This window comes from Pongo abelii, chromosome 7, assembly GCF_028885655.2.
Source record: "Pongo abelii isolate AG06213 chromosome 7, NHGRI_mPonAbe1-v2.0_pri, whole genome shotgun sequence".
Lineage (NCBI taxonomy): Eukaryota > Metazoa > Chordata > Mammalia > Primates > Hominidae > Pongo > Pongo abelii.
In genome coordinates, this window is record NC_071992.2 from 45,199,207 (window position 1) to 45,336,646 (window position 137,440).

The window sequence follows — 137,440 nt, forward strand, 5'->3', positions numbered from 1 at the left end:
TTTGGCTTAGGATTGACTTGGCGATGCGGGCTCTTTTTTGGTTCCATATGAACTTTAAAGTAGTTTTTTCCAATTCTGTGAAGAAAGTCATTGGTAGCTTGATGGGGATGGCATTGAATCTGTAAATTACCTTGGGAAGGATGGCCATTTTCATGATATTGATTCTTCCTACCCATGAGCATGGAATGTTCTTCCATTTGTTTGTATCCTCTTTTATTTCCTTGAGCAGTGGTTTGTAGTTCTCCTTGAAGAGGTCTTTCACATCCCTTGTAAGTTGGATTCCTAGGTATTTTATTCTCTTTGAAGCAATTGTGAATGGGAGTTCACTCATGATTTGGCTCTCTGTTTGTCTGTTATTGATGTATAAGAATGCTTGTGATTTTTGCACATTGATTTTGTATCCTGAGACTTTGCTGAAGTTGCTTATCAGCTTAAGGAGATTTTGGGCTGAGACAATGGGGTTTTCTAGATATACTATCATGTCATCTGCAAACAGGGACAATTTGACTTCCTCTTTTCCTAATTGAATACCCTTGATTTCCTTCTCCTGCCTAATTGCCCTGGCCAGAACTTCCAACACTATGTTGAATAGAAGTGGTGAGAGAGGGCATCCCTGTCTTGTGCCAGTTTTCAAAGGGAATGCTTCCAGTTTTTGCCCATTCAGTATGATATTGGCTGTGGGTTTGTCATAAATAGCTCTTATTATTTTGAGATACGTCCCATCAATTCCTAATTTATTGAGAGTTTTTAGCATGAAGGGTTGTTGAATTTTGTCAAAGGCCTTTTCTGCATCTATTGAGATAATCATGTGGTTTTTGTCTTTCGTTCTGTTTATATGCTGGATTACATTTATTGATTTGCGTATATTGAACCAGCCTTGCATCCCAGGGATGAAGCCCACTTGATCATGGTGGATAAGCTTTTTGATGTGCTGCTGGATTCTGTTTGCCAGTATTTTATTGAGGATTTTTGCATCAATGTTCTTCAAGGATATTGGTCTAAAATTCTCTTTTTTTGTTGTGCCTCTGCCAGGCTTTGGTATCAGGATGATGCTGGCCTCATAAAATGAGTTAGGGAGGATTCCCTCTTTTTCTATTGATTGGAATAGTTTCAGAAGGAATGGTACCAGCTCCTCCTTGTACCTCTGGTAGAATTCGGCTGTGAATCCATCTGGACCTGGACTTTTTTTGGTTGGTAAGCTATTGATTATTGCCACAATTTCAGCTCCTGTTATTGGTCTATTCAGAGATTCAACTTCTTCCTGGTTTAGTCTTGGGAGGGTGTATGTGTTGAGGAATTTATCCATTTCTTCTAGATTTTCTAGTTTATTTGCATAGAGGTGTTTGTAATATTCTCTGATGGTAGTTTGTATTTCTGTGGGATCGGTGGTGATATCCCCTTTATCATTTTTTATTGCATCTATTTGATTCTTCTCTCTTTTTTTCTTTATTAATCTTGCTAGCGGTCTATCAATTTTGTTGATCCTTTCAAAAAACCAGCTCCTGGATTCATTGATTTTTTGAAGGGTTTTTTGTGTCTCTATTTCCTTCAGTTCTGCTCTGATTTTAGTTATTTCTTGCCTTCTGCTAGCTTTTGAATGTGTTTGCTCTTGCTTTTCTAGTTCTTTTAATTGTGATGTTAGGGTGTCAATTTTGGATCTTTCCTGCTTTCTCTTGTGGGCATTTAGTGCTATAAATTTCCCTCTACACACTGCTTTGAATGCATCCCAGAGATTCTGGTATGTTGTGTCTTGGTTCTCGTTGGTTTCAAAGAACATCTTTATTTCTGCCTTCATTTCGTTATGTACCCAGTAGTCATTCAGGAGCAGGTTGTTCAGTTTCCACGTAGTTGAGCGGTTTTGAGTGAGATTCTTAATCCTGAGTTCTAGCTTGATTGCACTGTGATCTGAGAGACAGTTTGTTACAATTTCTGTTCTTTTACATTTATTGAGGAGAGCTTTACTTCCAAGTATATGGTCAATTTTGGAATAGGTGTGGTGTGGTGCTGAAAAAAATGTATATTCTGTTGATTTGGGGTGGAGAGTTCTGTAGATGTCTATTAGGTCCGCTTGGTGCAGAGCTGAGTTCAATTCCTGGGTATCCTTGTTGACTTTCTGTCTCGTTGATCTGTCTAATGTTGATAGTGGGGTGTTAAAGTCTCCCATTATTAATGTGTGGGAGTCTAAGTCTCTTTGTAGGTCACTCAGGATTTGCTTTATGAATCTGGGTGCTCCTGTATTGGGTGCATATATATTTAGGATAGTTAGCTCTTCTTGTTGAATTAATCCCTTTACCATTATGTAATGGCCTTCTTTGTCTCTTTTGATCTTTGTTGGTTTAAAGTCTGTTTTATCAGAGACTAGGATTGCAACCCCTGCCTTTTTTTGTTTTCCATTTGCTTGGTAGATCTTCCTCCATCCTTTTATTTTGAGCCTATGTGTGTCTCTGCACGTGAGATGGGTTTCCTGAATACAGCACACTGATGGGTCTTGAGTCTTTATCCAGTTTGCCAGTCTGTGTCTTTTAATTGGAGCATTTAGTCCATTTACATTTAAAGTTAATATTGTTATGTGTGAATTTGATTCTGTGATTATGATGTTAGCTGGATATTTTGCTCGTTAGTTGATGCAGTCTCTTCCTAGTCTCGATGTTCTTTACATTTCGGTATGATTTTGCAGTGGCTGGTACCGGTTGTGCCTTTCCACGTTTAGCGCTTCCTTCAGGAGCTCTTTTAGGGCAGGCCTGGTGGTGACAAAATCAGCATTTGCTTGTCTGTAAAGTATTTTATTTCTCCTTCACTTATGAAGCTTAGTTTGGCAGGATATGAAATTCTGGGTTGAAAATTATTTTCTTTAAGAATGTTGAATATTGGCCCCCACTCTCTTCTGGCTTGTAGGGTTTCTGCCGAGAGATCCGCTGTTAGTCTGATGGGCTTCCCTTTGATGGTAACCCGACCTTTCTCTCTGGCTGCCCTTAACATTTTTTCCTTCATTTCAACTTTGGTGAATCTGACAATTATGTGTCTTGGAGTTGCTCTTCTCGAGGAGTATCTTTGTGGCGTTCTCTGTATTTCCTGAATCTGAATGTTGGCCTGCCTTGCTAGGTTGGGGAAGTTCTCCTGGATAATATCCTGCAGAGTGTTTTCCAACTTGTTTCCATTCTCCCCGTCACTTTCAGGTACACCAATCAGACGTAGATTTGGTCTTTTCACACAGTCCCACATTTCTTGGAGGCTTTGCTCGTTTCTTTTTATTCTTTTTTCTCTAAACTTCCCTTCTCGCTTCATTTCATTCATTTCATCTTCCAGGGCTGATACCCTTTCTTCCATTTGATCGCATCGGCTCCTGAGGCTTCTGCATTCTTCACGTAGTTCTCGAGCCTTGGTTTTCAGCTCCATCAGCTCCTTTAAGCACTTCTCTGTATTGGTTATTCTAGTTATACATTCTTCTAAATTTTTTTCAAAGTTTTCAACTTCTTTGCCTTTGGTTTGAATATCCTCCCATAGCTCGGAGTAATTTGATCGTCTGAAGCCTTCTTCTCTCAGCTCGTCAAAGTCATTCTCCGTCCAGCTTTGTTCCGTTGCTGGTGAGGAACTGCGTTCCTTTGGAGGAGGAGAGGTACTCTGCTTTTTAGAGTTTCCAGTTTTTCTGCTCTGTTTTTTCCCCATCTTTGTGGTTTTTTCTACTTTTGGTCTTTGATGATGGTGATGTACAGATGGGTTTTTGGTGTGGATGTCCTTTCTGTTAGTTTTCCTTCTAACAGACAGAACCCTCAGCTGCAGGTCTGTTGGAGTACCTGGCCGGCCGTGTGAGGTGTCAGTCTGCCCCTGCTGGGGGGTGCCTCCCAGTTAGGCTGCTCGGGGGTCAGGGGTCAGGGACCCACTTGAGGAGGCAGTCAGCCCGTTCTCAGATCTCCAGCTACGTGCTGGGAGAACCACTGCTCTCCTCACAGCTGTCAGACAGGGACATTTAAGGCTGCAGAGGTTACTGCTGTCTTTTTGTTTGTCTGTGTCCTGCCCCCAGAGGTGGAGCCTACAGAGGCAGGCAGGCCTCCTTGAGCTGTGGTGGGCTCCACCCAGTTCAAGCTTCCAGGCTGCTTTGTTTACCTAAGGGAGCCTGGGCATTGGCGGGCGCCCCTCCCCCAGCCTCGCTGCCGACTTGCTGTTTGATCTCAGACTGCTGTGCTAGCAATCAGCGAGACTCCGTGGGCGTAGGACCCTCTGAGCCAGGTGCGGGCTATACTCTCCTGGGGCACCGTTTCCTAAGCCCGTCGGCAAAGCACAGTATTCGGGTGGGAGTGGCCCGATTTTCCAGGTGCCGTCTGTCACCCCTGGAAGGGGAACTCCCTGACCCCTTGCGCTTCCCGAGTGAGGCAATGCCTCGCCCCTGCTTCGGCTGGCGCACGGTGCGCTCACCCACTGACCTGCACCCACTGTCTGGCACTCCCTAGTGAGATGAACACGGTACCTCAGATGGAAATGCAGAAATCACCCGTCTTCTGCGTCGCTCGCGCTGGGAGCTGTAGACTGGAGCTGTTCCTATTCGGCCATCTTGGCTCCTCCTAAATTTTAGCTGTTTTAGTGGGTGTGATTAGTGTCTCAATGTAGGGTTTTTTGGTTTTTTTGTTTTTTTTTTTTGATGGCCTCTCTCTAGTGCCCAGGCTTGAGTGCAGTGGCACAATCGTAGCTCACTGCACCCTCAATTTCCTAGGCTCAAGTGATCCTTCCACCTCAGCCTCCCAAGTAGCGGTTAGAATCAAGGTTTCTTTCCATGTGGATATCCAATTGTTCCAGCATTATTTATTGACAAGATTACCCTTTCCTTCATTAAATTCCTTTGGCAGCTTGATGAAAAACCAATGTGTGGGTTGAATTCTAGGCTCTCTATCCTGTCCCTTTTTGTTTTTTTGTTTTTTTTTTTTGAGACAGAGTCTTGCTCTGTTGCCCAGGCTGGAGTGTAGTGGCGTGATCTGGGCTCACTGCAACCTCTGCCTCCCGGGTTCAAGTGATTCTCCTGCCTCAGCCTCCTGAGTAGCTGGGATTACAGGCATGCGCCACCATCCCCAGCTAATTTTTGTATTTTTAGTAGAGATGGGGTTTTACTGTGTTGGTCCAGCTGGTCTCAAACTCCTGACCTCGTGATCTGCCTGCCTCGGCCTCCCAAAGTGCTGGGATTAGAGGCATGAGCCACCGCACCCGGCACCTATCCTTTTTTAGTAAATCTTAACATCAGGTAGTTGTAAGACCTGCAAGTTTGTTATTTTTCACAATTGTTTTGGCCATTTTAGGTCCTTTGCATTTCCACATACATTTTTAGAATCAACTTGTCAATTTTAACAACAACAACAAAACTCCTGGAATTTTGACTGGGATTGTATTGAACTTATAGATCAATGTGGGGAGAACTGGCATCTTAACAGTAATGATTCTTCCAATCTATGAACACAGTATATCTCTCCAACTTTTTAGGTCTTAATTTTGTTAAATTTTTTGTAGTTTTCAGTGTTCTGGTCTTGTAACTGTTTTGTTAAATTTAAAAAATTCCCACTTTGGGAGGCTGAGGCAGGCAGATCACGAGGTCAGGAGTTCGAGACTAGGCTGGCCAAAATAGTGAAACCCCATCTCTACTAAAAATACAAAAAAATTAGCACTCCAACCTGGGCGACAAGAGCAAAACTCGGTCTCAAAAAAAAAAAAAAAAAAAAAAAAAAAATTCCATTGTAAAAGAAAAAAAATTCAATTGTAAATTCCAGTTTTTTCAGTGTCAACATCCAGTTCTTTATGTCCAGAAAATAAAAATACAATTGATTTTTGTATACTGACTTTGAATTCTGTGACCTTGCCAAACTCATGAGTTCTAGTAGCTTTTTGATGGGTAGATTCCTTAAGATATTCCACATGTACAATCAGGCCATCTTTGAATGGAGCCAGTTTGTTTGCTTTTTATTTCTTTGCCTTATTGTGTATCCTTGCCTTGTTCTTGATCCACAGGGGGAAGCATTCGGTCTTTGCAAGTGTCAGGTTAGGTTTTTTGGAGATGCCTTTATCATACTAAGGAAGTTCCCTCTTTTTCTAGTTGCTGAGAGTTGAATAGGTATTGAATCTGTTGATCACATGGGGCCATATGACTTGCTCTGGCCAGAGAAACATGAAGGAAGTCACAGACATCTCTTCTAGATAGGTGCTTGAAGAGCCAGTGTAGGATTTGCTACATTGTCCTCCCAGTGCCGCTTCTGCTGTGATGAAGCGTTGGGCATCAGTGTGAACAAGAAAGGGATTGTTGTTGGGGTAAGCCATGAGGTTTTGGAGCTGTTTGTTAATGTATTACAGTCTAATGAAAAGGTTCTTGCCCTCAGGACAAACTCCTTGCCTTCATGGAGCTTACATTCTATTGCAAGTGGGGCAGACAAATACACGTAATGTCAGGTAGAGATTAGTGTAATGAAGAAAAGCAGGATCCGAGGCTCCAGCACCTTTTAGCTTTAGATACGGTTTTTGTGGAAGGCCTCCTTAAATGAGGCAGCAGTTGGCCTGAGAGCTGAATGAAGTGAGGGAGGAGCCAAGGTGTCTGGGTAAGAAAGGGTCTTCCAGGTACAGGAACAGCTATGCACAGCCCTAAGACAGGAACTCCAGACTCTCCTGGACATGGAGGGTGTGACAAAGCTGTCCTCCAAGTGAAAAGAGAAGCGCACATTCACCCAGTGACTTCTGTGGTTTAAGCCAGGGCTGGGCTAGAGGGCCGCTGCTGTCTGTTAGGCAGAAGATGACTAGTTGGCCATGGCCTGGCCAGACCGCTCCGATGCCAGCATCCTTCAGCTCCTGGAATTTCGAGCGATGGGGCAGGGGGCAAAGAGGAAAGAGGGAGTACCTGAATGTCCTGACATTCTGGCATAGGGGCTTTCTTTGAGAAAAATCATTTGACTGAACTTGAGTTTGTGAGATAGCTCATGACCATTACTTTCCTGAGTTATTCTCCACCTTCAAACTCACCAACAGCTTCTACTGTACTTAGGAAGAAGCCTATACTCAACTCTGCTATCTAGTTCACCTCCTGTCTCCCCTCTCCCCTTAGAGAACCCTGCTCCAGTCGCCCCAGGTTTCTTTCAGTTCCTTCACAAAGTGACGCTTTCTCTGCGCTGTTGGAAAGGCTGTTCCTTCTCCTGAGAACACTCTTCCTGCCTTCTCCTGGCTAACATCTCTCAGGGCTCAACTTAAATGACAGTCCTCCTGGAAGCCTTCCCAGACAAGCCTGGGTGCTTCTGTCAAATGCCACCTTAGCATTTTGTCCTTCTCCTAATAGCACTAATCACACTGTCTTGTAGCTTTAAAAAATTATCAAATAATTCAGACACCCAAAGAAGTATAAAAAATAATACAGAATGCACCGTATCACCCAACTTAAGCAATGAAACACTGCCAGTGAAGCCCTTAAGGTTCTCCTCCCTTCCTGCTCTCAACCCTTACCGGAATTTAATGTTTATCTTTCTGAGACAGCCAGGTGGGAAGGGGTCCCCAGAGAAACTCCAACTGGCCTGCACACTGGTGTGCTTTGCATGTCTTGTGTGGTTTGTAGGTAACTTCACTGCAGGAGTCCATCTTGTTTTACAATCTGGGGGCATGGCCTGTAACTCCCTGGTAAGGCTTTGTTTAGCAATCCTGCCTTAGAGAATGAGTTCCTTTCTAGTTTGATAGCTGCATGTTTTCCTAGCCCTGTCTCTTAAAGGATCCCACCCAGTGACTGAGGTTTCTTCTGCCTGTCTGTGTAACTATATATATATGTTGTGTATGATGTCTGTAAAAAGACCTCTAATTAATCTGGCCTAAAGAAAGACAAGCGCTTAGATCAAATTTTTTTTAAAGAGAAGATAAAAGCTGTGGTACCTTTCAGTTTATGTGACTTTAATCTTTGAGAAATAAAAACAGCTTTAAAGATTATTGGTAAACAGCAGATGCCATCAAAATGTAAATAGGCGGACTAAATTATGCAGGCCAGATGCAAGGTTTGCTAAGTGTTTTAAGGTTATAAACTGCTTTTTGGGTTTTGAGAACTATTTGACTTGCTCGCCTGGGAACATATGGAACTAACCACACAATTATGCTAGGAGTCAAACCTTGGCTGCATCTAGCACACAAAACAACTTACCAAGTTTTACATTAAAATTAAAAATTGCTAGGAGTTAACTGTTTTAACATGTAATTGAGACTACTGGAAATAGATTTATATGCGAGGTGTGTAAGAACAGTAAATTTTTTTTTTTGAAACGGAGTCTTGCTCTGTCGCCCAAGCTGGAGTGCAGTGGTGCGATCAGGGCTCACTGAATCCTCCGCCTCCTGGGTTCAAGCTATTCTCCTGCCTCAGCCTCCCAAGTAGCTGGGATTACAGGCATGCGCCACCATGTCCGGCTAATTTTTGTATTTTTAGTAGAGATGGGGTTTCACCATGTTGGCCAGGCTGGTCCCTAACTCCTGACCTCATGATCCACCCGCCTCAGCCTCCCAAAGTGCTTGGGATTACAGGTGTGAGCCACCACGCCCAGCCAAATGTGTTTTTTTGTAAAAGGTTATAAGAAGGCATGGAAATGTAAATTTTTGCCTAGAGTTAAAGGATTGTTTTAAATTAGATAGGATGAAGTTGCAGGTTCAAACAAGTGGTGGAAGCATTGTGGAAATTAATCTTGCAAAGGGTTTCTCTATGTGAACATACTGACTGAATTTCAAAAGGGTATTATATGATTTTTCTGTAAATTGAGCATTGAAATAAAAGCACAGCAAGGTATTCTTAAGGCACTAATCTGTTCTTCGGCAAAATTTGTAAAGGGTTATAAAAGATTTTTGCTTCTTTAAAATTTCTGAGTCATCATTTTGGCAAAATAAATAACTTATGGTAATCTGGAATTCTGTTTCATAACATCAAGTGCTTTAAACCTCGAACATATTTAACAGCCTTCCCAAAATCAAACTTCAGTTTCAAAATTGTCTTTCCTGATGTTTGGCTTTTTGGATGGTTTGGAGTGCCCCTGAAATATCCAAAAAATAGGTAAACAGGATCATTTGACATGTTTAGGTACATGGGATTGCCAAAATGATGTTCAGTTTTCTTTAGGTTATATTTTTGTGAATAATGCTAATATATGTTCCAAAATTATGTGGGATTTCTAAAATTCTAATGTCTAAGTATATGCTATCAACCATAATTAAGGTTGTTATGTTAAGTTATTGTAAACCACAGAGATAGCCAAACTTCTTTGTCAATTGTGTTTCTAACTGCAACTAACCTGGACATTTTGCTATTCACAGACAATTGTTGTCTTGTTTTAATCATTTTCAAAAGATGGTTTATAATAAGCAATACGACTCTGGCAGGTACTCTCAAATACAGGTTTCTGATAACTTTGGAGACTGTCACATTGGAATAAAGGAAAATGTACAGGATTCATAAAGAGCTGAAGTGTTCATGAATATCAAGCAAAACAAGAACTAAATGGACTGAACTCAAAGCTGAAGCAACCTTTTTGACTTTTGCTGGGAATATTGCTGATCCTTGTTTTTCAGAGGCAGGGAAACTTATTTTAAACTATTTATGGTCTTTAATAATTGAGTGAGGTATACTCCTGTGAACAAGATTTGGAGCATGCTTGTTTCTCTTTGCCTAGTTCCTTTTTTTTTTGTGGACAGAGTCTTACTCTTTCGCCCAGGCTGGACTACAGTAGAGGGATCTTGGCTCACTGCAACCTCCGCCTCCCTGGCTCAAGTGATTCTCCTGCCGCAGCCTCCTCAGTAGCTGGGACTACAGGCGCGGGCCACCATGCCCAGGTAGTTTTTGTATTTTTAGTAGAGATGGGGTTTCACTATGTTGTCCAGCCTGGTCTCGAACTCCTGACCTCAAGTGATCTGCCCGCCTTGGCCTTCCAAAGTATTGGGATTAGCCGTGAGCCACTGTGCCTGGCCTGGTTCCTCTAGAATCTGGAAACTATCTGTGAGTATTAATTTGTGGCAATATAGTTGTTTGGATCCGTGCGATAGGAATCCATTTATCTTTTGTTAACAAGACGCAATTGGAAAAACTGGTTATTTTCCCGAAGCTTTGACTGGAAGGTATGCTTCTGTTTAAAGAGTCAATCTCAACTTGCAGAGCCAATAAAAGCCCAGTGGGGAAATTGGCCTCATACTCATGTCTACACAGTCCCTGTACAGGGTTCCTGATCTGTGGTCAGTAAAGAATGTCACTTGCTAACAGGTCCTGGAGCTCCAAGTTTATCCTGGGACCTTAAGAGGAGAGGATCACCCAACCCAAGGTGTATCCTGGGACCTTAAGAGGAGAGGATTAGCCCAGTTCATGGCTGGGCTTGGCTTTATCTTATCTGAGATTCCTTGTGGAACAGAGTTCCATCAAAGCCAGTCCAAAAGGCTTTTGTAGAAATAATTATTCTTGCTGCACTTTATGTAAATAATCAGGCCAAGTATAAGACTGAAGTCTATTTTGCAAACAACTGAGTCCTATCATAATTTCTTTTCTTTTTTTTTTTTTAAACAAAAATGAGGCCTGGAGAGAAATTATGTTCCAAAACTTATCATACATTTGTCATTCAATTCTAAACTCAGTTGTTTTTAAATTTTTGCCTACATTTTTAGACTAACCCTGCTTGTGAACCAACCAGCAATCTCCAGCTGCAGCTCAGAAAGAACAGAGGGATGGGTAATGTAAAAAAATCTGGATTAGTATTCTAGTTATGAGCAATTATCCTGCAAATTCTGCTGGGCGATGGGAATAAATAGGGTGCCCATCATCCAGAGGTTTCCTTTTGGGAAGGTAAGACCAAGGGAGCTAACCAAAGCCAAGCACCATGCACCCAAATCCTACCAAACGTAACTATAGCCACCAGTTATCTGGGTGTGTCACAAGACATCCTTTTCTCTCCTTTGTTGGAGAACTCAGTTCCAGTTTTTCCTTAGCATTTGGCTTATGAGAAGGAGTCCATGCAAACCCTCAACCCCTGAGCATAAGTGAGGTCTAGGGAACTCCAAGACTACTGACAGCAGGGGTGATAGGGCATACATGGGTAGAGGAGATAATTCCCATCCCCTAGACCCCTGCTTCATGGATACAAGCCATTTTGGCACCCATGGTAGCACTTGCGAAGGTTGCATGGGGATGCAAGGATGGAAGAGGACACTATTCCTTCTATCCCTCACGTACCCCAGGTATCTGCTAGGAAGAGAACCAGGGATGCCTGCTCCCATCTTTGTATGTGGGTAGCCATTTATCTTCAGTTTGCACCACTTTCAAATGCATCTTGAACCCTTCGGATTCCTTCCAAAAAATGCCTTTTTTTCCTTTCTCCTCCTCGGTTCACAATGACAACGCTAATTGTGTCTCCATACTATGGGACACTCCCCTCAGATGCATTTTCCAAACTGTAAAGGGTTAATTTCCTAAACCTTAAACTGGCTGGCTTAGGATTGGTTTCAGGGGAAGGGAACCCAGAAGCCCAACATGCCAGCAAAACGGTAAAGTTGTTTACCATTCGGACTTTTGGCCCCCCTCTCCCTGTACAAATTGGTAAAAAGCCTCAGGATTTTTGAGCTGTCCTTATCCCTCCCTTGTTTCTTTTCTTTTTTTTGTTTGAGACAGGGTCTCACTCTGTCGCCCAGGCTGGAGTGCAGTGATGTGGTCTCGGCTCACTGCAACCTCCGTTCAAACGATTCTCCTGCCTCAACCTCCTAAGTAGCTGGGAGTACAGGCAGGCACCACCACTGCTGGCTAATTTTTGTATTTTTAGTAGAGACAGGGTTTCACCATGTTGGCCAGGCTGGTCTCGATCTCCTGACCTGCCAGGCTGGAGTGCAGTGGCATAATCTTGGCTCATTGCAACCTCTGCCTCCTGGATTCAAGTGATTCTCCTGCCTCAGCCTCCCAAGTAGCTGGGACTACAGGCACCTGCCACGACGCCCGGCTAATTTTTTGTATTTTCAGTAGTGACAGGGTTTCACCATGTTGGCCAGGATGGTCTTGATCTCTTGACCTCGTGATCCACCTGCCTTGGCCTCCCAAAGTGCTAGGATTACAGGCGTGAGCCACTGTGCCCGGCCATATGTGTTTAATCACCCAGTTTGTCTCTTCTTGCCTTCAGGACGTCAAACGGTCATGCAACTGGAGCCTCGGACCATGGCCTCTTCTGCTGGGCACCCTTAGATAGGCCTCTGAGGGAGATCTGATTGCCATTTTCCCAAAACAGTGCCCCCTATCAGCACAAAGCAGTTAAGATCTGTCTTTGTCCCTATTCTTATACTAATGGCAGTTAGATGGACTTCTTTAGAGCGGGCAATGAGCCAGATGGGAAGGGTTCCCTGGTAAAACTCCAACTGGCCTGTGCACTGCTCTGGGGTGGAGCCACAGAAGTTGGCTCCTCAGTTTGCAGCTGGGAGGAGCCCGGCCCTCCTCTTCCTCGGTAGAACCTGGGATTTAATCTGTGAGGTGGGAAGCCTACAACTAGGAGAACTCTGGCTCTGCTGAGTCCCTGTTCCCCTTTTTCTTCCTTTATACCCAGTAAAACCCTGCCTTACCCTTCAAATTGTCTGCGAGCCTAATCTTTCCTGGCGTGTGACAAGGACCTCCACTGTCCTTAGCTGAACTAAGGAAAAGTCCCGCAACAATTTCATGTGTGCCTTTGTATTTTTATTACATATATAGATGTCCCTAAACAACATACATTATTGTTTTGCTTTATATAAGTTATTAAAAAGGCATTCTGCAATTTGCATTTTCCCCAGCCTTGTGTTTTGAGATTCATCCATGTGGATGCGGGAAGCTGTAGAGCACTTCCCCTGCTGTGGGGCACTTTGTTTTCTCGCTGGCGGACATTCAGCTTGTTGACAAGGTTTTGCAATTACAAGCACCTCTGCTACAGGTATAAATGTACCTGTCCCTTATACCTGCGATAGCGTCTCCCGGCATACAGCCAGGAATGGGTGTGCACACTCCTCGACCTGCTACCTTCCACTTCGTCAGCCTGGCCGGGGGCTCTTTCAAGAGGTGGGGCCGCTTGGTGGCTTCTAAGTCGTGCCTCTCCCTCTGGGTAATAAACGCCTTGGGGGCAGGGACTCTGCAGTCTTGCTTACTGAAGCGTTTTCCAAAACAGGGACCGAGGGCTCTGATACCTGCGCAGAGGGTGGCCGGCGGGCGCGGGAGTTTGGCAGAATGCGGCTGGGGAAGGTGGGGCGGGGGAGGAAGGCTCCTGGCCTGCAGGGGCCTCTCTTCGGGCCGTTCCTCCTCCTGAAGACAAACACTCCCAACGCAGGGGCGCAGAGCTGCGGCTTCTTTCCTGGCCAGCTCCCCCACGGAAGGGCCTAGCATGGCCCGGCCCAGCCCCTGGGTTTCCCCGCCCACGGCTCCCGGGCGCCTCCGCCTCCTGCGGTGACTCAGGCGGCGGTGACGGCAGCGGAGGGGGCGATGACGGGCGCGCGGGCGTCCGCCGCGGGCATGAGCGGGGCAGGCAGGGCGCTGGCTGCGCTGCTGCTGGCCGCGTCCGTGCTGAGCGCCGTGCTGCTGGCCCCCGGCGGCTCTTCGGGGCGCGATGCCCAGGCCGCGCCGCCACGAGGTGAGTGCACACCTCCTACCGCCGCCCGGCCGGCTCCGAGCGCAGCGTCTCCTTCCCGCGGCGGCGCCCCTACCTCTGTGCGCGGCGCCGAGCGCTAGGCCGGGCCGGAACCGCCCCCACGGCCCGGGCTGTTGCTGCGACGTCGGGGTCCCGCGCCCCAGACCGGAGGCCGGACTTTGGGGTGCTGCGGCCCGGCCCCGCGGAGGCGGGGGAGGGGGCGGTTCGGGCCGCGGCGGAGTGGAACCTGGGCGCCCAGGCGGCGCCCATCCCAGCGGAGCCTGCGTCTTGGCGCCTTCCGTCTAAATACAGGCCTCAGATCGGGACGCTGGGACCCCACACACTGGCAGCCAGGAGGCGGGCCAGCCGAGGACCAGGGGGGCTCGGACTCCCCCTGCACCCAGTCCACTGTTCGGAGGGACTTAGAGCAGGGTCCCTTCCCTGAGGGCCTCGCCCCCGAGGACGTGGCGCCGGAGCCGTGCGACCCATTGGCTTCAGCGGGTGGGAAGCCCGGGGCCGGGACGCTCCTTCGCCCCGCGCTGGGGTTGAACCTGCGTAGATGTTCGGCGGGTGAGGAACCGCGGAGAAGGCGGTGGGGGCGCGGCCTGCAGCCCGGTCCCGGGCGAGTCCTCCGCGCGTCTCCCCTCGGCACGTTTTCCCTACAGGGTGACTGGGAAGCCGCCGCCGCCGCCGCCGCCGAGTCGGGGTCGCGGCCTGGGAGGGGCCGGGCTGGGCGCTTTGGCCCCGGGCCCCGGGCGCTTGTGCGGTGCGCTGGCTTAAGAGGCGCTCAGCTCACCCCCTGATTGCACAACTGGCTTGCTCTCCGAACTCGCTGGGGAAAATGGTGACAAATGCAGATTCCAGGCCTCCATCTAGACCCCTGCACCGGGGAGCCCCAGGCCCTAGGAGGTCCTTCGCACACGCCCCTCCCAGAGGGGTCGGGCAAGCATCGCAAACCCCTTTGGGTAGGAGGGACGGTGGGAGTCACCTGTCTTTCTTTCCCCTCTCGCGCCCTTTTCTTGGTCAGAATACGAAGTTTTAGTGTCTGTGTGTGGAGTTCAAACGACCCCTCCTCCCCAAGCAGAAGCTGGAGGAGAAAGGCGTTGTGAATTTTGGAAAAGCGGCTCAGAGGATTACATTTTGTGTGATCCTTGATCCACCCAACCTGGATCTCCTGCGCTCCCCTCTTAAAATTGCAAGGACCCCGGGGAGGTTATGTAATCTGCCTGATCACAATTTGTCAGGGACTGATCCCGCCGAACACTCTTTGCATTTTAGCACCAGTATTAGCTTATCAGAGGGCACGCACTTTTAGAGAGAGGTGGTTTGTAAATAGTAATCACACGTAGAGAGTAATCACACGTTGGGACCGCAAGGCTTTCCCTGCCGCCTGGAGCCCATGTTTGGGCCGCACAGCTTTCCTACTAAAAACGTCATCATCTTACTTCTTTTTGAAAATTCAGCATTTACTTGAAAAAAAAAAAAAAGACTTAGTCTTTAAAAATATCCCCAGCAAAGATAACTCACGAGCAGAGAGACCAGAAATTAAATATTTGGAAAGGAAATAAAGGTGTAATACACAAGCAGCACATTTATCCCCGCACCATTGGAAGGTGACTTTATTTGGTAATTTGCCCACCAAGACGATGTAGACCAGAGGAGAGAGAAGGAATTAATTGTTCTTTTGTCTGTAACGCTCTGGGGGTATTGCCCTGAATTTCTTAGGTCAGCTGCTGTGTGGGAAGGTAACAACTTTTTCTTGAAGCTGAACATCAAGCTCAGTTTCGAGGTCATATTTGATGGCTTAGTAATTGGGTCCTTTGGTCGTGTCTGTAAGTGATACAGACTGTTATTATTATTTTTAAAAACTACATTTAAATAATGCAAAGTGAAAAAAAAAGGTGTCAAAATCCGCTGGCGTTACTCTGACAGTCTCTGGCTGTGGTTCCCTAGCTGTGGTCTTCACCCTCGGCTGCACACTCGAATCCCTTTGGGAGGTTCGTTGTTTTTTGTGGGAAATTAAAAAAATCATGCTGATTGGGCAGAGATTCTGATTTAATTGGTCTGGAATGGGGCCAGGGCATTGGTAACTTTTGTAGTTTTTTCAGAGCTTCCTCAGGTAATTCTGACATTCAGTGAAGACTGAGCCCCTCTGCACATTCCCAAATAGCATAGTTAGTAACAATCACAATGAAGAGCTTTCAGCCTAAAATTCATGTGGATAATCTAAGTATAAAACAAGTACCTTATTCCGCCCACCACCAAAGGCTTAGAGAAACATGAGTACACACGGTACTTATTCCATCTACGAAGGGATGATGATGTGTGGAGAAATTACGAAGGAAAAGCTCATGGCTTCATGGTCTCTTGGCTATGATCAAGTGTAGGAAAGTCTACAGAGGGTGACTAGAAATTTGAAAATGGAAGCCATTAAAACTGAAGAAGGGAAATGAGAAAACTTTTAAAACAATGATGACAAAGTGACAAAGGATTTAATATTTTTGTCTTTAATGTAGAGAAGTTATGCAAATACCTCAGAAGGTGTCAGGATTAAATAAAGGTGGTTAAATAAATAAATAATTCAAGAATTCATATGAAAGGCACGTACTGATGGTAAACATTTGGAAAACATGTTCAAACTTGTTAATCACAAATTCAAAACTAAAATAATTAGGACGTGCCATTTTCTATCCACCAGGCTAACAAATGAGGGAAACATGGAAAGGCTAATCTGGCTGGGCTTATAGGGAGGGATCTGTTGAGGCTCAGGAGACTGGTTAGCCGTTAGGTGCACAGTTAGACTGACAGCTTAAATCCTGGCTGCTAGTAGGTGACCTTGGGCAAGCTGCTTGACCTCTTTAGGCCTCAGATGCCTCATCCCAAAATGGAGACACCAGGAGCTATTTTTTTTTTTTTTTTTTGAGACGGAGTCTCACCCTGTCACCCAGGCTGGAGTGCAGTGGTGCGAACTCAGCTCACTGCAAGCTCCGCCTCCTGGGTTCACACCATTCTCCTGACTCAGCCTCCCGAGTAGCTGGGACTATACGCACCCACCATCACGCCTGGCTAATTTTTTTTTGTGTGTGTTTTTAGTAGAGATGGGGTTTCACCGTGTGAGCCAGGATGGTCTTGATCTCCTGACCTCATGATACACCCTCCTTGGCCTCCCAAACTGCTGGGATTACAGGTGTGAGCCACCGTGCCCGGCCCACCAGGAGCTATTTCATAGGGCTCTTGGGGCCTGGTGGTTCTTTGGTAAGTGTGGTTCTTTGTATTACCTGGGAGAGCTCAACCATCACAGTTGTCATTGGAAATCAGCACAACTGAATTGGACAGAAATTTTGTAATGCATATCAGAAGCTATTCAAAAGCCTGTTTTTGGTTAAAGATTTTACTCTTGGGCCCAGTGTGGTGGCTCACGCCTGTAGTCCTGGCACTTTTGGGAGGTCGAGGTGGGCAGATCACTTAAGCCCAGGAGGTTGAGACCAGCCTAGGTAACATGGTAAAACCCTGTGTCTACAAAAAAAGACAAAAAAAAAAATTAGCTGGATGTGCTGGCATGCTCCTATAGTCCCAGCTACCTGGGAGGCTGAGGTGGGAGGATTGCTTGAACTCAGGAGGTTGAGGCTACAGTGGGCCGAGATCTTGCCACTGCCTTCCAGGCTGGGAGACAGAGCGAGACTCTGTCTCAAAAAAAAAAAAAAAAAAATTTTTAACTGGATGTTCCCGATCCTGAAGAGGCTCTGTTGGCCTCTGCATTGGTTGGATGTGGCCTGGATCACTGTAATGTCTGTGTGTTGAGCACTTGTCTGTGCCAGCCACTTTGTAGACGGTCAAGTTTAGCTTTCCCAACGGTCTCATGCGGCACATACTCTTATGACCCTTAATTTATTGGTGAGGAAACTGAGGCAGGTTGGGGTTCAGATTCAAGTTTAACTTGAATTTATCCCACTGTGTCATACTCCAGGTCCCAAACATCGCTTCCACTGAAAGCTTTCCAGGAGACCAAAGAACAGAAAAAATGATTGTGAAAGCTTTCTTTGGCCTAGAGAACCAAAAGCTGTAGTTGATTATTTTTTGTTGTTATTGTTGTTGTTGTTGAAAGCTTTATTTGTCCTCACTTAGGGTAAATGAAAAATTTCAAGATTTGGCTACAACTTCATTCTTTGAAAAGTAATATTTTACAGAAAGAGAGGTTAGGGGTACTGGCTCTGAAGACAAAGCTTAGATTCAAGCCCAGCGTCACCACTTATACCAGTCCCCTGATTTTGCCGTTTCCTTATGATATAAGGCACTCAGGAGCACAAGCCAAGCACACAGTAAGTGTTCAGGAAGTGCTGGCATTATGAAGTTCAAACAGCACCACCGGTAAATGAAGTTCAGATTTCAGAGGTGGAGACTGTGTACGCAGCCTCACAGCTAAGTGGATGCCGTGGTGAAATGTTTAGATCATAGGCCTTTGAGAAGAATTATGAGAATGTTAGAGGAATGGGCCTCCCTTGGCACCCAGAAATAAATGTTAAAGGAGGCTATTTCATCATATAACAACTTCCAGACTTCTAGAAAAGTGAAAAGAGAGGCTTGGGTAAGGAAGATGAAAGCCCTCCCACCACCCTGCATGCTGACCTAGGGCATCCTTCCTTCTACTCTTGTTAGATCCTCATGATGGCCAAAAAAAAGCATTCTTTAACCTAAACCCTCCCCATGGCTCAATCTCTACCCCTTCATCACCAAGGAAAAGCCAGCTGTAGTGGATTATTAAGAGTTTAATACTGCAGGGCTTGTCTTCACTGAGAGCTAAATAAGGGTAAATTAAGATAAATTTAAAAATGAGGGATTGAGGTCCGGCACAGTGGCTCATGCCTATAATCCCAGCACTTTGGGAGGCCGAGGTGGGCAGATCATGAGGTCAAGAGATCGAAACCATCCTGGCCAACGTGGTGAAACCCCGTCACTACTAAAAATAAAAAAATTAGCTGGGTTTGGTGGTGTGTGCCTGTAGTCCCAGCTACTCAGGAGGCTGAGGCAGGAGAATGGCTTGAACCCGGGTGGTAGAGGTTGCAGTGAGCCGAGATCGCACCACTGCACTCCAGCCTGGGTGACAGAGCAAGACTCCGTTTAAAAAAAAAAAAAAAAGAAAGGGATTGAGCTGGCTACGTGAAGAATTCCTGATTCTGCCATTCAAATGAGTGGCTAGGGAGCCCAGAGGAAGCTTTCCCATTACAAAATAGAGACCGAGTTCTTACCTTCCTCATTGTGTTATTAAGTAGTTCCACATTTTTTTCTTTTGGGTAAATTTACTCAGAGGATAAATTAACTTCTCTTTTATATGATATCATATAAATGGCCCAGTTGGTTGAAATGAACCACTTTGCTTTGACTTTTAGACAAGAGCAGTTCACTTTATTTTTCCTACCAAATTGGCACACGTGATTTTAGAATGTGCGTCATCTTTCTGTCATCCTCAGCACATCATCTAGTGAACTGGTAAGCTCTGTGATGAGTCAATCCAGGAGCAGTGAGTTTCTCTGCCCTTCAGACTGAGGCTTGTCTTAAAACTGTCTGCTTACCCCTCTCCGATCTGCCATGGAAATTAGGATATTCCAAACTCCAAAACAAAGTGATAGAAAGCAGCACTTCTCAAACTTTCAAGGGACGTGCAGCCCGCCCCTGGGCCTCACTAACCTGTCTGACTCAAGCAGGTTTTGCATTTCTAACAAGCTGCCTGGCTACAATCGCAGCTGAGTAACATGGTAGGGGAGAAAGCTTGAACTTTAGAGTCATACAAATTGGGTTCATATCAGTTATTTCATTGAAAAACCGTGGTCACAGGCAGTTATCTAATTCTTGAGAGGCTTAATTTATTCACCTGTAAAGTGGGGAAAATACCTAGCTCATAAGATTGTCATTATTATAGGGAAACTACTAAATTCAGTACATGTCACATCTTAGCACTTGATGAATATAAGTTCCTTACACGATCCTTTGATGCACTAGATGTGAGTGGTGTTGACTGGATCGTCTTTTGTAGTAGAGACATCTGTGCAAAAGGAGACCTGTGTGTGTGCGTGTGTGTGTGCACATGCATGCATGCGTGCACATATATCTGCGCATACACGCACATATATCTGCACATACACAAAGTAATGTGTGAGAGACCCCAGAAATCCCAGAGTGGAGGCTTTTGAGAAGCACTACTGGAAGCAACTGTTCACACAAATGTACTTTGTCTCTAACACATCTTTCGGGTGCCTTTTTTTTTTTTTTTTTTTTTAACTTTTCCTAATTTCTGCCAGACTTAGACAAAAAAAGACATGCAGAGCTGAAGATGGATCAGGCTTTGCTATTCATCCATAACGAACTTCTCTGGACCAACTTGACCGTCTACTGGAAATCTGAATGCTGTTATCACGTATGTATCAGTTCACACTCAGTTCTGTTTGCTTTGGGGCTTGTTTGATATGATCCTTAATGCTCTCATGTCTAAAGCCCTTCACAAGTTAATTTCAGTTTTGCAGCTAAGGAAACAAAGAAGCTATACAAAGAGTCAGAAGAAATACAGTCAGGGGAGGACGCCTAGGAATGCACAGCATCTATTTCTATCTTTTCACCTACTCATCCTTTAAAAAGCCAGTTCTCAGGGATGAACAACCTTGATAGACTGTGTTTTATTTTCCTCCTCTGTAGTGCATAACCCTCTTGCTGGACCAGAGAAGGAAGGAGTGAGAGACCAGGGTATTCTCCAGGGGCCAGCAGAGTGGTGCAAGTTGAGGGAGTGGCAGTTATTCCAGGGCCCTGCCTCCCTGATGATAACAAATGCATTTTCTCTGAAGGTTTTACTTCTATTCTAGACTTTGTTGCTTTTTAAGGGCAAGGCTATTCTTTCATGTAAAATAAAATACTCTACTATGCAACCATAAAAAAAGAATGAAATCATGTCCTTTGCAGCAACATGGATGCAGTTGGAGGCCAATATCCTAAGTGAATTAACACAGGAATAGAAAGCCAAATACTGCAAGTTCTCACTTCTAAGTGGAGCTAAGCATTGGGTACTCATGAAGATAAAGGTGGGAACAGGAGACACTAGGGACTATTTGGGCTGCAGTACCCAAGCAGTACTGAAAAACGTGGGTACTACAGCCGAGTAGTACCTATAGGGCTGAAAAACTACCTACTAGGTACTGTGCTCACCACCTGGGAGACAGGATCATTCATGCCCCAAACTTTAGCATCATACAATATACCCATGTAACAAACCTGCACATGTGTCCCTGAATCTAAAATAAAAATTGAAATGAAAAAATGTTTTTGCTGGGCACAGTGGCTCACGCCTGTAATCCCAGCACTTTGGGAGACCGAGGCAGGGGGATCACCTGAGGTCAGGAGTTCGAGACCAGCCTGACCAACATGGAGAAACCCCGTCTCTACTAAAAATACAAAATTACCGGGCGTGGTGGCACATGACTTGTAATTCCAGCTACTTGGGAGGCTGAGGCAGGAGAATCGCTTGAACCCAGGAGGTGGAGGTTGCAGTGAGCCGAGATTGCGCCATTGCACTCCAGCCTGGGCAACAAAAGTGAAACTCTGTCTCAAAAAAATAAAAAGAAAAAATTTTTATTGCCAAATTGAGAGCTTCATTATACCTACCATCAGAGGTTGAATTTTAATTTATATTGAGTGACTGTTTACTATAAAAATGCTTTAAAAAACAAACTTAAAATCTCCAGTATGGGCACCAGCTGAAAAGATGATGGAGCAATAGATGATACCTTCTCTATGTGAATAAACCTACTGAAAGGTCTGTAAAGTAATATGAAACAAGAAAAAAATCTATTATATTAAGAAAAAGTAGCTTAAGAAAAAGAAAAAATTTATCGGCCTACAAAAAGAACCTAAAAGAATCTTGAAAATAATCAACAATAGCTGAAATTAAAAAGTGACAGGAATCAGATAATTCAGTGAATGGGCAAAATGTCTTCTAAAAAGACTTAATAAGCGTCTAAAATCCACAGAAAAACAAGTTGAGGGGGGAAAAAGACTGTCGTCAAGGTGTTAGGTGTAGGGCAAGTAAGACCATTATTAGAATAAAACAAGTAGGATCATTGGCATACAACAGTGATGCTGTGGACAAATTAAATAATTAAAAAAGAGGCCAGGCATGGTGGCTCACACCTATAATCCCAGCACTTTGGGAGGCCAAGGAGGGTGGATCACCTGAGGTCTGGAGTTAGAGATCAGCCTGGCCAACATGGTGAAACCCCATCTCTACTAAAATACAAAAAATTAACCGGGCATGGTAACAGGTGCCTGTAATCCCAGCTACTTGGGAGGCTGAGGCTGGAGAATCACTTGAACCCGGGTGGGGGCGGAGGTTGCAGTGAGCCGAGATCGCGCCATTGCACTCCAACCTGGGCAACAAGAGCGAAACTCCGTCTCAAGAAAAAAAAAAAAAAGAAAGAATTAAAAAACAGGAAGACAGGCCGTGCACAGTGGCTCACTCTTATAATCCTAGCACTTTGGGCGGCCTAGTGGGCAGATCATGAGGTCAGGAGTTCGAGACCAGCCTGGCCAGCATGGTGAAACCCCAACTCCACTAAAAGTACAAAAATTAGCTGCGCACAGTGGTATGTGCCTGTAATCCCAGCTACTTGGGAGGCTGAGGCAGGAGAATCGTTTAACCCCGGGAGGCAGAGGTGGCAGTGAGCTGAGATCAAGCCACTGCACTCCAACCTGGGCATCAGAGCGAGACTGTCTCAAAAAAAAAAAATAAATAAATAAAATAAATAAATAAATAAAGGAATTAACTACATGAAACTGTTTTAAGAAAAAAATTGCCAATTTATTTAAAAGAGCATGGAGATAATTACGTCAGGAAAATGTATAAAGAAGTGACACAGGGTTTGTATTTAATCGTAGTAGTAGAAAATATCCCATTATTGCAGAAAAGATTTTAGCCTGGAAACTGGAAGGACACTTATGACTCTTTTAAGATTAACTAGAGACTGATAAAATTCTGTCTAGGCATAAACTGTTTTAAATTTTGAACTTTAATGATAATTTTTAAAATTTTAGGCCGGGCGCGGTGGCTCACGCCTGTAATCCCAGCACTTTGGGAGGCCGAGGCGGGTGGATCACGAAGTCAGGAGATCAAGACCATCCTGGCTAGCACTGTGAAACCCCGTCTCTACTAAAAAAATACAAAAAGTTAGCTGGGCATGGTGGCGGGCGCCTGTAGTCCCAGCTGCTCAGGAGGCTGAGGCAGGAGAATGGCGTGAACCCGGGAGGCGGAGCTTGCGGTGAGCCGAGATCATGCCACTGTACTCCAGCCTGGGCAACAGAGCAAGACTCTGTCTTAAAAAAAAAAAAAAAAAAAAAATTTAAATTTTAAGCAGATGTAGGTTATAGGAGACACAAGTATGCAAAAAATGCAAATTATAATAACTTCATACATTTAGTAAACCAGATAATAAAAATCTGGGGCTGATGGAAGGATATCTTTAAGATATTTAAGGTGAAGGTATGCCCAAGAGATCAGTTACTAGCTGAGTTGAAGAATTTCCTGTTCTGTTTCCCTCTTTATCTCACTTCCTTAAAGTAGAAAGACCTTTTATTTTATTTATTTATTTTAAGACGGAGTCTTGCTCTGTCGCCCAGGCTGGAGTGCAGTGGCACGATCTCAGCTCACCACAACCTCCGCCTCCTGGGTTAAAGCGATTCTCCTGCCTCAACCTCCCGAGTAGCTGGGACTACAGGCGCCTGCCACGGCACCCGGTAATTTTGTATTTTTAGTAGAGACAGGGTTTCACCATTTTGGCCATGCTGGTCCTGAACTCCTGACCTTGTGATCCGCCCGCCTCAGCCTCCCAGAGTGCTGGGATTACCGACGTGAGCCACCGCACCTGGCCAACATTTAGTTTTTTATAAGTAGGATGTTCTCAGTATGGTAAACAATTAATGTTTCTGTATCTTTAAAATATTACTAAAAAAAGAAGACTGAGCCATGTGAGGTGGCTCACACCTGTAATCCCAGCACTTTGGGAGGCCAAGGCGAGAGGATCACTTGAGGTAGGAGTTTGAGACCAGCTGGGGCAACAAAGTAAGACCTCATCTCTTTCAAAACAAAACAAAACAAAACAAAAAAACAAGACTATACAATGTGGAAAATACATAAAAAGGAAAAGATATTGTGAGTATTTAAAATTGCTTTTGGAGGCCGGGCGCGGTGGCTCACGCCTGTAATCCCAGCACTCTGGGAGATCGAGGTGGGCGGATCACAAGGTCAGGAGATCTAGACCATCCTGGCCAACACGGTGAAACCCCGTCTCTACTAAAAAATACAAAAAATTAGCCAGGCGTGATGGCGGGCTCCTGTAGTCCCAGCTACTCGGGAGGCTGAGGCAGGAGAATGGCGTGAACCCGGGAGGCAGAGCTTGCAGTGAGCCAAGATTGCGCCACTGCACTCCAGCCTGGGCGACAGAGCGAGACTCTGTCTCAAAATAAATAAATAAATAAATAAATAAATAAATAAATAAATAAATAAATAAAATAAAATCGCTTTTGGAAAGAGAAGAGCTATACATACATACATTAGTAAATAAAGTATTAAAAACTAAAATATATTATTGCACTCATAAAGAATACACTGAAAACTTGTACTTTTTGATGAAATAGATATTAGAATAAAAGGAGCTAGTTAAGCATTTGCATAAATAGTAAATACTAATGCTAAAATATGAACACCCTAAATAAAAAGGCACCAAATTTATGTGAGTCCCCAAAGTACATTGAAAATAATGGTAGCAGCTAATAATACAAAACAAAGTCATAGTAGAGACAAATGATAAGATACTCTTACCAGGGCAAACATTTTGAAGGTTTCATCATAGAGCTGGTGAACTGAGCCTAATAATGTCAGGGAGTGAGGTGGTTAAGAGCTTGGATTTTGCAGTCTGAGTGTCTGGTTTGAATCCCACCTCTGTCACTTGTGTTACTTTGGGTATGGTTCTCACTTTCTCTCTGCTTCTCTTCCCCTGTAAAGCTGGAAAAATAATGGAACCTGCCCCTGAGCTCCTTGGGAGTGTTTCGTGACTGAGTGTCTGTAAGCTGAAGCAGAGCGAGACCTCTCCACGTGTCAGTGTTCCTGGCAATAGAAATAAGTAACATGTGTGGCAGAAATTAAATGAAAAAAGTAGATAAATTAAAAAATTCCTGTATATATTTGTTTCACAAAACACTCATCATATGTTAAGTCAAAAGAGACTGGATAAATTTTAAAAAGCAGGATTATGTATTCTACCTCATACTTCTGCACAACAAAGAAACAAACTAATATAATAAGGGTTATAATATAAATACGAGCATTTCGTAGAAAATCTTTAGATCAGGCCAAAGCAATTCCTATGAAAAAAATGCATGTAAACGTTCATAATAATAAAGATGGTGGTAATAGAAATTGCAGCTACTGTTTCCTGAGGACTTGTTCAATGTTTCAGGTCTGTCTCATTTAACTTGCAACAACACTGCAGTAGAGAGATTCTATCCAGGAGAGAGGATTTGCTGGAGATACTGAAATTAAGAGAAATAAAGTGACATTTTTCTGGGTTACCTAGCTGTTAGGTGGCAAAGCTACAATTCACCCCTCCCTGTAGCTTTGGAGGTTGGTATGTATGTTAATCAGAAAGAAAAGGGGAGGCTGGATGCAGTGGTTCATACCTCTAATCCCAGCACTTTGGGAGGCCCAGGTGGGTAGATCACTTGAAGGTTAGGAGTTTTGAGACCAGCCTGACCAACATGGTGAAACCCCATCTCTACTAAAAATACAAAAATTAGCTGGGCATGGTGGTGGGCGCTTGTAGTCCCAGTTACTCGGGAGGCTGAGGCAGGAGAATCACTTGAACCTGGGAGGCGGAGGTTGTAGTGAGCTGAGAGCACGCCATTGCACTCCAGCCTGGGTGACAGAGCGAGAGTCCATCTCAAGAAAGAAAAGGGGAAATGCAAAGCTGTTCAGTAGGGGTCTCAAGGTTTTTGAAAGCAAACAGTGTAATCATCCAAACAAAAAGAAAAAGAAGCAATAATATTAATAAATACGTACGGTAGAAAATGATAGCAGAATCGAAGTAAGAACAAGCTGAGAAATAATTTTTTATTTTTGAAGCAGGGTCTTGCTCTGTTGCCCAGGTTGGAGTGCAGTGGTGTGTGATCATGACTCACTGCACTCTCAAACTCCTGGGCTCAAGAAATTCTTCTGCTTCAGCCTCTCAAGTAGCCAGGACTGTAGGCATGGACAATGACACCCAGCTAATTTTTTGTTTAAAAATCTTTTGTGGAGACAAGGTCTTGCTATGTTGCTCAGACTGGTTTGGAACTCCTGGCCTCAAGTGATTCTCCTGCCTCGGCCTCCGAAAGTGCTAGAATTACAGGCGTGAACCACAGATCTGTCTGAAAATGATACATTTTAATGAGAAAAATATAGGTTAAATGGAGAGATAGCCAATAACCATTGATATCAAGACTAAACAGGAAAAATATCAGTGTTTCCGAAGTTAATTAATATACTTAACACAATTGCTATTAATATGTAAATAGAATTTGTTATATAGTCTACATAAATAATTTCAAAATTCATATGAAAAAGTAAATGAGTTGCAGGATCAAAAGACGGCCCAAATTGGTCTGAGTATTGTGGGTTATTGTTAAGCTGATTTAATATTGTTTCCCCCGACAACCATGCTTGACTAGCTTAAAAGAAAAAAAAAATGGCCCAAAAGGAGATTGGGCAATGTGGAGACTTGCTGTATTAGATAAGATATATTGTGAGGCCATGATCGTTTATGTAGCCAAAAAAGAGAAATGAAGACTAACAGACCAATGTAAGTGTGAGAAGTAGAATCTAATTTATGTAAGAACCTAGAGTATTGTAACTAAGACCATGGGGAAAGGTATTTAAAATTACTGTATACCATGTATCAAGTACTCCAAGAGGATTCAAGTTAAAAAATAAACCCACAAACTAAAAAAAATTTTAAAAGGCAGAATACATTTTTAAAAAGTTTTATTTTTTTTAATTGACATAATAATGGTACATATTTATGGGGTACAGTATCTTGAACCGCTGAGCTCAAGTGATCTGCCCACCTTGGCCTCCCAAAGTGCTAGGATTACAGGTGTGAGCCACCGTGCCCAGCCAGTGTACGCATTGGGTAATGATCAAGTTAGGGTAGTTAACATTTCTGTCACCAAAACACTTGTCATTTCTTTGTGGTGCGATGGTTCAAAATCATCTCTTCATCTATTTTGCAATATACATTGCATTATTGTTAACTATAGTCACCCTACTGTGCCATATGTCACCAGAACTGATCCCATTCTAACTGTGACTTTTACACCTGTTGACCAACCTCCCTATCTCCTCTTCCCTACTAACCTCTATTTACTCTCTACTTCTATGAGGTCACATTTTTAGCTTTTATATCTGAGTGAGATTGTGTGGTATTTGTCTTTCTGTGTCTGGCTTATTTCACTTAACATAATGTCCATTATTAGGCTTATCCATGTTGCTGCAAATGAGAGGATTTTATTCTTTTTTATGGCTGAATAGTATTCCTCTGTGAATATATAGCACATTTCTTTGTCCATTCATCGGTTGATGGATAGTAAGGTTGATTCCATATCTTGGCTATTATGAATAGTGCTGTATTAAACATGGGAGTACAAGTATCTCTTTGACAAACTGATTTTCTTTTCTTTTTTTTTTCTTTTTTGAAAGATGAAAATGAGATTGATCTTTATTGTAGAATCCAGGCCAGGGGGCTGCTTTGAAGGCAAGAATTTCATGCTGGAAATTCCTTATTAGCCACACAAACTTCTTGTAGCAAGATAGACTTGTATTACTTCTTTTTTTTTTTTTTAATTATACTTTCAGTTTTAGGGTACATGTGCACAATGTGCAGGTTTGTTACATATGTATACATGTGCCATGTTGGTGTGCTGTACCCATTAACTCGTTATTTAACATTAGGTATATCTCCTAATGCTACCCCTCCCCGCTACCCCCACCGCACAACAGGCCCCGGTGTGTGATGTTCCCCTTCCTGTGTCCATCCATGTGTTCTCATTGTTCAATTCCCACCTATGAGTGAGAACATGCGGTGTTTGGTTTTTTGTAGTTGCGATGGTTTGCTGAGAATGATGGTTTCCAGCTTCATCCATGTCCCTACAAAGGACATGAACTCATCCTTTTTTATGGCTGCATAGTATTCCATGGTGTATATGTGCCACATTTTCTTAATCCAGTCTATCATTGTTGGACATTTGGGTTGGTTTCAAGTCTTTGCTGTTGTGAATAGTGCTGTAATAAACATACGTGTGCATGTGTCTTTATAGCAGCATGATTCATATTCCTTTGGGTAATCCAGTAATGGGATGGCTGGGTCAAATGGTATTTCTAGTTCTAGATCCCTGAGGAATCACCACACTGACTTCCACAAGGGTTGAACTAGTTTACAGTCCCAGCAACAGTGTAAAAGTGTTCCTGTTTCTCCACATCCTCTCCAGCACCGGTTGTTTCCTGAATTTTAATGATTGCCATTCTAACGGGTGTAAGATGGTATCTCATTGTGGTTTTGATTTGTATTTCTCTGATGGCCAGTGATGATGAGCATTTTTTCATGTGTCTTTTGGCTGCATAAATGTCTTCTTTTGAGAAGTGTCTGTTCATATCCTTCGCCCACTTGTTGATGGGGTTGTTTGTTTTTTTCTTGTAAATTTGACAAACTGATTTTCTTTCTTTTGGATCTATACTCAGTAGTGGGATTGTTGGATCGTGTGGTAGTTCTATTTTAATTTTTAGGAACCTTCATATTGTTTCCCATAATGGCTGTACTAATTTATATTCCCAACAACAGTGTGTAAGAGTGCCCCTTTCTCCACATCCTTGCCAGCATGCATTATTTTTTGTCTTTTTGATAGTAGCCAATCTAAATAACTGAGTTGAGGTGATATCTTATTGTGGTTTTGATTTACATTTCCCTGATTATTAGTGATGTGCATTTTTTCATATACCTGTTGGGATTTTTATATCTTTTTTTTTTCCCCTGACATATAATAGTTGTATATGTCTTTTGAGAAATACCTATTTTGATTTATTGCCCATTAAAAAATGAGACTTTTTTTTGCTGTTGAGGTGTTTGAGTTCCTTATATATTCTGTCAGATGGTGGAGTGTGTATTTTCTCCCATTCTATAGCTTGTTTCTTCACTCTGTGGATTGCTTCTTTCACTGTGCATAGGCATTTTACTTTAATATAATCCTATTTGTCTAGATTTGCTTCTGTTACCTGTGCACCAATGTCATGCAATGTTTCCCCCATGCTTACTTCTAGTAGTTTCATAGTTTCAGGTCTTACATTTAAGCTTTTAATCCATTTTGAGTTGGTTTGTGAAAGATGTGAGAGCTAGGGGTCTAGTTTCATTCTTCTACATGTAAATATCCAGTTTCCCAGCACCATTTATTGAAGAGACTGTCCTTTCCTCAATGTGTGTCCTTTTTTTTTTTCTTTTTTTGAGATGGAGTTGTGCTCTTTTTGCCCAGGCTGGAGTGCAATGGCACAGTCTCTGCTTACTGCAGCCTCTGTCTTCTGGGTTCAAGTGATTCTCCCATCTTAGCCTCCTGAGTAGCTGGGATTATAGACACCCACCACCATGCCCGGCTAATTTTGTATTTTTAGTAGATACGGGGTTTCACCATGTTGGCCAGGCTGGTCTCGAATTCCTGACCTCAGGTGATCCGCCAGCCTCGGCCTCCCAAAGTGCTGGGATTACAGGCATGAGCCACTGTGCCCGGCCACCTACTTTTTTGATGTAGGCATTTATTGCCATAAACTTCCCTCTTAGAACTGGTTTTGCTGTATTCCATAGGTTTTGGAATGTTGTGTTTCCATTGTCATATGGAAACAACATTTTTAGTTTTAAATTTCTTTTTACATTTTCTCAAGAACATTTTAAATTTCTTTTTACATTTTTTCTTTTCTGAGACAGAGTCTCACTCTTTCACCCAGGCTACAGAGAAGTGGTGTCATCTCGGCTCACTGCAACCTCCACCCCCTGGGTTCAAGTGATTTTCCTGCCTCAGCCTCCCGTGTAACTGGGATTATAGGCGCCCACCACCATGCCCAGCTAATTTTTAAAATTTTTTCATTGGCCCATTGGTTATTCAGGAATATGTTGTTTAATTTTCATGGATTTGTACAGTTTCCAAAGTTCCTTCTGTTACTGATTTTTAGTTTTATTCCATTGTGGTCAGAAAAGATAATTGATATGATTTTGATTTTTAAACTTTGTTTAGACTTGTTTGCTCCCTTTAGGTCTATTAATAATTGCTTTATATATTTAGTTGTTACATGTTGGGTGCATATATATTTATAACTGCTACATCTTCCTGCTGTATTGATCATTTTATATGGCCTTTTATATAATGGCCTTCTTTTTCTCTTTTTACAGTTTTTGGCTTAAAGTCTATGTCTTTTGTATTAGTACAGCTACTCTTGCCCTTTTTTGTTTCCATTTTCATAGAATACCTTTTTCCACCCCTTTTCTTTGAGTCTGTGTGTTCTTAAAATTGAAGGGAGTCTCTTGTAGGCAGCATATGGTTGGGTCTGTTTTTTTTAATCCTTTCAGCTATTCTATGTCAGCAGAATACATTTTTGAATTAATGAAGCAATAGAAGAAACAACAAGCCAGATTAGTATGGCTATATTAAAAAATTTAAAACTTATAATTGAAAACATAGTACAGCAGGATGAAACAGAAAGCACTAGAATGGAGAAATATTTGAGAATGTTAAAAGTTTAATATTATAGTATATGAGGACATATTTCTAAGATTATGTCAAGGGAACTTGGTATGTAAATAGTGTTTCACACCAAAGGAAACAAAATAACAAAATTATTGAATTATTTAATTTATGATCATTTTAAAATATAGTCTTAATGCTGTGATATAAATATCTAGTAACTGAACAAAAAATGATTTTAAAATCCTAGTAAAGCTGGTGAGAAATAAATATATTGCTTTAATTTGATTTATTTAACTAATATTTGGTCATTTATAACGGGAGCTATTAAAATGACTGTTTTTTTAATCCAGTAATCTTACCCTTAGAAATCTGCCTTAGAGAAAGGATTGAAAAGAATAAGAACCTTGGCCAGGCATGGTGGCTTATGCCTGTAATCCCAGCACTTTGAGAGGCTGAGGCAGGTGCATCACCTGAGTTCAGGAGTTTGAGACAAGCCTGGGCAACATGGCAAAACCCCATCTCTACCAAAAAGTACAAAAAACTAGCTGGGCGTAGTGATGCTTGCCTGTGGCCCCAGCTACTTGGGAGGCTGAGGTGGGAGAATTGCTTGAGCCTGGGAGGTGAAGGTTGCAGTGAACTGAGATCATGCCACTGCACTCCAACGTCGGTGACAGAGTGAGACCTCAAAACAAAAATAAAACAAAACAAAAAAGTAATAAGAACCTCATGTGTAGGTCTTTTAAAACACATAATTTATATAGAAAAAACAATAAATAGATTAAAAAAGCTTTGAAACCAGCCCAAATACTCAAAGTATTTGATGGACTAGAATACATATATTAAGTTACAAATATGCACATTAGATAAAATCATGGAGACTTACTTGTTAATATTAAATAAAACAACAGAATGCAAGACTTAATTTATGTTCTACTTATTAATTTGTGAAGTTTACCTATGAAGATTGTACAATTCCATAGTGACACAGTGAATTTTTTTTTGTTTTTGTTTTTTGTTTTGAGACAGTCTTGCTCTGTTGCCAGGCTGGAGTGCAGTGGTGTGATCTCAGCTCACTGCAACCTCCGACTCCCTGGTTCAAGCGATTCTCCTGCCTCAGCCTCCTGAGTAGCTGGGATTACAGGCATGTGCTACCACGTCCAGCTAATTTTTGTATTTTTTAGTAGAGATGGGGTTTCACCATGTTGGCCAGGATGGTCTTGATTTCCTGACCTCCTGATCCGCCTGCCTTGGCCTCCCAAAGTGCTGGGATTACAGGTATGAGCCACTGCGCCCAGCCTATTATTCGTTTTAGTACAAAATAATAGGTAAATTTAAATTATTGAAATGTAGAGGTTTTTTTATAAGTATAAAGGAAAAGTCGTGTCAGGAGCTCCAGTTGGATATTTATGTCCTCCAACAATCAACAGATGTTGAAAAACCCCTGGCGGTTGACCTGTTGTGCTTTTATTTACAGTGCTTGTTTCAGGTTCTGGCAAACGTTCCTCAGAGTCCAAAAGCGGGGAAGCCTAGCGTTGCAGCTGCCTCTGTCAGCACCCAGCATGGATCTATCCTGCAGTTGAACGACACCTTGGAAGAGAAAGAAGTTTGTAGGTTTGTGCCTGCTTTGTTGTGATCTAAGTGAAGTCTGCATTTTCTCTTTTTCTATTTTGGTTTTAGCTTTTTTTCTCTTTACAGTATTTTTCTTTATCTTTTCTGGTCCGTACCCAGGAACATGTATTATTCTGCCTCTATGACATTGGCAAAATCCAACTTCTTATTTTCTGATCTAACCATTTGTCTTAATTTTACCTAATCTTTGTAGGCTGGAATACAGATTTGGAGAATTTGGAAACTATTCTCTCTTGGTAAAGAACATCCATAATGGAGTTAGTGAAATTGCCTGTGACCTGGCTGTGAACGAGGATCCAGTTGATAGTAACCTTCGTACGTATATGTTCTCTGCTGATTTTCACATTTGCATTTTCAGAGGTTTCAGTTTTTGAGTACTGTTTGTAAAGCAAAGCAGTCCATGACGCTTTCTGTAATTGAAAACTTAAATCTTTGGTCATTGATGAGCACCACTCCCCCCAAAAAATCCACATAAATTATAGGTTATTTATCCTACTTAGTTATGGTATATTTAAAATATGTTTATTGTATTATCTGTATATAATAATACAATTATGTGACATTAAAAAATTATTTGTTGGCCTGGCATGGTGGCTCATGCTTGTAATCCCAGCACTTTGGGAGGCCAAGGCAGGCAGATCACTCGAGCTCCCAAGTTTGAGATGAGCCTGGGTGACGTGGTAAAACCCCGTCTCTACAAAAAATACAAAAATTACCTGGGCCTGGTGATGCATGCCTGTAGTCCCAGCTACTTGGGAGGCTGAGGTGGGAGGATGGCTTGAACCTGGGAGGCGGAAGTTGCAATGAGCCAAGATTGTACCACTGCACTCCAGCCTGGGTGATAGAGCCAGACCTTGTCTCAAAAAAAATTATATATCAATATATTCTCACAGTTTTTAGTTTAATTATGAAGCATTAATAAGCCAAAAAAGTTAATGCAGTGGAAAGAAACTAGAAATAGGGTAATTGACTGTCAAATAGCTCTCCTTGTTTTAGGAGTGAGGGTATAGTATTTCCTGTGTATCTTCTGCTGACAGTCCAGAGGTCCTCTTAGGTTAAGGAGGGATCATTCATTGTCTAATAACCCCACTGAAGAAAATCTGCCATTCGGAAGTCTGCATTAGGTAACAATGTATGTGCTGCCTTTCAAAAGGCAGTAACAAATCCCTGTGGTGTGAACAAGTACTGTTCACAGGGAAGCTATTAAAGATTATGAGGTTATATCAAAAGAACGCAGGAGCCAATATGAAAGGGCCAATGTAGGACAATTTAAGCATTAAGAAGAATAATATATGTAGTTGAAGAAAAATAATGAATGTATAAAAACCATGAGGTCATATGAAACTAAAATAAGCAAGGCCTGCCTTCCCAAAGAAAACAAAAACAATGCTTTGTCTTTATAGGTAATCAGGGCACCTAATGTTAACTGGGTGATTTAAAATTGTCCGTTGAAAGGAGAGATTTAAGCATTTATTTTGGCTGTTTTAACTGTAATTCAGAGTAACCAGAGATAGTCCCTGTTGAGGGAAAATTCTGTGGAGAAGAATTCCAGGTAATAAATACAGCAAAAGGGCAGGATATGTCGCAACCCCTAATGAAGTAAGTGATTGTGATTCAGGTATATACCATATGAGTGGATGAAACCACGAGGTGAAGGGGAATTTTTACCAGCTGAACACATCCACCAGTCATGGGGCAGCCGCAACAGGTACACTTTCAGTGTTGGCCAGGAAGTTATTGTTAATTTCATATGATATTGTGGTTATATAACAAAAGGCCCATTTCAAAGATACTTTTAGTTTTAAAATAGTTTTAGATTTGTAGAAGTGTTGCAAAAAGAGTTCTCAAATATCCTTCACCTAGCTTCCCCTAAACCCTAAACTGTAAAATCACAGTGTAATTATCCCACATACAATTACTGAAACCAGCAACTTAACATTGTTCTTAACATTGAACATAATATTGATACAGTACTGATTGGGATTATTTAAATTTCTCTAAATGTACCTTTTAATATCCTTCTCCGGTGCTGGATTTGAGGTAGGATCCCACACTGCATTTAGCTTTCAGATCTCCTTCGTCTCCTCTAGTCTAGGACAGTTCCTCAGTCTTTCTTTGTCTTTCATGACCTTGATGGTTTGAAGGGTAATGTCTGGTTATTTTGTCAACTGTCCTTGATTTGGATTTGCTTGATGTTTGGTGTTTTCTCATGAATAGGTAGAGGTTTTGCATTTTTTGGTGGCATGCAGCAAAAGCGAGGCTGGGTCCTTCTCAGTGCCTTGTGTCAGGAGGCACACAGTGTCAGGCTGTCTTTACAAGGGCTTTAGAGACACATCCTGAAGTATGTAGGGATGAAATAACATGATGTCTTGGATTCCTAAAGAAATAGTTTAGCCAGAAAAAGCAGGACATGGGGGTGGGTGGGTAGTTATAGATGAAGCAACAGGGACAATATCTTGATAATTCTAGGATCTGGCTAATGGGTTATATATAGGTTGATGGTACCATTCTCTGTGCTTTTGTTTATGTTTGGTATTTTTTATAATGACAATTATCACTCCCTTCAGGGTGAGCATTCTCAATTACTTATAGGAAATTCAGCATGAGAATATAGGCTTCCCCTCACTGGTTTTCATTTATAGATTAAATGTAATGATGTGATGTCTTCGATGTTCATGATGACATTTTTGGGGGCTAATGTGTTTTCTTCTCTTTTTCTAGCTGTGAGCATTGCATTCCTTATTGGTCTTGCTGTCATCATCGCGATATCCTTTCTGAGGCTCTTGCTGAGGTACGATATTTGGGGAGGACGCCACTGGAAAGGCAGAGTATAGAAATAACACATTCAGAAGGGGCAGCTGTCACCCTCAAGTGGCCATATTCTTTGATGATATGAACATTTCTGTGTCCTTTATGTCCATCCAGTGCTAGGCTTCAGGGACTCATGTAGACTAAGACGTGGTCTCTGACTTTAGGGGAGTGATATTAAAGTTGCTTGTGGATTTTTGCCTTCCGTCCTCCCACATGGCTGAAGAGGAGGAAAATGCTTGAGAAATCATTATTTCCTAAAGCACCCGACTTTTGAACGAGCAGAAGTGGCTCATGACAATTTTAGGAGGAGGTTGCTGCACTGAACTCCCCTCCCCATCTCTGGCCCTGAGCCCTGAGGCACCTTCTAGTCCAGTTGCCCAACCTCTGCCAGCCCAGGCATCTGGTGGCACAGATGTATGCCTGGTGGCTGTTCTTCTGGACCTCGCACGGACTCCCTGTCCCTTGGTTAGTTTGTTAGCCAATGTGGAGAAGGGACTGGTCCTGCTCTGCGTGGTGAACAGTGATTCTGGTAAGAGGGAATTAGTGGACTAGAAAAAGAAAGTAAAATAGATCCAGTTTTAATTAACTTTCAAAGGAGAGTTTTTTTCATGTTTTAAAAAGAATAAGAGTGAATTTTCTCATGCTTATCTTGTTAGGGTCTCAAGAAGAACCACAAGGTTTTATTGGTGAGCAATATCCAAACTGGAAAAATGAAAACCTAACCTCTAAGTCGGCTAGCGTGGGAAACCCTGAAGCTTTGGGGAATTTCTGCACTGTGATACTCTAGCTTTGTACATCTTAGAAATAGTATAATTCCATGTATGAGGACCCCAGCTGTGTATAGGGTAAAAGAACCACACGTTGCCCAGAAGCCGGTGTGTAACCTGTTTTTTAGGGATAGAGGAAGGTTCTAGCAGTGGAGTTTCATTTCTTTGAGTTAAGGTATTATCTCATCAACTTTTTGATAAAGTGCAAATGCTATTTCAGTATATCAGGATGCTTTCCACGTGAATGGATCTATTATGGTTTTTTTTTTTTTTTTTTGAGACAGAGTCTCACTCTTGTCATCCAGGCTGGAGTGCAGTGGTGCCATTATGGCTCACTGAAGCCTCGACTTCCTGGGCTCAGGTGATTCTCCCACCTTTGCCTCCTAAGTAGTTGGGACCACAGGCATGCATCACCATGCCTGGCTAATGGTGTTTTTTGTTGTTGTTGTTGTTGTTTTTTTTGTATTTTCAGTGGAGACAGGGTCTTGATATGTTGCCCAGGCTGGTCTTGAACTCCTGGACTCAAGTGTTCCATCTGTCTGTGACTCCCAGAGTACAGGGATTATAGGCATGAGTCACCACACCTGGTCATATTACATGACTTTTTAAAGTAATTGATAGCTAGGCTGGGTACGGTGGCTCACTCCTCTAATACCAGCACTTTGAGAGGCCAAGGCAGATGGATCACTTGAGGTCAGGAGTTTGAGACCAGCCTGGCCAACATGATGAAACCCCATCTCTACTAAAAATAAAAAAAGTAGCTAAGTGTGGTGGTGGGTGCCTGTAGTCCCAGCTACTCAGGAGGCTGAGGCACGAAAATTGCTTGAACCTGGGAGGTGGAGGTTGCAGTGATCTGAGATTGTGCCACTGCATTCCAGCCAGGGAGTCTCAAGAAAAAAAAAGTAATTGATAGCTGAGATCAAGCATTTTCAAAGGGAAGAAATTCCACCTTGCCCCATGTGGAACTGAAACTACTCTTTGCACATGATGCTGCCCTTCCAGCCTGCGGGCAGAATGCTCTTCTTGACAAAGCAGGAGTCCCTTATTCCTCGCCCCCTCGCTTTCCAACATACCCAGGGAGGTTCACATGACTGTGAGCCAAAAAACAACCAGAAAAAGTTGAGAGAATAAAGAGCCCCTCTCTTTTTCACTTAGGCAACAGGCATGAACAAGAAAATTAAGTATTCTTGTTTTATTTAAAAAAATCTTAACTTCTCCTTTCCCTCCTTTTTTAATTTTTTTTATTTTTTGAGATGGAGTCTCACTCTGTCATGTAGGCTGGAGTGCAGTGGCGCGATCTCTGCTCGCTGCAACCTCTGCCTCCGGGTTTTAAGAAATTCTCTGCCTCAGCCTCCCAAATAGCTGGGATTACAGGCATGTGACACCATGCCCAGCTAATTTTTAGTAGAGATGAGGTTTCAGCATCTTGGCCAAGCTGGTCTTGAACTCCTGACCTCGTGATCCACCTGCCTCAGCCTCCCGAAGTGCTGGGATTACAGGTGTGAGCCACCATGCCTGGCCACCCTTCTTTAGATGTGTCTATTTCAACATTTTGCATGTGATGGTGATGTTATCCATGTTGAATAAACTAGAAATCAGAGTTGAGTTGTGAGGGAAAAAGAGAAATTGCAAATGTATGCCTTGGGCATATGGATCATATTTGGATACTGAATTGAACCACTGAACTATAAAAACGTGTTATGAGACAGGGAAACTGAACTGGCTATGTGACAATATTAAGGAATTACTGCTAACATTTAAAAATGTGATAAGGGTATTGTGGTTATATTTAGAAATAAAAATAGTCCGTATCCATTAGAGATACATACTAAATTGTTTTTGCGTGAAATGATATGATGTCTAGGATTTTCTATAAAACAGTCCGAGGCAGGAATGAGGGACAGTGGGTGAGAGGACATATGAAGTAAGATTGGCCATGTGTAGACACTTGTTGAAGCTGGATGATGGAGGTCCATTTTTCAGGCAAACCCTGTGTTACTGTGCTTTGCTTTATTGCACTTCACAGATATTGCATGTTTTACAAATTGAAGGTTCGTGGCAACCCTGCATCCAGCAATTCTTTTCTTTTTTGAGACGTGGTCTCATTCTGTCTCCCAAGTTGGAGAGCAGTGGTGCCATCACAGCTCACTGCAGCCTTGACCTCCCACACTGCAGCCTTTTGATTTAAAGTGAGAGACATGCAGCCAGACACCGTGCCTCACACCTGTAATCCCAGCAGTTTGGGGGGCCTAGGCAGGTGGATCGCTTGAACTCAGGAGTTCGAGACCAGCCTGGCCAACATGGTGAAACCCCCATCTCTACTAAAAATAGAAATATTAGCTGGGCATGGTGGCGCACACCTGTAATCCCAGGTACTCGGGAGGCTGAGGCAGGAGAATTGCTTGAACCCAGGAAGTGGAGGTTCGCAGTGAGCCGAGATCGCGCCACTGCACTCCAGCCTGGGTGACAGAGTGAGACTCCATGTCAAAAAAGAAAAATTAAAGTGAGAGACATGCAACTCTTTCTTTTACTCAAATGCTTAGAAGCCATTGTAGGGTAATTATAATTGGCCTAATTTCAATATTGTTTTATCTGAATGAATAGAGAGGCCCAAAGAGAGGGAGGGAGATGGAGGAACAGTCAGAACATACTCAATGCTTATTGACCTTACTGACCTCCCAGACACAAGCAGTCCTCCCATCTCAGTCTCTGAAGTAGCAGGGACTAGAAGCATGTGCCACCATGATAATTTTTTTTTTTTTTTTTTTTTTTTTTTTTTTTTTAGTAGAGATGAGGTTCTTACTGTGTTGCCCAGGCTTGCATTGAGTAATTCTGTTGGCACCATTTTTCCGACAGCATGTGCTTACTTCTTGTCTTTGCATTACATTTTGGTAATCATTATAATATTTCAAACTTTTTCATACTGTTGTATCTGTTATGGTGATCTGTGATCAATGATCTTTGATGTTCCTACTGTAATTGTTTTGGGATGCCATCAACCCCGCCTGTATAAGATGGTGAAGTTAATCAGTATTGAGTGTATTCTGACTGTTCCACCCACTGACTATTCCCCCATTTCTCTCCCTCACTTTGGGCTTCTCTATTCTTTCAGATACAACAATATTGAAATTAGGCTAATTAATTACCCTACAATGGCTTCTAAGTGTTTGAGTAAAAGAAAGAGTTGCATGTCTCTCACTTTAAATCAAAAGCTAGAAATGATTAAACTTAGTGAGAAAGGCATGTCGAGAGCCATGATAGGCTGAAAGCTAGGCCTCTTGTGCCCAACAGTTAGCCAAGTTGTGAAAGTTCTTGAATAAAATTAAATATGCTACTCCAGGGAAGACACAAATGATAAGAAAGTGAAACAGGCTGGGCTTAGTGGCTCACACCTGTAATCCCAGCACTTTGGGAGCCTGAGGCCAGATGATTGCTTGAAGCTAGGAGTTCGAGACCAGCCTGGCCAACATGGCAAAACCCCACCTCTACTAAAAATACAAAATTAGCTGGGCATGGTGTTGCACGCCTGTAGTCCCAGCTACTCTGGAGCCTGAGGCAGGAGAATTGCTTGAACCCGGGAGTCAGAAGTTGCAGTGAGCTGAGATTGCTCCACTGTACTCCAGCCTAGGCAAAGGAGCTAGACTCTGTCTCAAAAAGAAAAAAAAAGAAAAAGAAGAAAATGAAACAGCCTTACTGCTGATATGGAGAAAGTTTGAATGGTCTGGATAGAGGATCAAACTATTCCCTTAAGCCAAAGCCTAATCCAGAGCAGGGCCCTAGCTCTTTTCAGTTCTGTAGAGACTAAGAGAAGTGAGGAATCTGCAGAAGAAAAGTTGGAAACTAGCAGAGGTTGGTTCAGGAGGTTTAAGGAAGGAAGCCATCTCCATAACATAAAAATGCGAGGTGAAGCGGCAAGTGCTGATGGAGAAGCTGCAGCAAGTTATCCAGAAGATCCAGCTAAGATAATTGATGAAAGTGGCTACACTAACAACACAGTTTCCATGCAGATGAAACAGCTTTCTATTGGAAGAAGATGCCATCTAAGACTTTTAATAGCCAGGAAGGAGAATTCAAAGCTTCACAGGACAGGCTGACTCTCTTGTTAGGAGCTAATGCAACTGGTGACTTTAAGTTGAAGCCAATGCTTATTTACCATTCTGGAAATCCTAGGGCCCTTAAGAATTATGCTAAATCTCCTCTGCCTGTGCTCAATAAATGGAACAGCAAAGCCTGGATGACAGCACATCTGTTTACAGCGTGGCTTACTGACTATTTTAAGCCCACTGTCGAGACCTACTGTTCAGGAAAGAATGTTTTTTTCAAAATATTGTTGGTCATTGACAATGCAGCAAGTCACCCAAGAGCTCCAATGGAGATGTACAAGCAGATGAATGTTGTTTTCATGCCTGTAACACAGTATCCATTCTGCAGCCCATGGATCAAGGAGTAATATTGATTTTCAAGTCTTACTATTTAAAAAATAGGTTTTTATAAAGCTGTATAGCTGCCATAGATAGTAATTTCTCCAATGAATCTGGGCAAAGTCCATTGAAAACCTTCTGGAAAGGATTCACCATTGTAGATGCCGTTAAGAAATTTGTGATTCAAGAGAGCAAGTAAAATTATCAACATTAACAGGAGTTTAGAGGAAGTTGATTCTAGCCCTCATGGATGACTCTCGGGTTTAAGACTTCAGTGGAGGAAATAACTGCAGATGTGATGGAAATAAAACTAGAATTAGAAGTGAAGCCTGAAGATGTGACTGAATTGCTGCAATCTCATGACAGTACTTGATCAGACAAGGAGTTGCTTCTTATAGATGAGCAAAGGAAGTGGTTTCTCAAGATGGAATCTACTCCTGGTAACCACGTTGTGAACATTGCTGAGATGACAACAAAGGATTTAGAGTATCACATAAATGTAGTTGGTAGAGCGGAGGCAGAGTTTGAGAGGATTGCCTCTTATTTTGAAAGAAGGTCTAACTGTGGGTAAAATGCTATCAAACAGCATCACGTGCTACAGAGAAATCTTCCGTGAAAGGAAAAGTCTGTGGCAAACTGTATTGTCTTGATTTCGGAAATTGCCACAGCCACCTCAACCTTCGGTAGCCTGACCACTCAGCAGCCATCAACATGGAGGCCAGATCCTCCACCAGCAAAAAGATTAGGACTTGCTGAAGTCTCAAATAATCATTAATTTTTTATTAGCAATACATTTTTAAATTAAGGTATGTAAACTGTCCTTTTGTGCATAATGGTATTGCACACTTACTAGACTACAGTATAGTGTAATATATAACTTTGATATACACTGGGTCACAGAAAATTTGTGTGAGTCACTGTATTGTGATATTGGCCTTATTGTGGTGGTCTGGGACCAAGCCTGCAGTGTCTCGAGCTATGCCTGTACTGGTTTCTCTGCTTCTGTATAACTGTTCATGACCAAAAAATAAAAGGGGAAAAAATCCTATGCACTGGATAATTTGTTTATGCCAGGGTAGGGTAGACTTTTCAAAAGATTTTTTCCCAGGTAGAAATCTCATTTTAAAGAAAACCAGTTAATATATTTATCTTTTGTTAGTCATGTAAATCAAGTTAATGTTATCTGGATATCTTTCTTTTCTTTCTTTCTTTTTTTTTTTGAGACAGAGTCTCGCTGTGTCGCCCAGGCTGGAGTGCGGTGGCACCATCTCGGCTCACTCCAAGCTCTGCCTCCCGGGTTCACACCATTCTCCTACCTCTCAGCCTCCCAAGTAGCTGGGACTGCAGGTGCCCGCCACCATGCCTGGCTAATTTTTTTGTATTTTTAGTAGAGACAGGGTTTCACCGTCTTAGCCAGGATGGTCTTGATCTCCTAACCTCGTGATCCGCCCATCTCAGCCTCCCAAAGTGTTGGGATTACAGGCGTGAGCCACCGCGCCCAGCTTGGATCTTTTTGAATTAAAGCAACCATATTAAAAAAGAACCCAGTACATTAACTATTTGAATCACCCCAAAGTTGCTTTCAAGTTTTCCCAGCGTGCACATACGCAGTTTTGTTTGTAATTGAATGTAAATGTTAGGTTTTTGCTTTTTGTATTTAATAATTTCTTTTTTTTTTTTTTTTTTGAGATGGAGTCTCGCTTTGTTGCCCAGGCTGGAGTCCAGTGGTGTGGTCTCGGCTCACTGCAACTTCCCTCCGCCTCCTGGGTTCTAGCAATTCTCCTGCCTCAGCCTCCTGAGTAGCTGGGATTACAGGCGTGTACCACCACGTCTGGCTAATTTTTGTATTTTTAGTAGAGACATGGTTTCACCATGTTGGCCAGGCTGGTCTCGAACTCCTGACCTCAAGTGATCCACTCACCTCGGCCCCCCAAGTGCTGGGATTACAGGCATGAGCCACCATGCCTGGCCTAATAGTTTATATTTTCATCTTAATGTTGCTTTGTGTGGGCAGAGCCCACATTCTTTTGCTTTCATGACTGTATCACGTTCTATCACACAGCTGTCATATTCTGTGTTTAGTCATCCTTGTTTTGAGTAAATTTGGTTATTTACAACTTTTTGCTATTTTAATTTTAATAGTATTATTAGTGAGAATCCCACCCACGGGGAATAGTTATCTCATTTACCTTCTGAAATCTTTAATGAAAGCTCTGTCATCATTCCTGTTTTATCGATGAGGAAACTATGCTGTCAGAGTTGAGCATTTATAAGTAGAGCTGCTGAAAACTGTGATTTCTATTTTTATATTGTTAAAAAATTTTTAGAATGTTTAATTACTTAGTAATATAGAATATGAGCTTTAATTTTATTTCCATGTAATATCCAATCATTTAAAAAATTCTGCCAATGAAAATAAATTAATTGAGCCCTTTATTTATTTTCAGCTTGGATGACTTTAACAATTGGATTTCTAAAGCCGTAAGTTCTCGAGAAACTGATCGCCTCATCAATTCTGTAAGTTATGAGATGCATAGTGTATTGCCCAGGTGGTTTTCTAAACTTGGAATTTATAGTTTCCTATTTAATCATTATTGTCCAGTTTTATGTTTATATTGAGGAAGGCCAGGTTGTAGGTCCTGTATTCCTAATAGAGAGCAGCCCTCTCTTCAGCTGCTGGGAAGGGTTCTATCCCTTCTCTTGCTTCAGGGACATTGGAACGTTCCGCTCTATCAGGATACCTGAGGTAGGACATTTTTCACTCTGCAGGCAGCATTGTTGAATCAATCCCGTTAAGTAGAGAGTGTCAAAGTTAAAACAAAGAAATAAGAGACAACAATATTAAATCTATAAATGCTGATGGCCTCCTCTAATGATTTAAATATGTCATTAAATTTTTGTTAATAAATTCAGGCTCATTTATGGGGATGTTGGCTTCTGTGCTTGTGCTAGATGCACTTATGACTAGTTTTTTTGGTGTCATTTATCAACATGGCCACTGGCAAACTCAGTAAAAGGCAGGAAAAGCTGATAAAGTAGAAAACCAGACCTCTAGATGGGATCTTTACAAAAGCAAATCCAAGTATAGTTTAGAAAAACTTTTATATTTTTTGAGACAGGATCTTACTCTGTTGCCCAGGCTGGAGTTCAGTGGCGTGGTCTCAACTCGCTGCAGCCTCAACCTCCTGGGCTCAGATGATCTTCCCACCTCAGCTTCCCAAGTAGCTGGGACTACAGGTGTGTGCCACCACACCTGGCTAATTTTTGTATTTTTTGTAGAGACAGGGTTTCACCATGTTGCCCAGGCTGGTCTCAAACTCTTGAGCTCAAGAGATTTGCCCACCTTGGCCTCCCAAAGTGCTGAAATCACAGGTGTGAGCCACTGTGCCTACAGAAAAACTATTTTTTAGCTTTCTAAACTATTTTTAGATTTCTACTATATCACATTCTTTCCTAAATAAATAAAAAATTGATGCTGGTTGCGGTGACTCACGTCTGTAATCCCAGCACTTTAGGAGGCTGAGGCAGGCAGATCATGAGGTCAGGAGTTTGAGACCAGCCTGACCAACATGATGAAAACCCATCTCTACTAAAAATACAAAAATTAGCCGGATATGGTGGTGCATGCCTGTAATCACAGCTACGCAGGAGGCTGAGGCCGGAGAATCGCTTGACCCCAGGAGGTGGAGGTTGCAGTGAGCCAAGGTCTTGCCATTGCACTCCAGGCTGGGCCACAGAGTGAGACTCCGTCTCAAAAAACAAAACAAAACAAAACAAAGCAAAAAAAGAAATTAAAAAATGACAAAATGAAATTTACTCCTTAGCATTGAGTTGTCATCTTTCTCCCTTTTTTTCTGAAGGAGCTGGGATCTCCCAGCAGGACAGACCCTCTTGATGGTGATGTTCAGCCAACAATGTGGCGTCTGTCTGCCCTGCCGCCCCGCCTCCGCAGCGTGGACACCTTCAGGGGGTATGTGGGCCTCCCTGTAGCACAGTGGGTGCAGGTAGTCACAGGACTACATAATTGTACATACACACACTTTCAGCTTTTAAGGACTTTTACATATCTTTTACTTTCTAGGCTAGGAAGGATTTCTTGGATGTAAAAGTAAACTGCAGCCTCTCCAGTCTGGAAGACCGTCATGATCCTCAGTGTCTGTGTTGACAGAGGAGTAGTGGATGAGGCCAGAGCCAGTGTCCACTTGGATATGTGGTCTGCTGAGTGAAGGCCATTTTTATTTGGGCAAGTCGCTGTTACTTGGGGCTACAGACTATATCCCATGTCCAGTCAGTAGCTTGACGGCTCAGAAGATGCACTAGTCTAGCGAGGAAACACCAGCATGTGGCAGAGGGAGGGCTGATCCTGCGCTGCTAGCAGAGTGACTCGAGTATCAGGCCCTCGTGCTAGCAAACCCATAGCCCCGGTAGAAGAACAAAGGCCAGGACAGAAATCTGAAAATAAAGTTTAAAAACTGTATAGCTAAGAATAAATACACAGGTATCAGCTCTTTTATTTCTACATACTGAAGCCTTCTGAACTCTAGTGACAACCCTATAACTTTGCCCCAGTCTCACCAGAGCCCTGAGTGCCGTGGCAGGTAGATTGGAAGCAGGTAGTAAGAACAATATGATCATAATGAAACTTGCTAACAATTCTGGAGTTCTCATAATGTGCCAGTCACTGTTCTAACTCGTCTTATTTTATTTAATCTCTTAGTAATCCTATGAGATATATACTTTTAATGTGCCTGATTCACATTAAAAGTAAGAGAAATTGTGCTGCTGAGTGAAGTAACTTGCCCAAGCTCACTCAGGTACCAAATAGGAAAGCCAGGGTTTGATTGCAGGCACTTGGGTTACAGAGTCTCCCAAATTAGTCTGTTGACACCTAAGGTCAGCACCCTCAGCATTCTGCACGGTTAGCCTCAAACAGTAGCACATCTGGAATCTATTACTCTGTCTTTTAGATTTCCATTGCTACTTTTGGAGATAAGATGGTCACAGATAGACAGGAACTAACATTTATTAAGTGTCTAAAATATGCTGGGCACTGGTTAGCTGCTGTAAAATATGTCATTCTCCTTAAAAGTCACATGTGGTTAGGGCACTTTCTTTTACAGATGAGCACACTGAGTTAACTGATGAGAACCTTGCCCAGGGTCTTATGGCTAATGACAGAAAAGGATCCAACATTGGAATTCTGAGCTCGCTGACTCAGCAGGCTGTGTGCCTTCTACTAGAGTTCTTTAACCTGAGACATCTAAATAATTAGCACAAAACTGAGTTATTGGAAATATTTTGCTATGTTTTCAAGTTATATAGTTTAAGACTGCAGATACACTTTGGTTAAGACATCATGTTGGCAGTGTTGGCAATGGTCCTAACTGTAGTGCATGGTCCTAATTGCAATGATTAGAAAATAATCGCTTCTTGGCCTTGATGTCTCATCTTGTGTAATAAAATGCTCAGTAGAATTGCATTGTTGCATGATTGCACCTTGTGAGTACAAATGTGTCTTCAGTTCAACCCTTCCTTTTCACATAGCAAACCCTGAAAGGCTTCTCTTTGTTGGCTTCTTCCAGGATTGCTCTTATACTCATGGTCTTTGTCAATTATGGAGGAGGAAAATATTGGTACTTCAAACACGCAAGTTGGAATGGTAAGATATTTCCTAAAAGTAATGTTGCTTACATACATCCTTCACAGAGCTTCAGGGCAGGAGAATCACTCAGCATTCTCCCCAGAAACTCTAGAAATGAGCCCCAGCAGCCTCCTCTGAGCCACTGAGCTCCTGCTCCCTCCTAGGGTGACCTGTAGATGATTCTGCAAGCCCTTTAGTTTTGTTCCTTCTTTTGTGTGCTGTGAATCTGTAAAGCTTCACTGTAATAACAGACTCTAGAAGTTTCTGCTGTGGGACTGAGGGACTCTGCAGAATATGTTATGGATTTGGTTGTAAATGATCATGGTCATATTCTAGATATGCCTTCTATTACAGCCACCATGCTCTTGGGGGCTCTGTCTTCTAGGACTTATGGTCCTTTTTGAGATGGCATTGAACTAGGATTGGTCTAGTTCAACGGTGAATAATATCTGTAAGTGGTGGTGAATAATATCTGTAAGTCTGGCTTGGTAGTTGCTTTAAGAATGGATTAGTGCTTCTTAAACATAACAAACGTGCCTACATATTTCTAGTTTGGTTCTCCCATGTCTAGTTATGTTCATAGGAAGTGTCCCAGCCAGGCCCAGTGCTTGGTTGCAGAGTCTCAAGGAAGAGTTTGTGAATTTACTTTCTCTTTTTAAAGGCAGAGTCTTGCTTCATAGCAGGCTAGATTGCAGTGGTGTGATAATAGCTGACCACAGCCTCGACCTCCTGGGCTCAAGCAATCCACCCACCTCAGCCTCCTGAGTAGCTGGGACTACAGGTGTGTGCCACCATACCTGGCTAGTTTTTTAAAACAATTTTTAGTACAGATGGTGTCTCACTCTGTTGCCCAGGCTGGTCTCAAACTCCTGGGCTCAAGCGATCCTCCCACCTTATCCTCCCAAAGTGCTGAGATTACAGGTGTGAGCCATACCACGCCTGGCCTATGAGTTTTCTTTTTCTTTTTCTTTTTCTTTTTTTTTTTTGAGATGGAGTTTCACTCTTGTCACCCAGGCTGGAGTGCAATGGCGCGATCTTGGCTCACTGCAACCTCTGCCTCCCAGGTTCAAGTGATTCTCCTGCCTCAGCCTCCCAAGTAGCTTGGATTATAGGTGCCCACCACCACGCCCGGCTAATTTTTGTATTTTTAGTAGAGACGGGGTTTGATCACATTGGCCAGGCTAGTCTCGAACTCCTGACCTCAGGTGATCTGCTCGCCTTGGCCCCTCAAAGTGTTGGGATTACAGGCATGAGTCACTGCGCCTTCCCTGGGTTTACTTTCTATACCAGTGTGTAATGAAGTCCACACTAGATTTAGGAGGTATTTGTATTCTAGAGTCCTTTTGCTTATGCTTTGTACTTGTTCTGCAGGGCTGACAGTGGCTGACCTCGTGTTCCCGTGGTGAGTTGCCGGTCTGCCCTCTTCTCTTCCACGGGTTGACTCTAATCTCCTGTTTTTCAGATGATGCTGGAGCCTCTCTCTGAGATGGGCATGTGTTATGTGGTTAGGAAGTCCTTCCAAAAGTCCTGTTACTGGATAGTTCTCATACTTGACACAGTGCCTACACATGTGTGTATAAAAGAGTGATTTTGGGCCGGGCGCGGTGGCTCACGCCTGTAATCCTAGCACTTTGGGAGGCTGAGGCAGGCGGATTACCTGAGGTCAGGAGTTCAAGACCAGCCTGGCCAACATGGTGAAACTCTGTCTCTACTAAAAATACAAAAAATTAGCTGGGTGCAGTGGCACATGCCTGTAATCCCAGCTACTCGGGAGGCTGAGGAAGGAGAATCGCTTGAACCCAGGAGGCGGGGGTTGCAGTGAGCAGAGATCATGCCACTGCACTCCAGCCTGGGCGACAGAGCGAGACTTCATCTCAAAAAAAAAAAAAAAAAAAAAAGTGATTTTGTAGGGAATATTTTGTTAGTGTAGATATGGTATGCCAGATCCTGAAACTTTGTAGGAAATTATACATTCTGAACATGTAGTTCAGTTCCATTAATCCTGAAAATACTTATAAAATCCTATTTCCTAAAGAATTACAGTATATTGGTATCAGTGAATGCTAATAAATATGTAGGTGGGCAATGATAGTCATAAACTGAAATTTAAAATAACAGTTGAGTAACTCAATTCTGTCTCTGATCATTCATGGCTTCTTGTTCTTGTGAAGGGACATTCCCTGTGTGATGTGGAATTTGTATCTTTGCTATGGTGTATTGAGTGACATTGTTCCCTCATTAGCAGGTAGTACCAGCCTTATTATTGTTATTTTTTGTTTCAAATTTTAAATTTTTGTGGGTACATAGTTTATATATTATGGTAAACATGAGATATTTTGATGCAGGCATACAATGTATAATAATCACATCAGGGTAAATGGGGTACCCACCCCCTCAGGCATTTACCATTTTGTGTTAGAAACAATCCAATTATAATTTTTTAGTTATTTTTAAATGTACAGTAAATTATTGTTGACTGTAGTCACCCTGTTGTGCTATCAAATACTTGATCTTATTCATTCCATCCAGCTGTATTTTTGTACTCATTAACCATGCCCCCTCCTTCCCTCCCCACTACCCTTCCCTTCTGGTATCCATCCTTCTATCGCCCTGAGTTCAGTTGTTTTAATTTTTAGCTCCACAAATAATTGGAACATGTGAAGTTTGTCTTCACATGGCTTATTTCACTTAACATAATGTCCTCCAGTTCCATCCATGCTGTTGCACATGACAGGATCTCATTCTTTTTTATGGCTGAATAGTACTTCATTGTGTATATGCACCACATTTTCTTTCTAAGTGTCTGTTGATGGACGCTTAGTCTGCTTCCAGATCTTGGCTACTGTGAATAGTGCTGCAATAAAGATGGGAGTATCTCTTCAATATACTGATTTCCTTTCTTTTGCATATATACCCAGCAGTGGGATTGCTGGATCATATGGTACCTCTATTTTTAGTTTTTGAGGAACCTCTAACCTATTGTCCAAGGTGATTGTACTAATTTACATTCCCACCAACAGTGTACAAGGGTTCCCTTTTCCCCACCTCCTCACCAGCATAGGTTATTGCTGTCTTTTGGATAAAAACCATTTTAACTGGGGTAAGATGATATCTCATTGTAGCTTTGACTTGCATTTCTCTGATGATCAGTGATGTTGAGCACCATTTCATATTCCTGTTTGCCATTTGGATGTCTTCTTTTGAGAAATGTCTGTTCAGATCTTTTGTCCTCTTTTTTTTTTTTTTTTTTTTTCTAGATGAAGTCTTGCTCTGTAGCCCAGGTGGGAGTGCAGTGGCATGATCTTGGTTCATCGCAACCTCTGCCTCCTGGGTTCCAGTGATTCTCCTGCCTCAGCCTCCCGAGTAGCTGGGATTACAGGTGCGCGCCACCACACCTGGCTATTTTTTTGTATTTTTAGTAGAGACGAGGTTTCACCATGTTGGCCAGGCTGGTCTTGAACTCCTGACCTCAGGTAATCTGCCCGCTTGGCCTCCCAAAGTGCTAAGATTACAGGCGTGAGCCATCGAGCCCGGCCTTTTAATCCGTTTTTAATTGGATTATTAGATTTTTTTTCCTATAGAGTTGTTTGAGCTCCTTATATGTTCTGGCTATTAATCGCTTGTCTGATGGGGAGTTTGCAAATATTTTCTCCCATTCCATGGGTTGTCTCTTCACTTTGTTAATTATCTTCTTTTCTGTGTGGAAGCTTTTTACTTGATATGATCCCATTTGTCCATTTTTGCTTTGATTACTTGAGCTGTGTGGAGTGTTAATCAAGAAATCTTCACTTACTCCAGTGTGCTGGAGTGTTTCCCCAATGTTTTCTCTTAGTAGTTTCATAGTTTGAGGTCTTAAGTTTAAGTCTTTAATCCATTTTCATTTGATTTTTTTTATATGGTGAGAGATAGGGGTCTAGGTTCATTCTTCTGCATATGAGTATCCAGTTTTCCAGCATCATTTTTTTGAAGAGACTGTTCTTCAATGTGTGTTCTTGGCACTTTTGTCAAAAATGAGTTCACTGTAGCTATATGGATTTAGCTCTGAGTTCTCTATTCTGTCCCACTATGTGTCTGTTTTTATGCCACTACCATGCTGTTTTTGTTTCTATAGCTCTGTGGTATAATTTAAAGTCAGGTAATGTGATTCTTCTGGTTTTGTTCTTTTTGCTCAGGATAACTTTGGCTACGCTGGGTCTTTTGTGGTTCCATATAAATTTCAGCATTGTTTTTTTCTATTTCAGTGAAGAATGTTATTGGTATTTTGATAGGGATTGCATTGAGTCTGTAGATTGCTTTAGGTAGTGTGATCATTTTAACAATATTAATTTTTCTAATGTATGAACATTGAATTTCTTTCCATTTTTTGGTGCCCTCTTCAATTTCTTTCATCAGTGGTTTATAGTTTTCATTGTAGAAATCCTTCTCTTCTTTGGTTAAGTTAATTTTGAGGTACTTTATTTTATTTGTGGCTATTGGAAATGGAATTCCTGTCCTGATTTCTTTTTCAGGTTGTTTTTTGTTGGCATATAGAAATGCTACTGATTTTTGTATGTTGATTTTGTATCCTGCAACTTTACTGAATTTGTTGATCAGTTCTAATAGTTTTCTGGTGGAGTCTAGGTTTTTCCAAATATAAGATCATGTTATCTGCAAAAAAGGATACTTTGACTTCCTCCTTTCCAACTTGGATGCCCATTATTTGTTTCTCTTGTCCGACTGCTCTGTTTTTATACTCATTATTAGTGCCATGTTGAATAACAGTGGTGAAAAGTAGGCATCCTTGTCATGTTCCAGATCTTGGAGGAAAGGCTTTCAGTTTTTCCCAGAGACAACAAGGAATGCAGCAAGAGCAAACTTTCATCTTGATCCCTTGCCAAGTAATTAGAAAAATCAGTATTCTAACTCTTTTTTTTTTTTAAAGAGATAATTTAGGGCCGGGCACGGTGGCTCATGCCTATAATCCCAGCACTTTGGGAGGCCGAGGCAGGCGGATCACGAGGTCAGGAGATCGAGACCGTCCTGGCTAACACGGTGAAACCCCGTCTCTACTAAAAATACAAAAAAAGGAAAATTAGCCGGGCGCGGTGGCGGGTGCCTGTAGTCCCAGCTACTCAGGAGGCTGAGGCGGGAGAATGGTGTGAAACCAGGAGGTGGAGCTTGCAGTGAACCGAGATCGTGCCACTGCACTCCAGTCTAGGCAACAGAGCGAGACTCCGTCTCAAAAAAAAAAAAAAAAAGAGATAATTTAGTATGGTCAAAGAAAAGAAAGGAAACGTGTGTGACTCAGACTAAATGGAGAGAGAAAAAGTAAGCTTTCATTTTCCTTTCAGGCGCAGAAGGGTGTATAGAAATGATTGAAATGTGTGTTTTTCAAGGGCTTTGAGGGTGTGCTAGTGAATGTCTAGTTATTTGAAGGCATTATTGTGGCATCGAATCATCATTTCTTTTTGATAACGAAATGGGAGGGTTGTCCTTGGAAATTCCATTTAATATTAAAGAAATTTTCTCCTAAGACAGGACTTGAAGGTGCACTGTCAAAAACCTTCCAGCCCCTTGGGGCTATATTCTGAGCTCTTCCTCTACTGTTAGCTCAGTATTATTTCAGTAATTGGCTACTTTAAACAAATTATGGTTGCTTCTCTTTTATAGCATATTATAAAATGTTACTGATATATAGACAAAAAAATTGGAAATGGCCACCTATTAATAACTGGATTCTTTTTAGGTTTGTATTTATTATGGGATCTTCCATTTTTCTGTCAATGACTTCTATACTGCAACGGGGATGTTCAAAATTCAGATTGCTGGGGAAGATTGCATGGAGGAGTTTCCTGTTAATCTGCATAGGAATTATCATTGTGAATCCCAATTATTGCCTTGGTCCATGTAAGTACTTTTTCCCTCTGTTATATATATTCAGGTTGAAATATGGAAACTATGTGTTGTAATTTGAGAGAAATGCAATTCCTCCATCTCAGGTGCCTGCAAATAGGGTAATCATTAGGAAAGTATATACAATGGTTGTCTAACTGTGAGCATTATTATTATTATTTTTAAATTTTAGACCTGGGAGGAGCCTCTGAGACTACTCAAACCCTTCTCTTGTACGAAGGAAAAGTCTGAGGCCAAGAGCGATTGAAGGTTTTCTCTGGATTATCTGAGTGTAGTGAGAGGCACAGCAGGGACCAGACCAGGCCACCTTGGTCTCCAACTTTGCCCCCCGCTAATGTGATTTCATCAGCTTTCAATAGTGTGCAGCAGTTCACGAATCCAGCTTCACCGGCACTTGTATGGCAGATGGGTTTCTGGAAGGAGTAATATCTTTGTCATTAGTTTAGTGGTGCGCAGGGACAGCAGAGCTGAGGGAAGGCTTGTGAGCCCTCTGCTTTGAATGAGTATCAGAGTTGGGAGGACACAAGTCACTGTCCTCAATGGCCTTGCAACTGTCATTAGCAGAAGAGGGCACAAACGTCTAGAAAATGGCCAAATGGAGCCCTCAGGCAATACGTACTTTGATAGGCACTAGCAAGAGGTGGAGGTCACTTCCAGATGGTGTTTCATATGAATGTGGACTTGGTGGATCTCCAAAAAGGGAGCCACTGCTTCCAGTAGGATTCATTTTAGGGTTTGTTGTCAGATCTGTTCTTCCGGTCATACGGTTGGGTAGCAGGTAGGGCAGTGGGGGTCAGTCAGTGGTGTTCTTGTGGTGATACAGCTGGGTAGTGGGTAGGGCATGGAGAGTGGCTTGTGTTGGGCCTGCAAGGTCCTAGCGGACGTGCGGGTTGATTGCAAATTCCTAATAGGAAAGAGCCAGGGTCAGGCGCAGGCCTGGCTTTATCCCCACACCTGAGTAAGACGCTTTGGTTCTTATCCCAGTCTCTCACCTGGCCAGCTTCCTGTTTTGAGTTTGAGCCATGTCCCTGACTGACTCTCCCTCTATTAAGAGGGATTGGCCTGTTTTTGGAAGCTGGGCTGAGCCCATGTCTCTTGACCGTATATATTTCCATGTCCAAGAGCTTAAAAAAGACTTACTTAGATGCAATATAGGTATGTCTTCCCTTTTAGGAAACAAATAATGTTGTCCTGGGATGAGAGGAGAAGTCCTGGCTAACACTTGACCTAACTTGTGTCTTTCGCAGTGTCTTGGGACAAGGTGCGCATTCCTGGTGTGCTGCAGCGCTTAGGAGTGACATACTTTGTGGTTGCTGTGTTGGAGCTCCTCTTTGCTAAACCTGTGCCTGAACATTGTGCCTCGGTGAGAAACCATGTTTTAATTAAGAAAAACTTTTTTTAAATTAAAAAAAATGTATTGTGTAGTGATACGGTCTCGCTATGTTGTCCAGACTGGTCTCTCACTCCTGGCTTCAAGTGATCCTCCTGCCTTGGCCACCCAAAGCGCGGGGATTACAGGTGTGAGCCACCGTGCCTGGCCAGAAACTGTGTTCTTGTTGTTGTTATTCTTGTTGTTGTTGATACAGGGTCTTGCTGTGTTGCCCAGGCTGGGGTGCAGTGGTGTGATCTTGGCTCACTGAAGCCTCAACATCCCAGGCTCAAGCGATCCTCCCTCCTCAGTCTCCTAATTAACTGGGACTACAGGAGCGCACCACCATGCCTGGCTAATTTTATTTATTTTTTTGTAGAGACAAGGTCTCACTATGTTGCCCAGGCTGGTTTCAAACTCCTGGACTCAGGTGATCTTCCTGCCTCGGCCTCACAAATTGCTGGGATTACAGGTGTGAGCCACCATGCCCAGCCAAAACAGTGTTTTTTAAAAAAAGGGAGAACAAAGGGGGATATGGTTTTTAGAACTTCTGAAATTTCTGCATGCAATACTGTACATCTGCTAATCAAATACATTCTGATTTTCACTTCCGTTAGTTATTTTTAATCTTTATGTCAATTTTTTTATTGTAAAATACACGACATGAGATCTATCCTCTTAACAAATTTGTCAGCAGACAGTAATCACATGCATTCTTTTTTCCTCTTATTTTTAGTTGATATGTAATAATTGTATATATTTATGAGGCTCAGAGTAATATTTTGATACCTGTGTATCATGCAGTGTGTAATGATCAAATCAGGGTAATTAGCATATTCATCACCTCAAACAGTTATTATCATTTCTTTGTGTCAGGAACATGCACAATCCTCTCTGCTAGTTTCAAATGCATTCTGTTGTATTTACTTCTTGGAGACAGGGTCTCACTCTGTTACCCAGGCTGGAGTGCAGGGGCACGATCTCAACTCACTGTTGCCTTAACCTCCCAGGCTCAACCAATTCTCCTGCCTCAGCCTCCTGAGTAGCTGGGACTATAGGCATGCACTACCATGCCCAGTTAGTGATTGTATTTATTGTAGAGACGAGGTTTCACCATGTTGCCCAGGCTGGTCTTGAATTCCTGGGCTCAAGTGATTTACCCGCCTCAGCCTCCCAAAATGCTAGGACTACAGGTGTGAGTCACCATGCCTGGCCTCTTTTTTTTTTTTTTTTTTTTTTTTTTGAGAGGGAGTCTTGCTCTGTCCCCCAGGCTGGAGTGCAGTGGCGCGATCTGGGCTCACTGCAAACTCTGCCTCCTGGGTTCACGCCGTTCTCCTGTCTCAGCCTCCTGAGTAGCTGGGACTACAGGCGCCCGCCACCACTCCCAGCTAATTTTTTTTTTAAATTATACTTTAAGTTCTAGGGTATATGTGCACAAGGTGCAGGTTTGTTACATATGTATACATGTGCCATGTTGGTATGCTGCACCCATTAACTCGTCATTTACATTAGGTATATCTCCTAATGCTATACCTCCCCCTTCCCCCTGCCCCACAACAGGCCCTGGTGTGTGATGTTCCCCACCCTGTGACCAAGTGTTCTCATTGTTCAGTTCCCACCTATGAGTGAGAATATGCAGTGTTTGGTTTTCTGTCCTTGTGATAGTTTACTGAGAATGATGGTTTCCAGCTTCATGCATGTTCCTACAAAGGACATGAACTCATCCTTTTTTATGGCTGCATAGTATTCCATGGTGTATATGTGCCACATTTTCGTAATCCAGTCTATCATTGATGGGCATTTGGGTTGGTTCCAAGTCTTTGCTATTGTGAATAGTGCCGCAATAAACATATGTGTGCATGTGTCTTTATAGCAGCATGATTTATAATCCTTTGGGTATATACCCAGTAATGGGATGGCTGGGTCAAATGGTATTTCTAGTTCTAGATCCCTGAGGAATCGCCATACTGACTTCCATAATGGTTGAACTAGTTTACAGTCCCACCAACAGTGTAAAAGTGTTCCTATTTCTCCACATCCTCTCCAGCACCTGTTGTTTCCTGACTTTTTAATGATTGCCATTCTAACTGGTGTGAGATGGTATCTCATTGTGGTTTTGATTTGCATTTCTCTGATGGCCAGTGATAATGAGCATTTTTTCATGTGTCTGTTGGCTGCATAAATGTCTTGAGAAGTATCTGTTCATATCCTTTGCCCACTTTTTGATGGGGTTGTTTGATTTCTTCTTGCAAATTTGTTTAAGTTCTTTGTAGATTCTGGATATTAGCCCTTCGTCAGATGGGTAGGTTGTAAAAATTTTCTCCCATTCTGTAGGTTGCCTGTTCACTCTGATGGTAGTTTCCTTTGCTGTGCAGAAGCTCTTTAGTTTAATTCGATCCCATTTGTCTATTTTGGCTTTTGTTGCCATTGATTTTGGTGTTTTAGACATGAAGTCCTTGCCCATGCCTATGTCCTGAATGGTATTGCCTAGGTTTTCTTCTAGGGTTTTTATGGTTTTAGGTCTAACATTTAAGTCTTTAATCCATTTTGAATTAAGGTGTAAGGAAGGGATCCAGTTTCAGCTTTCTACATATGGCTAGCTAGTTTTCCCAGCACCATTTATTAAATAAGGAATCCTTTCCCCATTTCTTGTTTTTCTCAGGTTTGTCAAAGATCAGATGGTTGTAGATGTGTGGTATTATTTCTGAGGGCTCTGTTCTGTTCCATTGGTCTATATCTCTGTTTTAGTACCAGTACCATGCTGTTTTGGTTACTGTAGCCTTGTAGTATAGTTTGAAGCCAGGTGGCGTGATACCTCCAGCTTTGTTCTTTTGGCTTAGGATTGTCTTGGCAATGCAGGTTTTTGGTTCCATATGAACTTTAAAGTAGTTTTTTCCAATTCTGTGAAGAAAGTCATTCTAGCTTGATGGGGATGGCATTGAGTCTATAAATTACCTTGGGCAGTATGGCCATTTTCACAATATTGATTCTTCCTATCCATAAGCATGGAATGTTCTTCCATTTGTTTGTGTCCTCTTTTATTTTGTTGAGCAGTGGTTTGTAGTTCTCCTTGAGGAGGTCCTTCACATCCCTTGTAAGTTGGATTCCTAGGTATTTTATTCTCTTTGAAGCAATTGTGAATGGGAGTTCACTCATGATTTGGCTCTCTGTTTGTCTGTTATTGGTGTATAGGAATGCTTGTGATTTTTGCACATTGATTTTGTATCCTGAGACTTTGCTGAAGTTGCTTATCAGCTTAAGGAAATTTTGGGCTGAGATGATGGGGTTTTCTAAATATACAATCATGTCTTCTGCAAACAGGGACAATTTGACTTCCTCCTTTCCTGATTGAATACCCTTTATTTCTTTCTCCTGCCTGATTGCCCTGGCCAGAACTTCCAACACTATGTTGAATAGGAGTGGTGAGAGAGGGCATCCCTGTCTTGTGCCAGTTTTCAAAGGGAATGCTTCCAGTTTTTGCCCATTCAGTATGATATTGGCTGTGGGTTTGTCATAAGTAGCTCTTATTATTTTGAGATAGGTCCCATCAATACCTAATTTATTGAGAGTTTTTAGCGTGAAGGGCTGTTGAATTTTGTCAAAGGCCTTTTCTGCATCTATTGAGATAATCATGTGGTTTTTGTTTTTTGTTCTGTTTATGTGCTGGATTATGTTTATTGATTTGCATATGTTGAATCAGCCTTACATCCCCGGAATGAAACCGACTTGATCATGGTGGATAAGCGTTTTGATGTGCTGCTGGATTCGGTTTCCCAGTATTTTATTGAGGATTTTTGCATCGATGTTCATCAGGGATATTGGTCTAAAATTCTCTTTTTTTGTTGTGTCTCTGCCAGGCTTTGGTATCAGGATGATGCTGGCCTCATAAAATGAGTTAGGATGGATTTCCTCTTTTTCTATTGGTTGGAATAGTTTCAGAAGGAATGGTACCAGCTCCTCTTTGTACCTCTGGTAGAATTCGGTTGTGAATCCATCTGGTCCTGGAGTTTTTTTGTTGGTAGGCTATTAATTATTGCCTCAATTTCAGAGCCTGTTATGGTTCTATTCAGGGATTCAGCTTCTTCCTGGTTTAGTCTTGGGAGGGTATATGTGTGGAGGAATTTATCAATTTCTTCTAGATCTTCTAGTTTTTTTGAGTAGAAGTGTTTATAGTATTCTCTGATTGTAGTTTGTATTTCTGTGGAATCGGTGGTGATATCACCCTTATCATTTTTTATTGCATCTATTTGATTCTTCTCCCTTTTCTTCTTTATTAGTCTTGCTAGCGGTGTATCAGTTTTGTTGATCTTTTAAAAAAACCAGCTCCTGGATTCATTGATTTTTTGGAGGGTTTTTTGTATTTCTATCTCCTTCAGTTCTGCTCTGATCTTAGTTACTTCTTGCCTTCTGCTAGCTTTTGAATGTGTTTGCTGTTGCTTCTCTAGTTCTTTTAATTGTGATGTTAGGGTGTCCATTTTAGATCTTTTCCTGCTTTCTCTTGTGGGCATTTAGTGCTGTAAATTTCCCTCTACATACTGCTTTAAATGTGTCCCAGAGATTCTGGTATGTTGTGTCTTTGTTCTTATTGATTTCAAAGAACATCTTTATTTCTGCCTTCATTTTGTTATGTACCCAGTAGTCATTCAGGAGCAGGTTGTTCAGTTTCCATGTAGTTGAGCAGTTTTGAGAGAGTTTCTTAATCCTGAGTTCTAATTTGATTGCACTGTGGTCTGAGAGACAGTTTGTTATAATTTCTGTTCTTTTACATTTACTGAGGAGTACTTTACTTCCAGCTATGTGGTCAATTTTGGAATAAGTGCAATGTGGTGCTGAGAAGAATGTATATTCTGTTGATTTGAGGTGGAGAGTTCTGTAGATGTCTATTAGGTCTGCTTGGTGCAGAGCTGAGTTCAATTCCTGGATATCCTTTTTAACTTTCTGTCTGATTGATCTGTCTAATGTTGACAGTGGGGCGTTAAAGTCTCCCATTATTATCGTTTGGGAGTCTAAGTCTCTTTGTAGGTCTCTAAGGACTTGCTTTATGAATCTGGGTGCTCCTGTATTGGGTGCATATATATTTAGGATAGTTAGGTCTTCTTGTTGAATTGATCCCTTTACCATTACATAATGACCTTCTCTGTCTCTTTTGATCTTTTTTGGTTTAAAGTCTGTTTTATCAGACACTAGGATTGCAACCCCTGCCTTTTTTTGTTTTCAATTTACCTAGTAGATCTTCCTCCATCCCTTTATTTTGAGTCTACGTGTGTCTTTGCACGTGAGATGGGTCTCCTGAATACAGCACACTGATGGGTCTTGACTCTTTATCCAATTTGCCAGTCTGTGTCTTTTAATTGGAGCATTTAGTCCATTTACATTTAAGGTTAATATCGTTATGTGTGAATTTGATCCTGTCATTATGACGTTAGCTGGTTATTTTGCACTTTAGTTGATGCAGTTTCTTCCTAGCATTGATGTTCTTTACAATTTGGCATGTTTTTGCAGTGTCTGGTACCGGTTGTTCCTTTCCACGTTTAGTGCTTCCTTGAGGAGCTCTTGTAAGGCAGGCCTGGTGGTGACAGAATCTCTCAGCATTTGTTTGTCCGTAAAGGATTTTATTTCTCCTTCACTTATGAAGCTTAGTTTGACTGGATATGAAATTCTGGGTTGAAAATTCTTTTCTTTAAGAATGTTGAATATTGGCCCCCACTGTCTTGTGGCTTGTAGAGTTTCTGCTGAGAGATCCGCTGTTAGTCTGATGGACTTCCCTTTATGGGTAACCTGACCTTTCTCTCTGGCTGCCCTTAACATTTTTTCCTTCATTTCAACTTTGGTGAATCTGACAATTATGTGTCTTGGAGTTGCTCTTCTTGAGAAGTATCTTTGTGGCGTTCTCTGTATTTCCTGAATTTGAATGTTGGCCTGCCTTGCTGGGTTGCAGAAGTTCTCTTAGATAATATCCTGAAGAGTTTTTTCCAACTTGGTTCTGTTCTCCCCGTCACTTTCAGGTACACCAATCAGACACAGATTTGATCTTTTCACATAGTCCCGTATTTCTTGGAGGCTTTGTTCATTTCTTTTTACTCTTTTTTCTCCAAACTTCTTTTCTCGCTTCATTTCTTTCATTTGATCTTCAATCACTGATACCCTTTCTTCCACTTGATCGAATTGGCTACTGAAGCTTGTGCATGCGTCATGTAGTTCTTGTGCCACAGCTTTCAGCTCCATCAGGTCATTTAAGGTCTTCTCTACGCTGTTTATTCTAGTTACCCATTTGTCTAATCTTTTCTCAAGGTTTTTAGCTTCTTTGCGATGGGTTCGAACATCCTCCTTTAGCTCGGAGAAGTTTGTTATTACCATTCGTCTGAAGCCTTCTTCTCTCAACTCATCAAAGTCATTCTCCAACCAGGTTTGTTCCATTGCTGGCAAGGTGCTGCGTTCCTTTGGAGGAGAGGAGGCGCTCTTGATTTTTAGAATTTTCAGCTTTTCTGCTCTGTTTTCTCCCCATCTTTGTGGTTTTATCTACCTTTGGTCTTTGATGATGGTGACATACAGATGGGGTTTTGGTGTGGATGTCCTTTTTGTTTGTTAGTTTTCCTTTTAACAATCAGGACCGTCAGCTGCAGGTCTGTTGGAGTTTGCTGGAGGTCCACTCCAGACCCTGTTTGCCTGGGTATCACCAGTGGAGGCTGCAGAATGGCAAATGTTGCTGCCTGATCCTTCCCCTGGAAGCTTCATCTCAGAGGGACACCCAGCTGTATGGGGTGTCAGTTGGCCTTTACTGGGAGGTGTCTCCTAGTTAGGCTACTCGGGGGTCAGGGATCCACTTGAGGAGGCAGTCTGTTCGTTCTCAGATCTCAAACTCTGTGCTGGGAGAACCACTACCCTCTTCAAAGCTGTCAGACAGGGAGGTTTAAGTCTGCAGAAGTTTCTGCTGCCTTTTGTTCAGCTATGCCCTGCCCCCAAAGGTGGAGTCTACAGAGGCACGCAGGCCTTCTTGAGCTGCGGTGGGCTCCACTCAGTTCAAACTCCTCACCTGCTTTGTTTACCTACTCAAGCCTCAGCAATGGCGGATGCCCCTCCCCTAGCCTCGCTGCCACCTTGCAGTTCGATCTCAGACTGCTGTGCTAGCAATGAGTAAGGCTCTGTGGGCGTGGGACCCGCCAAGCCAGGTGCGAGATATAATCTCCTGGTGTGCCGTTTGCTAAGACCATTGGAAAAGTGCAGTATTAGTGTAGGAGTGTCCCGATTTTCCAGGTACCGTCTGTCATGGCTTCCCTTGGCTAGGAAAGGGAAATCTCCGACCCCTTGCGCTTCCTGGGGTGAGGCGATGCCCCACCCTGCTCTGTGGGCTGTACCCACTGTCTGACAAGCCCCGGTGAGATGAACCCACTACCTCAGTTGGAAATGCAGAAATCATCTGTCTTCTGCGTCGCTCACACTGGGAGCTGTAGACTGGAGCTGTTCCTATTCGGCCATCTTGGAACCTCCTCCACGCCCAGCTAATTTTTTTGTATTTTTTAGTAGAGATGGAGTTTCACTGTGTTAGCCAGGATGGTCTTGATCTCCTGACCTCGTGATCTGCCTGCCTTGGCCTCCCAAAGTGCTGGGAGTACAGGCGTGAGCCACCGCGCCTGGCCGCCTGGCCCATTCTTGATGGTATTAAATAATACCACCAGCGTCCAGTTTGCTGGTTCCGTCTCTTGGGGCATTATTGCGATTTTTTTCAGTTTCCTTGTAGCATAACATATATATGTGTAAAATTCATGTAACGTTTTGGTATCTATTCAAATGCTGTAAAGTTCAATTTTGAGGATAATCCCCAGGTAGGGCATGGGAGAGTGATGGTATTGTGCTTGGCTGTTTGGCATTGCTTCTTTATCAGAAGCATGTCGGAGTCCCATCTCATTTGTGATTACTTCCTCTCTTCTATAAATTGCTAGGTGGAGTTCATTCAGGTGACACTTACTTCTTTCCCCCACCCACCATTAGTGACAAAAATTCCGACAGAAATGTTTAAAATCTTCCATTTGGGGTCCTATTCAACATTCAGTTAATAAAGCCATGTTGTCTTCTAGCTTCTTTCAAGATACGTAACTAGCAAGTTCATCACTGAGTCCCACATTCTCTGGGTGCTTCCTACAATGTTAGTTATCTAGTTTGGGTGGCGTTTTAGTCATTGTTACTCTTTCCCCCTCTGCCCTTGTTATTAATGTGTCCTCTGGCTGTGAATTTCCTTAAAGTGAAGGAGAGGCGAGACGTGCGTGAGTGGGCACAGAGCTTGGTCAGCCATGGATATCAAAGCTGCCATTTTCAGCCCTTCTGTGGGACCTGAGGGTCCACAGAGGTGCATCCTGGGCCATCACCATAGGGTCAGGGGTTCAGTGGGACACTAAGAACAGGTGGGCTGCACCCTTCAACCACACAGATCCAAAAGTTTGAATTTCGTTAGTTTACTTAAATATTTTATTTTTAAATTTTAAATCACAGGTATATTGATGTATAATTTATGTACCATAAAACTCCCATGTTGAAAGTGTACAATTTGATGATATTTGCTCTATTCAGAGTTGTGCAGCTGTCACTAGTCTGTAATTCTGGAAGGTTTTCCTTACCCCATGAAGAACCCTGCACTCACCACCAGTCACTCCCCACATCACAACTCCCCCAGCCCCAGGCAACCCCAACCTACTTGCTGTCTCTACACATGTACCTGCTCTAGACAGTCCCTATACATGAAGTCATATAACATGTGGCCTTTTGTGTCTGGCTACTTCCACTTAGCATATTTTTTGAGGTTCATCCATGTTGCATATGTCAGCACTTCCTTCCAAAATTGCTGAATTAGATTCCGCTTTAGGGATACACCACATTTTGCTCACTCATTTATTAGTCGGTGAACATTTGACTTGTGTCCCCTTTTTTGCTGTTGTGAACAATGCTCCTGTGTGTATATGTACAAGTTTTTGTGTGAGCATATGTTTTCAGTTCTCTTGGGTATAGGAATAGAATTGCCTGCTGATTTCTTTTGAATGGGTGTTTTGCTGTGAGATTTCATGGAGAGGGAACATCTGGAGAATCTAACGTAGTCAGTAAGTTTTTGTATTACTGCCAAAAAGGCCAAGAAATGAGTCACTGGGAATTTCCTAAAGACATGTGCTTAGTTCCCTTCTATTTGCATTTAGTTCACGCGTGTTTTATTTTTCTGCCCCCACTCAGGAGAGGAGCTGCCTTTCTCTTCGAGACATCACGTCCAGTTGGCCCCAGTGGCTGCTCATCCTGGTGCTGGAAGGCCTGTGGCTGGGCTTGACATTCCTCCTGCCAGTCCCTGGGTGCCCTACGTAAGCGAACCTCTGGGGGTCATCCCTTGTGCATGTCTTGTTCTGCCCAGTCAGAGGTTCTGGGCTTTCACAAGTCTTGAGTCAGAGGAATTCTCTTTCCCTCTTCTTTCTCCTTTGAGGCCTGCTTTGCATGGGGAGAGGAGATTGGCACATGTCCAGAGTGATATCCCTGTGGGTGGTGTGAGGGTCAGCTTGAATAGAAATCGGGCCTCCCACCTTCATAGTGTGGGAGCAGTTTGTCAGTGAGCGTGCATGAGCCAGAAGGACGTTTTAGCTGGCTCATGTTTCGGGCTCTCTGAATTGGACCGCATACATAGCCAATATAAACTATGTGGTTTTTTTTTTTTTTTTGGAGATGGAATCTTGCTCTGTCGTCCAGGCTGGAGTGCAGTGGCATGAACTCGGCTCATTGCAACCTCCACCTCCCAGGTTCAAGCAATTCTCCTGCATTAGCCTCCCGAGTAGCTGGGATTACAGGTGCACACCACCATGCCTGGCTAATTTTTGTATTTTAATAGAGATGGGGTTTCACCATGTTGGCCAGGCTGGTCTCAAATTCCTGACCTCAGGTGATCTGCCCGCCTTGGCCTCCCAAAGTGCTGGGATGACAGGCGTGAGCCACTGTGCCCGGCCTGAGGTTTTTTTATTCTTGTGCCTCTGTTCGCCCTTCTGAGGTCTTGTCATTTACATATGCTTCTCACCTTCCTAGTGGTTATCTTGGTCCTGGGGGCATTGGAGATTTTGGCAAGTATCCAAATTGCACTGGAGGAGCTGCGGGCTACATCGACCGCCTACTGCTGGGAGACGATCACCTTTACCAGCACCCATCTTCTGCTGTGAGTGAGACTCGAGTTCGCTTATAACTGGAACTCAGGCTTTCAGAAGTGAAGGAAAGTAGAAGGAGCCAGCAAACTTTAAACCATGCCTATTAAAGAAAACACACTGAGAACTGATGCTTATTTGAAAAGTCAGCTAACTTAATGACTTTAGGGATCACTGTGTGGCAGTGTGTAAAGATTATTTTGGATTTTAAAGTGAGAATGTGGAGCTGGACACAGTGGCTCACACCTGCATTCCCAGCTACTCGGGAGGCCGAGGTGAGAGGATTGCTTGAGCCCAGGAATCTGAGACCAGCCTGTGCAATAGTGAGACCCCGTCTCTGTAAGGAAAAAAAAAAAAAGTGAAAATGCATCGTGTAAATGATCATAGCACAGTGCTTTTCTGTACGTCTCAGGTCAGATTTCCTGGCAGCAGACCCTGAGACAGAGGGTCACATGCAGGAGGTTGATCAGGCAGTCCTTGCGGGGGAATGAAGGAGGCAGGACCGTGCAGAGGGAGAAGCTGACCTGCACTGTAGCCCCAACAAAGGCCCCAGCCAATCTCGGGGGCACCGGGGTGGAGCTGCAGAATTGTTCTGAATTGAGGCAAAGGATTGGGCCCTTCCTACCCCTGGATGGTGCAGAAGGCCCCCCGCAAAAGGCTGATCCCTGGAGAGGCAGCTCTCTTTAGTCAAGGGCAGATCCAGAAGAGGCACCCGTCTGAGAGCTGTGGTCATTAATACTTCCAGCAGCTGGAGGAATGAAGGCTTCCATGCTGAAAGGGTTGGAGGGCTCTGGGGGTGCGTGACAGCACCTATTACACTGTTCATTTCCAGATTTCTACAATTTCTGCAGTAACATTTATTTTATAATAAAAAAAGAAACATATTTAAAAATGTTATTTGCCTTAAAAGAAGATAGGAAGCTGTTGATGCTACAGTAGGGTTGACCAAAAAGAATAAATCTGGAAATTAGGAAGGTACTGTGCATTGCATTTGAAGCTGGTCAGGGAGGCGTCATGTCACAAGGCCTGGGGCCAGTGCTGTTTGCTGCCCCCACTGCAATCACAGTGGCTGCTGGACTGTGGCTTGTCCCTGGGCATCTCTGTTCCCTGCTGTGAGTGTCCACACTGCACACTTTCTTAGCCAGAAGCATTCTGCCTGTTATCCCTATAAGTTGGCAATTAATTTCTGCAGCAAAAACAGAAAACCATGGCATACTGGAGTGTATTCAGGTTTGTATTTGGTCTAGGAGCTGTTTGTGTGTGTTTTCGGGTCAGTGAGTGAGTGCTGCCTTCTGCTTCTGTTTGTTAAGGTGCTTTACCACACCGAGGTGGCCTATGACCCCGAGGGCATCCTGGGCACCGTCAACTCCATCGTGATGGCCTTTTTAGGAGTTCAGGTATTTGTTCATTTCATTAGGTTACTTTTTCTGACAATTTATGATATTTTATTCACTCATTTAAAAACCATTTCATTAAAATAATTGGAAGCATATTCTCTCCTGTGCTATGGGTCTAATCTGTTATCTTTGACAGATTGTGCAGAACCAAAAGTTACTGAAATTCAGCACATTCAAGTAATTAGATATAATTCTTATATTCTCAAAAAAAAATCTTATTTATATGGCTTATCTTAGCATGGCAGTTTCTGGATAAAAGGTTTCCCTTGCCAAGCTGCAGTGGCTCATGCCTATAACTCCAACATTTTGGGAAGCCAAGGCAGGAGGATTGCTTGAGTCTGGGAGTTTGAGACCAGCCTGGGTAACATAGTGAGACCCTGTCTCTACAAGAAATTAAAAATATTAGCCAGGCATGATGGCACACACCTGTAGTCCCAGCTGCTTGGGAGCTGAGGTAGGAGTATGGCTTGAACCAAGGAGGTTGAGGCTGCAGTGAGCCTTGATTGCACCCCTGCACCCCTGCACTCCTGCCTGGTCAACAGAGTGAGACCCTGTCTCAAAAGAGAAAAAAAGATTTTCCTGATGGAATGTGCAGAGTGTGTGGGTGTTGGTAATATTGGGAAGTCACTGTGTCATTTGTCACACTTCTTTCATGTACACTCATATTAGTCTGTATGTCCTGACCTAACAAAATACCCGAGACTGGGTAATACATAAAGAACAGTAACACTGCAGGTTCATTTGTCTGGTGAGGGTCTGGTCTCTCCTCCCAAGGTGGCAACTTGATTGGGGCATGTCCTTCAGGGGGGACAAATGCTGTGTCCTCACACGGTGTCCCCACCAACTGGTGAAAGGGCAGAGACAGGACTTACTGCCTCAAGCCCTTTTCTAAGGCCATTCATGAGGGTGGAGCCCTCACGCTGCAGTCACCTCCCAAGGCCATACCTTCTCATACCATCACCTTGGTGATTAGGTTTCAACATAGGAAATTTGGAGGGGCAGACATTCAAACCACAGTGCACTGTCATGGCTTCAGAGCGTGAAAGTTTATACCAAAGTCAATACAGGTTATTCTTGGTTTATCTCACCTGCCTTTTGTTAAAGTTCTGAGCAGTGTCTAGGTTTCAGTCCTCAAAGTTCTCCTTGTTGGTGTTTGAAACTACTGTTTGAGGGGAGCTAACCAGAGGGGAAAAGACTTTTGGAAAGCATTGCCGGCAGAATTTCTGTGGTGATAAAAATATTTCTTCTCCGGGAATGCATAAAGAAGCACAGATGTCTAACTGAACCCAGAATGATGCAATGGGGTCTCAGGACAAAATGTATCCACTATAGCCCCAGCTCCTAGAACAATGCCTAATTTAAAGTCAGGTTTCAATAAATATTTGTTGAATGGAAGAATGAATGATTTCTAAATTTCTAGGAAATAGAATCCACTTTGCTCAGCTTGGGTCAGGTGTTCATAACCCAGTTCAATCAGTTTTGGCCAGAGGCAGAATTATACAGGGCTCTGGTGGGAGGAGAGGATGTGTTTCTCAGAGAAGGAAGGAACACTGTGACTGAGAAGACACCTCAGAAGGTGAAAAAGAAGCAAAGCCTACCTTGCCTCGATGGAGGGCTGAGTCCCCTTTCGAGTGTAACAACATGGCCCTGTTAGGGAAAGTGTCATAAAATTGGGACAAGGTAGAGGTGGTTGAACAGAAAAGTCATCTTGATCATATTTTGCCTTTATACTTTTGAATATTAGAACAAATGAAATATTCTGAAAAGATGAAGAGATCACTTCTTTGTTTATGGAACTAACCAACTCTGTTGAAAGTGTCGTGGATATGTGTGTTTGTGTTTTGCCTAGTAGGGACAGTGTTGTTAGGGGATGCCATGGTGTGAATACCTGTGTCCTCCCCAAATTCATATGCTGAAATCTTGCCCCCCACAAGGTGACAGTATTTGGGAGGTGATTAGGTCATGACAGCGGGGCCCCTGAATGGGATTATTGCCCTTATAAAAGAGAAGCCCCAGAGACCTGCCTTGCCTCTTCTACCATGTGAGGACAGAACAAGAAGTCTCCATCTATCTGAAAACAGGCCTTCACCAGATACCGAATCTACTGGTACCTTGATCTTGGACTTCCCAACCTTCAGAACTGTGAGAAATAAATTTCTGTTTTTCAGAAGCCAAAAAAAAAAAAAAAAAATTTTCTTCTCTGTGCTATCTAGTGGGACAGTCCCTAGCCAGGGTCGCTGTTGAGCATTTGAGATGTGGGGAGTGTGACTGAGGAACTGAATTTTAAATTTTACTTAATATAATTTTAAATTTAGATGGTCACTTGTGGCTAGTGGTTCGGCTGTTGGGTAGTGCAGATCTGAAGCATACACAGGGGACCCTGGAACACCTCGGAGCATGGGGACACTGTCCCCCCATGCAGTGGAAAATCTACAGAGGACTTTTGACTCCCCCAAAACTTAAACACTAATAGCCTGCTGTTGACCCAGAGCCTTACCAATAACATGAACAGTTGATTCACACATATTTTATGTAAATATTATATACTGTGTTTTTATAATAAAGTAAGCTTAAGAAAAGAAAATGTTATTAAGAAAGCCATAAGGAAGAGAAAATCTAGTCCTATTCATTAAGTGGGAGTGGATCATCATGAAGATCTGTATCTTCATCATCTTCATGTTGAGTAGGAGGAGGAGGAGGAAGAGGAGGAGGAGGAAGAGGAGGAGGGAGTAGAGGAGGAGGAGGATGAGGGTGTGGATGAGGAGGAGGAGGAGGAGGGGGTGGAGGAAGAGGAGGAGGGTGTGGAGGAGGAGGAAGAAGAGAAGGAGGGTGTGGAGGAGGATGGGGGTAGAGGAAGAGGAGGGGCTGGAGGAGGAGGGAGTAGAGGAGAAGGAGGAGGGTGAGGGTGTGGATGAGGAGGAGGAGGGTGCGGAGGAGGAGGAGGGTATGGAGGAGGAGGAAGAGGAGGAGGAGGGGGTAGAGGAAGAGGAGGAAGAGGAGGAGGAGGGGGTAGAGGAAGAGGAGGAGGAGGAGGGTGTGGAGGAGGAGGAGGGGTCGGTCTTGCTGTCTCAGGGGTAACAGAGGCAGAAGAGAATCCGCATATAAGTGGACCTGCGCAGTTCAAACCTGTGTTGTTCAAGGATCAGCCGTACATTTTGGTGATGAAATAATTTTGTATTTAGAAATATGGCCTTTATCTCTGTAGCACTTTCTAGCTGATATTGTGCTTTTCCATATATTCCATATATTCATGTAATCCCTACATACACTTTCTAGGTAGATCACTGGAGCGGTCAGTCCAGTGGGGAGGCTAGGAGTGCAGACCTGGAGCCACGCTCCCTGGGTTTGTGTCCAGCTCTGCCACTTCCCAGCTGGGTGACCTTGGGCGTGTGGCTGACCCCCTCTGTGCTTCAACAGCACCTACTTCAGAAAGGTGTTGCAAGGATTGAATAAGTTAATTCCTGTAAAGTTCTAAGAACTGGCACATAAAAAATGTTGATTAATATTAGCTATTACTATAAATTATTTTTAAAGCTTCTTATCCTTTGATGTTTTCAAAAATGAATTCCTAATTTCAGAGGGATTGTATGTGAAGTCCATATTTCACTGTTTTTAAATGTTTCCCTGCCTCCTCACTCTGGTTCCACCCTGTCTCGGTCCCTCTTCCTAGTGCTGCCCAGACTGGGTCACCAAACAGGCCTGTCTGAGGGAACCCTTGTCACCTTTGTGGGGAATTCTCTTTGGGCCCTGCCTGGAAGTAAGAGCCACGGAGCCTGCCCAGGCGCCCCTTCTCCTTTCCCCATGCCCTGGGCTTCTGCATTCCCTGCAGCACTGGAGATGTGGTGTGGCTCTCACGCTTCCCCTGAGCTTTGTGCCTGCTGCCCCATTCTGCTCAGGAGCCTCTTCCTGCGGGGACCCTCTGGTGCTCTGGCCTCACCTCTGTGGCTCGTCCTCTCTGATGCCTCCTCCTCCCCAGAGAGGGCATTCATCTCTGGTCCCATGCTCCTCTGTCAGTCTCCACTAGTCAAAGGCGGGGGTGATGTTTCCTGCCTCCCTGTAATCCCAGCACCTAGTAGCGCGCCCAGCAAGTGAATCTCTTTGTCGGGCAGTTAAGACAGTGGATTAATATGAAATAAAAATATCCCTTTGGCGATTCTTTTGGTCACACTGTGTTATCTCCTCCAGGCAGGAAAAATACTATTGTATTATAAGGCTCGGACAAAAGACATCCTGATTCGATTCACTGCTTGGTGCTGTATTCTTGTAAGTAAGCAGCATTCCTCGCTAAAATTCCTTTCCTTCACATGTATAGATATTTAAAAGGAATAAAATGTTTAGCAACACTGAGCTAGCCATTGTCACCACATGGCAGCAGGTACCATTTTCTTCACTTGAATAACAGAGAGGAACAAATCTTGCCACCTAAATGCACAGATGTATTTTCTTAGGAAAATGTCTTTATCAAAAAGACAGTGTTTGCCATCAGATAGCCAGGAATGCCTGAAGAAATGTGAGGTATGGGCTGTGTGTGGAGAGGCGTATCAGAGAGACTGGGCAAATCAGACCAGGTTGCAGACATCAACTTCCAGATTATATGGGAAAGAGAGTTGCAAGGTTGACTGTGCATTTCATCCCGACCGCAGCCATGCCTCCTCTCCAGAGTCACTGGCATTTAATCAGTAAGCTTACCCTCTTCAACTCAGTAGAATGGTGAAGAGATTTTGGGAGAATATTTTTCAGTTCATACATTAAAAAAAATATGTTTCCATTTAAAAGAGAAAAATATAAGGCACAAGCTTCAGCCCTCTCTACGTGATTAAATAACTAATATATATTGGTGTTGAAACCAAGTGTTTTCTGAGATAATAATGTAAAATGTTAACATCCTTCTCTTCCCCATTACAGGGGCTCATTTCTGTTGCTCTGACGAAGGTTTCTGAAAATGAAGGCTTTATTCCAGTAAACAAAAATCTCTGGTATGTATGGAAAAAGCATGATTTTATGGATGATTGTTCATGTTGAAATTGGATTCGTTCCGTACGAGCACTGAAACGTCTCCTCCACCCCTCCCAGGTCCCTTTCGTATGTCACCACGCTCAGTTCTTTTGCCTTTTTCATCCTGCTGGTCCTGTACCCAGTTGTGGATGTGAAGGGGCTGTGGACAGGAACCCCATTCTTTTATCCGGGTAAGTCACCTCCAACCCCAAACAGAGCTGGGATGGTGACCAGGGGGGCAGGCCCAGGGACCTCTGGAGCATCCTTGGTGCTGGGGTCTTGAGCCACTGCCCTAGCGGCAGGTGTCCAAAAGCCAGGCTGAGGGAGGAAGCAGCAGGGCCCACATTTTCCCAGGTCACACCAGATGTCACTGGCCTGCTCCAGAGCAGTCCACCCCATTTTCACCGTGTAGGTTGTGGAGTCGTTGTATGACAGTTTGTGACTCCACCTGTTTCTTCAAGCTATACCAAATTGTGGAGGAGCGGAAATGATTCAGGGCACATTATCCGGTTTCTGGTTCTTTTTTTTTTTTTTTTTTTTTTTTTGAGACGGAGTCTCGCTCTGTTGCCCAGGCTGGAGTGCAATGGTGCGATCTCGGCTCACTGCAAGCTCTGCTTCCCGGGTTCACGCCATTCTCCTGCCTCAGCCTCCCGAGTAGCTGGGACTACAGGCGTCCTCCACCACGCCCAGCTAATTTTTTGTATTTTTAGTAGGGATGGGGTTTCACAGTGTTAGCTAGGATGGTCTCGATCTCCCGACCTCATGATCTGCCCGCCTCGGCCTCCCAAAGTGCTGGGATTACAGGCGTGAGCCACCGCACCCAGCCTCTGGTTCTTCATAATGGGGCTATGCTTGCTTTCTTAATATAAATCCACTACCGTAGAGGTTGTGCATTAGAAGAAATATCAAGAGGTGATATCAAGGGATAAATAGAATGATTTAGACTTAGTTCCAACTGAGGACTTAGAAACACATCAGATCATTTCAGTGCCTCATTTCAGCCCTTTGATTTGAGGAATAGTTACATTCTTTGGACCTCAGATTTTCTGCCTAGAAAATATGTTATTAATAATAATTTTAGCTTTCCTTTCAGATTTAGTATTGAAGAATTGCACTGTTATAAAATGAATATTATCTAATACCTTTTTTGTTTTTTTGAGACACAGTCTTGCTCTGTCGCCCAGGCTGGAGTGCAGTGGTGTGATTTTGGCTCACTGCAACCTCCGCCTCCCAGGTTCAAGTGATTCTTGTGCCTCAGCCTCCCAAGAAGCTGGAATTACAGGCATACCCCACCACGCCCGGCTAATTTTGTATTTTTAGTAGAGACGAGGTTTCATCATGTTGGCCAGGCTGGTCTCGAACTCCTGGCCTTAAGCAATCCACCTGCTTTGGCCTCCCAAAATGCCGGGATTATAGGCGTGAGCCACTACACCAGGCCTTTCAATAATTTTTGATATGGTTTATATTTAAATACCTAAGATATGCATTACTTATTTTTGGCAGTAGCCAACAATGGAAGTGCACACTTTATGTTTTTTCATTGAACTGGTTTCAAGAATTAAACAGACGGTCAGATGTGACTCATCTGTGAGAAACATGATCTTCTGTATGTCTCTCTCCTTAAGGAATGAATTCCATTCTGGTATACGTTGGCCACGAGGTGTTTGAGAACTACTTCCCCTTTCAGTGGAAGCTGAAGGACAACCAGTCCCACAAGGAGCACCTGACTCAGAACATCATCGCCAGTGCCCTCTGGGTGCTCATTGCCTACATCCTCTATAGAAAGAAGATTTTTTGGAAAATCTGATGGCTCCCACTGAGAATGTGCTGCTGGAAGACTCTAGTCGGCCTGCAGGGGGGACTGAAGCAGCCTTCATTAAAGGGAAGCATTCATTAGGAAATCGACTGGCTGCGTGTTTACAGACTCTGGGGGAAGACACTGATGTCCTCAAACTGGTTAACTGTGACACGGCTCTCCAGAACTCTGCCTGTCTATTTGTGACTTACAGATTTCAAATGTAATTGTCTTTTTTCCTCCATCTTCTGTGGAAATGGATGTATTTGGAACTTCATTCCAAGGAGATGAGCTTTAACTTTCCAAAAGGGAATTGCCATGGGTGTTTTTCTTCTGTGGTGGATAAAACAATATGAGGTCTGGTTCTTGCTGACCTTGTTTCCTTGCAAACTTCCTTTCCACGTGTACGTGCACACCAACACGAAATGCCGTCACTCCTACTGCGGCTGCTATGAAGCTTACTGGATGTGATGTGTTATAATTTAGTCTGTTTTTTTGATTAAATGCAGTTTAATGTTTCCAGAAAGCCAAAGTAATTTTCTTTTCAGATATGCAAGGCTTTGGTGGGTCCAAAAAATGTCTATCACAAGCCATTTTTTCCTTTTCCTCTCTCAAAAAGTTAAAATATCTATGTGTTATTCGCAAACCCGCTTGCCTATGTATCTGCCTGTCTGTCCATCATCTTCCTTCCTCCCCATCTCTCTGTGCATCTGGATGGCAGCCGCTGCCCAGGGGAGTGGCTGTGGGCAGGGCAGGTACTGTCTTTGCCTGTGGGTCCAGCTGAGCCATCCCTGCTGGGTGATGCTGGGCAAGACCCTTGGCCCGCCTGGGCCTTGGCTTCCTCACTTGTGAAATGAGCGGGAAGACGACTCTCAGTTCCTTCCACCTCTTAGACATGTTGAGGTAACAGACACCAAAAGCTTTTCTGAAATCTTCAGAAGAAATAGTTTCATTACAGAAAACTCTTCAAAATAAATAATAATGAAAACTTTTAAAAACTCATTGGAGTAAGTCTTTTCAAGATGACCCTCCACAATGGAGGCAGCGTTCCTACTTGTCATCACACAGCTGAAGACATTGTTTCTTAGGTGTGAAATCGGGGACAAAGGACAAACAGAGACACACGGCATTGTTCATGGGAGGCATTGTCACCCTCCTGGGTGTTCTGTGGGAATTTCCTGTGTGAGGAAAACGCGGCCACAGGGTTGTGCTGTACCCACCCTTCCCTGGCGAGACGGCCCTCGGCCTGTACCACTGCTTCCACCCTCGCCACTCCACGGCAGCTTTTGGTCTGTCTCCAGCTTTGCCCTCTGCCCTGAACTCTCGTCCAGCTTGTACCTGCTTGCTGGACCCCTCCACCTGGAGGCCAGCCCATGTCTCAGGCCCAGCCATACCCTCTTCTCCTCAAATTCTAAGTGTTTTCTCTTTAGGTTTCCCTGGCTTTGTGAATGGATCATGCGTCTCTAGGTATAAACCTGCCATCATCTTTCCGCCGGCCTCACCTCCACCAGATCTCCCCAGTTCTGTCTCCATCTTCCACCTGCAGCTGCTCTGTTCTCATGGTCACTGCTGCATCACTGAGTCTGGACCCTTGTTATCATTTTCAAACTGGCCTCCTTCCCTCATTCCCCCCTTCTTAAAGCCACCTGTCCATTACCACCAGATTAAGCTTTCTCCAGCCAGATCACTTCTCTTTGAGAAACCTCCATTGACATGGAAACACCATTGTCTGGCGCACATACTCACATACTCACCTTCCTGTCTTGATCCCCACACATCTTTCCAGCCTCCCCTCCCCTCCACTCCCCCCTCCCTATCCTCTCGTCTCCCCTCCCCTCTGAATCCAGCCCAGCGGGGCTTCTCCTGCCTCCATCACATCACAGAAATACCTCCTGCTTCTGGTTTCAATTAGAGCCTTCCCTGATTACATTTTCCTCTGAATTTTTTCCTATCTACATTTGATCTGTCATGTTTAAACCCCCTACTTCGAAGGGACCTTCTCTAATCTCTTATTCTCATCCCCAAATAGTGTTTTCTTCCTCTGGGTTCTTATAATGTTGGTATCAATCTCACAGCATTTAGTGCTTCCTGCCTGGTGTGACAGTTACCTGGGTGCATGTGCAATTTCTAATTTCCCACGCTAGACTGTGAGCTTCCTAAGGCAAGAATCATGCCTTGTTGGTTTCTGTATTCCTCATGGTGCCAAACACAGTGCCTTGTACATTGCAGGCACTGAATAAACATTTTTAAAGGAAAGTGATGTGGATTTTTAAATATTTAAGTGCTGGTAAGATGAGCATGTGTCTGGGGTGCCCATGAGATGTTCATGGGGCTGTGTGGAGACAGTCGTCATTCCTCCTCCTGCCACCCTTTTCTTGCAGCGAGTCACTGTGGATGGTCCCAGCTGTGTCATCCCAAAGTTCAGCAGGGAAAGCTGAGCTGGGCCTCTCCAGGTGAGTTTTCTAGAAGCATTTCTCAAACTGTGGGTTACATCAACTTGGGTGTCTTGAGCTGTAAGGAAGGAACTCCGGAGTCAGCTGGGCTACAGGGGAGCTTCTCTAAGTCCCACGGGAGGCCAGACCCAGCCTGAGCTTGCTGTTAGCTAGCGGAGGCAGCTGCTGGTGGCCCAGGTGCTGGACACCAGGCATCCCCTCTCCTCCCACGAAGGGTGTGCCATAATCCCCTTCAACAGGAAATGCTTCCCAGAAGCCTCTCAGCAGCCTCCCCTCCTGTCCCATCAGCTAGAAGTGCCTCTCTTGTCCCAAGACCAGCAGGGACAGGGAACTGTCCGAGCCCGTGGCTGTGTGGAGGAAGGCGACCCCCAGCACAAGACTGGGTTTCTTTGGGAAGGGAAGAGGGAGTGTGTTGGGGTAAGGGGTAGAGCAGGGGAATGGTCATGGGGCAACAACCGCTGACAGCTGCAACAGGTGCATGGCATCTCACAGGGAGGCAGGGAGGTGCGAGCTCCTAAGTAATGGAGCAAAAAAATTCTATTCTGTAGAATGTGGAGAGAAAATGTGACATTTTTTATTTTTATTTTTTGCATTTATATTCCTAATTCCTACTTATAATAAAGTGAATATACTGCTGCTGTAGGTCATAAAATGTATCTTTTCCGTGGCCAACAAGGGGCATCTTTTATAAATGCATAATAACCCAGTTTGTATCAAAGGGTATCGACTTAAGTGAAATTTCAACATGCTGTTACTTTTTCCTTTTAATGTAATTCTGTTTTCCAAGTAAATGGGGGAGACAAATGGACTTTGAGTAAATTTCTCAGCATATCAAACTGCCTTTCACAAACAGATCTTTGTATGAATTGTAAGAAGACTAGGAGTAACTGGGTGCAGTGGTGTGTGCCTATAGGCCCAGGCACTCGACAGGCTAAGGTGGGAGGATCCCATGAGCTTAGGAGTTCGAGGCTGCAGTGAGCTATGATTGCACAACTACATTCCAGCCTGGGTGACAGAGCAAGACTCTGTCTCTAAAGAAAGAAAGCAGAACAAAATTAGGGATAGAGTTTTAAAAGTGCTAAACAATACACCATATAAGCCATGACCCTATTAATAATGAAGCTTCTGGCATAATTCCAGCTTTTAAAGTCTTTATCACACCTCTTGGTAAGCTTTGAAATTAAGTGGGAAAACTTACCAGTTACATATTTGTGTAATCTATCAGTTTTCACTAGAATGTAGTAAGCCAGCATTTTTCTTTTAGTAATAGATTTCTGTTGAGCATTCGTTTTAAAATTGTTCTTCAAGCTACATGCATTTCCAAATTCAAAGTGGATGGAAATGCTTGGCCAGGCCTGGTGGCTTACGCCTGTAATTCCTGCACTTTGGCCAAGGTGGGTGGATCACTTGAGGTCAGAAGTTCGAGACCAGCCTGGCCAACATGGTGAAACTGCTTCTTTACCAAAAAATACAAAAAGTCAGGCATGGTGGCAGGCACCTGTAATCCCAGCTACTCTGGAGGCTAAGGCAGAGAATTGCTTGAACCTGGGAGGTGGAGGTTGCAGTGAGCTGAGATCACGGCACTGCACTCCAGCCTGGGTGACAGAGCAAGACTGTCTCAAAAACAAAAACAAAACAAACTAACAAAAAGCAAAGTTAATGGAAATGCTAGATGTTTGCATTATGCCATAAAATGCCTCAGACTTCATAAACGCCTTATCTGATTGTGTTTGTCAAAAGACTGTAATAGACAAAATACACCATCACCTGCTGGCTGTTCTTTCCAGAATTCCATCCAAAGTGCTAGATGTGAGGACAGCTGTCTTGCCCACTGTCAGGAGGAGCTTGTGGCTTCCCACAGTCCCACAGTGTCCATTACCATTTGCAGTTCGGTGGAATCCTACTCTGACTACTGGAAATTTTTCTGTAGAAATTAGTTCTTTTTCTGATTTTCCACCTTTCGTGGTCAGCTGTTCTTGTATTTTATCGTACATGTAGTCACACCTATACTTCCATAAACGAGAGTTTCTATTCTGATATTGGGTCACAGTCTGAGTGTCATTTGGCTACAAACTGGTGCCTCCCTCTCCCTACATCCTGTGCGGCTCTGTCTAGGTCACAGCTGGTTGAACAGAGGTACAGCCCGGCAGTGTGACAACCCCAGGTGATGCTTTCCTGTCAAAGGATACCAAGAGGATACTGGCCACTAACACTGTCACAGCAGGGAGGTGCAGCGTGAATGGAGAGCAAAGGCTGGAGACGTCTTAAAGGGCGGGGTGCGTCACCTAGGAGGCACTGAAAGGGATGGCTGTCCTTGTGACCACGCCACCTGGATTCTGTTCATTGGCGTTGTCCGGGGGAGAAATAAACCGTCTGTCTTTGTAATAGGAGGCAGCGATGCAAGTTGTGGGAAGACGCCCACTGAATTGTGGCTTGCGCAGGCAGGAGGGCCCTGGCTTGAGGGGTGGCCAGGGAGAGCCCAGTGAGGGACGCAGCTCTGGGGCCCCGCGCCCCTGGAGGTTGCCCCGGAGGCGGGGCCTCGACCTTGACCCACAGGGCTGGGTGGGGCTGAAAATGGGCTCCCAGACCAGCGCGAGGAGCTGCGCCCAGGCCTAGCAGGCGGTTTGGCGGCAGCTGCAGCTTAGCGTCTGGGCCACGCCAGGCAGGCTCCCAGAGCCGTCCACTGCCCCACCAGGAACGTTCCGGGCTCTTCTGCTGCGCGCAGAAGCAAGTGAAATCTAGCCTCAAAGACTCTGATGGAAGGACACCTGTGAATGCCGGGCCCTCTAGGAGTCCCCCACACCCCACGGCCCCCCAGACAGGGTCTTCCTTTGTTGCCCAGGCTGGAGTGCAATGGCGCAGTTATGGCTCAATGCAGCCTTGACCTCCCTGGCTCAAGCCATTCATTCTCTTGCCTTAGCCTCCCAGGCTACAGGCGCGCCAACACGCCTAATTTTTTTAACCATTTTTTTTTTGGTCTAGCGACGGGACTCACTCTATTGCCTAGGCTAGTCTCAAACTCCTGGACTCAAGCGATCCTCTGGCCTCGGCCTCTCAAAGTTCTGGGATTTCAGGCGTGAGCCACCGCGCCGGCCCTTGAGAGTTTTGACCTCCGTGCCCGCCCCTCTGGAATGCCCACCCCAGCCAACCTCCTCTCTCTCCTCCAGCTGGTGGCCAGAGCACGGCCCTCTCCAACACCTCCTGCCCCTCCGCTGTTGAACTTCACATCCAAGTTTATGTCACTTCTCTGTGCCCAGGACATCGGATGGCACCAGCTGACAGTGGCATCTCGTCCCTACAGTTTGGGGCTTCACCCATATTCACAAAGGACCAGGGGCGTAAGGACCCCCAACCAGGCACCCACGTCGGTAAAGGCTCCCCACTTCTTCCATCAGAATCCACCGCTGGGGAACCCTGGCCATTCGCGGGAGCTCCCAATATTCCCCAGTAGGGGCCCCGTCCAAACTACATCCCTTCTCTCCACTAGACCTGGGCTACTCTCTGGGAGAATGAAATGGCCTCTGCCAGACAGGGACTCACCCAGGACACAACCTCTCATCCCGTTGAACAGACTGCGTGTGTCCTCTAGGCTCAAGGAAACCTGACTTGCTGGGCCTGGGGCCCTTTGGCCTGCTCTTACTCAGTATTCATAAGAAATAGCAAAGCGTTTCATAGAGTCCACAGATTCACGCAAAAAGAGGAGAAAAGCACAAACACAGCAGCACACATGCACAAGCACACACACACATGCACACACATACATGAATACACACCAGCACAATGCACAAACATACACGTGCAAACAGACAAGCACACACACCACACACACAAGCATACACATATGCATACATGCACAAGCACACGCATACATATGCACCCAAGCACACATGCAAACATGCACACATGCAAATATAAGCAAACATGCACAAGCGTACAGATACAAGCACACACAAGCACACACACACAAGCACACATACACCCAAGCACACATACACCAAGCACACACACAAACACACGCACAAGCACACATGCACAAGTGTGTAGAAACACACACAAGGACATACGCACAAGCATGCACATGCATAAGCACACAGAAGCACACATGCACAAGTGCACACAAGCACACACAAGCATGCATGAGTACATACGCACAAGTGCACACGTGCAAGGACACAGACACGAGCATACACATACGCACACACAAACACACACAAGCCCACATGCACAGAGACCTTCAAGGGGCCCCCCCGGCCCAAAAGGAAGTCATTCCGACTTCCTGCCTAGGTCCTGCAGCCAGAGCAGCAGCAAATGCCCCAGGAGACGGTCTTTTCAGCTTCCTGCGCCCCTCAGCTCTGACAGGCCCAGGCCAGGCGTTATTATCCCTTAGTGTGGAGCCCAGTGCAAGCGCCATCACCTGCTGGAGGGAGCCGGGACTCCGCACCCAGGCCTGCCCATAGAAGCCTCGTGCGCTCGTGGCTTTAGTGTACGCTTTTCCTCCATGCCTGCAGTAAGAGCTGAGGCTTGACCAAACACTCCCTGTTTGTTTCGAGCATTGGTAAAGAGCAGGCCAAAGGGCCCGAGGCCCCACGTTGGCGGCTGCCTCGGGACTAGCAGGCACGCTTTGCAGGATGGGTCCAGCAGGTATAGAGATCGTTTGCGTTCTTGGTCCGTCTCTGTCATTCCCCTAGAGAGCAGGGCAGGCCTAGCCCAAGGAAGGTCTATTCGGCCACAGGTTTGGGCCACAGCCCCTAGTTTGGCGAAAAGTGGGGTGCATGCGGATGGCCTGGGCAGAGGACATAGGCAACCTTTGCCAATGGGTTCCTGGGCCCCGGGTCCTGTCCACCCGTGGTCATATGTGGATATGGGTGAAGCTCCAAACTGTAGGGATGGGATGTAACTGCCAACAGGGGCGAGCAGGTCCTGGGCGGGAACTGTGACAGAGGCTCCTGTGTGACATGTTTGACAGTGGAGGGGCAGGACGTGATGGAGGGGCCGTGTCCAGGCCATCTGTAAGAGGAGAGAGGGAGGCAGCTGGCAGTGGGTGTTCAGTAGGGGTGGCCGCAGAGAGCCTAGAGGCCCCCTATTCCCAGACGGACTCCCATCCAAGTCCTTGGAGAACCCCCTTAGTACAGCCAGGAGGGAAAACGGTCTGGAGGTTCTTCAAAAAATTAAAAATAGAACTGTGATATGATCCAGCTGTGCTAAGTATTTATCTAAAGGATATGGATTTTGCATTTTGAAGAGATATCTGCATTCCCGTGCTCATTACAGCATTGTTCATAAGAGCCAAGTTATGAAGTCAACCTAAATGTTCATGAATGAATGAATGAATCCAGAAAATGTGGTATATATTGACAATGGAACACTGTCAGCCTTTAAAAATAGAAAAGGCAATCCTGTCATTTGTGACAACGTGGATAAACCTGGAGGGCATTAACTGAAATAAACTAGGTACAGAAAGACAAATCCCACATGATCTCACTTATGTAGAATCCAAGAAAGGAATTCACAGAAGCAGAGAGTAGAATGGAGATTGTCAGGGGCAGACGAGTTGACTGAGGAGATGTGGGTCAAAGGATACAAAAGTCCAGTTAGACAGGAGGTATAAATTGAAGAGCTGCATTGTGCAACATGGTGACTAGAGTTAACAACAATGTGTTATTTACGTCTGTGAACCCGCAGAGAGAAGTCACTTGAGAATTGCTGAGACAGTAGATTTTAAATGTTCTCCCCACAGCAATAAGAGTTTGTTAAGTGAGGATTATGTGAATTAGCTGGACTTAGGCATTCTACAGTGTATACATATATCAAAACATCATGTTGCGCACATACATATATACAATTTTTATTTGTCAATTAATAAAACTTTGATAACAGAATGCCATTATGATATTGACTATTGAAGGTTATACTTTGAAAATTTTCTAATAGCAACATTGTATATTTACTTCATACTTTATATTACTTTATTCAGTTTACTGGGTTCTTATGAAATAAAATAATGCAACAAAAACAAAACACATCATCTTCTTTGTACATTTCTGGCAAGATACCTGCATAGTAAGTAATTTGGCTTTGCCCAAAGAGAGGTCTGGCCCCTTCTCTTGACTTCAGGGAGGTAACCCATGTCACACCTGACAGAGTGTCCTTGTGTAGAGCAGGGCAGACCACACTGGATCTAATGGAGAGGCTGCCCACACCTAACAGTCTCAGGGTGTGGGGTGATTATGCCAGAAAGACCAATCATGTAACTTAGGGTAGTGGCTTTGGTCCCCTGATATGAGTTTGTTTACCTGATGACTGACTTGACCCATGTGAGAAATCATCAGTTAGTCACGTCTACATAGGAAAGCCCTGGTCAGATCTCTGGACAGCAGAGTGTGGGTGGGCTTCCCTGGCTAAAAATACTCCTAGTGTGTTGTTGTGTATCCATGCAGGTAGGCTAACACATCCGGAGGACAGTGAAAGCTTTGCGTTTGTAAATCTCCCAGACTCAGCTCTGTGGGTCTCCTCCTTTGGCTGATATGAGTTTGTACCCTTGCCCTGTAATACACTATAACCGTGAGTACAATAGCTTCCACTGAGCTCTGTGAGTCCTTCTGTGAATTACTGTATCTGACAGTGGTTTTGTGAACGCCCCAAGCTTGCAAAGGCAGTTTTAAGGAATGTGCCATGGGACTTTGCAGTTTGGCTACCTCTGGGGAATACTCAACAGCCAATCTCCTAGCATACTAGTATTCTATAATATGCATCAGGATTAATCAATATGCACTTGGGCTTAGCTGCAAATTTATGAAAAATAATTAAAATATGTATCTGGTAAAATAAATACCAGTAGCTGTATGCATTCGGCCCTAACTAAATGCTAGGTACTAGACAAGTATTATTTGCTTGGTTTATCACACCAACCTGTGAAATACATAGTTATGCCTAATTCTAAGGAAGAAGATAAATAAAAAATTAAAAAAAAAAACCTAGTTGATTAGAATGCTACTCACACACTGTGTTGGGAGAGTGTTATTTAACAGAATAGACATGGTGACTATACTGTATACATAAACATGTGTAAAAGCTGTTTCTTAGAATGCTTTCTATACACTATGTTGCAAATAGTTTTATTCCAGAGACTGGATATGGTGGTAACACAATAATGCATATAGTGTAAAGACATGTTTAAAGATGTTTCTTAGAAAGCTATGTACACACTATGTTGAGATCAGTGTCATTTCCAAGAATGGATGTGGTGAGCACTCTGTATATAGCGTTAAAAGACACATGTTTACAGATATTTCTAAGAATGCTACACATACACTATGTTGTGTGTAGTCTTATTACACAGAATGGATATGAAACTCCCACGTAATGCATGAGGTGGATGCAGAGACACACATTTCACAGCTGTTTGTCATCATGTTTCTCATACACCATGTGGAGAACAGTGTTACTTCAGGTGGATGTGAAGCCCACACTCTAATGCATGCAGAGTTGGGCTAAAAGACACTTGTTTAAAAGATATTTCTTAGAAGGCTACTTGTACACTATGTCACATACAGTGTTGTTTCAAAGAATGGATGTGATGACCATAAAATAATGCCTATAGCAAAGTACTAAAGACACGTGTTTTAAAGCTGCTTTGTGGTATTCTACATACATACTATGTTAAGAACAATGTTTTGCCAGTGAGTGATGTGACGACCGCACTGTAATGCACTTAAGGAATGCTTAAAGACAGAGGTATTATAGGCCAGGTGTGGTGGCTCATGCCTGTAATCCCAGCACTTTGGGAGGTTGAGGTGGGCGGATCACCTGAGGTCAGGAGTTTGAGACTAGCCTGACCAACATGGTGAAACCCTGTCTTTACTAAAAATGCAAAAATCAGCTGAGTGTGGTGGTGCATGCCTGTAATCCCAGTTATTTGGGAGGCTGAGGCAGAAGAATGGCTTGAATCTGGGAGGCAGAGGTTGCAGTGAGCCGAGATTGCACCATTGCACTCCAGCCTGGGAGACAAGAGCGAAACTCCGTCTCAAAAAAAAAAAAAAAAAAAAAAAAAGACGTAAGTATTACAGATGTCTCTTGAATGTTACTCTTACACTATGCTGAGAGCAGTGTTATTTCAGAAAATGTCTGTGGTGACCACACTCCCTGAAACTAAAACGACTAGATGAAGACACTGGGGAAAATCTCTATGACATTGGTCTGGGCGATAGTGTTTTGGATGTGACCTCCAAAAGTACGGACAACAAAAGAAAAATTAAGACAAATGGGATTACATCAAACTAAAAAGCTTCTGCCCAGCAAAGGAAACAGAGTGATGAGATAACCTAAGGAATAGGAGAGAGTCTTCGCAAATCAAACTCCTGAAAAGGAGCTAATATCCCATGGCTTCCACCAGCATCCATGAAAATGGCAGGTTAATATGACGACTTACAATAGGATGGAATTGAAGAAGCTGCACACTTATGGAAAGTTTTGGTAATGAGGCTGGGATGCTGAGAGATGACTTTCTGGCCCCTTTGTAGGCCTGGTAAGAGGACCTGTGAATTCTGTTGGCCAAGTGGTGAGCAAGGTGGGGATGAATGTCCTGCACTGTCCTGTCTGCGAATGTAGCGACGAGTGGGTGAGACAGGATTGAAACAAGCAGCCTGAGTACTTTGCTTGTTCATGTTTCTCCTGCTAGGAAAAAGGGGTAAGGGGTCCCCAGAGCTGACACTGAGCCTTGAATGAATCCAAAGCACTAGAGGTTGATATGGTTGAGCTGTGAGTGGCTAAGAGGCTGTTAGAAACTAAAGGAAAATGTGCTTTGTTAGTGGCTTTCTTACCAGCATGGAGGTGCCCATTCCCTCTGCACTCCGTAATCACCCATCCACCAGTATCCAACTTCAGCATCTTGAAAGATTAAGCCAAGTATGCATGGGTATTTGAGAGAGGAGAGTAACTCTTTGGAGCTAGGTGTTCAGTTAACCATCCTGTGTAGTCCCCTGGGGCACATGGGGAGCTCTAGGTGCAGGGTAGGTGGAAGCGCAGAGGGTCTAGAGTGGTGGCAAATGGGCAGAAAGGAGTAAGTTCTGGATCCTGGGTGCTCTCCAAATGCTGGGATGCCCACAAGGGAGAAGGCAGCACAACCCTTAGAGAAAAATCCCATCACCCAAACCCTCTCCCCACCCCAGCCCCTTCTGGCCCCTTGTGCCCCCACACCCTTGCACAGGGGATGGTGCAATCTTAAGTCAGCCCCTGACTCAGACAGGTGTGAATCACCATGGTCTGTGCTTACTGAGCTAATGCTAAGGGTGCTTCATGGCTCTCTATAGTAAATCAAAAATTTGTTTGGGTGACATATGACCAATGAGAGTTCTGTAAATAGGGGTATTAATGAACATTATGTGACAATGAAGGCTTTTGTATTATAGAAGCACATATTCAATGAATTCTAAGCACAATCCCAATAGTATTTATCTCATTCTTAGGTCATCTTTGCAAAGGAGGCAAAGCCAAGCCAGGTCCTGCTGCTTTGACTGATGGTGGGAAGAGGCGGAGTGCATGTGTCACCAGGCAGTGGGGAAGAGAGGAAACCAGCGTGGATTGCACTTCACTCACCCAGCTCTGTCCTCCTCCTCTGATTGGCACGCTACAAAGCTCAGTAGGGTGTGGTTTCATAGCCTGGGACTCAAGAATCCAGGAATTATATGAGGACCCAGGCCAGGTGCATCTTTGGGAGGCACACGTGAGTATCTGGACTATACAGAAGACAGATGCACTGTTTACTCAGGGCATGCTGTGCCAAGCCCTGTGCTAACAGCAGGTTATAGGCTCCAGGTGACTTATTCTTTGGGCTAACTCAACAATGGAGGAACTCATTATCCTTATTTTACATGAGGAAACTGCCATTTAGATGGAATAAATAAACAGACAATATTGCATGGCTGGTAAGTGGTAAATTGATATCTCAAAGACAGGTCATCTGATCGTACTTTAGGTGAGCTAGGCAGCCTCATGCCAGCTCTCTATGAAAATGCCACAGGCAGCAGAGGGTGTCATTTGAGCCTTTGATGAACAGGAGAAAACCTCAAATGTTGCCACTCATGAGAATGGGGTTAAGATTATTACAACATTTGATGGGACACCTATTTGTAACTTTTTTTTTTACTTCACTGGGAAGGAGGGAGACACCCATTTTTATCTTAATGCAGTCCATGAAAGTGCTTGTAAGGCTTATATGGGTTCAGGCCGGGCATGGTGGCTCACGCCTATAATCCCAGCACTTTGGGAGGCCAAGGCGGGTGGATCACCTGAGGTCAGGAGTTCGAGACCAGCCTGGCCAACTTGGTAAACCCCGTCTCTACTAAAAATATAAAAATTAGCCAGATGTGGTGGTGGGTGCCTGTAATCCCAGCTACTCAGGAGGCTGAGGCAGGAGAATCATTTGAACCTGGGGGGTGGAGGTTGCAGTGAGAGGAGATCATACCACTTCACTCCAGCCTGGGTGAAAGATTGAAACGCCATCTCGAAAAAAAAAAAAAAAAAAAAAAAAAAAGACTTACATGGGTTTTGAGTCTATCTCTTGGATAAGACTTTATATGGAACATATTTTATCTCAAAAAGCATTTATTCAGCCACTGATAACTCTATGAAGCTCTGTAAAATATGTAATCATTAGACAGATTAGGTGTTTCATCTGAGATGAGTCATTGTGTTTGTAATAAAATGTATTTATAAATAAGTCTGATCATGAATATTTAATAACTAGTAACCACTTGAATACATGTCTTTGGCCAGAATATTTATATATATATGTACCTACACTGTATAATACCTATTATGTATAATTTTTATATACACACTTTATATTATATTACAATATAGCTGCACCTTCTGCAGCTGTTGTGGGCTTCATTACCCACCAAGGTGTCAGCCATCAGGTCCTCAACAGTGGCAGTGAGGAAATCAGGCATGCATGGGCCAAGCCACTGGGCATAGTGGATCTCCCACAAGAGGGGTCCACAGAGTTCAGGGGGAACAGTGGCAGTGAGGAAATCAGGCATGCATGGGCCAAGCCACTGGGCATAGTGGATCTCCCACAAGAGGGGTCCACAGAGTTCAGGGGGAACAGTGGCAGTGAGGAAATCAGGCATGCATGGGCCAAGCCACTGGGCATAGTGGATCTCCCACAAGAGGGGTCCACAGAGTTCAGGGGGAATGGCAGCTCTGCTCCTGCTGAGAGGGTGCCAGGCAGCTTCCTAAGCCTATAGGAGCTCTAAAAGTCTCCTTTTTCTAGACACAAGGTTTGGTGAATGGTGTGGCTTGGATGTGATTTGTCCCCAACAAAACTCATGTTGAGCTGGGTACGGTGGCTCACACCTATAATCCCAGCACTTTCGGAGACTGAGGTGGGGGGATCACTTGAGGTCAGGAGTTTGAGACACCAGCCTGGACAACATGGCAAAACCCCATCTCTACTAAAAATACAAAAATTAGCCCGGCGTGGTGGTGCGCACCTGTAGTCCCAGCTACTCGGGAGGCTGAGGCAGGAGAATTGCTTGAACCCAGGATGTGGAGGTTGCAGTGAGCCAAGATCATGCCGCTGCATTCCAGCCTGGGTGACAGAGCGAGACTCCATCTCAGAAAAACAAAAATAAAAAATCTCTTGTGAAATTTGATGCCAATGTGGCAGGGTTGGGAGGTGGGTCCTAGTGGGGGATTTTAGGTCATAGGTGTGGACCCTCATAAAGAATGCCCTCTTCCAGGGGTGAGTTCTCACTCTCATTATTTCCTGCAAGGGCAGGTTGTTAGAAAGAGTCTGGCTCTCTTGGTTTCTCTCTTGATTCACCTCTTGCCGTGTGATCTGTTTGCACACACCCACTCCCCTTCCACTCTCCACCATGACTGGAGGCAGCACGAGGCCCTCTCTAGAAGCCGAGCAGATGCCAGCCCCATGCCTCTTATAGTTCACAGCCTGCAGAACCCTGAGCTAAATAAACTTCTTTTCTTTATAGATTATCCATTCTTAGGTTGTGTGATAGCAAAAAGGATGAAGACAGGGAGCTTTGCTCTGATTGGCCCAGCTTGATCCTGCCCCTGCCCTGGGCCACTCAAGATGCCAGTGCTCAGTCCCACCGTTGTGTTCCTGTGGGCCAGCCCCTCACTGGGATGCCATTGGTGTCCACTTGGCCTAGAAGTGCCCATGATAGGACCCTGGTCACACTAGTGACCAAACCTAACCTTTCATTTGACTTTTTATTGTAGAAAGAAATGTGTTCTGGATGGTGGTGGCTCATGCCTGTAATCCCAGCACTTTGGGAGGCTGAGGCGGGTGGATCACTTGAGCTGAGGAGTTTGAGACCAGCCTGGGGAACATGGCAAAACCCTGTCTCTAGCAAAAATACAAAAAATTAGCCGGGTGTGGTGGCATCACTTATGGTCACAGCTACTTGGGAGGCTGAGGTGGGAGGATTGCTTAAGCCTGGGAGGTAGAGGTTGCAGTGAGCTGAGATTGCACCACTGCACTCCAGCCTGGGTGACAGAGTGAGACCCTATCTCAAAAAAAAAAAAAAAAAAAGAAAAATGTGTTCTTCAGTGGAAAACCTTACCCTCTTTAGAAGATACCATGCCAGGTTATCTGACTCTAGCCTGCACTCTATGTGTGTTTTTGTAACCCTTTTTAAGTTTTAGGTCACTGATAGACATGCACAATGTGTTGTCCAGTCCAGGGTCAATTTTCTCTTCTCTCACAGAGGAAGGAAATGAGCTTTCTTCCCATTTACATACTCATTTAAATACTCCTGGTTAATATTCCTCTAGCTGTTTGTTGGATTCTTTTTTTCTACTGGTTATTGTATCTGCTAATCTCTTATAAGTTAAATAAAATATTTTAACATGTGTTTGTATCTTTATGAGTGCCAGACTTAATTTTTTTAAAAAGATATATTTTAAGCATTTTAAGGTCACAACAATATGCCCAATTGATTCAACTACTAGGACCAGATAAATTTCTATGACAGAAAGTTGCATCAAATGCATAACTGAAGCCTGGGCGTGTCTTTTCTTGGCTCTCCTGAGTGACTGCAAAACATCAGTGGAAATTTGTTGACACTGCTTTTCTCATTTCAATTTTCCATTCTGTTAATTTCATGTTGATGAGTTTTTTGCCACATTTATAGCTGAAAAGCTATTTCCACTTTTGGCACAATGGTTTGGAGTTTATTTAATTCTTTTTATTAAGATAAAATTTATATAACATTTAATATATTACTCATGTTAGAATTTACAACTCAGTGCTTTTTGTTGTGTTCACAAGATTTTACAATCATCACTATGTAGTTCCAGAACAGTATGACACCCCCAAAAGAAACCTCACACCCATTAAGTGCTCATTTCCTATTGCTTCCCTCACTCCCCAAGGCCCTGGTAACCACTAATTCACTTTCTGTTCCTATGGATTTGCCTATTCTGGGCATTTTATACAAATAGATTAATAAAGTCTCTGGCTTTGATATCTGCCTTTTGTCATTGATCATGTTGTTTTAAATAGCCGTCCATGTAGAGGCACATATCAACGCTTCATTCCTTTGTACGGTTAATTGTTCATTGTATGAATGTGTCTCGGCTGTGTATCTAGTCTCCCATTGATGGACATTTGGGTGGTTTCCACTTTTTGGTGATAATCAATAATCCTCGTATGAAAAGCATATCAAGTCTTTGTGTTGGCATATGTTTTCATTTCTGTTGGGTATATCTTCAGGAGTGGAATTGCTGGGCCATATAATAACCCTATGTTAACCTTGGGGAAACTTCCAAAATGTTTTCCAAAATGGCCGCCTCATTTCACCATCCCCCCAGCACTGCATGGGTTTCTAGTTTCCCCATGTTTTCACCCACACTTATCTGTCTTCTGAACTACACCCATGCTAACAGGGGTGAAGTGGATGTTGAGACTGTCTTCTGTGCTCATTGCCTTCTTATATCATTTATTTCTCTATCCTGATGTGTTGTCATCACTAATAATTGAAAGACCTCAGAATATTTATCCTAAGTTAATTTACACATGAAGGACATTTACAAGGGTATAAAATGATTTCCTCAGTGAATGTAGTTGTCTCATTTATTTGCAATGTACTGGATGACAGATTTGATTTTCTTATTAGCATACTCTGTATTTTTGAAATAAACCATCTGTCATCATTTTGAATACTTAGCTAGTAATTTTATGTCAACATTCATAATTCTTATGAATTATTCCTATTTTAAAAGTTTGGGTATAGTGGATTTAATCACACACACAATCTTTCCATGGCTTTTCTTTTTCTTCATGATTAATGAAATAGATTTGAAAGATGGATACCTAAACTTGAAAAACATGGGAAAAAGTGTCATTGAAAACAATGACCACTTTTGTTGAATGCTTCCAAATATTAAAGAAAATTTTTTTTTTTAGTTTCTAATTATTCCCAGTTGAGTTGAGTTGACACCTCCTAGGAGGGCAGTGGCTCCGTTTCTGGATCACACTCTCTGTCATGTGACTGCTCACAGTGGTGCTTCAACCTCGGCACGGGGAGACTAAATAACTGCACAGTGTAGAAGCAGTCAAGGTAGCCCACATAAACTAGAGCTATGCGACTAGCTTAGGAGATTGTCTAGTCCTTCCACAGCAGGCAGAGCTAAGCCTGGATGCCCTGGGCATGGCCCATGAGGACAAAGGGGCTGACTGTGGGGAAACTGGCAGTGATGAGTGCAGCCATAGAATGGCGACCATATTATACAGAAATCACTTTTCTCTGTTTTCTAATTTATTACCATAAGGTTGTTTATATTAGTCTCTAGGGGTTTAAAAACTATCAATTGTTTTAATCGTGTTTATTAATATTTAAGTTAGTCTCTTCATCTTTTTCTCACCATTGCACTAGATCTGTGTATTTTACCATAATTTTATTCCTTTTTTGTTATATTCTATGTAACAATTGTTCTATATTTTACTATCTACCTTATGCTTTGTTGTTACACTTTACTGTATTTAGCCTATGCTTCTATGTATAAGTTCCAGAGACTGACATCAAGCATGCATATTGTCGGCATCCTCTATTCTAGTAATTGAATTTGCAGTTATCTTATTTTTCCTAAAACTCTTGAATCAAATAGAGTGCACAACTTTGATTTGGAGGAGTTATATTGTCTTTTAGTGTAAAAAATAATATTTATTAGGAATATTGCCTAGTTTTAATCTTTAAAATTTAAAATTCTTTAATATATTATTTAAAAATATTATTACATTATTAGTAGCAAAGCTAATCTCTTTGATTAAAATATGTTATGCTTGTTAAAACTTTCTTTGAGGCCAGGCGCAGTGGCTCACGCCTGTAATCCCAGCACTTTGGGGGGCTGAGGAGGGCAGATCACGAGGTCAGGAAATCGAGACCATCCTAGCTACAGTGAAACCCTGTCTCCACTAAAAATACAAAAAAATTAGCCGGGCGTGGTGGCAGGCGCCTGTAGTCCCAGCTACTCGGGAGGCTGAGGCAGGAGAATGGCGGGAACCCGGGAGGTGGAGCTTGCAGTGAGCCGAGATCGCAGCACTGCACTCCAGCCTGGGCTACAGTGTGAGACTCCGTCTCAAAAAACAAAACAAAACAAAACAAACAAACAAAAAAACTTTCTTTGAGAGCAAAATATTTCAATGGTTTCGTTGTGCTGAAAAATGTGATACAAAGCTCAGGTTCAACATATGTCAATTAGGACAAGTGTGTGTGTCGTATTGTTGAAAATTTTGAATCATCAATAAATGTTATCTGTGTTATCACAAATATAATCACATCACAAAGGGTCTGTTGAAGTTTTTCACCGTGGTCAAAGAATTGTACATTTTATCTTATGATTCTGTCAAAAGTTCCCCCTTACTATTTCAAACCAGAAATTATCTTCCCTAAAAAATGAAGCCATGGCCATTTTTCCCAGATACCTTGTCTTCAGCTTCTCCATGGACAGTGGATGGTTCCACCATAGATTCCTTCCCAAAGTTCAGAATGTGTTGTTCATCCCACTTCCTTCTTTGGAGCAGGCTAATTGAGATTATCACTTGAGAGATAAGAATACAGAATATTCTACCTTCAAAGTGTTCCAAAAACAAGTTGGTTTTCTCTATGATCCCTCTCCCTCTTTTTTTTTTTTTTTTTTTTTTTTTTGGAGATGAAGTCTTGTTCTGTCACCCATGCTGGAGTGCAATGGCACAATCTCGGCTCACTGCAGTCTCTTGGCTCCTGGTTCAAGCGATCCTCCCACCTCAGCCTCCCAAGTAGCTGGGACTACAGGCACGCACCACCACACCTGGCTAATTTTTGTAATTTTTGGTAGAGACGGGGTTTCACCATGTTGGTCAGGCTGGTCTCAAACTCCTGACCTCAGGTGATCCACCTACCTTGGCCTTTCAAAGTGCTGGGATTAAGACATGAGCCACCATGCCCGGCCACAATTCTAATATTTATTAGCTGTGAATCAAATTCTAATTAAAACTTCTTGATAAGATTCTTGGCCGGGCGTGGTGGGTCAGGCCTGTAATCACAGCACTTTGGGAGGCCAAGGCAGGTGGATTACCTGAGGTCAGGAGTTTGAGACCAGCTTGGTTAACACGGTGAAATCCCGTCTCTACTAAAACATATAAAAATTAGTCAGGTGTGGTGGCAGGCGCCTGTAATCCCAGCTGGTCGGGAAGCTGAGGCAGGAGAATCGCTTGAACCCAGGAGGCGGAGGTTGCAGTGAGCCAAGATCACACCATTGCACTCCAACCCGGGAAACAGTGAGACTCCGTCTCAAAAAAAAAAAAAAAAAAAGAAAGAAAAAGATTCTTGCGCTCACTTTGCCCCACCCAGGCCATTCTGTTTACTTTTACCTGAAAATATTTGAAAAATATGCTACTCTCTTCCCACAAAAAAATCACATATCTCAAATGATTAACTTTCTTTTCAGGATTTAAGGTAAAATGACAAAACTGGTCTTTGATGTCCCGCAGTATCTGATACACTGTTTTCCCTCATGCGTCATTCCAGGCCACTTGCTGTAGTGTTCCTGCTTTTCCTTTTCACTTTCTTGATAAGCAATTACTGATTCTTTTCCATTTTATTAAACTCTTCTTATATTTCTGTATCCAGTTAATTTCAGGATATTTTCAATTAATCGGTTCTACATTACATACTCGTATAAGCTTTCCATTGTCTCCAAGTTATTAGAGGCCCATTTAAAAAAGAGAAAAGAGTTTTTAGCCTCTAAACTTCTCCACTAAAATGTTTAATAAATGAAAGTTATACCAGCACTTTGGGAGACTGAGGCAGGTGGATCACCTGAGGTCAAGAGTTTGTGACCAGCCTGGCCAACATGGTGAAACCCCATCTGTACTAAAAATACAAAAAATTAGCTGGGTGTGGTAGCGGGTGCTTGTAATCCCAGCTACTTAGGAGGTTGAGGTAGGAGAATTGCTTGAACCTGGGAGGCGGAGGTTGCAGTGAGCTGAGATGGCGCCACTGCACTTCAGCCTGGGTGACAAGAGTGAAACTCAGTCTCAAAAAAAAAATTATAAAATCATTTTCAAAACATTTAGTCTACACCTGCCATTCTCACCCCATGACAATCCTACGAAGGCAGAGGCCCTGTTTCCAGATCACACTCTCTGTCATGTGACTGCTCACAGTGGCGCTTCAACCTCGGCACAGGGAGAGTAAATGACTGCACAGTGTAGAAACAATCAAGACAGCCCACATAAATTAGAGCTATGCGACTAGCTTAGGAGATTGTCTAGTCCTTCCACAGTAGGCAGAGCTGAGCCCGAATGCCCTGGGCATAGCCCATGAGGACAAAGGGGCTGACTGTGGGGAAACAGGCAGTGGTCAGTGCAGATGTCTTCACCAGCCACCAGCTGGGGTTAGGGTACTTAGCCAAAAATGGCGTGAAGACAGAGGAAAGGGTACAGAATGATGCAAAGGTGCTCACTAGAACAAGGATGCTTTGGGTGACTCTGAACTCAGGAGAGGACCTGGAGGGGAGGTTAGTCCTGTGAAGGTGTTGGACTCACTCCCTGTGCCTGTGCCCAATAAAGACCATGGAGCTGCTGGCCCAGGTCATGAGGCCCAAACACAAAACATCGTAGGATCATGACAATGTTGTATGTAGTAATCCTATAATTCTGTTATTACCTACTGCACAACAATATCCCAAATCTCTTTTCTATGTGTTATTTTTGTTACTCCACTTGTCAGTCATACTCCTAAGAAAAATGGTATTTACCAGCATGTTCAGCACCTAGCACAGGAGGGTGAAGGCCCCAATGTATCTGGGAGCTTATAGTTTCAGCTCTGCCCACGTGGAATTTGTGGGGCCGATCGTGATGGCCTGGAAGATACTCAGGAATCAGGTGGTGCCCATGCACACACCCCTGCCCACTCTGTGAAAACAGAAAACAAATTTGCACCCAATGTCACTGAGGAAATGCCCATTGTTTGTGTGACTCCTTTAGAGAGAATGACCAAGGAGTCGGCTATAGTCAGGTGCTGGAGAATCAGATCTGTGGACTTTAATGTGCATCTGGTGAAATAAAGGAAACTATAATGATAAAGAAGAAAGCAATTGCCCAGGAATCCTACTGTGGCCTGAGATAAGAAGATCATTCCTATTGTCACATCCCTGGAGGCCATTTGCTGTTTTTCAATGACTGATCACCCTATTCAGAGTGAGAGGATCCTGCATGAAAACAGGAGGCCTGTGGTACCATGACAACCGAAATCCACTCTTGTGGACCGTAGTTTTCAAACCATTTATTTCCTATTAAATTTCATTTTCCTTTTTCTGAGAGTTTTGCTATAAAAATATATATGTGTATATAGATACATATTCCTAGCATAAGAGTGTTATAACAGTGTTTTATGTATAACTGTTACAACAATTCTCTGAAGTGCTTTATTGTTCCCATTTGACAGGTGAGGCAATCTTGGGCACAGGAAAGCTGAATGACACTCCCAAAGTCACTTCCTTGTAAGAGGCAGTGTCAGAAGCTGCTAGTGTACTTGACCACTATGCTGTCTTAGAAGCAGATATATTTATTTATTTATTTATTTTGAGATGGAGTGGAGTGCAGTGGCACGATCTCGGTTCACTGCAACCTCTGCCTCCCAGGTTTAAGTGATTCTCCCACCTCAGCCTCCCGAGTAGCTGGGATTACAGGTGCGCACCACCACACCTGGCTAATTTTTTATGTTTAGTAGAGACAGGGTTTCACCATGTTGGCCAGGCTGGTCACAAACTCCTGACCTCAGGTGATCTGCCCTCTACATCCTCCCAAAGTGCTGGGATTACAGGCATGAGCCACTGCGCCCAGCCCAGACATATTTATTTTTTAAAACAATCCACATACTTAAAAAAAATATTTTGTATCTCATGAGTTTTTTAAAGAATTGTTGTGAGTCTTGTTTTTCTTTTCAGTTGTGATTGAAAACAATATTGCTTGTTTTCTAGGCAAACATTATAGTGATTAGAGATCCAAGTAAAATATAGATGGGCTGATTTTAGTATAACCTTAAAAGAATAATTATATAAACAAAATGGAATTTATTGAATGCACAAACGGAATTAAAAGAGGAGGTTCTTTTCCATCTTAACCAAGAAGGAGCATAGAATAGAATGAGCATGCGCTAAGCAAGGGAGCAGGAAAATGAGTAGGAGGGAAAACATTGCAGAGGAGAAACTAAATTACCATGAGTGTAGAAAGAAAATGAGTATTTGTGAATGCAAAAATATCAAATATAGTATTTCAATGTCAGACTGGTTCACTATATTAAAACACAAGTCCATTATGCAAAAGAAAAACTAGAGGTAAAGATTGTACATTGACTCAAAATAGTACTAAGATGAGCACTGAGCCTGCGAATGGCATGAAAACGTTTTTAAACCAGAGGAAAGATCACAAAATAATGCAATTCTGAAAACTGCTGACGAGTGCAACTTTTTTCTGAATACAAAAACCTGAGGTCAGTTACCTTTCTTTGCTGATTTCATGAAGGAAAACAGCCTCACCATAATAAAGAGACAACAGATTTTTTTTCTGTCACGACACAGTTATGGTCTCCATTTGGTATATTCTATGCACAGAGTTGGTGAAAACACTATATTTACTATTTCTGAACAGAATAATATAATTCAATCAGCTACATCTTATACATGATCACAGGCATGGAGGTGTCATGGAAACAAGTCTACAAATCTTAGAAATGTTCATGTAGATAAGACAGAGCAGCTGGCAAATTAATTTCCAAATTATATTAGAGAACTTAAAAATAGGCTGGGTATGATGGCTCATGCCTATAACCCCAACACTTTTGGAGGTTGAGGCAAGAGGATTGCTTGAGGCCAGGAGACCAGCCTGAGCAACATAGGGAGAGCCTGTCTCTACAAAAAATTTTTTAAAATTTGTTGAGTGTAGTGGCACATGCCTGTGGTCCCAGCTACTCGGAAGGCTGAGGTGGGAGGATCATTTGAGTCAAGGCTGCAGTGAGCCACAATTGTACTCTGGCCTGAGCAACAGAAAGAGACCCTGCCTCAAACAAACAAAAAAAGATTTAATGACTTTATTGAAACCAACAATGATGAACAGCGAGGATTACATTAAATGAGAAGCAGTTACGGGCTGGTTTATGGTCTTGACCTCCATTCCTTCTCCACGAGTCCAGCCCATGACCCAGTGATTATTTCCCTTTCCATGCGTTGTGTTGGCACTGACTTAGTTTCTAGCCCAGAAGATTCCCACTTCCCAGACAAAAGCCTTTGCTCCATCTCCCAGTACACTTCCTTCTGGTGCAGGCTATGCCTTCTAGACTGAAATAGAAAATACTCACCTGATTTTTCCCTTGCTGCTGGGACAATGGGTGCAGGGTTATGCTCAGGACAGCCAGCAGATGAGTGTGTGGAGGGAGGCAGCCAGCTCTCAGATACGGGTTTGTGTCCTGTGACCTCACCATTTCTCAGCACTTCAATGAGCATTTCACCTGTGGCAACAATGACAGTGCACGCTTGGGGAGCTAAAGATATTTTAAAGAAACTTTGTCACAGTTACCAATGACCAAAAACAAGTATAATTTTCTAGTGGGCATCTCCAGAGAGATGAGAGTGTTTGGCTGAGGTTCTTGCTTTCCACGATCCCTGGAGGCAACAGGAAGAGGCTCCCAAGGAGGGAGCAGGAAGGGCTGAGTCTAGACTGAGGGGTTGGCAGCAGAGCACACGCGTCTTGCCGGAGTCTGTGCTTTCCTGAGATGGTCTCCTATGGAAAATCCAATTTTCTGCTAATCCTCAGATTCCTGAACCAAACTATCATTTGATTATGAATAGAGAAATGGGATCATGCCAAGAACTTGAGAAGGATGTGTCAGCGGGTTACAGTGCAAACAGCAACTTGAAGTCCAGTACTGATAGGAAAAATACATGGAAACAAATTTGGGCAATCCAATGTAAATTAACATGCAAATGTAGATGTTATATATTCTATAAATATATATTTTATCAACATTTACCCCCAGAGAGACAGCAGTTCTAAATTGTACAATATTTATAAAAAAAACAAACATTTATCAGAGTCCCTCACATACACAAAAGCACCAAGTTCATATGATCCAGAAAGAAATTCTACTAATGAACTAATTGATAAAGTGATGCTACCTAAACTATTTGAGTCTTAAAGTAGTCTATCTTCCCAATAGTTTTTAGGAAAGGTGCATAAAGGTGATATGAGAACTTACCATGGTTTGAGCCACATATTACAAAAATATAGGACATATGAATATAACTGTAAAAAATTTAAATATTAGAAGCAATTGGCTAGGTGCTGTGGCTCACGCCTGTAGTCCCAGCAATTTGGGAGGCCGAGGCAAGTGAATCACCTGAGGTCAGAAGTTTGAGACAAACCTGGCCAACATGGCGAAACCCCGTCTCTACTAAAAATACAAAAATTAGCTGGGCATGGTGGTGCACACCTGAAATCCCAGCTACTTGGGAGGCTGAGGCAGGAGAATCTCTTGAACCCAGGAGGCAGCGGTTGTAGTGAGCCGAGATCACGCCATTGCACTCCAGCCTGGGCGACAGAGCAAGACTCTGTCTAAAATAAAATAAAATAAAATAAAATAAAATAAAATAAAATAAAATAAAAATAAAATAAAAAAGCCATTAGGGCAGCCACCAATGTTCTATGAGGGATGTGTCTTGGAAGAAAAAGTCTCTTCTGTAAGGATTACTTAACTGGTACATGGGCAGGCAAGGTAATCCCTAGTGGCCTGCCAGTCTTAAGAAAAATTTCATGCATCTAGGGAAAAATTGGTCACAACCAGGCAATTAGATCACAGCCTCCCCACCAAGTAAAACAAAATTCTGTGTTAAGCACATGTAAAACAAAACACTAGTACGAACCCCAAATATTTTCTCATAGGCATTGTAGAGTTTTTTGTTTGTTCTGTTTTTTGCTCTGGAGAGATTAATAAGCAGAATGGGACCCTCAAATTTCAAAGCATGCAATAATGGTCCCTCCACTCCTGGGACCCCTGCCAGGTATATGTTTAAAAATTAATTCACAACTGATTTTGGCTGGGCGCAGTGGCTCACGCCTGTAATCCCAGCACTTTGAAGGCCGAGGTGGGCAGATCGCCTGAGGTCAGAAGTTCGAGACCAGCCTGGCCAATATGGTGAAACCCCATCTCTACTAAAAATACAAAAATTAGCTGGGCGTGGTGGTACACGCCTGTAATCCCAGTTACTCGAGAGGCTGAGGCAGGAGACTTGCTTGAACCTGGGAGGCAGAGGTTGCAGTGAGCCAAGATTGTGCCATTGTAATCCAGCCTGGGTGAAAAGAGCAAAGTGAAGCTCCATCTCAAAAAAACAAGAAAAAAGGAAAAAAGAAAAATTAAGGTCCTCTCTCATGCATGTTTTAATTTTTATTTGTATAAACTTAAGGGGTACAAGTGTAGTTTTGTTACATGGATACACTGGGTGGTGATGAAGTTTGGTTTATCACCTGAATAGTGCACATTGTATCCACCAAGTAATTTCTCATCCCTTACACCCCCCGACTCACGCGCCCTTCTGAGTCGCCAATGACTATTCTTTTTTTTTTTTTTTTTTTTTTTGAGGTGGAGTCTCCCTCTGTCGCCTAGGCTGGAGTGCAGTGGCGGGATCTCGGCTCACTGCAACCTCCGCCTCCCAGATTCAAGCAATTCTCCTGCCTTAGCCTCTGGGTGGCTCGGACTGCAGGTGCACGCTATCACACCCGGCTAATTTTTGTATTTTTAGTAGAGATGGGGTTTCACCACGTTGGCCAGGCTGGTCTCGAACTCCTGACCTCAGGTGATCTGCCCACTTTAGCCTCCCAAAGTGCTGGGATTACAGGCTTGAGCCAGTGTGCCTGACCTCCAATGACTATTATTCCACTTTCTATGTCCATGAGTACACGTTATTTAGCTCCCATTTATAAGTGAGAACATGGAATATTTGACTTTGTTTCTTTTATTTTACTTCAGATAATAACCTCCATTTCCATCCACATTGCTGCAAAAGACATGATTTCAAGGCTGGGCACGGTGGCTCACACCTGTAATCCCAGCACTTTGGGAAGCTGAGGCGGGTGGATCACTTGAGGTCGGGAGTTCGAGACCAGTCTGGCCAACATGGTGAAACCCCGTCTCTACTAAAAATACAAAATTAGCCGGGTGTGGTTAGCGCATGCCTGTAGTCCCAGCTACTTGGAAGGCTGAGGCAGGAGAATCTCTTGAACCTAGGAGGTGGAGGTTGCAGTGATCCTAGATCTTGCCATTGCACTCCAGCCTGGGCAACAAGAATGAAACTCTGTCTCAAAAAAAGGACATGATTTTATTTATTTTTTTAATTTTGAAGTTTATCTTAGACATAGGAATACATGTACAGATTTGTTAAATGGGACTATTGTGGATTTTATTCTTTTTATGGCTGAAGAGTAATCCATTATATACATACCACATTTTCTTTATTCAGTCATCCATTGATGGACAAAGCAAAGATATGGAATCAATCTAAGTGCTGCTCTGAGCATACAAGTGCAGGTATCTTTTTGATATAATATTTTTCCTTTGTGTACATATCCAGCAGTAGAATTGCTGGATCGAAGGGTAGTTCTATTTTTAGTTCTTTGAAACACTTACATACTGTTTTCCATAGAGGTTGCACTAATTTAGTTCCCACTAACAGTGTATAAGCGTTTCCTTTTCTCCACCTCCTCACCAGAAGCTGTTATTTTTTGACTTTTTAATAATTACCATTCTGACTGGTGTGAGATAGTGTCTCACTGTGGTTTTAATTTGCATTTCTCTCATGATTAGTAATGTTGCGCATTTTTCATATGCTTCTTGGCCATTTGTATGGCTTCTTTTGAAAAATATCTATTCATGTTCTTTGCCCACTTTTTATTTTATTTATTTATTTTTAGTATAATCTGTACAACAATCTTTGCCTGCTTTTTGGTGGGGTTATTATTTTTTTTGGTGTGTGTATGGAATTGCTTTAGTTCCTTGGAAATTCTAGGTATCAGTCCTCTGTCAGATGCACAGTTTGCAAATATTTCCTCCTATTCTGCAGGTTGTCTATTCACTCTGTTTATTATTTCTTTTGTTCTGTAGAAGTTTTTTAGTTTAATAAGACCCATTTCTATATTTTTATTTTTGTTACTTGTACTTTTGAGGTCTTACTAATAAATTCTTTGTGTGCACAAACTGTTCAGAAGAGTTTTTCCCAGGTTTCTTCTGCTATGTTTATAGTTCTACATCTTATATTTAAATTTTGGTCCATCTTGGGTTGATTTTTGTATATGGCGAGAGATATGTGCCCAGTTTCATTCTTTTGGTTATAAATACCTGATTTTCCCAGCCCCCCTGAGTGAAAATGGTGTCCTTTTTCCAGTGTATATTTCTGTTGATTTTGTCAAAATCAGTTGGCTATAGACATGTGACTTTATTTTTGGCTTCTTTCTTTAGTTCCACAGATCTGTGTCTATTTTTATACCTGTACCTTGCTGTTTGGTTGCTATAGCTTTGTAGTATAATTTGAAGCCATGTAATGTGATACCTGCAGCTTTGTTCTTTTTGCTTAGGATTGCTTTGGCTCTTCAGGGTTTTTTTGGTTCCATAAGAATTTTAGGATTTTTTTTTAATTCTGTGAAAAATGACATTGATATTTTGATAGGGATTACACTGAATCTGTACATAGCTTTGGGCAGTATGGTCATTTTAATATTACTTCTTCAGATCCATAATAATGGGATATTTTCCCACTTGTTTGTGTCATCTACAATTACCTCATCTTTGTTTTGTAGTTCTCCTTGTGGAGATCTTTCACCTCCTTGGTTAAATGTATTCCTAGGCAGTGGGAGAGAATGATAATTGTGGGGATGGAATGTAAACATTATGTATTTAAGATAAAAAATATTGTCTCACACCTGTAATCCCAGTACTTTGGGAGGCCGAGGTGGGTGGATCACGAGGTCAGGAGATCGAGACCATCCTGGCTAACACAGTGAAACCCTGTCTCTACTAAAAAAAAAAAAATACAAAATACAAAAAATTAGCCGGGCATGGTGGTGAGTGCCTGTAGTCCCAGCTACTTGGGAGGCTGAGGCAGGAGAATGGCGTGAACCAGGGAGGTGGAGTTTGCAGTGAGCTGAGATCGCACCACTGCACTCCAGTCTGGGTGACAGAGCGAGACTCCGTCTCAAAAAAAAAAAAGAAAAATATTGTACTGAGCTTATGATTTGGGGGAAGTTTCCAAGTCATTTAACATAATAAGAACTTTTTCTGTCATCTTTGCTAAGGCTGAATTGCAATGTTGTCATCTTTAGGGCCCCAAAAGTAATTATGTTCAGAGATTTTTAATGCTTTAATCTCATGTGTTTATTAGACAGTGAATGTTTACTTAAAATTAACCCCTGCCATTTTCCAAATTGACTCACAAATTGGATAAAAGTTATATACGTTTTTATCTTTAAGTCTACTTTAAAAGAGAGTCTTAAATTTAGAAATACCAGAATGTATTTACATGTTTGTAATTCAAAATTGAATTTCTGCAAACACTTAATTTCCAAATTATGTCAATGACATTTAAATAGATTATAATTGAAATTCGATGCTAGGAGTAATAATCAAAATGCAAATTAGTTAGAAAAGTTATGACTGCTCACATATTACTGTCTTACAAATTACTTATCTTATAATCATCATGCCGAAGTTTTGACACCCATTTAAAATTCAGTTTTTTAGAGATTTAAGCATTATAAGGAAATAAGAATACTCTCTTCTTGTATAGATGTTAAATAAAATATCTTGTTTCCCTTAAAGATCCAAGAAATTAAAATAGCATTTTATAACATGACTTATGATAGTTAACAATCATGTCTTATTTTTAAAGAAAATTGTAAAAATTATTTGAATCCATGAATATTGTTTGTTCTCATTTCTCTGAAACCATATTAGGCTAATTTTGAGTGTCAAAGTTAGGCCATCATGTGGTTTTGAGTATTAAAATTAAAACAAATAGAAGTGAATATTCTGGCCGGGCACGGTGGCTCACGCCTGTAATCCTAGCACTTCGGGAGGCTGAGGCGGGTGGATTACTCAAGGTCAAGAGTTCAAAACCAGCCTGGCCGACATGGTGAAACCCCGTCTCCACTAAAAATGCAAAAATTAGCCAGACATGGTAGCAGGTGCCTGTAGCCCCACTACTTGGGAGACTGAGGCAGGAGAATCGGTTGAACCTGGGAGGCAGAGGTTGCAGTGAGCTGAGATCATGTCACTGCATTCCAGCCTGAGTGACAGAGTGAGACTCCTTCTCAGAAAAAAAAAAAAAAGAAGAAGAAGTAAATATCCTGTGGTAACATAATAGTTTTTTAAGCAGGACACACATTGACCAAATATCTTAAATTTTCTTTCTAAGTTGTTATTAACTCCGCCACATGAAATAGTAGTCAGTTATATAATAAAAGTTTTACTGTTCTTATTGAAGTTGGATAATTAACAGCAGAGTAAGCTCAACTAATTTACATGGGAAAAGACAAGAATAGTATAAATAAATTTCCTTTATTTTACACCATCAAACAAAGTTCTTTAACTTTCTCTTTCATTTTCACATCGTTATCCCTTCAATTTATCCAAAGCATTTAAAATATGTTCTTGTTATTCTTCATAATAGGTACCCTGTGAGACACCGATTTTTTTTTTTAATTATTAACAGGCAAGAAAATGAGAGCTCAAACAGGATGAATTCCAAGATGGCAATGGCAGGACTCAAAATTGCATTTGTCAGTGTCCAAAACCACTGTTCTTCCACAAGTCTTTTTTATATAGAATTATTTCTCTGTAATCTATTTTGTTTATGATAGCTATACATTCAGTTTCATTTATATTATGTATTTTATCTTATTCTTTTTATAGTATTTTCTTTCTCTCCATACATTCTAATCAGTTTATTCACATGGTCAAACATTAGCAAAAGATATTTATGGCAATTTCTATTTAAAAACCTTAAACATTGATTACATTTTCAATTATTTTCTCTATACAGGCATACCTCAGAAATATTGTGCGTTCAGTTCCAAACCACAGCAATAAAGTGAATATTGCAATAAAGTGAGTAACACAGACTTTTTGGTTTCTGACACATAGAAAAGTTATGTTTATTCTATAGTGTAGTATATTAAGTGTGCAATGGCATTATGTCTAAACATCAATGTACATAACTTAATTGAAAATACTATATTGCTAAAAAATGCTAATAATCATCTGGACCTTCAGCAAGTCATAACCTTTTTGTTGGTGGAAGGTCTTACCTCAATTTTCATGGCTGCTGACCAATTAGGGTGGTGGTTGCTAAAGGTTGGGGGGCTGTGGCAATTTCTTAAAATAAGAAAACAATGAAGTTTGCTACATTTACTGACATCTTTTAATGGAAGATTTCTCTGTAGCATGCAATGCTGTTTGTTATCATTTTACCCTACAGTAGCATTTCTTTCAAAATTGGGGTTCATCTTATATAACCCTGCCATTGCTTCATCAACTAAATTTATTTAATATTTGAATTCCTTTGCAGTTATCTAAACACTGTTAATAGCATTTTCTTGGCTCATCCATGCAAATCATTCCAGAAGATCCATTAAAATTTTATGATGAGATTGCAGCAGTTCAGTCACATCTTCAGGTCCCGCTGCTGATTCTAGGTCTCTTTCTATTTCCACCTCAGCGGTGCTTCCTTCTTCCACTAAAAGTCTTGAATCCCTCAAAGTCATCAATGAAGGTTGGAAGCAACTTCTTCTAAACTCCTATTAATGTTGATATTTTGACCTCCTCCCATGAATCACAAATGTTCTTTTTTTTTGTATACATAGAGATGGGGTCTTACTATGTTGACCAGGCTGGTGTTGAACTCCCGGCCTCAAGCAATCTTCCCATCTCAGCCTCCCAAAGTGCTGGGATTACAGGCATGAGCCACCGTGCCCAGCCTCCATGAATCACGAATGTTCTTAATGGCATCTAGAACAGTACATTCTTTCTAAAAGGTTTTAAATTTGCTTTGCCCAAATCTCTCTGAGGAATCACTATCTGCAGCAGCTATAATCTTATGAAATTTCTTTCTTTTTTTAATTAAAAAAATTTAATTGTGGTGGGTATATAGTAGGTGTATATATTTATGGGGTACATGAGATGTTTTGATACATGCATGCAATGAGTAATAATCACATAATGGAGAATGGGGTGTCCATCCCCTCAGCATTTATGCATTGTTACAAATAATTCAATTATACTCTTTTAGTTATTTTAAATTGTACAATTAAGTTACTGTTGAGTATAGTCAGCTTGTTGTACTATCAAATAGTTGAAATTTATTTCTCAGATAATATGACTTGAAAGTCAAATTTACTTCTTGCTGATCCATGGGCTGTAGAATGGATATTCTGTTAGCAGACCTAAAACAATATGAATCTCCTTGTGCATCTCTGTCATAGCTCTTGGGTAACTAGGTACATTACCAATGTATGGTAAAGTTTTGAAAAAAAAATCTTTTTTTTCTAAGCAGTAGGTCTCAGCAATTGGCTTAAAATATTAAGTAAACCTCATTGCAAACAGATATGCTGTCATCAGGCTTTGTTCCATTTCCAGAGCAAAGGCAGAGTAGGTTTAGCATCATTCCTAAGGTCCCTAGGATTTTCTGAATGGTAAATGAGTACTGGCTTCAACGTAAAGGTCCAGCTGCATTACTCACTAAAAAGAGAGTCAGTCTGTCCTTTGAAGCTGTGAAACCAGGCATTGACTTCACCTCTTAGCTATGAAAGTCCTAGGAGACATCTTCTTCCAATGCAAGGCTATTTCAGCTGCACCGACAGTCTGTCATTTGGTCTGGTCGCTTTCCTCAGTGACCTTAGCTAGATCAAGGTAACTTGCTACAGCTTCTCTGTCAGCTCTTGCTGCCTTGCCTTGCACTTTCATGTTACGGAGGTGACTTCTTTCCTTAAACCTCATGAACCAACTTCTGCTAACTTCAAACTTTTCTTCTGCAGCTTCTGTCGCTTCCTCACCTCTCTCAGCTTTTACAGAATTGAAGAGAGTTAGGGCCTTTCTCTGGATTAGGCTTTGGCTTAAGGAAGCATTATGGCTGGTTTGATCTTCTATTCAGACCACTCAAAATTTTTCCATATCAGCATTAAGACTGTTTGCTTTCTTATCATTCATGTGTTTACTGGACCAGCACTTTTGATTTTTTTCAGGAACTTTTATTTGCATTCATAACTTAGCTAACTGTTTGGTGCAAGAGGCCTACCTAGCTTTAAGGCTATCTCAGTTTTTGACATGTCTTCCTCACTAAGCTTAATCATTTCTAGCTTTTGATTTAAAGTGAGAGAAATGCAACTCTTCCTTTTATTTGAATACTTAGAGACCATTTTAGAGTTATTAATTGGCCTAAGATTGTTGTGTCTCAGGGAATAGAGAGGCCAAGGGAGAGAGATGGCAAAAAGAGCAGAATGGGTGGTCAACGTAGCAGGCAGAACACATGCAACACATATTGATTAGGTTTGCTGTCTTCTATGGGCACAGTTCATGGCACCCCAAACAAGTACAGTATTAACATCGGAAATCACGAATTACAGATCACCATAACAGATATAACAGAAAGGAAAAAGTTTGAAATAATATGTGAATTACCAAAATGTGACACACAGGCATGAAGTAAGTACATGCTGTTGGAAAAATGATGCCAATAGAAGTGTTTGATGCAGGGTTGCCAGAAACCTTCAATTTGTAAAACATTCAATATCTGCAAAGCACAATAAAATGAGGGATGACTGTATACTGTTCAATATTTTTTTACTTATTATGAACGTGATGCTTTTTTAAACAATTATTTTTTTTGAGATGTATCTAAATAGCTGCAAAGACGCTCATTGTATGAATGTACAATAATTTAATGTAACAACCATTTTTAATTTTTCTTTTTTTATTTCTTGAATTTTATTTTATTTTATTTTATTTTTTGTATTTTCACTTTCTTTTTTTTTTTTTTTACATTGCCGTTAACTTTTCTTTTTTTTATTATTTTTTTTTAATTTATGAAGTATTTATTTATCATTCTTGGGTGTTTCTCGGAGAGGGGATATGGCAGGGTCATAGGATAATAGTGGAGAAAGGGTCAGGAGATAAACACATGAACAAAGGTCTCTGGTTTTCCTAGGCAGAGGACCCTGCGGCCTTCTGCAGTGTTTGTGTCCCTGGGTACTTGAGATTAGGGAGTGGTGATGACTCTTAAAGAGCATGCTGCCTTCAAGCACCTGTTTAACAAAGCACATCTTGCACCGCCCTTAATCCATTTAACCCTGAGTTGACACAGCATATGTTTCAGAGAGCATGGGGCTGGGGGAAAGGCCATAGATCAACAGCATCCCAAGGCAGAAGAATTTCTCCCAGTCAGAACAAAATGGAGTCTCCTATGCCCACCCCTTTCTACACAGACACAGCAACAATCTGATCTCTCCTTCCTTTCCCCACACTTCCCCCTCTTCTCTTCAACAAAACCACCATCGTCCTCATGGCCCGCTCCCGATGGTCGCTGTCTCTTCGGAGCTGTTGGGTACACCTCCCAGACAGGGCAGCCGGGCAGAGGCGCTCCTCACCTCCCAGACAGGGCGGCCGGGCAGAGGCGCTCCTCACCTCCCAGACAGGGCGGCCGGGCAGAGGCTCTCCTCGCTTCCCAGACGGGGCCGCCCGGGCAGAGGCGCTCCTCACTTCCCAGACGGTGCCGCCCGGGCAGAGGCGCTCCTCACTTCCTCCCAGACCGAGTGGCAGCCGGGCAGAGGCGCTCCTCACCTCCCAGACGGGGCGGCCGGGCAGAGGCGCTCCTCCCTTCCCAGATGGGGCAGCCAGGCAGAGGCGCTCCTCACTTCCTCCCAGACGGGGTGGCGGCCAGGCAGAGGCGCTCCTCACTTATATTTAAAAATTTTTAAATCACCCATAATATTATTATTGAAATTCATGTAAAGCAGTAAAAGCAATTAGCTGGGCGTGGTGGCATGTGCCTATAGTCCCAGCTACTCAGGAGGCTGAGGCAGGAGAATTGCTTGATCTTGGGAGGCAGAGGTTGCAGTGAGCCGAGATCGCGCCACTGCACTCTAGCCTGGGCAACAGGGCAAGCAAGACTCCATCTCGGGGGGAAAAAAAAAAAAAAAAAGGCAGTAAAAGCTCCCTCTTCTGTTCATGCTGTAATTTTCCCAAAGGTTAACTTTCTCGTGTGGATCTTTAGCAATAATTTTCTAAGTTTGTAATTATACATCAGTAAGTATGTATGTAGATCTGACACAGATCTCAGCCACTGGTTTCCTTAGCGCACCTGTCTCATGTATCCTTGGCCATCTACTATGCCACCAGCCATGCCCTGTGGTTTCCTGCTCAGGCCCAAGTAGCTTTGCTGCTTGGTGACAACAAGTGTGCTGTCTGTCCTAGGAGTATAGCCTCTGATACACAGCCAGGCCCAGCAGTGATTGCCCAGAGATTCCAGCTTTTTCCTCTATAGAAACTAGCAACCCATAAAATAGCTTGGGCTTTGGCATTTGAACTCACTATTGAAAGAATGATACATTCTGGAGGTATGAGGGAGTTAATGTCCTACGGGGAATACTTTGTCAATGGAAAAAGAAGGTAGGAGGAAGCTGAGAAATTAAGCTTCTCTTCCCATAATCTACTCTGAAGTGGGATACCTATTTTTGGCTCATCCAGAAAAGTGTTCTATCTCAAGCAGATAATTGCTTCCCACTAATTTACTATAGTTTTGTGGTTTCTCATAAAGTAATAACCACTGACTCCCATTTCTAGCCACCCTTATTTCTCTTCCTCTTACCTATGCTGCCCTTTTTTTATCTCCAAAAGAAAACATCTAACATGTGTAACAGAAAACACAATATAAAATAATAGATGTGTACACATGTGTATTAAAAATTACACAGAACAAATATTAAACAAAATAGCTCTGAACCATCCATCATTTCAACAAGAAATCACAAGGGAAATTAGAAAATATCTGGAGTGGATTGAAAAGAATAACACAATAAATCAAAATACATGGAAAGAAGCTAAAGCAATGCTTACAGAGAAACTTATGAATTCAAATGTTTTACTAGAAAGGAAGAGCATCTCAAATCAATTACCTAATCTTTGAACTTAAGAAACTTAAACAAAAACAAAAATAAATAAAGTAAAAAAAAAATAATAATCAGAACAACAATTAGTGAAACAGGAAACACAAAAACAGTAGAGAAAACAATGAAACCTAAAATTGTATCTTTGAAATAACACAACTGGTGGAGATTTTACTGGACTCATCAAGATGAAAAAGAGATGGCACAGATTGTCAATATCAGGAATGAAAGGCAGAACCTCACAACAGATTCAACAGAAATTTAAAAAGCATTTAAGGCTGGCATGGTGGCTCACGCTTGTAATCCCAGCACTTTGGGAGGTTGAGGCGGGTGGATCATTTGAGGTCAGGAGTTCGAGACCAGCCTGGCCAACATGGTGAAACCCCGTCACTACTAAAAATACAAAAAAGATTAGCTGGGGTGTGGTGGCGCAGGCCTGTAGTCCCAGCTACTGGGAAGACTGAGGTAGGAGAATCGCTTGAACCTGGGAGGCAGAGGTTGCAGTGAGCCGAGATTGTGCTACTGCACTCCAGCCTGGGTGACAGAGCAAGGCTCCATCTCGAAAAATAAAAAATAAAATAAAATAAAATAAAATAAAATAAAATAAAATAAAAAAGTATTTAAGGTAATGATGAACAACTAATGTCAATAAGTTTAACAACATAAATGAAATAATAAAATTCCTAGATAGATATTAAGTAGCAAAACTGACTTAAAAACAAAATAGAAAATCTTGATAGATGTATATAAAATAAAAAAAATTGAATTAGTAACTAAATATATTCCCCTGAAGAAGAGTGTAGTGCCAGATGGCTTAACCTGTGAATTCCATCTCATAGTTAAGGAAGAAAGAACACCAGTCATACACAAACATTTTCAGCAAATGGAGAAAAGAGCAAAAGCCCAAACATTTTAGAAAGCCAGTATTAGCTTGATACCAAAGCAGGATGGCGACATCAGAAGAAAAGCACCAAGCAATATCTGTCATAAGTTTACATGCAAACGTATTTAACAAAATGGAAGCAAATTAAATCCAACAACATGTAAAATGGTGATACACTATAACTCTCTGTAATTAATCCTAGTAATGCAAATTTGGTTTACTATCTAAAACCCAATGAACATAGTACATCATATAAATAAAATAAAGTAGTAAATCAATAGAATCATCTCAAAAGACATAAAAGCATTTTGACAAAATCCAACACTAATTTCTGATAACTCACAACAAACATACATAAAAAAGTGAAAAAAACTAGCATCAAGGACAGAGAAGAGTAATTGGAATTATACCATTTTAAGGCTCTTGCCTTAAACAAAAGTGTTAAAATATTAATTCAAGATAGACTGTGATAAAGACACATATTGTAATCTTTCTTTCTTTTTTTTTTTTTTTTTGAGACAGAGTCTCGCTCTGTCACCCAGGCTGGAGTGCAGTGGCATGATCTCAGCTCACTGCAACCTCCACTTCCCAGGTTCAAGCAACTCTCCTGCCTCAGCCTCCTGAGTAGCTGGGATTACAGGTGCCTGCCACCATGCCCGGCTAATTTTTGAATTTTTAGTACAGACAGGGTTTCACCATGTTGGCTAGGCTGGTCTTGAACTCCTGACCTCAAATGATCTGCCCGCCTCGGCCTCCCAAAGTGCTGGGGTTACAGTCGTGAGCCACTGTGCGTGGCCTACATATTGTAATCTTTCAATTAACAACAAAAAAAAATGAAAACAAACCGATATAACTAAGAAGCCAGCAGAAGCGACAAAACGACTAAAAAATAGGCACTCTAAAGAAAGAATAGTTAAAAAAAAGAAATAGAAAACAAATAACAACGAGGTACACTTAAACCTAGTCATTTCAATAATTACATTAAATATAAAAGGGCCCAGGCTTCATGGCTTATGCCTGTAATCCCAGCACTCTGGGAGCTGAGGTGGGAGGATGACTTGAGACCAGGAGTTTGAGACCAACCATGGCAATGTAGTGAGATCCTGTCTCTGTCTCTGCACTGTGATTTTTTTTTTTTTTTTTTGAGGGAGTTTCATTCTCGTTGCCCAGGCTGGAGTGCAATGGCATGATCTCAGCTCACTGCAACCTCCGCCTCCAACGTTCAAGCGATTCTCCTGCCTCAGCCTCCCAAGTAGCTGGGATTACAGGCATGTGCCACCACGCCCGGCTAATTTTGTATTTTTAGTAGAAATGGGGTTTCTCCATGTTGGTCAGGCTGGTCTCGAACTCCTGACTTCAGGTGATCCACCCGCCTTGGCCTTCCAAAGTGCTGTGATTACAGGCGTGAGCCACCGCGTGCCCAGTCAAATTTTTTTTTTTTTTTTTTTTTTTTTGAGACGGAGTCTCACTCTGTCGCCCAGGCTGGAGTGCAGTGGCGCAATCTCCGGCTCACTGCAAGCTCCGCCTCCCGGGTTCACGCCATTCTCCTGCCTCAGCCTCCTGGGTAACTGGGACTACAGGCACCCGCCACCATGACCGGCTAATTTTTTGTATTTTTTTTAGTAGAGACGGGGTTTCACTGTGTTAGCCAGGATGGTCTTGATCTCCTGATCTCGTGATCTGCCCACCTAGGCCTCCCAAAGAAAAATTTTTTAAAAAAATAAAAAATTAGCTGGGCATGGTGCCATGTCCCTGCAGTCCTAGCTACTCAAAAGGGTGACGCAAGAGGATCCTTTGGGCCCAGGAGTTTGAGGTTACAATGAGCTATGATCATGTTACTGCAGCCCAGCCTGTGTGACAGAGCCAGACCCCGTTTCTAATACATAAATAAATATAGAAGGACTGGATATCTCAATTTCAAAGTTCAGATTCCTTATGAGATTAAAAAAATAAATAAACAAGATCCAACCCTATGCTGTTCACAAGAAGCATATTTTAGATATAGAAACAACACGTAGGCAAAAGTATGGATTATAAATGTGTCATACAAATGCTAATCCTAAAAGAATTGGTGTGCCCATATTAATATTAGATAAAGTGGTCTTCCAAACAGGAGTACTGCCAAAGATAAACGGGTCAAGTCATAATCAAAATAGGCCAGTTCATAAAATTAACAATCTTAAATGGGTGAGCCTAATGAAACTTCAAAATGTGTGAAACAGACATCAACAGTAAAGGTGACAATAATCAGATCTACTTTTTTAAGTGTCTGGGGAACATTAATCAAGATAGATCAAATACTGGACCATAAAATAATTCTCAATAAATATAAAATGATTTAAATCATAGAGGGTTTGTATACTGAGCAAAATAGGACTAAATTAAACATCAACAACAAAAATATATTCAGAAAACCTTAATATTTGGCAATTGAGCAAAGAACTTTTAAATAACAATGAATAATTCTCAGATATATATTTTAATTTTTTTATTGTGTTAAAATTTTAACAATTTTAAGTATATAATTCAGTAGCATTAAGTACATTCACAGTGTTGTACAACCATCCTATTTATCACAAGCCAAAATAAAGTACCCATTAAACAGTTACTCACCATTACTTCCTTTCCCCAGTCTCTGGTAAACACTTATCTTTGTTCTGTCTTCACAAATTTTCCTATTCTAGATATTTCATATCAGTGGAATCACACAACATTTGTCTTTTTATGTCTGGCTTACTTCACTTAGCATCACGTTTCCAAGTTTCACCCATGTTGCATGTATCAGAACCTCATTCCCTTTAATGGATGAATAATATTCTAATATACGTATCATATTTTGTTTATCCATTCATTTGTTGATGGACATGGGCTGTCCTTGCCTTTTGGCTATGGCGAATCAATGCTACAATAAACTTTGGTGTAAAAATATCGTTCCAGATCCTGCTGTCTACTTTTTTGTGTATAATACCTAGGAGTGGCATTTCTGGGTCTATGTGTGATTCTGTGAGGAACCACCGAACTGCTCTCCACAGCAACTGCATAATTTTCTGTTCTTAGCAGCCAATTCATGAGGGCTCCATTTTCTCCACATCCTCAGCAACATTTATTTTCTGTTTCACTGTTGTTATGAAAGCCATACTGGAGGATGGAAAGTGGTATTTCATCTTGGTTTTGATTTGCATTTTGTTAATGAATAATGGTGTTTAGTGTCTTTTTTTGTCCTTATTAGACATTTGTATATCTTCTTTGGAGAAACGTCTATTCAAGTCCTTTGCCTATTTTTTAATTGGAATGTTAGAAGTTTTGTTGTTAAGTTGTGAGATATTAAGCTTTTATCGGATATATGTTTTGCTTTTATCAGATATTTTCTCACATACTGTGGGTTGTCTTTTCACTCCCTTGATAGCGTCCTTTGATGCATAAAAGTTTTCGATTTTATGATACATAAATCTAATTTATGTATTTTTTCTTTCGTTATCTGTGCTTTTGTGTTGTATTTCAAAAAGCATTTAAAACTCAAAGGTCATAAAGATTTACCTGTGTGTTTTCTTCTAAGAGTTATATATTTTTAGTCCTTACATTTAAGTCTTTTGTTAATTTAGAGTTAATTTTTGTATATAGTGCAAGGTATATACATTCACTCTTGTGCATGGATACCCAGCTGTTGAAGAGAGTGTTCTTTCCTCCATTTACTGGTCTTGGCCTCCTTGCTGAGCAGTCATTGACCATATATATGAGGACTAATTTCTAGGATCTCAATTCTATTCTATTGGTTTAAATGTCTATTGGTTTTATGCCAGTACCACACCCTCTTGATTATTGTAGATTTGTAGTAGGTTGTGAAACTGGAAAATGCGAGTTTTCCAATGTTCTTTTTCAAGATTGTTTTGTCTATGTCAAATTCTTTGAATTTCTGTATGAGTTTTATAATGGGTTTCTCTGTGTCTGCAAAAAATGCCTTTGAGATTTTGATGGTATTGTATTGAATCTCTAGATTACTTTAGATGGTATGGTCATCAAATATTGTCTTACAACCCATGAACACAGAATGTCTTTCCAGTTATTTAAACTCTTCAGTTTCTTTCAGCGAAGTTTTGTGCATACCACCATGTTTAGATTTATGCCTGAATATCTTATTCTTTGATGCTATTATAAATGGAATTTAAAAAATGTTTTCATAGTTCATTACAACTATATAGAAATACAACTAATTAGCATGTGTTTGTCTTGCTTCCTGCCTCTTTTATTAGTTCTGATGGGTTTTGGGTATTCTTTAGAGCTTTATACCTATGAGATCATGTGTAGATATAATTTTACTTCTATTTTTCATTTCTAATTTAGATGCCTTTTATTTCTGTCTTGACTAATTGCTCCAGCTAGAATTTCCAGTGCTGAATAGAACTGGCAAATGCACCATCCTTGTCCTGTTCTAGATATTAGGAAAACAGCTTTCAGTGTTTCATCATTGAGCACGATATTAACTGTCGGTTTTTTATATCCCATTGTCATGTTGCAGAAGTTCCCTTCTATGCCTAGTTTATTGGACATTTTTATCATAAAAGAGAGTTGTATATTATCAATGCTTTTTCTGCATCAATTGAAATAATCATGTGCTTATTCATTTTACTGTTATAGTATATTACACTGATCGATTTTTAATATGTTGAGCCACACTTGCATTTTTGGGATAAATCTCACTTGGTGATAGTTTACAATCCTTTGATTATACAGTAGTGCTGCTAGTATTTTGTTAGTATTGCTAGCATTTTGCTGAGATTTTTGCCTATATTTTCATAAGGGATATCGTGCTTTAGTTCTCTTTTTTTGTGCTTTGTCTGGCTTTGGTATCAGGATAATGCTGTTATCAAAAAGTGAGGGCTGGGCACAGTGGCTCATGCCTGTAATCCCAGCACTTTGGGAGGCTGAGGCAGTTGGATCATGAGGTCAGTTTGAGACCAGCCTGACCAAAATGGAGAAACCCCTGTCTCTACTAAAAATACAAAAATTAGCTGGGTGTGGTGGCAGGGACCTGTAATCCAAGCTACTCAGGAGGCTGAGACATGAGAATCGCTTGAACCCAGGAGGCGGAGGTCGCACTTAGCCAAGGTCATGCCACTGCACTCCAGCCTGGGGGATAAGACTCTGTCTCCAAACAAACAAACAAACAACCCCCCGCCCCCACCCCACAAAACAACTGAATTGGCAAGTATTCTTTCTTCATACATTTTGTTGGAAGAGTTTGAGAAGAAATGGTATTAATTTTTCTTTGAATGTTAGATAGATTCACATTTAAATGTTAGGTAGATTTATGACCAAATATGGCTATTTGGTCATAAATCTTTCTTTGTTAAATGGTTTTTGAGTACTAGTTCAATCTTCTTGCTTGTTATCTGAATATAGGTCTATTCAGATATTCTCTTTCTTCTTGAGCTATTTTGGTAGTTTGTGTTTTTCTAGCAATTTGTCCATTTCAACCAGGGCACCTAATTTGTTAATATGCAGCTGTTCACAGTATTCTCCTATAATCCTTTTTTATTTTTGTAAAGTTGGTAGTAATGGCTCCACTTTCATTTATGATTTTAGTGATGAGAGTCTTCCATCTTTTGCTCAGTCAATATAGTGAAAGGTTTGATCTTTTCAAAGAATATCAACTTTTAGCTGTGTTTATTTCTTCTACTGCTTTTCAACCTTCTATTTTATTGATTTATACTCTAATCTTTATTATTTCTTTCCTTCTGCTAGCTTTGGATTTAGTTTTCTCTGTTTTTTCTACTGCCTTTAGGTACACAGTGAGGTTACTGATTTGAGATTTTTTAAAAATGTGATTGTTCATATCCATACATTTTCCTTTGAACTCTACTTTCACTGCATTCAATAAGTTTTGGTATGTTTTATTTTTATTTTAATTTGTCTCAAAATACTTTATAATTTCACTTGTGATTTATCCTTTCACTCACTGGTAGTTTAAGAGTGCATTGTTTAATTTCCACATATTTGTGAATTTTCCCATTTTCATTTTTTATTTATCTGTTGTTTCTTCCATTGTGGTTGTAAATTATATTTTGTATGATTTCAAACTTTTAAAAATGATTAGGACATATTTTTGTGGAGGAAGATATGGCCTATCCTAGAGAAAGTTCCATATCCACTTGAAAATAATGTGTATTCTGCTGTTGTTGGGTGGGCTGTTCTATATCTGTATATTAAATCTAAGCGGCTTATACTATTGTTCAAGTCTACTATTTCTCATGAAGCTTCTGTCTGGTTTTTCTACCCATTAATTAAAATGAGGTGTTGAAGTGTCCAACTGTTATTATAGAACTGTGGGTTTAACCTTTCAATCCTGTTAAATTTTTTCAGCTTTACTGAGGTATAATTGAGAAATAAAATTGAACATATTCAAGGTTTGCAATGTGATGTGTTTCTATCTATATGCACATTCTGAAATGATTACCAAAACGAAGTCAATCAACACATTAAGTACCTAATAGTTAACTTTTTGTGCGCATGCGTGGGATAAGAATACTTAACCCCATCCCCAGTGACTGTAGAGTGGCCGTTCCAGCTGTTCCAGGCTCTGGCAGAGGAGGAGCAGAGCGGGTGGCACCGCCAGGGGGGCCCTCAGGCCTGGCGCGCACGCATTCCGGAGGTCGCCAGGGCCATGCTCCGTCGCCTGGGCGCCCAAGCTGCAGACCCAAATTTTTGGGTGGATTGTGGTTTTGGGGTGGATCGCGGATTTGCGGCTGCAGCTTGGGCGCTGCCCGGCAACTCCCCAGCCCGCTCACACTGCCAGCATCGCAGAACTGGGGCCAGAAGTCCCGGTGGCTACGGCCAAGCCAGGCGTTCTGCCGGGCGGCGGCTGCACAGGGGCAAGAACTGAGAACCTGCCGCTCAACCCCATCCAGGGTGACTGCGGAGTGCCCATGCCAGCGGCTCCTGTCTCCCTGCAGCGGAGGAGCGGGGCGGGAGGCACGGCCTAGGGGCCCTCAGGCTGCGCGCTGGCGATCCCGAGGCCGCCCAGGCTATGCCCCTCCAGCCCGCCTAGGCACCCAAGCTGCAGTCGCCCTCTGTGTGCAGGCAGCAGCCTCCGGGAAACCTCTAAGCCCGCCTGCTCTCCGAACATCTAAGAACCAGGACCAGATGTCCCCGTGGCTGCTGCCAAGCCAGGCGGTCCGCCCGATGGCGGCTGCACAGGGGCGAGAACCTGCCGCTCAATCCCATCCCCGGTGGCTGCGGACTGCCTCTGGCCAGCGGTCCCGAGCTCCGGCAGAGGAGGAGGGCGGGTGGCACGACCCGGGATTTGAGGGTAGATTGCGGTTTTTGGGTGGATCGCGGATTTGGTGGTGGATCACAGATTTAGGGCTGGGAGGCGGGATGGAAAGGCTACCTGGAGCCGCGGCGGCTCAGGAGCGGGTTGTTGGGCGTCTGAGAAGTCGCCACCATGAGGAAGCTCTTCAGCTTCTGGAGACGCCTGGGCCAGGCGGTCCTGCTCCATCGACCACGAGTACCCGGGTCCCGGGTACCACATCTGGGACGCGGAACTGCGGAAGATCCACAGGGCGGCAGTCAGGGGCGACACCGCAGAGGTGGATCGCCGCCTGACGCGCAGAAGCCGGGACGTGGACGCCCGCGACAGGAAGGACAGGCAGCGGGGCCTCAGCTCCAGGTGAGAGGGCGTCCTAGGCCCGGCTTCCCGCAGCCTCGCAGCCCCGCAGCCCCGTAGCCCCGAAGCCCCGCAGCACCTGGGGCGGGGGCCTTGGAGGGCGCCGGGCACCCTCGGAACAGCGAAGCCAAACGGAGCCAGTTGCTTTCTATCGCTGGCAATTCCCCGTCTGGAGCACTTGGTGGAGAATTTGATTTAACTCACAAAGCTAGGCATATACACGTTTAAAAGATATGTCTCATATACATGATAGGGAGGTGCCTAATGAGAACTCATTCCCATATCAAAAATGCCATGAGTCTTTTTTGGTAGGCGAAGTTCTCGGATAAAACCCTGTGTCTGTTTTTACATCCGAATCCACCTATGTAGATAAATTCTTTACTGGGGCTCCTTAGAGGGAAACTTGGAAGTGGGAGGTGGGTTCCGTGTTCTTGAATGGGAAGACGCAGTTTTCTCAAAATGTGAGCTCTTTCTATATTTATCAGTTTTACGTAAACCAAGTGAAAATATCAACGTTTTAACATTTTTGCATGACACCTGCTGTCTGTCTTTTTCTATTGCGATGACATTTAAACATTTTTATAATGGAGTGAAAAAAGGCTTGCTCCTCTAGATATCAAAACGTGCTATTAATTCCCACAATTATCTGTTGACTAACAGCTGAAAAGACATAAATACATGGAACAGGATAGGAAATCCCGAAACACTGAGATAAATTAAGATATATACGTAGGGATTGTGGTAACATTTCAGATGAGTAGGAAAGGATGAGTTATTAATAACATGTATCCTATTTGAAGAAAACTAATGAAATTTTGTGCCACAAAAATGAGTTCCTGATAGAATACAGAGTGAAATTATTACATATGCAAAACGAGGAAAGTACCAGAAGAAAACACAAATGCTTATTTATACCGGTACATTTTATATTGACAAAGGCCTTCCTAAGAATGACCTCACAAGTAGGCATTCTGAAGGTTGATTTAGCAACTAAAAATTAAAACCCCTTGTGTATCAGAAAAAATTAACAAAAGATGACATACTTGAAAAATACTATATTTTTTACTTATATATAAATATATATTAATACATATTCAAATGAAAAGTGTATATTTATTCTACGGGGAATTTATTACATTTTTATTATATATAATATATATTACTGATTAAATATAACAAATTGTATATATTACTGATACAATATGTTATATATATCAGTTTTATACACACACACACACACACACACACACACACACACAGATAAAAAGCACATCTTTATTTTACAGGGAATTCTTTCAAATAAAATCCAGAAGAAAAGAACTCTGAAAGTGAGCAAAGTACTTTTTTGCAGATCCACACCTTACTTACGTACATAGGAAAGAATCCTTAGTGTTTCTCATAAGAGAATTTAAGTTAAAAGAGAAATGAGACTGTTTTTTATCCACAATGTTTGTGAGAATAAAGAGCAGTGGTAGTTATACTGCTGCTTAAAGTTTTAGTTGCTGATGACTTTTCAAGTAGATAATTTGGTGGTAATTACCACATTTAAAGAATGTATATGCCCTTTACCTATCAATTTCATTATATTAAAATATCTTTAGAAAATAGAGATACATGCACTTTGTTTTTTCTCAGCACTTATTTTAACAAGAAATGATAGAATAGACCCTATAAATAAATTTCAGTTGCATCCATAGGACAGAATGATATGTGAACATTTTGTTATAGCCAGTGAGAAAAAAAAAATCAGTTTGCTTGCACATACACACAAACATACTATGGCCTTGTGTTAGCCAAAACTATGTACAAAATATGATAAAAATTGTAACTTCTGAGCATTTGTATTTTAAGTAAAGTTTCTTGCTCCTTTTTCTTATCTGTGATTTATGCAATGATCATGTATAAAACTTCTAGTAAAAGTTTATTATTAATGGAATAATCCTTGGGAAGAGAGAATATGAATCTTGCACAGGTAAAAGTAATTTCTCGCTGTCTATTTTATCATTATTATTGCATGGGTTGTTATCTTCTTTGAACTTTTAGCCTCTTCAGAAGTAAAAAGGGAATCTTTTTATCTATGCTTGCAGATTTTATTATGTATATATTTTATTAGGTATATATGCTTTTCTTATGTATAGATTCATTGAGTATATGCAAACAATGACAGATTAAACATTTCATTATGTATTCTTATAAAAATAATAAATAGCAAATATAATTACTATCACAAAAATATTGTTTTATAAAAGTTTTATTAAAAAATATTGAACTCCCCAACTGTATTTATCCATTCTTTCAATCCATTTATTCATCAAACATAACACGAATGCTTGTTATGTAACAGACATATTCTACTATCTCTCAGGACACTTCCATCCTTAAAAACTTCGTGTTTACCTGCCCTGACTGAGCAGTTTAAAGAATGTATATATAAATTACGTGTATATATATATATAAATTAATTCTTTTAATTTAATTTGTTTAGTTTAGAATTCAGAGTTATTTCAGAAGTTAGTTGTAGCTAATTCATAATCTCAAACAGTATTGTCTGAAACAAATTCATTTACCTAATTATGATCCCCAAAATTCTATATATTTTTGTATTAATATAAATAAGAAATTAGATTTTTAAGATTTTTAAGTTAGTATGTTGTATTTTTCTCTATAGTCACATTATAACAAATTGGACTTGCTATGCAAATGGATCTTCTATTTAATTTTTATAATAAATGGTTTGTATTTAGTAGATAAATATTAATTACACTTGATTCTTGAATAATGTGGGGGTTAGGGACTCTGATTTCTGTGGAATTGAAAATCTGAGTATAACTTTTGACTTCTTACAAACTAGCCTACCATTGACTGGAAGCTTTACTGATAACATAAACAGTCGAGGTACACATATTTGGTATGTGCTGCTGCATTATTATTTACTATGTTCTTAAAGTAAGCTAGATAAATGAAGCTGATATAAAGAAAATTATAGAAAAGAAAAAATATACTTACTATTCATAAAGCATAAATGAATCCTCCCAAAGGTCTTCATCTTCATCATCTTCAGGTTTCCCGCCCTCTGCCTCTTTTAATCTGGTGAACCTCATTCTTTAAGTCTCAGCTCAGGCATGATCTCTAGAAAAGCCATCCCCGAAGGTTTTATTCCTATTCTTTACACTCCAGTACCTACCACTTAGTAGGAACTCAATAATAAATATTTGGTAAAATAAAGACTTTTAACAAAGATGATTGCTACAGTCTAGCTGCAAAGGGGATAGACATGCAAAGACATGATGTACAGTTCAGGTGGTGAAGTGACACTAGAAAAATTGACAAAGTACTAAGGGAGCCCCAAGGAAGGAGATGCCTGTGTATGTGGAGAAAGATAGTCAGATTCAAGGAGGACTTCACATAGCATTCTGAGCCTTTTTTTTTCTTTTTCTGTTTTTGGAGACAAATTCGTACTCTGTCACCCAGGGTGGAGTGCAATGGCATGATTAAGACTCATAGCAAACTCAAACTCCTGGGCTTAAGGGAGCCTCTTGTCTCAACCTCTTGAGTAGCTGGGACTACAGGTGCTCACCACCATGCCTGGCAAATTTTCTGTAGAGTCAGGGTTTCTCTATGGTCTCCAGGCTGGTCTTAAACTCTTGGCCTCAAGCAATTCTCCTTCCCGGGCCTTCCAAAGTGCTGGGATTACAGGTGTGAGCTACTGTGCCCAGCCTACATTCAGAGTCTTAAAAAATGAAAATAAATTTGTCAGAATAGTAGAGGAAAACATTTCTGATGTAAAAAACAGGGTGTACACTAATAAAGGTACAAATGGTAATAATTTTGCAAATTATTAGTAAATACCAACTTGCATAGCATGTTATTAAAAAGATACTATTATGAAGTAGAGAATAGTAAAGTGTTACTTTGTATGTTTTTACTGTATTTTTAAATTTTGTTTTGTTTCCAGAAGTTTTGTTTATTTATGTTGGGTGGAACAACTTGTGAGCAAACCTTAGATTTTTGCATGGCTTGAACCTGCTGATACCTAGTGTCTCCCCAAGTGGTGCGTTGAAGTTTCAGATAATTAGAAGTATTTCTTAAAGATGTAAATATTCCAGTAAACATTAAGCTTCATTTAAACTCTCAATTTATAAAATAAGAGTATATATTATTTTGTATGAATTTTTATAAAGATTATAGTCTTTATCTAACTGTTCTAAGTCACTCATTTTTAATAAAACATGTGGATTTGTCAGCAGAACACGACTTAAAAGTGGCTTCAGAGGAAAAGTAAGAAAGGCTTGAAAGAAGTGAAAATAAACAGCCACAGGTATATAACAATTTAAATTTTAATTTCTGGCTTACTATTGGTTTGTTTGTTTGTTTTTCTTTAATAACATGGTATAGTCCAAATGAAGTGACCTTCTGGACTATCCCTTTTAGAATCCAACAGATAATCATTTCATACTTAATTTTAAAGCATTTTAATCAGTTATAAAATTTAAAATATTCTTACAGTCTGTAGTAACTCATAGCTATCTTTACCCTTGGAATTGAGGTCAGAAATTTCCAGAAGTCTCTTTGCTCTTTTATTTTTATAACCTTCTTCATGATAAAGAAGGTAACATCAAAAATTGAGTTGTGCTACTAAGCAAGAGAAATTACGAACAATTTAACAGTGATGGCCACTGAGTTCAACTCACGTTAAAGGACTCATCATTGCCAGTGGCCCAAACTTTGCAGTTTTATGTTGCCAGTCACTAGTGGCTGAGGTTAAAGACTTCTGTTTTTTGGTCTCTGGTTGCCTTCAGTGTCTATGTTCAGGGAGAGAATTGGGTCATAAAATCAACCCAACTGCCTATTAAGAGAATCATGCCTTCCAGAATGGGACCTTTGGTATTAGGATACAAACAAAAACTTTCTTATTTTAACATAAATGGTAAATGTCATTAAAAATTTTAAGTCCACTGTCACTAGTGGAACTTAGAATGTATTAGAACTGGATATAAGCAGATAATCTATCTAGATACATAACACTATCATATTACAGTATAGCATTTGAAGTAGAATCTAAAAATTTTCTTCTCTTTCTAATTGGTGTTCATTTTGCTTCTAATAATTTAGCATTTGCCTACCCTACAGTTAATCTTTAGAAATATAAATTCGCTGTAGGGGTTCACTATTTATGGTATGCTGAGGTAAAAGTCTTTTAAAGAGAGAAAGCTTTTATAATACTGCATATCTTCTGTGAACTTATTTCTGGTAGATTTGACTCATAATGAATTAAATTTAGTCCCAAGAAACAATGAGAGTTAAGCTTGATGGTTCATGTTTTTCTCCTGTGTTAGACCAAGGCAAATTAGTTTTTACTTCTTAGTTATAATCCAGTAACTTAGGTGTGGCAAAACATAGAATAAAGTTCACAGTTAAATTTTAATTATTTTATAATTTTTCTTTGCTCATACTTGATTACTTCAGAATAAAGTTAATTTTAAAACATGCACCCTGACAGAAAAGACATCTGAGAAACAAAACAAGCAAATGAATTTTCCACCTGCAAAAAAATGTCTTGAGAACAAGAACTGAGTAAGAATTGTGATAAAGAGGATATATCTGTCTATTCAGGGCTTCCTTTAAAATTCATTTTAAAAATGTTCAACTGAAGATTGGTGAAAGTTTTGAAATATCCAAAATTACTGTTTGTCCTGAGGAAGCGTTCTTACATAGTAACTCTAAAGAGCGACAAACGTAAAGGGAGTGCCCTCTAATCTGATGAATCATATCCCTGATCATGAGGAAGCAGATGCATCTGGAGTGTCTAACTGTAGTATTCCAGGCATTGCCTGAACAGAAGGAATGTCTGTTCATTCTTCAAACATGTCTTGTCATTGCATTTATACGCTGGGTTCCTCAAACAAACTTGCCAGTCATCTTCTAAGCTTTATTCAAATGAAAACAAATCAGACTATAAAAATTATAACAAACAAACCATTATAAACAGACCATAGCCTGTTTCTAACAGCGATGAAGAGAATGGTTGAAATGATACAGAAATGAAAAATTAAGGAGCCCAGTAGTTATGGTTGAAATAAAAGAAAACCAAGAGTTTGATAATGCAAGTGATAAAAAAAAAAATACCACTGATTGGAAATTAGACATTAGACATTGGCCTCAGTCTAGAGATCCAAAAAGTCTTTTTGATTTGTGGTTTGCCCACTCCAAAGAAATTAATCATGTGATACAGATAGAAAACCACAGTATTTCTGCTGTTGCAGACACTTATAAAAATAGAAAACCAATACAGCGCTTGTTCCACAATTCATATGGATCTTAGAGGCTCTTCTAAAGCTTAAAGATGACTGGCAAGTGTGTTTCAGGGACCCACATATGACAGTCCCACTGTTAATAACTATAAAAGCATAAAACATGAATTAGAAGTTATTCTCCACCCTGTAGTGACAGAACATCAAAAGCATATCTAGAAGAAGACTTACAGCAATGTATCCAAAGGTTTAAAAATGAGGTGGGCATGTTACAAGTAGAGTCCCTGGCCTTGAAGAAAGAGAAAGTTTAACTACAAAATGACAGAGGTTCACTTGCTGCTTCTCTTTTTATAAGTTAACTGATTCATTCTGATTTTCTACTCAAGAAAATCTCATGTGTATGGTTATAGTGTGGTTATCTAAATGTGTAATTATGTGTCAAAGTAAATTAGTTCTGCTATCTAACTGACACTTCTGGAAATATTCTCCTAATCTTTGTTCATTACTCAACCCAAGTCTCACTATTAGTCTTTCAAGTGGCATATGGGCTGGGAAACTAATTTAGCCATATACCATGTGATCTTCTGAACCAGATAAGCATAAAGAAAATTGCTAAAGAAATAAGCTCTAGATTATTTTTTCTGTATTCGTTTAAAGATGAATTACATTTATTTAAATGATAAAATGGTAATACAGTGGGAGGGAAGCAATGACTGAGAAGAGACATAAAAATGTATCTTGCCTTGAGAGTTGCAACAAATATTCCCATCCAAAGAAGTCTGTTTAATGTGCTTTCATGCATGAAAGTTTATCTGTTTGACTCAAACTGTTTAAACTTATTATTCTATCATGGCCATTTTAAATATTTTTGGAAACAAATACATATACTTTCACTTATTAAAAAAAATCACCACTCTCCAATGTTTCTGTTGAATCAGAATTTACATTATGTTGTTTAATAAAATATGTTAAGTTTTGACAGGTATGATTTTGTCATATAAGTAGCATAACCCGTCAGCCAAAAATTCAGCATTTGATTCTTTAGTTGAAAGCTGAGTTCTGTACGTTGTGTTCTAAAGATAGACAAAAATCTAGAGATTTTCTTTTTTCAAAGTAAAAGCAGATGAGGCCTCCCACTACCCTCGGAGGCATGATCTAGGAGACAGCAGAAAGCAGTTTCAATTCTAGTCATATTTCTAGCTCTAGCTCTACATGCAAGTACCTCTGAGAAGTTTTTTCATGGGCCCATACACAATGAGGATACTGATACGTGTATATTATAAAATAAAAATGTGAAATACAGATGTAGCTAACATTTTACAACTGAAGCATTCTTCTAGTCACTGGTAAATGAAAACAACTTAACTAAATCATATGGCAACTACATGTGTGAAGCTTACTAAAGAAATTGTTGCATAAGGCATTTTTTATAGAGAAGTATTTATTCTCCCCAGTCTTTCCCTGCTTACTCCACTTTCTATTGGGCTTTTTGCATATCAAATTTGAAAACATGAAATTACAAACAAAATAAAGTGAGCACGGTAGTTTATTATTATGAAAGTAATTGTAATGTATAAGTTAGATGTCCCTGTGCTATTGACAAAATTCTCTAAAAACCTTTTGAATAAATGTGACAAAGACTACCTAAGTTGATGTCCACAATTTGAGAGAAAAGGATAAAAACAGTCCTTGAGGACTCAGATGCCTCAGGAAGATTTATGAAGTTTTTATACTTTGATGGAGCTTTTAAGAAAAATTCATCTATTTTTTTCCCTGCTCTGGTCACATACTGAGAGGACTTACAGGCTGCTTACTTAATAGTATGGATTTGTATTTTTTTTAGACTAAAGTAGCATCCTGATTTCGAAATAGTTCCTGTGGTTTGTATGGTTTGTATAAAGAAAGCAGGAAAGAAACAAAATAAGAAAAAAAAGGAAAGAAGGAAGAAAACAAGAAAGTAAGGAAGGAAGAAGGGAAGGAAGGAAGAAAAAATATGGAAGAAAGGAAGAATTTCTTTTAGAGTAGTAGAAAGCTGTCAAAATCTGCTTAAGAAAACCGTTTGTATAAAATGTTTTGTCTTGTCCTCCAAAGCTCAAAGTCTCTGGTCCTGCTGATGGCTTTCCTATCTAGAATATACAGATCTTCCGCAAATTGAAAAACTAAAATATAGAAATATATTTTGTACAGGTGGCAGATTTGAAATGTTTTATCAAGGCTAAAACGGGATGTATATCATTATAATACTTTTCCTTCACATTCTGCTCTGAATTTGCTCAGTCAGCACCATTCCACTTAATAAGGCTTAGATCAAATCAAATCAAACTTTGATTTGAATATTACAGAACAGAATACATGGAAGGAGCTTGTATATTCTCTGTCTCTCTTACTCTCTCTCATGTCTGAGAGAGAATACCTTCGGGTTGACCAGCTAGACAGTTTATGAGAAGGTAGTATCTCCCTGTGTTCATTCTCCAGGAATACTGAACAGTGTATTATTGAATTATATTTGATTAAAATATACTGATGGAAAAGAGCACTTCAGAGTGTCCAAAATGGAAGTAAATGTAAATCTTTTTATAATTTGTAAATACCAAGTTGATAAAACGAATCTTCTCTTGTAGATTTGTAGATTGTAGATTTCTGCTCATAGCAGAAAGCAGAAGCCAAGATAATATTAAATTATCTTACTTTTAAAAATATAATTCTTTTCTAAAGTGAACTTACAGCAAAATCTAAATACAGAAAAATGCCTAATTACAGGGGTGCAGCTCAAAGAGCTTTTACAGAGTTAAGCACCTGTGAAAGCAGCACAGACCAAGAAACAGCACTGAGCCTCTCTCCCCAAACTTATCACCGCGTCTCTCCATAGCTACATCCTAACTTCTAATTAGATTTCTAGATTGGATTTCTCAGGCTTTGAGTTTCTCACAAGTGGGGTGATACAGTAAGTTTTCCTTTGTGCTTTCTTTTTACAACTGATTTTTTGTGAAATTCATTCATGTTGTTATGAATAGTTACAGGTCATTCATTTTCATAGCTTTGTTGCAGTCCATGTGAATATAGATACTTTGTTTATCCATTTTCCTATTTACAGACCTTTGAGGAGTTTCTGGAGTAGGGTTGATGCTAATTGTGCTGCAATAATAATATTTAACATTTTTTGGAAACATGTACACATTTTTAGGGCATATTTCTCAGAATGGAATTGCTGGGTCATAGAACATGTAAAGTAGATATTGCCAGCAGTTTTTCAAATTTATACTTTTCAAATTTATACAAGCACTTCTAGTATATGTCAGTTCCAGTCAGTCCACTTCCAAACCAACACACTGTATGTTTTTAAAAAATATTTACATTTGGATGAGTGTGTAGAAATATTATATTTAATTTTGCATTTTTCGTGTGCAATGAAGTTGAGCTTCTTTTTGTGTTTATGCTGGCTGTTTGAATATCCCATCTTATAAAGTGCCTTTTAAAATTTTTTTTCTATATTTCTACTTGATTGCCTATCATTTATCGAATACTATAAATTTGCAGAATATACACATAAAATATTTCCTTATATATTTGGCTTTCATTTTTATTATGCTAACAGTGCCTGTGGATTCACAGAATTCCCTTTATTTGTTTGCTTTTGAGACAGGGTCTTACTTTGTCACTGAGGCTGGAGTACAGTGGCACGATATAGGCTTACTGCAACCTCTGCCTCCCGGGTTCAAGCAGTTCTTGTACCTCAGCCTCCCTAGTAGTTGGGATTACAGGCATATGCCACTAAGCTCAGCTGATTTTTTTGTATTTTTAGTGGAAACGAGTTTTTGCTATATTAGCAAGGCTGGTCTCGAACTCCTTGCCTCAAGCAATCCACCTGTCTTAGCCTCCCAAAGTGCTGCTGCGATTACAGATGTGAGCCACCATGCAAGGCCAGAATTTCTCAGTTTGACGTATTACCACTTATCAAATTTGTTCTGTTACTGTTAGGTTTGTTTTCTAACATCCTGTTTAAGAACTATTTATCCCAGGGGGAATAAAGTTATATTTACTTATGTAAGTGTTAACTACATGTCTCAAATGTGGGGAAAATGGATTCCTAGATAACTCTCTGTAGTACTACATCCATTGTTTGAAATGTAGTGTGCATAAAATTTAAAGAAGACAATTTGCATTGAAAAAGTCACATTTCTATAAAGCCATAAATTAATTAATTCTAAGACTTAGCCTACTTGGATGTTAGTAAGTTCAATCTCAGTTGCTTACATTGTGTTCTCATACCCTGCATAGAAATGATCCATATATGAATAGGAATTTGAGGTATAAGTGTTAGCAGAAAAAGAAAATCGGGGGTGCTCCATGGCTTTTGTCCACAGTGGGCACTGGGTTGGCCTTTGTCTAACCTAGGAGATGGGGTGGTGGAGTGCTCAGGCCAGTTGTCTGCCCTTGGGTGCTGCTGTCAGGAATGAGACTCTCATCTCCTTTCTTGAAGACATCAGTCTCTGCTACCTTGCTTCTAGTCTCCTCCTCAAGCTCAGGAAAGGCAAAAGAATCCCTCAGATCTAGTTGGTTTCCACCTGTACCAGTCTTTCACGTCTCTGTGCTTTGAGATAAGGCAGTACCAGCTCTTTCAGTGAGAGTTAAGACACTGGTTAAATAGAGTTTGATCTTCCTGCACAGTGATAGCAGGCATTGAAGATGATAACACAAGTTAACCTTTTTCTAAATAATATCAACAACTATAAAAGACAATTCAAAATATGAAAATATTCTAAAATTGTATTTAGGAATAAAAGTAACTATGGTACTTGGATATTCACTAACAAATATTCAGGATCTAAAGTTTAGTAATGCTTTCAAAAGAAATAGTACCTATTTTTAATTTTTACTTTTTTTTTGTTTTTAGAGATTGTGGTCTCACTCTGTCAACCAGGTGTTGGAGTGCAGTGGGACAATCATGGCTTACTGTACCCTGGAACTATGGAGCTCAAGTGATCCTCTTGCCTCAGCCTCTTGAGTAGCTGGGACTACAGGTGCATGCCACCCCAACCGGCTCATTAAAAATTTTTTTTTTTTGGTAAATATTGGATCTGGCTGTGTCATCTAGGTTGGTCATAAACTCCTAGCCTCAAGCAATTCTCGTACCTTGGCCTCCCAAAGCACTAGTATTACAGATGTGAACACCATGCCTGGCCAAGAAACAAAATGTAATATTATAAAGCTATCAACTGGAGAAAATATATTTGATACATATGTAAAATGTAAAACCTAAAATCTGATTTTTTCTCCTCTTCCTCACCACATATATTACTCCATTCTCACATTATGATAAAGGACTAACTGATACTGGTGATTTGTTAAAAAAAGTGGGGGTTAGTTGACTGACAGTTCTCAGGCTATGCAGGAAGCATGGCTAGAGAGGCCTCAGGAAACTTATAATCATGGCAGAAAGTGAAGGGGAAGCAAACACATCTTATGTGGTGGGAGCAAGAGGAAGAGAGAGAAGGGGGAGATGATATACACATTTTAAAAGCCAGATCTCATGAGAATTCATTATCAGGAGAATAACAAGGGAGAAATCTGCCCCCAAGATCCAATCTCCTTTCATCAGCCCCTCCTCCAACACTGGGGATTACAATTTGACATGAGACTTGGGTAGGGACACAGACCCAAACCATACCATTCTGCCCTGGCCCCTCCCAAATCTCATGTCCTTCTCACATTTCAAAATACAATCATGCCTTCCCAACAGTCCTCCAAAATCTTAACTCATTTCAGCCTTAATGCAAAAGTCCAAAGTTCAAAATCTTATCTGAGATAAGGCTAGTCCCTTTTGCCTGAGCCTGTAAAATCAAATTGATGTTACTTATTACTTACTTCCAGCATACAATGGGGGTACAGTCATTGGGTAAATGCTCCCATTTCAAAAAAGAGAAATTGGCCAAAACAAAGAAGCTACAGGCTCCATGCAAGTCTAAAACCCAGCAGGACAGTCATTAAATCTTAAAGCTCCAAAGTAATCTCTTTTGATTCCATATTTCACATCCAGGGCATGCTGATGCAAGAAGTGGTTTTCCAAGTCCTTGGGCAGCTCTGCCCCTGTGGCTCTGCAGGATACATGGCTGCTTTTACAGGCTGATACTGAGTACCTGTGGCTTTTCCAGGCACACGATGCAAGCTGATGGTGAATCTACTATTCTGGGGACTGGAGGACTGTGGCCTTTTTCTCACAGCTCCACTAGGCAGTTCCCCTGTGGGAACTCTGTGGGGGGCACCAACCCACGTTTTCCCTCTGCACTGCCATAGCAGACATTCTCCATAAGGGCTCTGCCCCTGCAGCAGAATTCTGCCTGGACATCCAGGCATTTCCATACATCCTCTGGAATCTAGGCAGATACTCCTAGATGCTCAGCCTCTGAGCATCTGCAGGCTTAACACCACATAGAAGCCCTAGTGGCTTCCAGCTTACACCCTCTGGCACAGCAGCCTGAAACATATCTGGGACCTTTTTAGCCTTAGCTGAAGCTGGATGCAGGGAGCAGTGTCCTGAGGTTGCACAGGGCAGCATGGCCCTGGGCTTAGCCCATGAAACCATTATTTTCTTCTCAGCCTCCAGGCCTGTAATGGGAGGGATGGCAACAAAGGTCTCTGAAATTCCTTCAAGGCAATTTTCCTATTGTCTTGGCTATTAACATTTGGTTCCCCTTTATTTATGCAAATTTCTGTAGCTGGCTTGAATTCTTCATCAGAAGGTATGTTTTTCTCTTATACCACATGGTCAGGCTGCAAATTTTCCAAACTTTTATGCTCTGCTTCCCTTTTAAATATAATTTCCAATTTTAGATAATTTATTTACTTATGCATATTACCATAGGCTATCAGAGTCAGCCAGGTCATATCTTGAACACTTTGCTGCTTAGAAATTTCTACTGCCAGATACCCTAAATCATTCTTTTCAAGCTCAAAATTCCACAGATCCCTAGAGCTGGGCACATTGCTGCCAGTCTCTTTGCCAAACATAGCAGAGTGTCCTTTGCTCCAGTTTGCAATGAGTTTCTCATCTCCATCTGAGACTTCCTTAGCCTGGACTTTATTGTCCATATTACTATTAGCATTTTGGTCACAACAATTTAGCAAGTCACAAGGAAGTTCCAAACTTTCCCTCACCCTCCTATCTTCTTCTGAGCCCTCCAAACTTTTTCAAATTCTTCCCATTACCCAGTTCCAAGTCACTTCCAAATTTTCAGGTATCTCTTTTTTTTAATTTTTCAAAAATTCAGTTTATTGAGAGATGACATATATGGTAAAATGCACCCATTTGAAGTGTAGAGTTCAATGAGTTTCGACAAACATAACCTCAAGCCACAATGAAAATACAGAATATTCTTATCATGCCCAGAAAGTTCCCTTGTACCCCTTGGTAGAGAGTCTTTCCCTCCACACCCAACCCCAGGCAACCACAGACATGCTTTCTGTCCCTACGGATTTGTTAGCTTCTAGAATTGCAAATAAATGAAATCGTATGGCACATACTTCATTGTGTTTGGTCTCTTTCCCTGTTTTTGAGATCCACAGATACTGCTGTGTGTATTAATAGTCATTCATTTTTACTGCTGTGTGGCATTCCACTGTTACAAACATACCAAATATCCATTTCATTCTTGATGGACATCAGAATTATTTTCAGTTTATGGATATTATAAATAAAGTAGTAACAGTCTTTGCGTGGATATAGGTTTTTGCTTATCTTGGGGAAATAAGAGTCGAATTGTTTGGTCACATGGAAGTGTTCATCTACCTTTATAAGAAAGTGCCAAACTGTTTTCCAAAACTATTGTACCATTTTACATTCCTTTTTTTTTTTTTTTTTTTGGCAGAGTCTCATTCTGTCCCCCAGGCTGGAGCGCAGGCGCGCAATCCCTGCCCACCGCAGCCTCCGCCTCCCAGGTTCAAGTGATCCTCCTGGGTTCCAGCGATTCTCCCGCCTCAGTCCCCTGAGCAGCCGGGACCACAGGCGTTCACCACCATGTCCGGCTGACCTTTCCATTTGTAGCAGAGATGTGTTTCGCCATGCTGGCAAGGCTGGCCTCAAACTCCTAACCTTAAGTGACCCACCTGCCTCGACCTCCCAAAGTGCCGGGACCACAGGTGTGAGCCACTGCACCCTGCCCCATTTTACTTTCCTATCAACGTGTGAGCGTTTCAACTGCTCTGTATCTTTATCAACAATGAAGACTGTCTCTTTTTTATTGTAACCATTCCAGCAAGTATGTTCAGATAGCTCATTATAGGTGAATTTGCATGTTCCTGATGAATAATGATACCCTGTGTGTGATTAATGCCCACCCATATACCTTCTGTGAAATGAGTGTTTAAATCTTTGGCCCATTGTTTTACTGGGTTGCTTGTTTTCTTATTATTGAGTTCTAAGAGTTCTTTATATGCTCTAGATACAAGTCCTTTGTCCTATATATGTATTGTAAGTATTTTCAGAGGGTGTGGCTTGCCTTTTTATTTTCTTAGCTGTCTTTCAAAGAAAGAGAGTCTTAAATTTTGATGAGATCCCATTTATCAACTTTTTCTTTTGTGGCTTGTGCTTTTTGTGTCCCAAGAAATTTTTGCATACTCAAGACCACAAAGATTTTTACCTGTATTTTCTCCTAGAAGTTTTATGGTTTTAGTTTTCATGCTCTATTGCAAATTAATTTTTTGCATATGATGCAAGAGTTAATGTTCACTGTTTTTCCTGTGACTACTCTGTTGCCCGAACCACCTGTAGATAAGACAATTCTCCACCTTGAATTATCCTGGTACCTATGTCTAAAATCAATTAACCAAAAGTGTGTGGGTTGCTTTCTGGGCTCCATTCCACCCCAATGGCCTGCGTGCCAGTCCTCTTACCAGCACCACATTCTCATCGCTGTAGGTGCACACAATCTTAATATTGGGGTGAGTAACTTACACTGTTTTGGCTACTCTTACTCATTTGTATTTCCATATCGGTTTTAGATTCGGCTTCTGAATTTCTACAAAAAAATTCTGCTATGATTACAATAGATTGCACTGAAATTATCAATTAGTTTGGGGAGAACTGACATAACACTCCACGAGCAAAGTCTACCTCTATTTTTATTTAGGTCTTATTATTTCAGTGTGCATGTCCTACAAATATTTTCTTAAATTTATTCCTCCATATTTCAAGTTTTTAGATGCTACTGAAATTCCTAATGAAATTGAATTTTTAAAATTTCATTTTCCAATTGTTTACTGCTAATGCACAGAAATACAATTGGTCTTTGTATACTGACCTTGAATTCTTCAAACTTGCTAACTTTACTTATTAGTTCTAGTGGCTTCTCTGTGGGTTCCGTAGGATGTTTTATGGACACTCTAATGTTGTCTTCTCTATGGTTCCCTTGCTTCAAGGGACCCCCACACCCCTGGCCCACCTCAATTCCCAGTGACCCTGATACCCATTGTAAGGCAGGGAGGGAGCTGCTTTCTGTCATCTGTGCTGCAGCAGTTCGGGAAATGCCCTCAGTTGAAAAGCAGAAAACGTAAAAATCTCACGTGGTTCCCCCTGTCTTTCAGGGGTAGATTTCTCTTTGGTCTCTGCTTACTCTTTTGCCAGGCTTTCTGGGATCGCCACTGTGCATGTGTAGTTTAGTGGTCGGCCTGGGATTTGGGCAGTTCCTACTCAGATTCGGGCCTCACCTCTTGGTAGTTTTCTCGCTTCTGGGATTTTCGTGTTAAATTTCCAGTAGTCTTCAAGTCCCAGACTATCTCCTCTACCACCTTAGGAGAGTAAAGCCTATGTCTCACACCACTGTAGTGTGGAGATTATGAAAAACCCTTAGGCAAGAGAGCCACAGGCTCCCAGTTCAAACCCACTGCAGCTGCTGCTTTATAGGAGCAAACGCTCCTCCAGCTCTGGCCTGCTTTTGGACACTCTGCGGTCCCTTTAAATAATTTTCTGGGCCGGGCGCGGTGGCTCACGCCTGCAATCCCAGCACCTCGGGAGGCCGAGGCGGGCGGATCATGAGTTCAGGAGATCAAGACCATCCTGGCCAACACGGTGAAACCCTGTCTCCACTAAAAATAAAAAAAATTAGCCGGGTGTGTTGGCGGGCACCTGCAGCCCCAGCCACCCGGGAGGCTGAGGCAGGAGAATGGCGTGAACCCGGGAGGCGGAGCCTGCAGCAAGCCTAGACCGCGCCACGGCACTCCAGCCTGGGCAACAGAGTGAGACTCCGTGTCAAAAAAAAAAAATAATGATTTTTTGTCCAAATTTTATATTTATCTATGGGACAGTTTGTGCAACCATGGTTACCAGAAGTTACCAGAAGTTTTGGCTAAAGCCTTCTAAATATCTTGTTTCTTTCTCCTTTGCAGGAGTGTATCTTGCTTCTTGAGTGACTGCAGCGAGCAGCTAGCTGCTCGCGTGCACTGGCTGCCTAGTGCAGCCACCCTGCCTCACCTTTAAAAGCGGGTCTGTGTGCTCCAGATACCAGCCGGCAACCGCATGGCCTGCTTCATGGTATGCCACGGTCTTCTCCTCAGGCTGCAGAACCTGCGTTTTCTTCTCTAAGCGACCAATCACTTGCTCAATTGCCTGTTCGAAGTGTTTCTGATTTATGGAATCTGACAGGTGTCTCGCAGCAATCAACGCAGCTTCATTACAGACATTAGCAACATCAGCACCTGAAAACCCTGGAGTTAAAGATGCCAGTTTTCTTGCCAATTTCTCCTTCTCCAGGGTACTGTCCAGTTTTAGTGGTCGGAGGTGAAATTTGAAAATAGAAGCCCTTCCTTTTATGTCTGGTAGTCCAATAAAGATCTGCCTGTCGAAACGCCCTGGCCTAAGCAGCGCAGGGTCCAGGATATCTGGTTGATTGGTGCTGGCCAAAATGACAACATTTGTTGTTGTATTAAAACCATCCATCTCCACCAGCAGCTGGTTGAGTGTGTTCTCCTGCTCATTCCGCCCTCCAAAGTTGCCTTTTCCTGTCTTCCTTCCCACCACATTGGAAGAGGGTGCAAGGGGCATTCTTCCCAGCAAGGGCAAATAAGTCTCGGACTCTAGCTGGGCCCACACCAACAAACATCTCCAAAAACTCGGATCCACTAACGGTGATGAAAGGGACATTGGCTTTTCCAGCTGTGGCCTTAGCTAGCAGAGTCTTCCCAGTGCCTGGAGGGCCAGTGAGAATGGCACCCTTTGGGATTTTTGCTCCTAGGTCTTGATACTGCTTTGGGTTTTTCAAGAAATTCACAAATTTCATGATCTCTAGCTTGGCCTCCTCACAGCCACATCTTTGAACTGCACATCAATTTCATCCTTTAAGACCTTGGTTTCTCTGACACTAAAGAGTTGGCCCATCCCTCGGCCTGTCCGGCCAATGCCAGCAGGCCCTCTTCTGATGGTGCAGAGCAAGAAGGCAACGATGAGCACCGTGGGCAGCATGCTCAGCAGGAAAGAGTCATCACTTTCAGCAATGTAGACAACAGGCACCTGATTTTCTCCTTCTATGCCCAATTCCTGCTGTAAAGTTTCCAGATTCCATTCAAAGGTATCCATACTGCCAGTATTAAACCAAACGTGTTGCCCATCAACAGGAGTTCTTCCTGGTGTAAAGGTCACTCGAACAAAACGCTCGTTGACAACTTTCAGTCTGTCTACTACTCCTTTTGAAACATAGTAATTGACAAGGTCCTTCCAAGTGACTTCTCTCCCGGATCTCTTGAGCAGGAAGTAAAACATGACTCTACCCCAGAATAGAGCAGTCCAGAGGAAGAACATCCTGAAATCCTTGTCGTTCCATGGAAAGTCACCCTTCTGGAACCTGGACCACCAGTGAGAATCTTTCTTGCCACCTCGTTTTCCACCGCCACCACCTCCTCCTTCAGAAGAGTGTGTAGTAGCAGCTGGCTTTGATTCCTTTTTCTCTCCCGTAACTTCTTTAGGTTCATTAGCATTTTTTTCCCCATTTTTTCCATTAGGAAAGTATTTTTCAAATCCTTTTGGGGGTCGAGAACAGAATCTTTGATAAGCAGCAATTACATCTGTCAAAAGAGAATTTCTGCTGGCCCTTGCTTGAGTTGTAATAAATCCATAAAGTGTCCGAAGGTAGGGCTTCTCGCCAGGGCCCACGCCTGCCATGCACGAAGAGCTGCTTTAGGCGGTGGGGCCAGCAGCCGACCCGGCCCCACAGCCGCAAGCAGCGGTGAGCCATGGCCGCCACAGTGGCCCTTTCGGCCCGGGACGCTGCGCAGGCGCGAGCAGGCGACAACGGGCTGCCTCCGGAAGCGGGCTCCAATCCGGGAGAGGCCGCCAGGCAGCGCAGTGCGCCCGCGGCTCACTGCAGAGCGCAAGCTCTCAACTAGGTATCTTTATAGTAATATTCCACTTCTCTGGTACCAATTTTCTGTATTTGTCTGTTCTTATACTGCTATAAAGAACTACCTAAGACTGGGTAATTTATAAAGAAAAAAGGTTTAATTGACTGACAGTTCTGCAGGCTGTACAGGAAGCATGACTGGGGAGCCCTCAGGAAACTTACATTCACTGTGGAAAGTGAAGGAGAAGCAAACACACCTTACATGGCGGGATCAGAAGAAAGAGCGAGAAGAAGGAGAGGATACACACTTTTAAACAACTAGAAGATATTGTGAGAACTCACTCATTATCATGAGAACAGCAAGGGGGAAGTGTGCCCCCTTGATCCCACGATGCCCCTCCTCCAACACTGGGGGTTACAATTCAACATGAGATTTGGGCAGGGACACAGACCCTAATCATATCATCATGGATATCACCTTTGAGAAAAACAAAGGTTAATCAAAAAACAATTTTTATCAGAGTATTTTTATTTGTGTTTTAAATAGTTGTCAGACAAATGTTGAGTTAGAAATCAGGCTAATTTTGACTTTTGGTTTTTTTCTAAGTTTAACTTCTATAAGTATGTATTAAAATAAAAATATCCAGACATCTTCAAAATTGCATGATGGAAAGAAGCGATGCCTGAGTGGTTCACTCTTCATTTTACAGCCAGTTTGAAGTTAAGGTCTTGAGTTATCAGTGACTATGATCTTCCTTAGGAGAAAAAAAAATGTGGCTTGAGTGAAGCCTCTAATCTCAGTAGGCTAATAGCCTCCATCACTCTGTTCTTGGGTGACTCATGGCTTCAAATCCCTGAGTTCTTGCTTGAAAAACTTTGGGTTTCCCTTCTGCCCACCCATGGCTCAAATCATTTTATCTCCCCTCTCTGACACCTCCTTCAATGACTAATTTTAGAAAATATATTTAGCTTATTTTAAACAAAATATTATTTTTATTGAATTGGAACTCTGAACTTAATTTGATAAATTGAACTTAATAGGGCATATAAATAGGATATCTAATATAAATGAAAATTCAACAAATATGCAGAGAGGTGATTCATTATTTTAAAAAAACTGCTTCCAGCATGAGAAGGGTAAAGCCATGATATTCTTTAACTTGTCTGTTTCTTTAACTCATTTGTCACGTCCAAAAACAGAAAAAGGGTTTTTTCTATTACAGTTAATATTGTGTTTATCAATAAAGAATTCAAAATAAATATCCTACATGCTTTGGGTGTCTTCTAGGCAATCACTAATTAGCAGCTAACACAGAAAAGATGTCATGTGTTTTGGTGACATTGTTGTATTTGATAAGAGATTTTCCTTCATTTTCTGCAGCTCCTAAGCCCATGACTGTTCTGTCTCCTTACCCTAGTTCCTCATTGTGACAGGCAGAACAAGTAGAACACTGTGCAGGGAATGGAAAGGACATGAGTGGTTGTAAAATGTTATCTCCACTCCCCTCTGTGTTTAAAAAAACTGAACATTAAGTGCTGCATTTAAATGCACACACACAATTATACTGTTTGAAACAGGTTAAAAATGTGGTGTGCATTGTGATGACTTCCTCCAGAGTTTCTCAGAAGTACATTAATATGCCAGTGTACTCTCATTTTTCTATATATACCAATTATAAGATAAAATGTTAAAATAATTCTGAAAGCTGTAACTGTGATCAATTAGAATAATTAGAATAAAAGACCCTGGTGACCCCATCCTTCTGAAAACTTCAAAATCTGTAGAAAATATACAAAAAATACACCCAGTTTTAGCAAAAATTACTAAATCCTCATAGAAATTTCCATTGATCTTGGACTTCCAAGCCTGTAGAACTGCTCAGAAATACTTTCTTTTCTTCTCTTGCTTTTAAAGAGCTTCATGGTGTGAGTGGAGTGTCTGGGGAGTAGCACCTCCCAGCTCCTGCCTGGGCACTCACCTGAGCTGAGGTGCTCACTTGAGCAGAGGTGCAGCTTGGGCCACTGTGGGAAAACCAGCCCTCCCTGGGAAGCACCTCTCTCCCAGCCTTGCCTAGTGGGAGCCTGGGCCATCCTGCAGGGCAGGTGCTGCTGCCTCCCCTGCAGGTCTGCACCTCTGTGTTCAGGGCTCAAGGCTGGAAGCGGAGCCTTTATGCTATGCTCTGGGTGGCACGGGAGGGCAAACAGGCTCCAGGGCTGTGCACAACAGCGCAGCCAGGTGGTCCCTGCCCGGTCTCCTGGCCTCTGTAAACAAACCCCAGAGGGACCCTCCTCAGCCTCAGTCACACCTCTGAGAAATGCTGGGAACTGGCATCTCTGCCGAGAGGACCAGGTTGTCTATGGAAGGCCCAGCTAGCCCATCCCTCCCTGCACAGCAGGCTTATGCCTGGCCTGGAGGCCTGGCACATACAGCAGCAAAGGGCAAACAGAGCAGCCAGTAGGATTTCCAGCAAAGGCAAGGATAGACTCAGTGGCAGAAGCCTCCCTGGTCAGCGGCAGGCAAGCTTCTCCCTCCCTCCCCTAGAGCGGCCAGCTGCCCTCGAAGAACTAGACCTCCCTTAGTCATCCCCCTAGGGTGGCAGCTGCCTGGGGACCCCTGATCTTGGCTGCCTTCCTCTCGCTGCTGCACAGAGGCTGCATCCTCCTCCTCCTCAGATCCTCCTTACCCTCCTCCTCTACCTCCTCCTCCTCGGATCCTCCTTACCCTCCTCCTCTACCTCCTCCTCCTCCTTGTGCTCCTCCTTCTTCTCCTCACCCTCCTCCTCTCCTCCTCCTCATTCTCATTTCCTCCTTGCCCTCCCCCTCCTCCTCTTCCTATCCCACTCCTCCTCCTTCTCATCTCCCCCTCCTTCCCCTCCTCCTCCCCCTCATCCTCCTTCCTCATCCTCCTCCCCTCCTCCTCCCGCTCCTCCTCCTGCCCTCCTCCTCCTGCACTCCTCCTCCTCCCTCATCCTCCTCCCCCTCCCCTTCCTCCCTCTCCTCCTCCCCCTCCTCCTCCTTCCTCTGTCCCTCCTCCTTCTTCCCCTCTCCTCCTCCCCCTCCTTCTCCTTCCCCTCCTCCTCTTCCACTTTTCCTTGCCCTCCTCCTTGTCCTTGTTCTTGCATTTGCTCTTCTTCACAGCCTTTCCTTCCTCTTTGCCTTTTTCTTGGCCTGGTCCTTGGAGGGAATTTGCCTTCCTAATCTTCCTTGCTGCTCTCCTTGGGGTCCGCCTCCTCCAGCCCCAGCCCTGAGGTCTGAGCAGCTTCTGTCTGAAGGCCGGGAGTTAGGACTGGGTTGCGGGGGCTGCCGGGCAGGGCCCTCGTCCTCCTATCACATCAGAGATTTTGTCTGGCACGGGAAACATCCACCCTCCGCTGTGTGTCCCACGCTTCTCTCTCAAAGTCGGGGTCATTCATGAAGAAGGACAGCATTTAGCAGCGACGGGCCCCTCAGGGTCGCTGACAAAGATGCCTTCTCCTTCCCTCCTCGGGTCTGAGAGAGGGGCCCTCGGTAGGGGCCTGGGCCTGCCCCGCTTCTGAGAGCGCCTGGGAGCCCAGGTGCAGCTCTGGTTGGAGCTGCCCGCTCCTCGGCCTCTAGGCCTTTGTGGAGGACATGTGGTCTCTGGCTCTGCGCACTGCTGGGTAGCCCGGACAGCGCCTTTTGAGGGACCTGCCACCTCCCCTGTTCCTCCTCCCTGGAAAGAGTGATGTTTTGACTGGGGTTGGGGCCCGAGGGTGGCAGGGGCTTCCTGCGGTTCTGGGCTCCGAGGCCCATGTCGTCCTGGAGACCTGCCAGGGTTTCTGGGCGTGTGGCTCTCACTCAGGGCCTCCCCAGATTGTGGCTGTTCCGCTGCGGCCTTAGCTTCCACTCCCTTCGTGTCCCTGGGGGGTGGGTGGGTGGCCG

General features: G+C 42.3%; 2 protein-coding genes and 3 pseudogenes across 5 annotated transcripts; 2 read left to right on the plus strand and 3 right to left on the minus strand.

The window, feature by feature from the left end:
- Positions 1–13,397: 13,397 nt before the first annotated feature.
- Positions 13,398–73,516, plus strand: HGSNAT (heparan-alpha-glucosaminide N-acetyltransferase). 4 transcript variants are annotated; one of them, XM_054561532.2, is made up of 19 exons: positions 13,448–13,595; positions 19,889–20,004; positions 31,858–31,994; positions 32,206–32,327; positions 34,734–34,803; positions 42,459–42,528; positions 43,872–43,981; positions 45,594–45,670; positions 47,024–47,054; positions 51,378–51,538; positions 52,792–52,907; positions 62,130–62,251; positions 62,961–63,087; positions 64,384–64,470; positions 68,141–68,227; positions 68,656–68,733; positions 69,376–69,446; positions 69,544–69,656; positions 71,091–73,516. In XM_054561532.2, exons 1-19 carry the CDS (start codon positions 13,448–13,450, stop codon positions 71,270–71,272), a joined length of 2,025 nt encoding a protein of 674 aa, XP_054417507.2. In that variant the 3' UTR covers positions 71,273–73,516. The 4 variants fall into 4 exon arrangements, with proteins under 4 accessions (XP_002819101.3, XP_054417507.2, XP_009242050.3 ...); XM_002819055.5 differs by lacking the exon at positions 68,141–68,227 and having other exon boundaries at positions 13,398–13,595; XM_009243775.4 differs by lacking the exons at positions 68,141–68,227; positions 69,544–69,656.
- On the plus strand, positions 71,272–73,516 carry LOC112134599 (uncharacterized; annotated as a pseudogene).
- PONPYGV1R-PS1854 (vomeronasal 1 receptor ponPygV1R-ps1854 pseudogene) lies at positions 88,316–88,445 on the minus strand (annotated as a pseudogene).
- Positions 91,461–92,381, minus strand: PONPYGV1R-PS1855 (vomeronasal 1 receptor ponPygV1R-ps1855 pseudogene; annotated as a pseudogene).
- Positions 114,957–133,435, minus strand: LOC100449514 (AFG3-like protein 2). The gene is given in 7 exon segments (XM_063726383.1): positions 114,957–115,140; positions 128,846–129,000; positions 130,917–130,997; positions 131,680–132,229; positions 132,231–132,513; positions 132,516–133,356; positions 133,358–133,435. Coding segments are annotated over 7 exon segments (2,172 nt in total).
- Between the last annotated feature and the right edge of the window lie 4,005 nt (positions 133,436–137,440).

Excerpts from the sequence above, each read along its gene's own strand:
- HGSNAT (XM_054561532.2), top strand. The coding sequence starts at position 13,448 with ATGACGGGCGCGCGGGCGTCCGCCGCGGGCATGAGCGGGGCAGGCAGG. Across the intron at positions 34,804-42,458 it reads TTTCTGAGGCTCTTGCTGAG|CTTGGATGACTTTAACAATT; the intron begins GTACGATATTTG and ends ATTTATTTTCAG. Across the intron at positions 42,529-43,871 it reads CTGATCGCCTCATCAATTCT|GAGCTGGGATCTCCCAGCAG; the intron begins GTAAGTTATGAG and ends TTTTTTCTGAAG.